This window comes from Jaculus jaculus, chromosome 6 (genome assembly GCF_020740685.1).
Source record: "Jaculus jaculus isolate mJacJac1 chromosome 6, mJacJac1.mat.Y.cur, whole genome shotgun sequence".
NCBI classification, from domain to species: domain Eukaryota; kingdom Metazoa; phylum Chordata; class Mammalia; order Rodentia; family Dipodidae; genus Jaculus; species Jaculus jaculus.
This window is the reverse complement of record NC_059107.1, coordinates 100,584,709-100,709,216: the sequence shown is the minus strand read 5'-3', so window position 1 is coordinate 100,709,216 and position 124,508 is coordinate 100,584,709. Positions and strand designations below refer to the sequence as shown.

Below are 124,508 nucleotides of genomic sequence, written 5' to 3'. Positions count from 1 at the left end.
CCTCTGCCTCCCGAGTGATGGGATTAAAGGCATGTGCCACCACGCCCGGCTTTTCTTTTCTTTTCTTTTTTTTGTTGACAACTTCCATAATTGTAAACAATATCCCATGCATGCCCAGCTCTTGTGCTACTTCTTGCATGTGATTTATGTAGCAACTGCTTTAACCACTGAGCAATCTTCCCAGTCCCTTTATTATTTATTTATTATTACTTATTTCTTTAGGCAGGGTCTCAGGCTGACCTTGAACTCCTTCTGTAGCCCAGACTGGCCTTAAACTCATGGCAATGCTCCTACCTCAGGTCAGAACGTGCTGGGATTAAAGGTATGTACCACCACACCCAATTTCCCTCATTTATTTGTTTATTTGTTTGTTTTCTGTTTTTTTTTTGTTTTTTTGTTTTGTTTTGTTTTGTTTTAGGTAGGATCTCACTGTAGCCCCGGTTAACTTGGCACTCACTCTGTAATTCCAGACTGGCCTCAAAATCATGACAACCCTCCTACCTCTGTCTCTCTGCCTCCTAAGTACTGGGATTAAAGGCATGTAGTACCATACCCAGCTCCTCAATTATTTTTTATTTAATTTCTTTTTTCTTTTCTTTTCTTTTTTGTTTGTTTTCGAGGTAGGGTCTCGCTGTAGCTCAGGCTGACCTGGAATTCACTAAGTAGTCTCAGGTTGGCCTCAAACTCTTGGCAATCCTCCTACCTCTGCCTCCCGAGTGCTGGGATCACCACGCCCTGCCAAGTCCAGTTATTTTTACCTTTTGTTTATTCAAGGTATGGTCTTGCTCTAGCCCAGGCTGACCTGGAATTCACTATGTAGTCTCAGGGTGGCCTCAAACTCATGGTGATCCTCCCACCTCTGCTTCCTGAGTGGTGGGATTAAAGATGTGTACTACCATACCTGGCTATTTTTAATTTTTTTTTTTTGAAGTAGGGTTTCACTCTAGCCCAGGTTGACCTGGAATCTACTAAGTAGTCTCAGGCTGGCCTCTTCTACCTATGCCTCCCAAGTGCTAGAATTAAAGGCGTGGGTCACCACTCCTGGCTATTTTTCATTTTTAACATTTAATTTTTTAAAATATTTATTAAATTAAGTTAATTTATTTATTTGACATAGAAAGAGGGAGAAAGTGAGAAAATGGGCACTCCAGGGTCACCAGCCACTGCAAACGAACTCTAGACACATGTGCCCCCTTGTGCATCTGGCTTATGTGGGTCCTGGGGAATCGAACCTGGGTCCTTTGGCTTTGCAGGCAAACACTTTAACCACTAAGCCATCCCTCCGGCCCAACATTTTATTTTTTGAACTTTCTTATTGGCAACTTCTATAATTGTAGACAATAGACCATGACAATTCCTCCCTTCTCCCATGTTCCCCTTCACAAATTCACTCTGCATCATATCCCCTCCCCCTCTCAATTAGTCTCCCTTATTTTGATGTCATCATCTTTTCTTCCTATTATAAAACGGTTCTGTGTAGGTAGCACCAGGTATTGCTGGGTCATGAATGTCCAGGCTGTTTTTATGTTTTGTTTTGTGAGGTAGAGTTTCACTCTGGCCCAGGCTAATCTGGAATTAAGTATGGAGTCTCAGGGTGGCCTCGAACTCATGGCAATCCTCCTACCTCTGCCTCCCAAGTGCTGGGATTAAAGGCATGCTATGCCATGCCCAGCATCCAGGTCATTCTGTATCTGGAAGAGCGCATTGTAAGCAGTCCTACCCTTCCTTTTGGTCTTACATTTTTTTCTGCCACCTCTTCTGCAATGGACCCTGAGCCTTGGAAGGTGTGATTGAGATATTTCAGTTTGTTGAATTCCACTAGATAAAGATTCTGAGAGAACTGGATTTGCTTGTGTGATATCAATTTGATTTTCTTTTTCTGAAAGTGGGAAGACTTTGAACATATTACATGCTGCAATAATTAGAAAGAAGTTGGAGGTGAGGTAGACTATGGGATCACAAAGTGAACAAGAGACTAAAAAGGCAGAAAGCTGGGTGTGGCAGTGGCACACATCTGTAGTTCGTGGACTCTGGATGTTGAGGCAGGAGGACTGTAAATTGAAGGCTAGCCTGGGCTACACAGCAAAACTTTGTTTCAAAATCAACACAACAAGAAAAAGAAAGAAAGGGCTGGAAAGATGGCCCAGCAGTTAAAGGCACTTGTTTGCAAAGCTTGAGACCTGGGTTTGATTCCTTAATACCCATGTAAAACCAGATGCACAAAGTAGTGCATGCATCTGGAGTTCATCTGCAGTGGCAGGAGGCCCTGGTATGCCCATACTCACTCTCTCTCCCTCTCCCTCTCACTCTTCTTGCAAATAAATACATATAATTTTTTAAAAAAGGGCCCTTGAGCACAGGTAGAGAAACTCCTTAGGCAGGAGAGGGTCTGTCCCTCTGAGCATGTAGGTGCTAGCTAATATATGTGTATGCCCACTGACAGGAAACAGATAGGAAATTGGAGCTGGAGAGATGGCTTAGCGGTTAAGCACTTGCCTGTGAAGCCTAAGGACCCCGGTTCGAGACTCAATTCCCCAGGACCCACATTAGTCAGATGCACAAGGGGGTGCACGCATCTGAAATTCGTCTGCTGTGGCTGGAAGCCCTGGCGCTCCCATTCTCTCTCTCTGTCTGCCTCTTTCTCTGTCTGTCGCTCTCAAATAAATAAATTAAAATAAACCAGATAGGAAATTGGGGGAGTTTCTAAATGATGGCTTCTGTTTCCTCTAACATAATTGGTGAATTGGTGTCAAAGTTTATGGCAATTTGGGGCAAAAGGTAAAGCCCTAGGAGTAAGCGCTAGCAAGAGACCTGAGCAACTTCTCATGCTTCTGTGACTTCTTCCTCTCATCCTTCAACTGGTAACAAATCTAGGTCACTATCCACTCGAGCTATCTTGTCTGTGAAATAACTCAGTTTCAGAAATCAATCCATTGAAAAGTTTAATGGAGGGTCAGGGGGATGAGTTTGAGTGCTTCCCCCCCACCCGACTGTACTCACAGCTTTCTGGTTTTTCAAGGGTCTCACGCTAGCTCAGGCTGACCTGGAATTCACTCTGTACTCTCAGGGTAGCCTTGAACTCACGGCAATTTTCCCACCTCTGCCTCCTGAATGCTGGGATTAAAGGTGTGAGCCACCATGCCTGGCTTATTTATTTTGTTATATATATTTATATTTATTTTATCTATTTTTTTATTTGAGAGAGAGAGAATTGGCATGCCAGGGCCTCAGCCACTTCACTCCAGACACTTACACCACCTACTGGGCATGTGCAACTTTGTGCTAGCCTCACCTTTGTGCGTCTAGCTTATGTGGGATCTGGAGAGTCAAAATGGGTTCTTGGGCTTTGTAGGCAAGAGCCTTCACTGCTAAGCCATTTCTCCAGCCTACAAATAATTTTTTTTTAAATTTTTAAAAATTTTTTATTTATTTATTTATTTGGGAGCGACAGACACAGAGAGAAAGACAGATAGAGGGAGAGAGAGAGAATGGGCGCGCCAGGGCTTCCAGCCACTGCAAACGAACTCCAGACGTGTGCGCCCCCTTGTGCATCTGGCTAACGTGGGACCTGGGGAACCGAGCCTCGAACCGGGGTCCTTAGGCTTCACAGGCAAGCGCTTAACCACTAAGCCATCTCTCCAGCCCAAATAATTTTTTTTTAAAAGCAAAGCAATGCAAGGCCAGGTGTGATGACATATGCCTTTTATCCCAACACTCAGAAGCAGAAGTTTGAGGCCACCCTGAGACTACATAGTGAATTCCAGGTCAGTCTGGGCTAGAGTGAGACCCTACCTCAAAAAAACAAACAACAACAACAACAACAAAAGGGCTGGAAAGATGGCTTAGCAGTTAAGGCATTTGCCTTCAAAGACAAAGGACCCAAGTTCAGTTCCCCCCAGGACTCACGTAAGCCAGATGCACAAGGGGGCACATGCATATAGAGTTTATTTGCAGTGGCTGGAGGCCCTGGAGTGCCAATTCTCTCTCTCTCTCTCTCTCTGCCTATTTCTCTCTTAAATAAGTAAATATTTTAAAAAATTTTTTTGGGGCTGGAGAGATGGCTTAGCGGTTAAGCGCTTGCCTGTGAAGCCTAAGGACCCCGGTTCGAGGCTCAGTTCCCCAGGTCCCACGTTAGCCAGATGCACAAGAGGGCGCACGCGTCTGGAGTTCATTTGCAGAGGCTGGAAGCCCTGGCGCGCCCATTCTCTCTCTCTCCCTCTATCTGTCTTTCTCTCTGTGTCTGTCGCTCTCAAATAAATAAATAAATAATTTAAAAAAAAATTTTTTTTAAAGCCTATGGAGCCAGGCATGGTGGCACATACCTTTAATCCCAGCACTTGGGAGGCAGAGGCAGGAGGTTTGCCATGAGTCTGAGGCCACCCTGAGACTCATAGTGAATTCTAGGTCAGCCTGAGCTTGAGTGAGACCCTACCTTGAAAAAACAAAAACAAAACAAATTAAAACAAAAAAGCCTGTGTGTGTCGGGGGGGATCATAAGCCCTAGGGGAATAACACCTGCTGTTATCTGGGTAAATGCATTTATTATATTATGCCCACCAAACTGTCCTATAAGCAAGACCTTACCGCGAATAAATAAAAGTAAAAAATTGATTTTGTGACTCATTATTGGGTTGCAGCCTTCAGGTCTCACACCATAAAGTTATTTTTCCCCAAGTGCCTTCTCTCCTGTAATCTTTTTGTTGTTTTTGAAGTAGGGTTTCACTCTAACTCAGGCTGACCTATAGTCTCTGGCTGGTCTTGAACTCATGGCACTCAACACCTGGCTGTTTTTATTTTTTTTTCTCCCCCTGTAATCTTTACACCCACTTGGTGGGATGGCAAGGCCTGGAGGAAGGCAAGGCAATGAAATGCCAAACAAGTGGAGTGTCATTAATAAAGTCCTGCTGACTCTGCAATTGAATCTGAAGATGAATGCTTAGTGAAATTTTGTGCCTTAGGCAACTCACTGTATTCTAGCTTCAATGAAGCAGGTGTGACTGCTGTCCTCATCCTCCTTTGAGGAGCTGACAGTCACAGAGCTCTAAAGTGGAGTCAGATTAAAGGCAGATATATCTATAAATCCCAGATTCTCTCTATGACATCACAGTCTCTCCACTACTGCAAACAGAAACAATGACAGATCAAAATATAGGCATAGGCATAGGCAAGAACTTTCTGAATAGAATCTCAGTCACTCAGGGACGAAGACAACCAACCATGTGTACCTCATGAAAGTAAAAGCTTTTGTACAGCAAAGGGCACTGTGGATAGAGCAAAGAGGCAACCTGTAGAATGGGAAAAAGATCTGTGCCAGTTATACATCTGACAAAGGATTAGTATTGAAAATATACAAAGAACTCAAACAACCTAATCAAATAATAAGCTATAGAGCCAGGTGTGGTGGCACATGCCTTTAATCCCAGCACTAAGGAAACAGAGGTAGGAGGGTCACCATGAGTTCAAAGCCACCCTAAGACTACATAGTGAATTCCAGGACAGCCTGAGCTAGAGTGAGACCCTACCTCGAAAAACAAAACAAAACAAAATAAAAGGCTATAGAAATGAATAGCAAGTTCTCTAAAGAAGATATACAAATGGCCAATAAACAACTACAAACCATGTTCTACATCCTTAGCCATCAGGGAAATGAAAATTAAAATTATTTTGAGATTCCATCTCACTCCTGTTGGAATGGCTAATCAACAGGAATTCAAGTAAGGTCAGGTGTGGTGGTAGTACATGCCATTAATTCTAGCACTCTGTGAGGCAGAGGTAGGAGGATCACTGTGAGTTGCGCTTTTGAGGGCAGCTTGACAGCCCTTAGTGAATTCCAGGTCAGCCTGGGCTACAGTGAGACCCTGCCTCGAAAAACTAAAAACAAAACAACAACAAAACTCAAGAATTCAAATGACAATAAATGCTATCAAGGGTGTGGGGAAAGAAGGTAACTCTCCATTGTTGGTAGGATTGTAAATTGGAATAGCCAAAGTGGAAATCAGTGTGGAAGTTCCTGGAACAGTTAAAAATAAACTTACTAGGGCTGGAGAGATTGCTTAGTGGTTAAGGCAGTTGCCTGTGAAGCCTAAGGAACCAGGTTCAATTCCCCAGTACACATAGAAGCCAGATGCACGAGATGGCACACATGTCTGGAGTTTGTTTACAGTGACTACAGGCTCTGGCATACCCATTCTCTCTATATATCTTCTTATTTTCTGTCTCAGATAAATAAATAAATAAATAAAAATATTAAAAAATTTTACCATATGACCCATCTATAACACTCCTTAGCATACATCCTATGGATTTTACTCAGAGAGATACTTGCTCATCCATGTTTACTTCTATTTGATTCACAATAGCTAGGAAATGGAACCAGCCTAGATGTCCCTCCACTGATGAATGGATAATGAAGATGTGGTATATTTACACAATGGAGTTCTATTCAGCTGTAAAGAAAAATGAGCCAGGTGTGATGGCGCACACCTTTAATCCCAGCATTTGGGAGGCAGAGGTAGGAGGATTACCTTGAGGTACCCTGAGATTACATAGTAAATTCTAAATCAGCCTGGACTAGAGTGAGACCCTTCCTCAAAAGACAAACAGAAAACAAAAGGAAATTGTGAAATTTTCAGGGAAATGGATGGATCTGGAAGATTATACTAAGTGCCTTTGGTAAATGGCATGTAAAGGGACACCACAGACCTGGTTAAACATCCTCCTGTGCAGCCCTGGCCTTTAGGCACACATAATGGAGGTCACCACCCAAGTTGATCTTCCTGGCAGATAAAGAAGTTCCAGGAATCATTATCACAGGCCTTATTGCAAAATGCAGGTGTTTTCTGTTATCTAACAAATGGGATGACCCTCTCTGTGCAATGTACCATGACCTTCCTGTACCTCTCTGTTTCTAACTTCCTTTGTGTTTACATAGCATAGAATGTTTCTTGCCTCAGTTCTGCCTACATGACCTATGTAATGAATACCTGGTGACTGTTTTGTAATGACCCCCAGCAGTTCTGGGCTGCACCCTGAGATCCCAACCTCTGGGGTGCAGTCCTAGTGCAACAGTTTCTTTCTTTTTTCTTTTTCTTTTTTACCCAATAAAACCTTGCCTCACATTCTGTGAGTCAATGGTCTTACTTGTGTGACACCAGACCCCAAAACAGTCGTAACACAGGCTCAGAAAGTCAAACCCCATATATTCTCATATGTGGATCCTAGCTACAAATGTTTAGACTTGTATGTGAGTTGGAATAAAAGTCAGTAGTAGGGCTCGAGAGATGGCTTAGTGGTTAAGGCACTTGCCTACGAAGCCTAAGGACACAGGTTTGATTCTCCAGGTCCCACATACACCAGACTCACAGGGTGGTGCATGCATCTGGAGTTTGTTTGCAGTGGCTAGAGGCCCTGGTGCACCCATTCTCTCTCTGTCCCTTATAAATAAATTTAAGAAGTGAATAAAAGTAGAGACCAAGAAGCTAGAAAGGAGCTAGGAGGGAGGGAGGAGAAATGAGGGCCTAACAGGAGGGCATATAGATAGATAAGTAGAGGGGCAGAATACTTGGGGTAAATAGTCTAAGGGGAGGGGATAGAGAAGAGAAGGGGTGAAAGGAAGGTTAATCAAATTAAAGATGTTATGAATAAACCATATGGAAACCTACTTCTTTGTTAGCTAATAATATGTATGTTAAAAAAGAGATTTTGGCTTAATAGGTTGATATTGTATATATGTAATTACAATGATTGTAATGGGGAGGTAATATGATGGAGAATGGAATTTCAAAGGGGAAAGTGTGGGGGTGGGGAGGGAGGGAATTACCATGGGATATATTTTATAATCATGGGAAATGTTAATAAAAATTTAAAAATAAAATAAAATAAAAAAAGAGATTTTGGGGGCTGGAGAGATGGCTTAGCAGTTAAGTGCTTGCCTGTGAAGCTTAAAGACCCCGGTTCGAGGGTCAGTTCCCCAGGACCCACATTAGCCAGATGCACAAGGGGGTGCAGGCGTCTGGAGTTCGTTTGCAGTGACTGGAGGCCCTGGCGCGCCCATTCTCTCTCTATATATATATATGCCTCTTTCTCTCTCTGTCTGTCGCTCTCAAATAAATAAATAAAAATAAACAAAAAAAAATTTTAAAAAGAGATTTTGGGTAGAAGTATCCTGTGGAGGTGGATAATTGTGTACCCAGAAGCCAAAGATTGTTAATAGAAAGTTTTCAGTGCCTCAGTGGAATACCTTCCAGTGAATTTTTGGTCAGGGAAGCCTCTGATGCCCCCAAAACATTAGAGGCTATGTCCAAGGCTGCTGGTTACCCATCAAAAGTAAATGATAAAAGTAAATAAAAAGTAAACAAGGACTGGAGAGATGGCTTAGTGGTTAAGGCACTTGCCTACAAAGCCTAAGGACCCAAGTTCTATTCTCCAGGTCCCACATAAATCAGATGCACATGGTGGTGCATGCATCTGGAGTTCGTTTGCAGTGGCTGGAGGCCCTGGTATGCCCGTTCTCTCTCTTTCTATCTGCCTTTCACTCTCTCTTTCAAAATCAATAAATAAAAAAGACTCTATTGCTAAAGATTTCACATGCGACTTCTGGATAAGATGGTGATGTCGTATCCATGCCAAAGCAGCCTGGGGGTGGGAAATAAGCAGAAAAATAGCAAAATACTCTGTCTCTCTCGCTTTCTCTCTTTCTTTCTCTCTTTTCAAGGTAGGGTCTCACTGAAGGTCTGGCTGACCTGGAATTCACTAGTCTCAGGGTGGCCCTGAACTTTCTGCAATCTTCTTGCCTCTGTCTCCTGAGTGCTGAGATTAAAGGCATGGGCCACCACACCTGGCTCAAAATACTCTCTTCTACTGAAAAGTGAAGGTATATAAGGAATTATCAACCTCAGCAGAGAAGCAGGAGCGACCCAGAGCTTCTAGCGAGCTCACAACCAGCCGGAATTTGCTCCCACAGCAGCACCTGGCTGCCCAGCTCCTCATAAGCCACAATAGAAGCAGGACGAAGGAATTTTCCACTCACACCAGTCTCCTTACAAAGTCAAGAAACCTGAAGGGAAAGACAGAGGGGCCAGCTGAGCAGCTACCGTAGGAGAACACGAAGAGGACCCGCTGAGCAGCTCCAGAGACCCTGCGAAGCCTCCCTTCCCCCACCGCCAGAGCCCAAAACCACTAAAATACCATCGCCCAGCCACACATCTAGCACAGCCAATAAGAATATCCCAAGCAACCTAACCAAGCACACAGTGCAGCAGAGAGGGACCAAGGTGGACACTCAGCTTAGTGAGATTGGAAGTCATCCCACAAGGTCACAGGGCCTACGTGTAGAAAGCCAGGTATGTAGGCCTGCCATGGAAGTGCTAATCTCACCTTCCATGTCAGGGCAGGTTATGTGTTAGATTGGATTGATGTATTCCTCATTGGCTTTACCATTCTCAAATAAGCTGTATTTTGGTGTTGACTGTTGTTGCTTTTGATGTTGCCTGATTTATAAGGCCTTTGTCTTTTCTTCTGTCATTATTGGAAGCAGGAGTTCACTCAGCCCCAGGCTGACCTGGAATCCATTTCGCATCAGAAATCTCAGCTTCCCCATGTGGGGCAACACTCAACCTTAGGGACTTTGGCTTTATTAGATTACCTGTTTATTTTAATCCCCACTCTTGCATAAATACTCCCTGCTGGTTATGATCGAATGTGTATATTGCTAAGTTGAGTTTTAGAATTTGCCAGTAGTTTGCTCTGCCCCATCTACTAGAATACTTGCATAGCAGGCAAACTCATCACCTAGGGTCACTTCTGCTGGTACTCTGGGAGTAATATAAGAGCCACACCTGGCACCTTAAACTCCTACCCTGAAGTCATATAAAGTCAGATTTACATGTCTAAGAATACTGCAGATAGTTAGAAAACCCAAGCATCAAATTTACTCAAGATGCAAAAATCTCTACATTACAATACAAAAAAACACATAAAAAATCAAGAAAATACAATTCCACTAAAAATTATAAATCCATCAGAAATGCCCTGCAGTGTGACTGACTTAGATGAAATGCCTGACAAATAGTATTTTAAAAATTGGGTTGGAGCTGGTCGTGGTGGCGTACGTCTTTAATCCCAGCACTCCAGAGGCAGAGGTAGGAGGATCGCCGAGAGTTCGAGGCCACCCTGAGGCTACATAGTTAATTCCAGGTCACCCTGGACCAGAAAGAGACCCTACCTTGAAAAACAAAAACAAAAACAAAAACAAACAAACAAACATACATACATACATATACATACATATATATATATATATATACATATATATATATATGTGATATTATACTAAAAAATTGGGCTGGAAAGATGGCTTGGTGGTTAAGATACTCACCTGTGAAACCTAAGGGCTCAGGATCAACTCACCAGTACTCACATAAGCCAGATGCACAAGGTGGCACATGCATCTGCAGTTCATTTGTAGTGGCTAGAGGTCCTGGCATGCCCATTCCCTCTTTCTATATATATCTCTGTCTATCTGCCTCTCTCTCTCAAGTAATAAAAAATAAGATAATTTTTTTTTGGTTTTTCAAGGTAGGGTCTCACTCTAGTCTAGGCTGACCTGGAATTAACTATGTAGTCTCAGGGTGGCCTTGAACTCATGGTGATCCTCCTACTTCTGCCTCCTAAGTGCTGGGATTAAAGGTGTGCACCACCACTCCCAGCTAAAAAATTTTAAAAAAATGATTATATCTATGTTTGAATAAATCAAAGGAATCAAAGAAGAAAAAAAACTGCTGAACAAATCCCAAGAGAACACAGGAAGCCAACTTAAGGAAATAGGGAGGCCAATATAAGACATGAGTAAGAAATAGAAATAATGAAAAAATGCTAGTAAGAAATATTAGAAATGATAAACAAAGTCAAATAGAAAACTCTGTAGAAAGACTCACCAGTAGAATGGATCAAGGAGAGGACAGAATATGTATTTATTTATTTAAGAGACAGAAAGAGGCAGAGAGAAAGAGAGAGAGAGAGAGAATAAGAGAATGGGCACGCCAGGGCCTCCAGCCACTGCAAATGAACTACAGATGCGTGCACCATCTTGTGCATCTGGCTTACATAGATCCTAGAGAGAGTCAAACTGGGATCCTTTGGCTTTGCAGGCAAACACCTCAACTGCGAAGCCATCTCTCCACCCCCAGGACAGAATATCTAAGCTAGAAGACCAGGTTACAGATCTAGTACAGTGTAACATTGAGGAAGACAAACTAATATGAAGGCATGAATGGAAATTTCAAGACATTCAGGACACTATGAAGAGATCAAACGTAAGAATTCAGGGTATAAGCCAGGTGTGGTGGTACATGCCTTGAATCCCGGCACTTGGGAGTTCCCTGAGACTACATAGTGAATTCCGGTCAGCCTGGGCTAGAGTAATACCCTACTTCAAAAAAACAAAAACAAACAAAAAAGAATTCAAGGTATAATATAAGGAGAAGAATTTCGCTCCAAAGGCATAGCAGGTATTTTCAACAAAATCAGAGAAGAAAATTTCCCACAAATAGGGAAAGACATGCCAATACAGATACAAGAAGCCTTTAGAACTCCAAACAGACAAAATCATGAAAGAAACTCTCACTGCCATATTATAATTAAACTACTAAACACATAGACCTATATATATATATATATATATATATATATATATATATATATATATATATATATATATATATATATGTGTGTGTGTGTGTGTGTGTGTGTGTGTGTGTGTGTGTGTGTGTGTGGAGAGAGAGAGAGAGAGAGAGAGAGAGAGAGAGAGAGAGAAAGCAGTTAGAGATAAAAATCAAGTCACTTATAAAGACAAGTCTATCAGGATCACAGCAGATTACTCAACAAAGACTTTAAAAGCCAGAGGGCTTGGAATAATGTATTTCAAGCTCTGAAAGATACAACTATCAACCAAGATTACTTTATCCTGTGAAGCTCTCCAGTCAAATGGACAGAGAAATAAGGACATTCCACAAGAAAAACAGGCTAAAGGAATATATGACTATTAAACCAGATCTACAGAAAATACTTGAAGGGATCCTTCATGCTGAAGAGAAAGAAAAGCACACACACAAGGAAATAGGAAAAAAAAAGAAACCATACTCAAATAATAGTTAATACAAGTAGTAAAGGAAAAAGCAGAACAACTACAAAACAAGAAAAATGGCAAGAATAAAAAAACACCTTTCAATAATAACTCTTCATATAAATGGCCTCAATGTTCCAACCAAAAGACACAGGCTTGCAGACTGGGTTAAAAGGCAGGGCCCTTCTGTTTGCTGCCTCCAAGAAACTTACCTGTCCCTAAGGATGGAAAGTGGTATTTCAAGAAAATGGGCCTAAGAAATAAGCAAGTGTTGCTATTCTAATATTTAATAGGGGAGATTTAAAACCAACATTAGTGAGGAAAGACAAAGAAGGTTACTTTATGGTGATTAAAGGAGCAATTCAACAGGAAACATTACAATTCTGAATATATATGCCCCTAACATGGGGAATTCCAGCTTCATCAACAAACACTAATAGACTTAAGGTCACCAATAACACCAAACACAATTGTAGTGGGTGACTTCAATTCCCCACTCTCATCAATTGATAGATCATCCCAGCAAAAAACAAACAAACAAACAAAAAAAAAAAAAACAGAGAAGCATCTGGAATAAATGAGGTCATAGAACAAATGGATCCAACAGATATCTACAGAACATTCCATCCAAATGCTACAGAATACACATTCTTGTGAACAGCACTTGGAACATTCTCTAAAATAGACCATATATTATAACACAAAGCAAATCTTAACAAATATAGAAAACCTAAAATAATTCCTTGTGCTCTATCTGATCACAATGGAATTAAACTACAAATCAACAGCAAGAAAAGCTATAGAGCATACACAAAATCATGGAAACAATATACTACTAAATAATGAATGGGTACATGAAGAAATCAAGAAAGAAATCAAAAAACTCATAGAATCAAATGACGAAAACACAACAAACCAAAATCTTTGGGACACAGTGAAGGCAGTCCTAAGAGGGAAGCACCTATATTAAGAGGTTAGGGGCTGGAGAGATGGCTTAGCAGTTAAGGCACATGCCTTTGAAGCCTGAGGACCCAAGTTCGATTCTCCAGGTCCCACATAAGCCAGACGCACATGGTCATGAATTCATCGGGAATTTGTTTGCAGTAGCAGGAAGCCCTGGCACACCCATTATTACTCTCACTCTCTTCCTCCACCCCTCTGTCTCTAATAAATAAATAAATAAATCTTAAAAAAACTAAATTAGAAAGGTCACAAGTAAACAACTTAATGCTTCACCTTAAGGCCTTGGAAAAAGAACAAGGCAAACCAAAAGTCAGTAGATGGGAAGAAATAATAAAGATTAGGGTACAAATAATGAAATACAAACAAAACAAAACAAAAACATGATCAGAAGCCGGGCGTGGTGGCGCACGCCTTTAATCCCAGCACTCGGGAGGCAGAGGTAGGAGGATCGCCATGAGTTCAAGGCCACCCTGAGACTACAGAGTTAATTCTAGGTCAGCCTGGACCAGAGTGAGACCCTACCTCGAAAAACCAAAAAAAAAAAAAAAAAAAAACATGATCAGGTGTGATGGCGCCTGAAATTCAGTATGTAGTCTCAGGGTGGCCTTGAACTCATAGTGATACTCCTACCTCTGCCTCCCTCCCCAAGTGCTGGGATTCAAGGCATGTGCCACTATGCCAGCTAAGAAGTTGGTTCTTTTATTTATTTATTTTTTATGGTAGTGTTTTACTTTAGCCCAGGCTGACCTGGAATTCACTCAGTAGTCTCAGGGTTGCCTTGAACTCACTGTGATCCTCCTACCTCTGCCTCCCAAGTGCTGGAATTAAAGGTGTGCACCACCATGCCTGGCTAAATAGTCAAAACAATTTTAAGTAACAAAGATAAGGCTGGTGGTACCACCATACCTGATTTTCAGCTATATTAGAGAGACATACTAACAAAAACAGCATGGTACCGGCACAAAAACAGTCATATAGATCAATGGAACAGAAGAGAGGATCCTGATGTAAATCCAGGCAGCTACAGCCATCTGATTTTTGGCAAAAAAGCCAAAATTATTAATTGGAGAAAAGACAGCCCCTTTAACAAATGGTGTTGGGAAAACTGGATGTCTATATGCAGAAGGATGAAAATAGATCCACATATCTCTCCATGTACAACGATCAAGTCCAAATGGATCAAAGACCTTAAAATCAGACCTGAAACTCTGAAACTGTTAGAGGAAAAAGCAGGGGAAATTATTCAATATATTGGCATAGGCAGTGACTTTCTGGTTATAACCCCAGTTGCTCAGCAGATAAAACCATTAATCAACCACTGGGACCTCATGAAATTAAAAAGCTTTTGTATAGCAAAAGAGGCAACCTGCAGAATGGAAGTAAATCTTTACCAGCTATACATCTGACAGAAGATTAATATCCAAGATCTACAAAGAACTCAAAAAAAAACACCCTAAATAATAAATCAAACAACCCAATTAAAAAATGGGTTATGAAGGAAATAAAGAATCTCAACAATGAGAACTTTAAAACACTCAAGCAAGAAATTGCAGAAGACACTAGGAAGTGGAAAAACATCCCTTGTTCCTGGATTGGAAGAATCAATATTGTGAAAATGGCAATCTTACCAAAAGCAATCTACACATTTAATGCAATCCCCATCAAAGTTCCAAAGGCATTCTTCATGGAAATAGAAAAAACAATCCAAAAATTAATTTTTAATCACAAAAAACCTCAAATATCTAAAATAATACTGAGCAACAAAAAAGAAGCTGGTGGTATCACCATACCTGATTTTAACCTACAGAGCCATAGTAACAAAAACACTGTGGTACTGGCACAAAAGCAGACATGTAGATCAATGGAACAGAACAGAGGACCCAGATGTAAGTCCAGGTAGCTATAGCCACCTGATATTCAATAAAAATGCCAAAAATACTCATTGGAGAAGAGACAGCCTCTTCAGCAAATGGTGTTGGGAAAACTGGATATATATCTGTAGAAGGATGAAAATAGATCCTTCTATCTCTCCATGCACAAGAATTAAGTCCAAATGGATTAAAGACCTTAACATCAGACCAGAAACTCTAAAAACGCTAGAGGAAAAAGTAGGGGAAACCCTTCAACATATTGGTCTTGGCAAAGACTTTCTGAATACAACCCCAATTCCTCAGACAATGAAACCACAGATTAATCACTGGGACCTCATGAAATTACAAAGATTTTGCACTGCAAAGGACACTGTGAATAAAGCAAAGAGGCAACCTACAGAATGGGAAAAAAATCTTCACCAGCTATATATCTGATAGAGGATTAATATCTAGGATATACAAAGAACTTAAAAAGTTAACTAATAAGGAATCAAACAAGCCAGTCAAAAAAAATGGGCTATGGAGCTAAATAGAGCATTCTCAAAGGAAGAAATATGAATGGCATATAAGCATCTAAAAAGATGTACTATGTCACTAGTCATCAGGGAAATGCAGATTAAAACTACATTGAGATTCCATCTCACTCCTGTCAGATTGGCCACCATCATGAAAACAAATGATCATAAATGTTGGCGGGGATGTGGAAAAAGAGGAACCCTTCTACACTGTTGGTGGGAATGCAATCTGGTCCAGCCATTGTGGAAATCAGTATGGAGGTTCCTAAAACAGCTAAAGATTGATCAACCATATGACCCAGCTATAGCACTCCTAGGCATATATCCTAAGGACTCATCTCATTTCCTTAGAAGTACATGCTCAACCATGTTTATTGCTGCTCAATTTATAGTAGCTGGGAAACGGAACCAGCCTAGATGTCCCTCAACTGATGAGTGGATAATGAAGATATGGCACATTTATACAATGGAGTTATACTCAGCGGTAAAGGAAAATGAAGATATGAAATTTGCAGAAAAATGGATGGATCTGGAAAGGATTATACTAAGTGAGGTAACCCAGGCCCAGAAAGCCAAGCGCCACATGTTCTCCCTCATATGTGGATCCTAGCTACAGATGATTGGGCTTCTGTGTGAGAAGGAAAAAACTCAGTAGCAGAGGCCAGTAAGTTAAAAAGGAGATAAAGGGAAGAGAAAGGAAGGGAGGAGGGTACTTAATAGGTTGGTATTGTATATATGTAAGTAGAATGATTGAGATGGGGAGATAATATGAAGGAGAATGGAATTTCAAAGGGGAAAGTGGGGGGGGGAGGGGAATTACCATGGGATATTTTTTAAAAATCATGGAAAATGTTAATAAAAATTGATAAAAAACAAAAACAAAAAAAATGTGAAAAAATGGGCTATGGAATTAAATAGAGAGTTCTCAAAAGAAGAAATATGGATGATCTATAAACATCTAAAACAATATTCTAGGGCTGGAGAGATGGCTCAGCAGTTAAGGTGCTTGCCTTCAGAGCCTAAGGACCCAAGTTTTATTCCCCAGAACCCATGTAAAGCCAGATGCACAAAGCAGCACATATATCTGGAATACATTTGCAGTGACTAGAGGTCCTGGTGCACCCATTCTCTTTGTCTCTCTTCTATCTCTTTCCACTTGCAAATAAATAAAAAACAAGTTTGTTTTTGTTTGTTTTTTTCAAGGTAGTGTTTCATTCTAGCCCAGGCTGATCTGGAATTCACTTAGTCTCAGTATGGCCTTGAACTCACCGTGATCCTACCTCTGTCTCCAAAGTGCTAGAATTAAAAAATAGAAAAAATATTCTACATCCTTAGCCATCACTCCTGTTAGAATGGCTATTATTAAGAAAACAAATGAAAATAAATGCTGGTGAGAATGTGCAAACAGAGGAGCCCTTCTACTTTGTTGGTAGGAATGTACAGCATTGTGAAAATCAGTGTGGAGGTTCCTGAGACAGCTAAAACTAGATTTACCATATGACCCAGCTATACCACTCTTAGGCATATATCCTAAGGACTCATCTCATTACCTTAGAGATACTTGCACATCCATGTTTATTGCTATTCTCAATAGCTAGGAGATGGAACCAGTCTAAATGGCCCTCAGCTTATGAATGTATAATGAAGATGTAATACATTTATACAATAAGTTCTATTTAGCAGTAAAGATAAATAAAATTTTCAGGGAAATGGATGGATCTGGAAAGACAACTCAGGCCCAGAAAGCCAAGTGCCTCATGTGCTCTCTCATATGTGGATCCTAGCTACAAATGTTTAAATTTATATGTGAGTTGGAGTAAAAATTGGTAGCAGAGGCCAGTAAGCTAGAAAGGGCTATAAGGGAGGGAGGAGAGGGGAGGACTTGAAGGGATAGTATTGGATATAAGTAAGTAGAGGAACCAATTACCAGGGGTTGAATGGCCTAAGTGAGGTCAGGGGAAGAGGTTGAGTAAAGCAAGGGTAGGGGGAGGGTTAATCAAAATCTAAAAGGGTTTGAATAAGCCACATGGAAATCTACCTTTTTGGACAATGGCACAACCAGAAGCCATATACTGTTACTAGAAAAATTTCAGTGCCAGGGATGGGATACCTTCCAGTGATTTTTTTTTTTTTTTTTTTTTTTTTTGGCCAGGGAGGTTCCTGATGCCCTCAAAATATTACAGGCCATTGTCAAGGCTCTTGGTTTCCCACCAGGAATAGATGGTAAGACCCTATTGCTAAAGACTCCACAAGCTTGGGCTGCAAGGTCACTGAAAAATCAAGCTGGGGCTGAGTTGCAATCCTCTTCCCTGTACACCAGCTGACAGAAAGCTGGAGAAAGCTACACTGCATGCAGCTCCATGGGAGAGAAGTCATCAGTGGAAATAAACAACAGTGGACACTGTAAGTCTTAATTTTGGCCAGCCAGGCCAAATGAGCCAACAGGTGTAATAGTGGCATGTCTGTTATGGGGGAAACCAACCACTCTCTAATTGGACTGGAGGCCCACTTCATAGGCAGAAATACATGTCTGGTACTTAAAGCCTATGATGGGGGAGGTCATGAGTCCTAGGTGTGTAACGCCTGCTGGTGTCTGGCTAAATGCATATTTTATGCTCACCAAACTGTCCAGTAAGCATTTCTCTTAATGTTCATACCCATATATTAATGTTACTCTCATTTTTGGTTAGAGCAGCTTTTCTTTTCAGATGGCGATGACTCAAAAGGCACCATGGTGCTGAGAAGAAGTGACAGAGGAGTGCTCTGCACTGAAACATTTCTATCATACCTTCCAAGGCTCAAGGTCCATTGTGGAAGAGGTGGCAGAAAAAATGTAAGCCAAAAAAAAAGGGTAGGACTGCTTTCAATGCAATTATTCAGACACAAAATGACCTGGGTATCCATGACCTTGCAGTACCTAGTACTACCTACACAAAACCCTCATAAAAGGAGGAAAAGATGATGACATCAAAATAAAAGAGAAACTATTTGAGTGGGGGAAGGGATATGATAGTGTATTTATAATGGGAAAAATGGGGGAGGGAATTATCATGGTTTATTATCTACAATTAAGGAATTTGCCAGTAAAAGAAGATTTCACATGCTTGGGCTTCAAGTCACTGAGAAATCAAGCTGTTGCTGAGCTGGAAGCCTCTTTCCTGTCAACTTGCTGTCATGATGTTGGAAGAGCTACATATCCTGTTGGGAGCAAAAAGTCATCAACAGTCTTAACCAGTAGTGGACCCTACAAGCTTTAGGGCTGGCCAAGCCAGGCCAAATGTACCAACTGGTGCAATGGTGGCATGTCTGTTATGGCTGAAACCAACTTCCCTGTGATTGGGCTTGAGACCCAATCCACAGGAGGGAATTCCTATTTGGTACTGAAAACTTAACAAAAAAAACCTATTGCTGAGGAGGTCATAAGCCCTAGAGGGGGAAACTACTACTGTTGTCTGGCTAAATGGATATATTATGCCCACCAAACTGCCCTCTAAATATTTATGTTCATACCCATATGTTAATGCTAGTCTTGTTTTTCAGATGGTGGTTACTACTGGAGTGACTCAAAACTTACTAATGTGCTGAGAAGTGACAATGGAGTGCTCAGCACTGAGACATCTCAATCACACCCTCTAAGGCTCAGGAACCATTGTGGAAGAGGTGGCAGAAAGAATATAAGAGCCAAAGGAAGGGAAGGAGTACTTATAATACTGTCCTCCAGACACAAAGTGGCCTTGATAGTCATGACTTCACAATGCCTGATGCTACCTACACAAAACCTGCATAGCAGGAGGAAATCAATGGTGATGTCAAAATAGAAGAGAGAATAGAGTGATAGCTTAGTGGTTATGGAGCTGCAAAATCTAAGGACCCAGATTCTATTTTCCAGTACCCACATAAGCCGGATGTACAAGGTAGTGCATGCATCTGGTGTTCGTTTGCAGTGGCTAGAGGTCCTGGCATGCCCATTTTCTTCCTCTTTCAAATAAATGAATAAAATATTTTTAAAATTTTTATTTATTTATTTGACAGGAAAGAGGGTGAGGGAGAGAATGGGTACACCAGGACCTCTGGCCACTGCAAACGAACTCCAGATGCATGCGCCACCTTGTGCATCTGACTTACATGGGTCCTGAGGAATCAAATCCTTTGGCTTTGCAGGCAAACACCTTAACCGCTAAGCCATCTCTCCAGCCCAAATAAAATATTTTTAAAAAATAGGAAGAGAGGAGAATGGAATTTCAAATGGGAAAGTGTGGGGGTGGGAAGGGAGGGAATTACCATGGGATATATTTTATAATCATGGAAAATGTTAATAAAAATTTTAAAAAAATAGGAAGAGAGACTAATTGGAAAGAAAGGATTCATCGGAGAGGAGATTTAGGAGGGGGAAAAGGCAGGGTGGTGAGAGGGGATTATGAACATGGTATATTGTTTATATTTGTGGAAGTTGTTAATAAAAAGTTAAAAAAGGAAAAGCGCCGAGTGTGATGGCACATGCCTTTAATCCCAGCACTTGGGAGGCTAGAGGTAGAAGAATCGCTGAGCTTGAGGCCAGCCTGAGACTACATAGGGAATTCCAGGTCAGCCCGGGCTAGAAACACCAAAATAACAACAACATTAAAAAAAAGAAAGAAAGAAAGAAAGCCCTTGATACTATGACTATGTGCCAGCACTGTTCTAATCCTTCACACGTATCAGCACATTTTACCCTCACAACCTTATCGACTAAGGGTCCTTGCGTGCTCCGTTTTAAAGATAAGGAAGCCGACTCTCAGGACTTGAACTCAAACAGCCCTTGTCCAGAGTTCAAGCTCTGTTTGCTGTGCCCTGCACCTTGCTCCTTCCGTCTACGGACTGGTCGATGCCACACAAGTACTCTGATGCACACAGACCGACTAACCTCCAGGGAGGAGTCAGCTCAGGCACCAGAGGGCAGCACAGGCCTAGCTATGACCCTCCAGCCCAGCCCTAAAAAAAAAAAAAAAAAAAAAAAAAAAAAAGGAAAGAGCTGGTGAGAGCAGAAAATTCCTCCAACCTGCCACTGCGAGCCTCTAGATATCATCTGTCCCTACACTCCCTGGCTACGAGGTTTGGGGGCGTACGTGCCTCTCTCTAGGTCCCTTGCTATCCTCCAACTCCTCCCCCAGCAAAAAAACAAAACCCTGCGCAGAACAATCCGCGGGTTACACGATGACTCACTCCGAAGCGGGTCCGGCAGTGTGCGCGCGCCGCCGCTGGGTGGCGCTGTGGTCGGAAGCGGTGGAGCGCCGACATGTGTGTCGTCTTGTGGCTGGGGAAGTTCTACATGTGTTTGTTTCTGGGCGTGTCTCAGTGTTTACCCCAGAAATAGATAGGACCTTTGCCAGGGCTGCGCAGCAGATTAGTATTCAAGCTTGTCCCTTGGGACTCTGCTGGCAGCCATGGGCTGGCGCTGGCTGCCTTTGAGTCTGAGCAGTGGTACCCTCCCAGGGACTCCTGGAGTCTTGCAGAATTCTGAACCGAGGGTTCCCCTCCTCCTATCAGTGACCTGCTTAAGGCGGTGCTGCCGAGGAGGGAGGTAAACCGAGGAGTTCCAGGGCCTCAAGCTCCCTGTATCTTTTCAGGGTCCTCCTCCACTGGAGGGAGCGCACAAGCCTGTGGGATTTGCTTCAGAGGCCCATAAAGTCAAGTCCCTTGGGACCCCATCCTTGGCCCTGAAAAAGTTTCTGTGGGAACCAGGCAGTTTGGGGGTGACTCACCTCTGTTTGATATTAGTTGACTTTGGAGAGAAGTGGATCACTTTTGAGGGGGCTTAAAGTATATGTGTGGGTCAGCCTCCCTCTAGCTTGGCTCCGGGGAGCCCAAGCCCAACCCTACCCACTACGTGCTTCCCCACGCAGCAAAGGAGGCACACACATTCACCCCAGTTCCTTCCTCTTCCTCCTCCAGCCCACTTTCTCTTCTCTGTGTCGTCAGAGCTCCAGGGAGGGACCTGGGTAGACCGAGAAGCCGGAAACAGCAAGCTAGGGCAGCCAGGGTTTAGAGAGGAGTAAGTGAGTGTGTGTGTGTGTGTGTGTGTGTGTGTGTATGTGTGTGTTTCTTTCTGCTGCTGGTGGTGGATCGAGTGCTAGCAAGGCCTGCCCCGCACTCGCTGGACAGAGCTACAGACCCATGGGGCCTGGCAGTGCCCGCTGAGAGAGGGAGAAGACGGCAGAGGGGGTGCCAAGGTGAGGGGATGCCTATAAGTAGGGGAGGGTGGGGGCCTCTCTTCTGACTTAAGTGTGAGGAATGGATTAGCGGGGCCTCTCGGGATCCTCCCCTGGGCGGGGCGGTGGGTTCCCCGCAAATTGTTTCTGCTGGTGCTGGTAGCTGGTGGCTCAGGGTTTTGGCAGTTTCCGACTGTCGGAGGACTCCCGGGTGGGTACCGACCTCTGCCCTCTCCTGTCTGGGCGGGTCACTCCCTCCTACCCACAGCCCACCTCCTGGGGTATGGAAAGACGAGGCGGGGGTGGGGGGGGCGAATGGGAAGGAGGGCCCAGTTCCCTCGGGGTGGGGGTAAAGGGACAGCCCCTCCCTGGAAGATTGATGCCCGAGGGCTGTGGGTCTGTCCAGCCCCAATTCTGCCGCCTGCTACAGGTTCCTGTTCAGGGTGTGGCTGGAGGGCACACGAGCCCAGCCCGGTAGACCTCATGGTGCCCCAGAAAAGGGGGACTTTCCCCCTCGGTCGGCAGCAGACGCCGAGATTTCCCGGCCCGCGGGCCGCGGGGGGTTAACCCTCCTCGTGCTGGCCCGGCCCCGCCTCCCCGCCGCTCCCCGCCCCCACCGCCACATCCACACATTAGGCAACTCCGAGCAGGGCTTTCGAGCGCGTGCCCGACGGCCAGCGGGTTCGCAGTATCAGCGCGGAGGTGATGGGCCACCCTTAGGCCCCCAAACGCGCCCAGAAGCATCTATCTGCGCCGTCGGGTGTACCCGGTGCGGGGGGGCGGGGGTCTGGGAGGGAACGCCGGCCCCGCCCCTCTCGCCGAGGCTCCTCCTCCCTCCTTCCCTCCTTCCCTCCTTCCCTCCTTCCCTCCTTCCCTCCTTCCCTCCTTCCCTTCTTCCCTTCTTCCCTCCTAAGGGAACTTACAGCAAAAGATGTGTCTGTCCAGGCCAGACCCTAGGACACAGCTTCAATATGTAGTGGGGAGGGGAGAAATGTGCCCTCCTGGTGTGTGTGGGCAGGGGGGAGGAACGAGAATGGGATCTTTTTTTTTGTTTTTAAGAGGAGAGAGAGACTGAGAATGGGCATACCAGGTCCTCTAGCCACTGCCAACGAACTCCAGACGCATGTGCCCACCATGTGCATCTGGCTTACGTGGGACCTAAGGAATTGAATCGGGGTCCTTGGGCTTTGCAGGCATGGGCCTTAACAGCTAAAGCCATCTCTCCAGCCCAAGAATGGGACTTTTAAGTCACACAACACAGGATGTGGAAGAAATAGAGTATGGCTTGGAGGTCTCCCCAGTCCTCCAGTAGGGTAGGGATTTGATCAAATGTCCCAAAATGAGCACTCTAGAGACTGGGACAAAAAGAGAAGAGAGTCCTCCCTTGGATTTGAAAACACAACGTGACTCCATAGTTCTTCACCCCAAGGAGTGGATGTTTAAGAGCAAGGGCTGATGGAGGACCCTGAGTGATAGACAGGCAAAGGCTCGGCCTGTGAGAGAAAAGAGCACGGGGCCTGAGAGAGGGGGGGCCTGAGAGAGGGGGACGAGAGAGTTTTGGGTAGGAATGTCCTGGAAAGAAGCTTCTTTTCTATCCCTGTGGAAGTCCTGAGAATGCTGAGATACTCAAAGATCAGGAGGGCTTGGGGTTCCTGGACTGAGAAAGACCCAGGGAGTTTCCAAGTCCCCTTCCCTCTTTTTTCTGGGAGAGGGACAGTATGAGAAACATGAACCAAGAGACCCCTGTAAAACCACTGGTGTGCACAGCCTTCCCTACAGCTCCTGTAGGTGGGGAGCCACCCCTCTCCCCTGCACCCCCACTGCCACCTTCCCTTGGCCTCTGACCCTCTTGCTGCCTTTCCAGGCTTCTGGTTCCTCAGTCCAAGCACTAATCCCATTGTTTCTTTGGTGTGCCTTTTTCTTCCATCTCTCTATGTTCCCTTTTTTTTCTATTCCCCTCCCCCCTCTCTCTCCCTCTCTCCCCTCTTCCTCCCCCTCCCTCTCTCTCCCTCCCTCCCTCCCTCCCCCCCCCCCTCTCTCTCTGTTGTGGGATTTGGAACTGGAAAGGATGCTAGCAGCATGCTTTAGTGGTTAATAATCCCCATGCAAAGTCAAAGACAAATTGTCACTTGTCCAGTGGCCTTAGCATGTTAGAGAACCTCTTTGAGCCTTAATTTCTTCATCTATGAAGAAAATAATTATATATGTAAAATTGCTGTGAAGAGCCATGCTTGGTGGCACATGCCTTTAATCCCAGCATTCAGGTGGCCGAAGTAGGGGGATCGCCACCCTGAGGCTACACAGTGTCAGTTCAAGGAGTAAGAGTTTGAGGCCACCCTGAGACTGCATAGTAAATTCCAGGTCAGCTTGGACTAGAGCGAGATCCTACCTCAATGCCCCCCCCGCAAAAAAATAAAACTGTTGTGAAGGGACCAGGATGTAGCTCAGTGATAAAGCCCTTGCCTAGGCTCCAGGTTCCATCCTCACCAACGCACTTGCACACGCACACACTTCCAATGAGATAATAAACTGAGTGAGGTACATCCTGTTGAGTAAGTATATAGGAAATCGTAGCTGTTATCACTCTGTCATCTCCATCATCTAGCCTAGTTGAAGTGCTGGGCATTGTACCCAGAGCCTTACAAAAGCTAGGCCAGAGCTCTACCACTGAGCTACATTCCCATCCTTGCCCTGGTCCTTTCAAATAACCTCTTGGAGCCTTAGAATTGCGAGAGCTTGTTCAAAGAACACCTTGGGGTCAAGAGGTGGGGAAAGTGAAAGGAGGTCCCGCTGCCCACTCTTGCCTTCCAAAGAGCGCCTCCAGCTTTGCCCCTATTTATACAGTAGCCTCTCCCCACCCCCTGTGCTTTTGCTTTCTATGGGTTCAGTTGCTTGCAGTAAACCAGACCCTGAAAATATTAAAGGAAGAATACCAGATAAAAGCAATTTATAGCTGGTCATGGTGGTGCATGCTTTTAATCCCAGCACTCAGGAAGCAGAGGTAGGAGGATCCCTGTGAGTCTGAATCCAGCCTGAGACTAAAGAGCAAGTTCCAGGTCAGCCTGGGTTACAGTGAGACCTTCCCTTGAAAAAAAGCAAACGTGAAAAAGAGTAATTCATGAAATTTAAACAATGTAAACTTTAAAAAAACATTTTATTTATTGGGGGGGAGAATGGATGCACCAGGAAAATTGCTGTGAGTTCAAGGCCAGCCTGGGTCTCCAAAATGGGGTCCAGGTTAGCCTAAGCTAGAGTGAGACCTTACTTTGAAAAAATTTAAAAAAAAAAAAGTTTAAAGGAACTAGAACGATAGCTTAGTCTGTAAAGAGTTTGCCTCGCAAGCATAAGGGCCTGAGTTTGGTTCCTGGTACCCACATAAAAATGCCACGTGAGCGCCGGGGAAGCAAAGCAGGGTTCCTGGGGCTTGTTTCCAGTCTAATTGGTGAGCTCCAAGACAATGAGTGACCCTGTCTCAAAAGAAGGTGGACAAGCTGGGAGTGGTGACACACACCATTGATCTCAGCACTTGAGGGAGACAGAGGTAGAAAGATTACTGTGAGTTCAAGGCCAACCTGGGACTATAGCTGAGTTCCAGGTCAGTCTGAGCTAGAGTGAGATCCTACTTTGAAAAGCAAACATGCCAGGAGTGGTGGCGCACACCTTTAATCCCAGCACTTGGGGGAGGCAGAGGCAGGAGGATCGCCATGAGTTTGAGGCCACCCTGAGACTACATAGTGCATTCCAGGTCAGCCTGGGCTAGAGTGAAACCCTACCTTTAAAAGGAAAAAAAAAAAAAACAAAAAAAAAAAACCTTAAAAAACCAAAACTAACAAACAAAAGAAAAAAACCAGGATGGAGAGATGGCTTAGCAGTTAAGCACTTGCCTGTGAAGCCTAAGGACCCCAGTTTGAGACTCGATTCCCCAGGACTCACGTTAGCCAGATAAACAAGAGGGAGCACGCATCTGGAGTTCGTTTGCAGTGGCTGGAGGCCATGGCGCGCCCATTCTGTCTCTCTCTCTCTGCCTCTTTCTCTCTCTGTCACTCTCAAATAAATAAAAATAAACAAAAATATATATTTTTTTTTTTAAAGAGAAAACCGTGGACAGTTTTCCTGAGGAATAACACCTGAGGTTGTCTTCTGGCCTTCATGTGCATATGCATTCACACATAAACATATGTGCACACACATGAATGCATTTAGTAAAAAAGTTTAGAAAGAGCAAGGATGTGACGTCCCATACCTTTAATGCCACTAGTTGGGAAAGATCACTTAAATTCAGGAGTTCAAAACCAGCCTGAGCAATATAGCAAGATCATCTAAGATAAAAAGGTTTAGAAAGTTCCCCATTTATCCATCCTTCACTTTATTTATTTATTTAGTTAGTTAAGTTTTAGATTTTCGAGGCAGGGTCTCACTCTAGCCCAGGCTGACCTGGAATTCACTATGGAGTCTCAGGGTGGCCTCGAACTCATAGCGATCCACCTATCTCTGCTGGGATTAAAGGTGTGCACCACCACGCTCGACCTTTGTGTGTTTTTTAAAAAAATATATTTAGTTGCATGTATGTGTATGCGTACTCTAAGGCCTCTTGCCACTGCAAACAGATGCCAGTTTTTACATCCGGCTTTGCATGAGTAGTGGGTGCTTGAACCCTGCCTGGAAGGCTTTGCAAGCAAGTACCTTTAACCTGGAGTCTACAACCTATGGCTTCTCTAAGGGTGTTCTTTTCCTAGTATGCTTGTCTTCTTGTAACCCCACTCCTCTGACTTCAGTTTAGCTCTTACAACCCTGATCACCCATGTATACACTGGCGATATTGCCTTGCTTCAAGCAATGCCTAAGGGAACCCATGGCTTGAGGCAGCCTAACAGTGGAATGCTAGGCTGAGACCTCTGGGAGGGCCATCTGAAAAAGAGGGCTGGATCTGCCCCCAACACTACTCCAAGTGTCTTGGGCACTTCTCAGAGTGGTCTTCCTCCTATTTTTCCAGGCACCCTCCAAACCCTAGATCATGTCTCTGTGGGGTCTGGTTTCTAAGATGTCCCCAGAAAAACTGCAACAGCTCTATGTTGACTTTCCCCAACACCTGCGGCACCTCCTGGGCGACTGGCTGGAGAACCAGCCTTGGTGAGTGCCGTGGCCCCTTGTCCTTCCTTATGTAGCTCCCCTTTCTCTCTCTCTTTAGTGTCTTCCTGCCTACAGATTTCAGAACTGGGGACCCATTAGTCCAAAGTCCCCGTTGAGCTAGGTTGTGAATGTTGACATAGATATCCTACCTCTTAGGAGGCAGAGTCAAGGAAGATGGAGGTCAGGGCTGGGGTGGAGGCACTTCCAACAGCTGTAAGGTTGGGGAGCAGGGGTCCATGGCTGGAGGCTGCAGAGCATGCAGCTGGAGAAGAAGGGAAGGAACCACTGAGCTCTTGGAAGCCCTGGCACGAGACAGTTTCATCCTGATGTTCCCACAGGGAATTCCTGGGTGGCTCTGATGCCTTCTGCTGCAACATGGCTAGCACCCTGCTTGCAGCCACTGTGCAGCATCTGCAGGCCTCGGCAGGAGAGCAGGGGAAGGGAAGCACCATCTTGCAGCACATCAGCACCCTGGAGGTGAGGCAGGAGGGGACAAGAAAAGGTTGGGCTGGGGTGGAAGTAGAGCTGGGGTGAGCACTGGACACTGGAAGTAAATGGTTGGATGGCAGAGGGTGTTGAAAGCAAAACAGTATTCCTATGGTGAGCTGCTAGCTAGTGTGGAAACTGGACTTTTAAAATATGCAAATGTGCCGGGCATGGTGGCGCATGCCTTTAATCCCAGCACTCGGGAGGCAGAGGTAGGAGGACCACTGTGAGTTCAAGGCCATCCTGAGACTCCATAGTGAATTCCAGGTCAGCCTGGACCAGAGCAAAACCCCACTTTGAAAAACAAAACAAAACACAAACCTTCAGAGTCTATAGTTGTACTCTCGTTCAGTGTATGTGTGAAGGGGAGCCTGGGAGCCGGAGGGGGACATGGGTGAGAACCAGGGTCACTGCTGATCACCTTCATGTCCATAGAGCATATACCAGAGGGACCCCTTGAAGCTGGTGGCAACTGTCAGACAAATACTTCAAGGGGAGAAGAAAGCTATTATGGAACAGGTATTGTGATACCCTGCTTGCTATCCTAACTCAACTTTCTGGGTGTTAGCCTGAGCCATGAAAAACTAGAAAGAATTTGAATCTTGGGGAAAACTTAGCCGTCTAGGTTATGGATGACTAAAGGAAGTTTGTGGGGTCAGAATGAATCCCAAGGCAAATTCAGGGAGGCTTTGGACAGAACGAACTGGCAAGGAACTGGTTCTGTTGGGGTGAAAGGTTTTATCCCCAAGGGGATCCAAGAAGGCCTGGAAGAATTATCAAAGGGGAGAAGGGGAGCCTTTTCCGCAGAGCATAGTGGAAGCAGGTATACAAGAATGTGCAGTGTGCCTCACATTCCGGTGCCTGTCCCTCCTGTGCAGTTCCGACACCTGCCAATGCCCTTCCATTGGAAGCAGGAAGAGCTGAAATTTAAAACAGCCCTTCAGAGACTACAACACCATGTAGGGGAGATCCGACTTCTCCGAGAAACCCTGCAACAGGGGACTAAGGCTGGTCAAGGTGGGCGCTGGCACCTGAACTCCAGAGGGTGTGGGAGTGATCCCTCTTGGGCGTTAGCCTTGGCTGAACCTCCATTCTCTTTGCACCCTTGATTTCTGTCGTCATCCTCAGTGTCTCTGCACAGCTTGATAGACACTCCTGCCAACGGAACCGGTCCGCATGAGGTGAGTAATGGACCGAGAGGTGGAGGCTTAACTCCAGGTGCAGCTAGAAGGATGGAGGGGACACAGGAAGACACAGACTAAGTTGGGGGAAAGAAGTGACAGGGAGGTGAGAGATCTGTCCCTAGGGGCTGAGGGAGGAAGCAATGTGTGGCCCTGGCTCAGGCCCCTTCCTGCCCTCAGGCGCTGGCCACAGTGCTGCAAGACACTGTTGGGGAGCTGGAGGCAGCCCGGGTTCTGGTGCTAAAGAGAATCCAGATTTGGAAACGGCAGCAGCAGCTGGCAGGGAATGGAGCGCCCTTTGAGGAGAGCCTGGCAGCACTGCAGGAAAGGTTAGAGCGGGGCTGATGGGAAAGGGGAGCGTGCTGGAGGGTGGCTGCTGTCGCTGCTGGAGAATACACAGTGCGGGAGCAAGGGCAGAGACGCAGAGCGGCCAGTCCCCGCAGGGCTGAGCACAGCTGTTAGGTTGCATCCTCTCCGAGCATCAGTGGAGCCTCATCCGACCCGAGTGTCTCTCTTTAAGCCTGTGCCCAGAGGATGACGATGGGCCTTTATCCTTCTCTCTTTCTCTTTTTCCTTCCTTCTTTTCTTTCTTCCTTCCTTCCTTTCTTTTTCTTTTCTTTTCTTTTCTTTTCTTTTCTTTTCTTTTCTTTTCTTTTCTTTTCTTTTCTTTTCTTTTCTTTTCTTTTCTTTTCTTTTCTTTCCTTCCTTCCTTCCTTCCTTCCTTCCTTCCTTCCTTCCCTTCCTTCCTTCCTTCCTTCCTTCCTTCCTTCCCTTCCCTTCCCTTCCCCTTCCTTCCTTCCTTCCTTCCTTCCTTCCTTCCTTCCTTCCTTCCTTCTTTCTTTCTTTCTTTCTTTCTTTCTTTCTTTCTTTCTTTCTTTTTTTTGGTATTTCAAGATAGGGTTTCACCTTCAGGCTGACCTGAAATTTACTATGTAGTGTCAGGGTGGCCTCGAACTCACTGTGATCATCCTAACTCAGTCTCCAGAATGCTGGAATTCAAGGTGTGTGCCACCACGCCTGGCTTCTTCCTTCCTTCCTTCCTTTCTTTATTTATTCTTCCTATTTTTCTTTTGAGACTCATTCTGTATCCTAGGATATCTTAGAACTAAGTGACCCAGCTAGCCATGGACTCACTGCCTTCCTCCTGCCTCGGTCCCCCAAGTTCTAGATTTATAGGCATGAGCCATCTACTCCTGGCCTAGGAATCCTTTCTTCCACTTGGTCTGTTGGGTGATGGCACCTACCTTCCACTATCTCAGCCCTGACAGCTGCCCTGGGCACCAGAACCCTGGGAAGAGGCAGCTGGATTGCGACAGGGACTCTAGTGGGTATGGGTGCCTCCCAGCCAAGAAGCAAAGCTGGTCTCAGAACCCCTCCAGCCCAGGTGCCTTGTACCCACATCTACTGCCCTCCCCATTTCTGCCCGCACACTGACCAGCCTTCTACCTGGGTTTGGTGAAAGGAATCTTGGCTACAGAAGATACCCTGTCCCCCCTGACTACTGTTTTGGTCCCAGGTGTGAAAGCCTGGTAGACATTTATTCCCAGCTCCAGCAGGAAGTAGGGGCAGCTGGTGGGGAGCTTGAGCCCAAGACCCGGGCATCACTGATCAGTCGGCTGGATGAAGTCCTCCGAAGTCTTGTGACCAGGTATGTCTCATGAGCCACAGCCTGGCTGGGAGCGGACTTCAGAGAAAGAATGGATTAGAGATATAAGAACCTGGAGGGATCCTGGCCCTAACTTCTCTGCGTCCTCCTCACTCCCCTCAGCTCCTTCCTGGTAGAGAAGCAGCCCCCCCAGGTTCTGAAGACTCAGACGAAGTTCCAGGCTGGAGTTCGATTCCTGCTAGGCTTGAGGTTCCTAGGAGCTTCAGCCAAGCCTCCTCTGGTCAGGGCTGATGTGGTGACTGAGAAGCAAGCCAGAGAGCTAAGCCTGCCCCAGGGGCCCGGTGCTGGAACGTAAGTGACTCTTGTCGCAGGTCTGGAGAAGGCTTAGTAGGGCGATGGAGACAGGAGGAGCTTGGGTGCTGGCAAAGACAGAAGCATGGGGAAGGAAGCCTTTGGAGTGGGGAGATGCTGAATGGTCAAGAGAGAGGACGGGGAGAGACCCATTTGTAGAGAGGAAACTATCAGGATTTGGACAAGACGGGGATTTCCTCTCAGAAGAACCCAAGCAGGGGCCGGGGTGTGGCTCACAGGTAGAGCATGTGCTCATTACACCTGAGGCCCTGGGTTTGATACTAGCACATGTACACACAAAGAGAGAGAAGAGGGGGTGAGGCTGGAGAGATAGCACAGGGGTTAAAAACACTTACTTTCTGGGCAAGCATGAGGGCTTGAAATGGCCTGAAAAACTGCTCAAGCTCCATCTCCAGGACCCACACACATTTGTAACCCCAGTCTTGTAGGGAGCAGAGACCTGAGGAAAAGGCAAGCTCAGGGATCAGTAAGAACAATGATAGAGTGGGACACTCGAGGTTCCTCTCCAGCCGCTCCAGGCTAACACACTCAGAGCAGGAAAGAGAGTGGGTCATGGTGGCCCACACCTTTAATCCCAGCATTTAGGAGAGGCAGAAGTAGAAGGACTGCTGTGAGTTCAAGGCCGCCCAGACACTGCATAGTGAATTCCGGGTCAGCCTGAGCTAGAGTGAAACCCTACCTCCAAAAGCAAAAACAAAACAGGAGAGAGAGAGAGAACAAAAGAAGAGAAAGTGAAAGAAAGAATTTAAGAAAGCAAGCTAGCTGGGGAGATGGCTCAACAGATATGACGAACAATTTGTGGCGACTGAGGAGATGGCTCCATGGTTAAATGTGCTTCCTTGCAAAGCCTCAAGGCCTGGGTTTGATTCCCCAGTGCCCACATAAAGTCAGATGCACAAAGTGGTACATGAATTTGGAAATCGTTTGTAGTTGCCGGAGGCCCTAATGCACCCATACTTTCCCTCTCTCTCTCTTAAATAAATAAAAAATAAAGGCTGGGTGCGGCCTTTAGTCCCAGCACTTGGGAGGTAGAGGCAGGAGGATCACCTTGAGTTCAAGGCTACCCTGAGACTACATAGTGAATTCTAGGTCAGCCTGGACTATAGTGAGACCCTACCTCGAAAAACCAAAATAAATAAATAAATGAATAAAAATAATAAATAAGTAAATAAAAAGAACAAGGGGGCTGGAAAGATGGCTTAGAGGTTAAGGTATTTGCCTGTGAAGCCTAAGGACCCAGGTTTGAGTCCCAGTACTCTCATAAGCCAGATGCACAAGGTGGTGCATCTGGAGTTCCCTTGCAAGCGGCTGGAGGCCTTGGCAAGCACATTCTGTCTATCTCTCTGTCCCTCTTCTATTTCCCACTGCTTGTAAATAAATAAGTAAATAAAAATATTTTTAAAGAAAGAACAAGAAACCTGGGCATAGTGGTGCACACCTTTAATCCCAGCACTTGGGAGGCAGAGGTAGGAGGATCACCATGAGTTCAGGGCTACCTTGAGACTACATGGTGACTTTCAGGTCAGCCTGGGCTAGAGTGAACAAAAAATAAAAAGAACAAGAACAAGAGCTGGAGAGGTAGCTTAGCAGTTAAGGTGCTTGCTTGCGAAGCCTAAGGATCCATGTTCTACTCCCCATAAGCCAGATTCCACGTAAGCCAGAGGCACAAGGTGGCACGTATGCAAAGTTATGCATGCGCACAAGGTAGCGCATGAGTCAGGAGTTCAATTGCAGTGGCTAGAGATCCTGGTGCACCAATTTTCTTGCTTTCTCTCATAAGAAAATTTAAAAAAAATGCAAAGAAGAAAGGAAGGAAGGAAAGAAGAAAGGAAGGAAGGAAAGACAAGCCAGGTATGGTGGCACATGCCTTTAATCCCAGCATTGGAGAGGCAGAGGTAGGAGAATCACCATGAGTTCCAGGCCAGCCTAGGCTAGATTGAGACCCTACCTTGAAAAAATTGCAAAGTAAAGCAAACAACAACAACAAAAAATACCCAGAGTGCTTGCTGTGCAAACATGAGGACCTGAGTTTGATCCCCAGCACCCACATAAGAAGCTGGGCATGGTCGTGCCTGCCTGTAACCCAAGGGCTGAGGGAGCTGGAGACAGAAGGATCTACAGGAGCTCCCTGGTCAGCCTAAATGAAAGACAGGAGCTCCAGACTCAGGGAGAGACTGTGTGCTAGGGAAGTAAGTAGAAGAGTGATAGAAGAAAATCCCACGTCTTCCTTTGTACTTATACACAGGGGGCATGCACATCTGTACACACATGTGCATAAACCACACACACACACACACACACACACACACACTTAAAAATGAAAGGAAGGGGAAGAAAAGAAGAAACGAAACTCAGGTAGGGCCTTGGAGATGCAAGGCCGGTGACTGCCCATTCCCCATGGATCCTCACCACAGCTGGCCCAGCCAGAGGAGCTCATTCCTTCCGACCCCTTGCAGGGAGAGCACTGGTGAGATCATGAACAACACGGTGTCTCTGGAGAACAGCATCCCTGGGAACTGCTGCTCGGCCCTGTTCAAGAACCTGGTGAGGGGCTGCAGGGTGCTGGGTGGGAGAGGAGGCTGCCTTTCTCATGCTGTGTGACTCCCCTCGGGGTGGGGCTTCCACCCTGACCCTTCATCTCCCTCACCCTCACCCTGGCAGCTCCTGAAGAAAATCAAACGCTGTGAGCGGAAGGGCACCGAGTCTGTCACCGAAGAGAAGTGTGCTGTGCTCTTCTCCACAAGCTTCCTGCTCGGCCCCAACAAGCTTCCCATCCAGCTCCAGGTGAACTCTGACCCCAGCCTCATCATGGTCCAGGACCCTTTGTCTTCCTCCATGCCACACACTGGGACTCTGGATCCCCCCTGCTGACTGACTTATAACCCAGGGATCTGGGGGCCAGGGGAAAGGGGAGGAGCAAGACCAGAAGGACACATCCAAGCATACACTATTATGTGTACGGCAACTCAGTTTTTTGGTTTTGCTTTTTGGTCATGTTTTCTATGGGGTTTCATTATGTAGTCCAAGTTTTTTTTTTTCCCCCAAAGTTGGGTCTCACGCTAGCTCAGGCTGACCTGGAATTCACTATGTAGTCTCAGGGTGGCCTTGAAACGTCAGGGATCCTCCTACCTCAGTCCCCCCGCCCCTCAGTGCGGGGATTAAAGGCGTGTGTCACCACGCCCAGCATTTTTTTTTTTTTCTTTGAGACAAGGTCTTACTCTATTACTCTGTAGCCCTGGCAGGCATCAAACTCTAGAGATTCTCTTGCCCTCAGCCTCCTGAATGCTGGGATTACAGTCCTGAGTCACCATGCCTGACTAACTCCTGTCAAATACTATCTGTACATAGAGACTGTTTTAAGTCACGTACGTGCGCATGCGCGCGCGCGCGCGCGCGCACACACACACACACACACACACACACAGACTTATACACAAACATCAAGAACTTTTTATAGCCAGACAAGGTGGCACACACCTTTAGATCCAGCATTTGGAAGACTAAGGTAAGAAGATCGCTGTGAATTAAAGGCCAGCATGGGGCTACAGGGTGAGTTCCAGGTCAGCTTGGGCTGGAGTGAAATCCTTGGGGTGGGGGTGGGAGGGAGAGAACAAGAGAACTTTTTATAGTTGATAGACCAGGGCATTGTTTTAAGTGATATACAAACACACATTTGGTTTCCAGGATAACATAATAAGGAAGGTACTAGCCTCATTTTACAGATAAAGACACTGGGATACAGTTTCAGTAATTTGCCCAGGTCACATAGCTACCAGGTGTTGGGACTGTTATTTGCGAGCTGGAAGTCCAGCTGCATAGCATTGACTCAAAGCCCCTTCTCTACAGTGAAGCATTCACTGAGCTCCAGAAAGGGCTTAGTGCCATGCTATCAGCCTTTAACTCTGTCATGTGAGTCTGTGACTTGCCTGCATGCTCAAAGCAGCGGCTCCCCAGGACATGTTAAGATCCACTAAGGAGAAACTCCCCTCCTCACCCCTCAGGCCCTGTCTTTGCCTTTGGTGGTCATCGTCCATGGAAACCAGGACAACAACGCCAAAGCCACCATCCTGTGGGACAATGCTTTCTCTGAGATGGTGAGGAAAGACCCGAAGTGTGGAGGAGGGACAGGGTGGCTTCTAGCAAGGGGCTGTGCCAGTTAGTGGGTGGCAGACACGTTCAAATGCTGTCATTTTTAACTCATTGTGGGCCTGCTTTTAGGCTTCTGACGTCTTTTCATGCCATTCCTAACAACTGTCATGCTGTGGTACCAGAAACCACTACTAAAAAACACTGTGTTTGTGAGCCAGCTTAGAGGACGATGGCAAGAGAGGCAGGTCAGGGAGGTAAGGAGGATGAAGGCCACCAGAGAGACTGGCTACATAACCCATGATACTCTCTCCCTTCCTCCTCCTCTGCCCCAGGACCGGGTTCCCTTTGTGGTCGCTGAGCGAGTGCCCTGGGAGAAGATGTGTGAAACTCTGAACCTCAAGTTCATGGCTGAGGTGGGGACCAACCGGGGACTCCTACCAGAGCACTTTCTATTCCTGGCCCAGAAGATCTTCAATGACAACAGTCTTAGCATGGAGGCCTTCCAGCACCGCTTTGTGTCTTGGTCACAGTTCAACAAGGTCATTCCCGTACTCTTTGGACTTCCTGCCTCAAGATCTTCTCTCCCTTTGGGCCACTCAAGGCCTCCCTAGCCTCTGCCCAGGGACAAACTGTCAGGATCTTTACACTGTCATGCCCCAGCAGGGAAAGCCCTCCACCCTGAGGACCATCTCAGCATTGCACTTTCTGGCATGCCTGGGGTTCTGATGTGGGGCTGTCTGTCCTTCCTCTTTACCAATGACTTGCACGATTCACACATATTGTGTGCAGACAGGGCTTTGATTAAAAAAATGATTTTCACCCATTAGAAAAATAGCTCCTATTGCAAACTGTGGCTGAAATCCCAAGAGCCATGTAAGATAATACTGCTTCAATGTGATCACTGTTTGTCAAATGCCAGGCAGTGTTTCACACTTCTTGCGTGTTATTTCACAAAATTCCCCTGACATCTCTTTCTGGTAGGTTCTTGCTTTTCTTTCCGTTAAGACAATGCAGAGTACTAACCACCACGCAATCACAGCATCTGTATTATACAAATATGGAGCCTTTGCTTAGAGAGGTTCCATAGACAGTCCAAGGTCCCAGAGCAGGTGAGTGGAACGGCTGGGATGGAATCCTAGGTTTGTTCCTTCCTTCCTTCCTTCCTTTCTTTTTTTTTCAAAGTAGGGTTTCACTCTAGCCCAGGCTGACCTGGAATTCACTATGTAGTCTCAGGGTGGCCTCAAACTCATGTTGACCCTCCTACCTCTGCCTCCGGAGCGCTGAGATTAGAGGCGCGCGCCACCACGCCCGGCCTAGATTTCTTTTTCTTTTAAGACAAGGTCTTTTCACGTAGCCCAGGCTGGCTTTGAACTTAATATCCCACTATATTAGCCAAGGCTGGCCATGAACTTAAGTCCTCCACCTCCGTTCCCTGAGTGCAATGTTACAGCCACCATGCCCGCCTGGTTGGAGCTCTGTGTTTCTGACTCTTTCTTTTAGCTACTGTATTTTACTGCCTCCAAAATGGGGTGGCTCGGGACTGGATCACTTACAAGAACAGGGAAAAAAAGGTGATCTCATACCTTGCTTGACACCCAACTGAGTGAACACAGCCATGTACTGCCTTCTGTTAAATACAACAAGAGAAGCCACGTGACCAGAGGATGTGTTAACAAAGGAAACAGGACAGTGACAGCCAGCAGCCACCTTCTTCTGTGATGTACTGCTGCCAGGCCTCATCTGGGACCAGGTTTAGCCCAGTGATTATGGGGGACTCCCATGCCAGACTTCCTGGGCTTAAATTCGGGCTCTGCCTTGCACCAGCCATGTGGACCTGAAGAAGTTATTTGACCTGTCTGAACTTCTTCTTCTTCTTCTTTTTGTTTGTTTGTGTGTTTTCAAGGTAGGGTCTCACTCTAGCCCAGGCTGACCTGGAACTCATTCTGTAGTCCCAGGCTGGCCTCGAACTCACAATGATCCTCCTACCTCTGCCTCCCAAGTGCTGGGATTAAAGGTGTGTGCTATTGCGTCTGCCTAGGCTTCTATTTCATCCTCTGTACGATAGGATTGTTATAGTACTTCCTAGGATTGTTCTAGTACTTCCTTGAATACCTGTAAAGATCAAGTAACATAAAAATGCCTAGAGTAGTGTTCAACATGTGGTCATTGTGAATGTGGGCTGTTGTCATTGATGAGTTCAGGTCCAGTTTGGTCCTTAGCCTTTGACATTCTGCGTGGAGACTCATAACCATGCACCTGCTTCCTAAGCAGACTGCAGTTTGGGTCCGCTCCTACTCACCTGTGTTCTCCTCCACCCCTTAGGAGATCCTGTTGGGCCGTGGCTTCACCTTTTGGCAATGGTTTGATGGCGTCCTAGACCTCACCAAACGCTGTCTCCGCAGCTACTGGTCAGACCAGTGAGTCCTTGCCTCAACAGGCTGTCCCTGTGGCTCCCTTTCCACACCCAGAGACCACACCCAGTCCTCTCCTTCTTCTTGACCAGGCTGATCATTGGCTTCATTAGCAAACAGTACGTCACCAGTCTTCTCCTCAATGAACCAGATGGGACCTTCCTCCTCCGCTTTAGTGACTCGGAAATCGGGGGCATCACTATTGCCCATGTCATCCGGGGTCAGGATGGTGAGATCACCAAGAAAACCCCTAGCTTCTGCATCTGTGCTGTCTGAGGTTTCTTATGAGTAGGAATTATCCTTGGCATTCATGATATATCCACCCGATTTCAGCAAGTTCTTCCTTAAGTCCAACTGCCCTTCCTTCTCTTATGGTCCAAACTTGCATTTCTCACTGGGGACTCATGGCAGTGGAAACCAGTGGGTCTCTCTCCTGCACAACACCCCCCCCCCCACTACTTCTGCTCTCCCCTGTGCTGGTGGATTGGCAGTGAGTCCTGTGGTGGGAGCTGGAGAAGGGAGAGTGGACAGAGGAGACCTAGGGTGTCATTCTTCTCACAGGCTCTTCACAGATAGAGAATATTCAGCCATTCTCTGCCAAAGATCTGTCCATTCGCTCACTGGGGGACCGAATTCGGGATCTTGCTCAGCTCAAAAACCTGTACCCCAAGAAACCCAAGGATGAGGCCTTCCGGAGCCATTACAAGCGTGAGCTGGCAGCTCTGATTGCTTCCTGTCACCTACTACCCCCCCTCCCCCCGCTCACTGCCTGTTGTGTGTCATCCCCAACTTCTCATTTTTGTAGCCCCACTTCTACCTGCCTATCAGCCTCCCCACTTCCCACCTTCCTAATACCGGAGCACTCCATGGCTCTCCTTTCCTTCCTACTGCAGCTGAACAGATGGGGAAAGATGGGAGGGGTTATGTCCCAGCTATCATCAAGATGACAGTGGAAAGGTGAGTATGGTGGTGTGGATTGTAGGTGGAACTTGAGGGCTCAACCTACATGCAAGAAAGAGTGGCTTTAGTCAGTCACATGTACCTCCCTCTCTCCCCTAGGGACCAGCCCCTTCCCACTCCAGAGCCTAAGATGCCTGCCATGGTGCCCTCTTATGATCTTGGAATGGCTCCTGATCCCTCCATGCAGCTCAGCTCAGATATGGTGTAAGGAGCTTGAGAGTCAGGAAGGGGAGTGATTTGTGCAGACAAGCTTCATCATGGGCAGCCGGCCAGGAGAACTGGCATTGCAGGCTGAAGCAGGGAATTTTCCTTCCCATGAAAGGGGGATTCCTTCTCTCAGGCAGGGTGTGGGTGTTCAGGGCAGGCATCAGAGGACCTACATTCTTTCCCCAGGTACCTGCCACAGTCCCACTCCATCCCCTCATATCAAGGCCTCCCTCTAGAAGAATCCATCAGTGTGCCGCCAGCCTTCCAGGAGTAAGTCACGGCCTTTGGAAGGTGGGGTGGAACAGCATCCCGCAGCAGCCTGCTGTTTGCTGGGGAAGGGGAGGCTGCTGTGGGAAGGGCAGCAGCTGACCTCCATCCTGTACACACTCAAGGGATGGGACAGGGCTGCATAAGATCCATATTGCCAGGGTTTGAGTTCCAGCTCTGTCATTTAACTCTGGGCAGGTTACTTAACCTCCAGTGCGTCATCTGTAAGGCAGGGGATAATGATAATAACTATTGCCACTCAGGATTAGTATGAAGGTTAAATGAATTCATAACATGTGTAGAGCTTAGCAAAGTGCCTGGCTCACAACAAGCCGTTAGTAGTTTTGTTCTTGCCTGTGAAATCTACTTATTTATTTACTATTTATTGATTATCACAATGCTGGGGATTGAACCAAGGGCTTCACACATGATAATCTTATGTTCCACCACAGAGCTGCACCCCAGATGCTGTTCCCCCCGCATCCCGCAGGTAGGGTCTTACTGTAGCCCAGGCTGACCTGGAATTCACTATGTAGTCTTAGGGTGGCCTCAAACTCATGGCGATCCTCTTACCTCTGCCTCCCGATTGCAGGGATCAAAGGCGTGCGCCACTGTGCCCAGTTTGCTGTATTTTTATTCATTCATATGGTTTAGCCTTGAAATGGCCTAGCTGTTTTTTCATCTCCCAAGGTGCTTGCTATTCTTCTTAGGCAAAACCTATCTATTCTCCCAGGAGTTGATGTGGGGATGGGGCCTGAGAATCACTGAGGTTCAGAGTCTAATCAAACACTAGAAGTTGGCTAACTCAAGGGCTGAAAAGATGGCTTAGCAGTTAAGATGCTTGCCTGTGAAGGCTAAGGACCCGTATTTGATTCCTCAGAACCCATGTAAGCCAGATACACAGGTGGCGTATTGCATATAGTTTGTTTGCAGTGGCTGGAAGCCCTGGGGTGCCCAATCTCTTTCTGCCTCTTTCTTTCAAATAAATAAATTTTAAAAAAGAGAGAGAGAGAGAGAGATTGGCTAATTCAAGCTGAGTGTGGTGGCACACACCTTGAGTCCCAGCACTCAAGAGGCTGAGGTAGGAGGGTCGCTATGAGTTCAAGGCCAGCCTGGGGCTAAAGAGTGAGTTCCAGGTTAACCTAGGCTAGCATGAGACCCTGTCTCAAAAAATCAAAAATGGAAAAAGAAAGTGGCTTGTTTCCTTCACTCCCATTTTACGGGGGGTGGGGGGGTGAACTTAGAGAACAGAAATGGCTTGTGCAGGGCTGTGCCATTGAGCGAGCAGCTGTCAGGATCCGGCCTCATGGCTCGTCTTCTAGCTTGATGTCAAGTCTTGACTTTCTCATACCCTCCCTGTGCACACCCCCCTTCCTGACTGCCGCCTTCCTCCTGCTTCCAGGCCTCACATGCAGATGCCCCCTACCCTGAGCCAGATGAGCCTGCCCTTTGACCAGCCTCACCCCCAGTGAGTGACGAAGCCTCTCCTTACCCATGCTCCCCGTTTTTTCCTTGTCTTCCTCTACCCCCCTCATTCCCTTCTCTGGTCCCTGGCAGGGGCCTACGGCCGTGTCAGCCTCCGGAGCATACCGTGTCCAGCCCTGAAGGCTTGCTCTGCTCAGATGTGCCCATGACAGAAGACAGCTGCCTGACTCAACAAGTGGGAGGGTTCCCCCAGGGCACCTGGTGAGTGGTAGCTGGGTGGGGGGGGGTGGAGGTTGGCACTGTGCCTACTCCTCTAATTCCATCTTCTCCTTGCAGGGTTGGTGAAGACATGTTCCCTCCCCTGATGCCTCCCACTGAACAAGACCTCACTAAGCTTCTCCTGGAGGGCCAAGGGGAAGCAGGCGGAGGGTCCTTAGGAGCTCAGCCTGTCCTGCAGCCCTCCCCCTATGGGCAGTCTGGGATCTCGATTTCTCACCTGGACCTAAGGACCAACCCCAGTTGGTGATCCCAGCTGGAGGAGCCCAGCGACAGCCCCTGCGCTGTCTCCCTGGACCTGCCCTGACACTTGCCTACGCAGGTGCCTCACAGTCCCACTGCTCCTTGAGCAGGAGGAATTTGCCAGAACGCACCTGCACCATGTGGAGAACCATCCCACCCTTTCCTTCCTACAATATGCCAGTCTACCCTCTTCCAGCACTGAGGGAAGTGCAGGCTGCAAAGTGAGTTTTGTCCCAGCATGCCTGCACCGCAGAACACACACACATCTCAGCTAGAACCGGGACCACCTGAGCAGAGGGGGCTGGGCAGGAGCACAGGTTAGGGCACTGGGGCTCTCTCTGCTCACCCAGGATCAGGGCGTGAGACAGATACAGAAACACACACACACACAAATTGGCACGAGGCCAGAGATAGAGGAACAGGCCCAAATCCCAGAATTGGGGACACAAAGAAGTGGTTTAGGAGATCCTGGGAGGGAGGACAGGAAGGATCTAGACACATGGTTGTTGGTATGGACTTTGCCTACATTAAAAAAAAACCAGAATCTCTCAAAGCTCCAAATTCTTGAGAAACGGGTGTTTTAGGTACAGGGAAGAGATTGCACATTATAACAACCTAGCTTCATGTGTAGCTGAGACATGTTAACCCGTGTCACACGTTCACTGTATGGCCACATCCATGTATTTCTGCTTTTGCCTGTGCACCAACACATATTTGAAAGGCTGAGACACTGCGGAAGACACTCGTGTGTGTTGGTCCGATAGGCTACCTGCTGCCACTTTTGAATGTGACTGTGGGTCTACGTTCCCGTGAAGTGTATATGCAGCTATAGCCAGGGTGCCGACTCCTGCCCAGAGCTAGGGTGCTGAGGCCTTGCAGCCTCCGGTCAGGGGCCCAACTGTCGCTTCTCTTCTACTGCAGCCACTGTCAGCTTCTCTCCACTCTCAGCCCACCCCCCCTTTTTTTTTTTCCTTGTGTGGGGGTCATGGATCCTAAACCATAAAATAAATTTTATTCCAAAATAACAAAATAAATAATCTACTGTACACAATCTGAAAAGAAAGACGGTCTGACTGCTTAGACAAGTGCTGCGGTCCAGCCCGCTGGGTCGATCCAGAGTCCAACACAGGCCTCCCAGGAGTTGGTGCAGAGAACTGGAGAGAGCAGGGAAGACGATGGGCTAGGTGGGCACAAGGCAGCACTTGTCAAGTTAAAGAAACTAAAAGCACAGAACTGAGGAGGGAGGAGAAGGGGAGGAGAGGTCCAGTGTTGGTAGGCTCCCCGTCTGAGGAGAAATGTCCTCTTTAGCTGCTGGACCTTCCCGGGATAAGTCCTCCTTCCCCCAAGTCCAAGCTGAGCCATCTTGCTCACACCACAGGTGTTCACACCGGGAGCATGGAAGTATGTGGTGTGGGGGGAGGGAGAGCCCCAGTGTCCAGGAGGCAGAGTCCTTGCCCCTGAACAGGGTGGGGGTGCACCACGCACCCTCTTTGTGTCCTCTCCAGGCCCTTGCTCGTTATTGCTTGAAGCTCCATAGTCCTGTGCCCATGGAGCAGATGGGGAGCCAGGAGATGGGCAGCCAAAGGATCCTTCTAGGATGGTGACTGGATTGCGGGGACAGAGTGTGGGGGTCTGTGCGCTGGGTCTGAGGACACCGGTTCATCCTCACTGCCGGCTGGCCTCGGCCTCCACTTTCACACTGCTCCGGCGACCCTCCACCAGAGCAGGGTGTGGTCCTGCGGCGGGGCATCGGTCCAGAAGCCCTTCCTCGAACTCTGCAGGTACAAAAGGTTTAGGTTAGGTTAGGAGAAGACCATATAGAAGCTGCCCAGAGGTGGCTGTGAAGAGAGGCAGGGCAGAGAAAGATGTGACAACCCCAATTTACTGCGTAAATGCCCTCTGCCACTGAGTGTGTATAGGGGGTTCCAAAGCCAAGTGCGTGCGGCCCCCCTCTCCTTCTGTCTAATGTGTAGCTCTCTGTCTCTGTTGTGTGTCTCTCTTTCTCTGTCTCCCCGCCTCTGCTCTGCTGGAATTTCTGGTTCTGTCAGGAGCTGCGGGGGAGGCTTGGCTCTGACCTCTCCCCCTCCCCCCTTCCCAGGCTCAGCCACCCCCACTCATCTTTGCCCCCCCTCCCAGGCCCCACCTGCCCTGTAAGTACCCTCCCCAAGTTTTTGGCTAGCCAAATCAGGGAGTTACACAGGAAGCTAGACTCCGGGCTCCTTCAAGAAGAGGCCCCCTTCCAGTCCCCACCCCCACTTCCCACCCACGCCCAGTTTAAAAATACCAAGCTAGGGTTGGTGGCTTTGTCTGCTGCGTCACACTCAGCCCAGCGGCTGCCCAGCCCTCCGCCGGCCCACTCCTTCCCATCCACACACAAAGCACCCCACTTTGGGCTCCTCTGCTTCCAAGCTGGAAACCCTATTCCCACAACTCCCAGCTGGCTCCACCCACTCCCCCGGCACTGGGAAGTTCGGGCCAGGCTTCCCTCACTGCGGACTCTCCCGCTAGCCTTCCAACCTCCCTCTCCCAGACCCTCCCCCAAGGGCCACGGTCCAGAAGTGGCCTCTTCGCCTCGCGGTCTGGCTAGTGGCTGGAGTCCCTCCCTGCCACCCTCCGTGGCAACTGTATACATCCTCATCCCCCGCCCCCCATCCCAGAAACCAGGAAAGATGTGTGGGCCTGCGTGGCTGGGGTGTTGGGGACAGCTCTGCTGGCTGCCTCACCTGCGAGAGGCGGCTTTGCAGGCACACAGGGGCTAAGGCGGCCCACGCGGTCGTGGGAGACGAGGCGGGCGAGCCGCAGCCCCTCGTCCATCAGTGTCTGCTGCAGGATGTGGCGGCTCCATAGCCCATGGGCTGGCAATGCCAGGGGCAGGTCAGCAGGGGGCGGCGTCAGCCTTGGGCATGACCCCACAGCTGTGGGCATGGGCACTGGTCAGGTCAGGGGCTGCAGCCAAGGGAACCCCACCCTCAGCAGCACAGCCAGACCCACAGGTCCTCAGTCCCCATCCAGCCAGGCCTCCCTACCCTGTTCCAGGCAGTGACTCCTGGCTCACTCCCGCGGCCCGCCCTCCCATTCCCACCTCCGCTCAAGGAAAAGCGCTTTAACACACACTGACCCTGCAAGTGTCCATCTAGGCTCTCCCCAGAAAGGCTGGCGCTGTCCTCCTCCAAGCTGGGGCGGTACGGGGGTGCATAGGACTCGGGGCCTGGAGGAGGCTGCTGGATTTCAGGATGACTCTGTTCTCCAACCTGCAGATGCCCCGAATTGGGAAATGAAGACCTGGCAAGGGTAGGGGTCGGGGCAGGCTGTCCCACATCCACAGCACCCTGGAAAACATACCTCTTGTTTCAGTTTCTTTAGTGGTGGGCCCCCTAGTTCTTCAGAGTGGAGCCTACAAGGATAGAGAGGAGTAAGGGGGTGAGATTGGAGAGCACCCCAGGATGGGCAGGGCTCACAATCTGACCAAAAGCATGCATTGCTTAAGAACTCTGCAAAAGAAGCCGGCTGAGTAGAAGGGTTCAGCCCAGTCACTAGGAGCGAAGTGTAGACCTCATCGAAGCCGGCCTATGGCCTCCCGGGCTGGGCGTGAGGCCAGGACCCAGCTCTTAGCGGAATTCCAATCTAGGATGGATCTGGAAACGGGGTCTCACCTGGAGCCTTTCAAGGACGATAGGTAGGTGCTCTCTCGGGCTACTTGGCGGGACAGAGAGAAGAGCTCTACCCTCCGAAGTAGGAGGGTGTTGTCCCTCATGCAGAACTGAGCAGCAGCCTCATTGATGGTCAGCTGTAGCAAGAGGACAGCCAGTCAGAATTCTGATCCCCCCTCCCCCGCCTCTCGCTTTCAAACCAAGCATGGCCCAACCATAGGAGGCTGACTTTAATTTAGACAACACATAGGATTTTTCTGTGGGAGGAAGACAGAGGTTGGCAGCCAGTTTTCTACGGATGCCCAGAGACTCCTTTACTCCTCTGGGGACCTGACCAACACGGCCAGGCTCTCCCCTGTATCTCGGCTCCCCTTCAGTTGATGGGAATCACGGTAGCACCGGGGGCTGCGTACTGCACGCATGTGGGTGGGGAGAGGGCTGGGTGGGGGACGCTGGCCAGGAACTAGGGTCCCCGTCAAGGGCCAAAGAGAGTTGGAGAAGGCAAGCATTCTCGAGGCACATGGACCTGAGGCAGTCCGGACAGGACTCAGGTCCTCACCTCATGCAAGCTGAGCTGCTTGCCCTCCCGCCGTTTGGAGTCGAAGCGGCCATAGATGATGCTGTACTTCCGGATCTCCTCTTCCTTCTGGCTGTCATTATCGTCCATTTCAAAGATGTGCCCTACACTCCGTGCCAGCTTCTTATTCAGCTTCAGCAGAGACGTGACCTCCCCAGCGTCACCCCGGGGGAAGCTCCGGAAGATCCTCTCCACGCTCTCCACCACCATGCGCACCATCTCCGGCTCCAGGCGGTCTGGACCACTCCCAGTCCCACCTGTGGCCACGCCCCCAGCCCCCGTTCCTTCAGGGACTCCGCCTCCTGCAGGGGGGGAGAAGGGGGGTGACCCAGCCTCCTCTTCTCCTCCGGCGCCAACGTCCGACTCTGGAGTGCTTTGTCCTGGCCAGATCCGGGGGTCCCCTGCCCCAGGTCCTCCAGGCAGTGGTGACAGCTTCTCTCCAAGTTCGAGGGGACTCTTAGGGCTAAAACTGCGTGTGCTGCCTGCCTTTTCCCCTGGGCTGCCGTGCCCATTGCTCATGCTTCCTTTTCGGGTCCCTGCAGTCTCAGAGATCTTGAAAAGAGGGATGCTGGAGACAGGCACAGCAGGCACTGGTTGGCTGAAGAGCCCTGGATTGGTGGCCCATTCTCTTAGAGCCTTCTGCAGGCGCCGGACATGGAGGGGCTTGGTGGCCATACCCACAAGTGCCATGATTTCCAGAAACTCCTCCTCACCCGCCTCACACAGCTGCTGCACGTCGTCCCCTCCCTGTTGGATGAAGGTCTCGTAGTAGGAAAGGAGGTTGGCACGCTGCAAGACCCGATACAGTTGAAGCTCACCCAGTGTCCGAGGCAGTGCCATGGCTGGGGCACTGACCCTGAGAAGGAAGGACACAAGAGAGGCAGTGAATACAAGTGTCCCTGCTGGGTACCAACCCACACTAACAAATGTCCGCTCTTTCCTGCCGCCTCCTTGCCCCCTCCTTCTTTTGAATGCTCTCTGTCCAGCGCCCAAGACTGAACACACCAAGAACTGAGCACTACTTAAAGTATGACTGTGCCAGTGCCATCCCAGTCTAGCCAGGAGCACCCAAAGCCAGTGGCCCGTCTGCAGCAAAGACGCTATCCCATCTCAGCTTCGGTCTTGCAGGCTTGGGCCACACGACCTGCAGCGCCAAGGTCCACCAGCACACCCGAGATGGAGAGGCCCCCCGCCCTCCTCTTCCACGGAAGTCTTTATCTCCTACCCCAAACTCAGCAACCTCAACAACACACAGTGTGACCTCCCACACCGAGGCGAAGGTAGCTAGCGTACTGGGGGCCACTGCTGGCCAGCTTCGCTCCTCGCCCAGATGGCCGAACGGGAGAGGTGTGGCCCTTTCCCTGGCTTTCCCACTCAGTGAGCCAGGTGGATCAAGGCTCCTCTCCCTCCAGTTTTCCCAGGTTTAGGTTTGAATGCAGCCTCGCTTTCTTTCATAAGCGAGAACTTTCCGGGCTGTCCAGTGCCCCTCAGTTGTCCCCTCCCTTGGTGTGGCCTTTCTCACTACGTCGGTAGGCCTGCCTCTTCAGTTCAAGAGATGGGGGAGGGAAAGGGCGCCACGATTGTTCTGCGCCGGGGCCGTTCCTCCCACACACCCCCACGGTGGCAGCGTCTGTGGGCGAAAACCGCCTGGGGGCTCCCGCCTACTCCCTCCCTTATTTTCCACCCGTATCTTTGAAAGGAGCCGAGTGGCGCCTGCACACCGAAACTGCCCTCCCCACGCTGCTGATGGTCAAACAAGAGAAGGGACGCCCGGCCTCCTTAAGTCCCGTTGATGCTCCTGTAACTCCAGGGAGCCTGTTTCTCCAGGACCTGGGAACCCTGCGCTGCGGGCCAGCGACGCTTGAAGCCAGCGGAGAGCCCCCCGCCCAGTGGTTAGCCCGAGTTCCTGGACTTCCCTGACGCTTGGGGGCCCCTGCATTCTTTGCAAGGGGCTCACATGCCAGGTCATGCCCACAGAGTAAATGTAACGAGACAGTACTCTAGCGTCTCCAGCTTCATCAGATCTTTGCTCCCAGGGTCCCCTAATTCCAAGACTCACCCTTTTTTCCCACCAGTCTCCACCCCATCCCCCTCCCCCGTCTCGTTTCCCTCCCTCCTCTTTTTGACCTGCACCCTCTGGACCCCATTCCCGAGTCCAACTCCACCCATCGCCACTCGCCGCCACCTCCCTTTGCCCACTAACTTGAGTCTGGGCTGCGGAGTCCGGCGGGTGGCGTCTGCTCCGCCCGGCGGCGGTTCGGCTGTTGGAGAGGGCGCTTTGTGCATGGACGGCCGGAGACCACCAGCGGCCACCCCTCTCCGTGCCCGGCGCTCGGCGCCCCCCGTGCGAGGCGCTCCGCCCGGCCCGCGAGGCCGGCTCCACGGCGGTCCGAGCTCCGTCCCTCCCTCCACGTCTTCTTTCTCCGAGCCTCCGCGCCTCTGTCTGTGCCTCCTCGGCCCGCCCCCCCCACCTCCCCGGCTGCGCTCGCCGCCTCTCCGCGCCTCCGCCCCCGCAGGACGCACGGGGAGCGAGGCCCGGAGCTGCGCTTGCTGCTGGGCCGGCGGGGAGGAGGGCGTGGGCAGAACCGGGGGCTGGCACGGGGGGGGGGGGCGGGGAGGAGGGCGAGGGGCGGGAGCCCGGGTCTGGGGCCGCGGCGAGAGGCGGCGGCAGAGTCGGAGAGGTGGAGACTTGGGGGGGAGGGAAAGGAGGTGTGGAGCCCGAGGCGGAGGCGGGGATTCAGGAGCCTGGGCGTCGAGTTGGGGACCGAGGTGACCGAGGACGGGTAGTGGCGGGGGATGGGGGAGAAGCTTGGGGACCCGGCGGGCGGGGCGAGGTCGCTCCGGGCCGCCCACGCCGGATGCACAGCCGGCCCTCTCTGCGCCCACGGAGCCACGTGAGCGCCCCGGCGGCTACATTCCTGCTCCCCCCTGCCGCGTCCCTGTGCGCGGGGGCGCAGTTCCTCCACCGCGCGCAGGTAGCCGCCCGAGCGAGCGTACGCGCGCACGTCTAATCCGCGACGCGGACGGGCGCCGCTGCCACGTCGGGACCCGGGCTGTTCGCATTGGGAGTGAGCGGGAAAAGTTGAGGAAGGCTGGGGTGTGCGGTGCCTCCTGCCCGTGCTTCTCCCCAGGGTGCATTGAAGACAAGGCGGCGAGCGCGGGGCGCTGCAGGAGTCCCTTGGGTATCCCAGCTTCCTCCTCTAGCTCTAAATGTCGTACTTGGCCGGGGCGGCTAAGAAACGCAGGCCGTCTCCATCCTTGCCTGTAGTTGCCAAAGTTTAGGAGAGGGTTGTGCCAGAAGTCACCACTTAGCCTACCGAAATTTTGTTAGGAAGTGGGGAAAGGGAGGGCATCCCGTCATCCTCTACTCATAACTGAATAAATCTAATCGATTGTAGAGTGCTAGGCATCATTGGGACTATTGACTATCCCAAATATTGCAATTTTATTTCTAATGTTTTTTCCCTGAGGTGGTGTCTTGCTCCTGCCCAGGCTGACCTGTATGTAGTGTTCAGGGTGGCCTCGAACTCACAGCGATCCTCCTACTTCTGCCTCCTGAGTGGTGGGTGCGCCACCACGTCCGGCTCCGAATGTTTTTTACATCAATTTTTGTATCTGTGTGTCTGTCTGTCTAGGTTTGTATCAGAGCTCTTATGTGGGGGACTTTAAAATACACTTAAGAAATCATTGAATTATCTACTTGCTGACAAGACCTTACTTCTTGGGGGTGGGAGGTGGCAAAGCTATGAGGAGGAGGATACCCTCTCTGGGGTCATCTACTAGGGAACCTTCTGGGAGAGATGAGCCTGACATCCGAAGCGACTCTACGGAAGAGCCAGAGAGGACTACCTTCAAGGATCCTAAGTCCCCTCCACAACCTGCCTAGCCCAACCCCCCCCCCCCAGTTCCTTCTCGCCCCATCTGGTTCCCATTACACACGCCCACAGTTAGGAGGGTGGGGGAGTGCAGGCGGGGGCTGGAGGCTCCGGGGAAATGTGGGGGTGGCAGTGGGAAGTAAGGGGAGCTGGCCCCAGGCGAGGGTCCCTCTAATTGGGGACCTCGGCCGTGCCTGCCGCTCTGCACATCTGAGTGGCGTGCTCAGGCGAGGCGTGGGTGGCGGGGGCCGGCGCTGCTTCTGCATTCCGGCCTGGCGAGGGGACCTTGCTTTCTGGTGGAGAGAAGGGCACTTGGTGAGGGAGGAGGGACTTCGGTGGGAGAGTCTTGTCTGCCTTCCTTTAAACACCAAACAGTATGGGGGTGGTGGTAAGACGGGACAGACAGAGCCCCTTCTCTCGAGCCCCCATCCTGCAAGTGGAGGGCGCCGGCAGCCCGCCTCTCCCGGGCACCATCCGCTCCCCTCCCCCCCCTTGGTTATTTTGGAGTCCGGCCTGCCAGCCACTGGCCCCGGGTTTCCACGTGCCCCCGCCCTCCCCCTGCCCACGCTCCCCGTGACGCACATCCTCCGCCCACGCTGCCTCTGCTCCCGGCGGCCCCCTCCCTCCCACTGCCCCCCTGGGGCGGCGCTGCACCCTAGGATCAGGAGGGAGAGGGAGAGGGCTCGGGGGCAGGGAGCCGGGCGGGAAGCGAGGGGTCGGCGACCCACTGGGTGCCTGGGTCCCCGGGACCCGGAAAGAGGACGAGGGAGGGACGGAGCGGATTCCGAGGCCTCCGCTCCTCGCTCGAGCAGAGAGGGAGGAAGGAGAGGAGAAAGTTCCCGGGAAGGGGCTCGTCCACTCCCGGGGAGTCAGGGGGTGTCCGGATGGAAACCCGTGTGTGAGAGAGAAACTACTGCGTGTCTGTCTATAGCTTTGTTTCCAACACTGGCCATGAGGTTCGGAAAGAGGCAGTATGTGAAAACTCTCAATTGTGCAATGCTCGGCAGATGGAACACTTGACAGTATCCAGAGCGGTTTTTCATTTTTTTTTTCCTTACATTTACTTGTATATCTGTGTGTCTGTCTCTGGTTTGTATCAGCCCCTGTGTGTGGAATTTTAGAATATATATATATTTCTAAAATCATTGACTTGTCAGGCCCCACCAGAGGCCCAGAGCGCCCCCGCAGCCGGAGCTGCTGAGACGTCTGTTCTTCGCTTTCCTCCCACGGCTACCACCCCCACAGCCCCGCCTACTCCCTTCCGTTGAGAAGAAGGAATTTCCAATTTCCAGCCTTAAGCAAAGGGAGAGCCATAGAGATTAAGACCACGAGAAACTACTAGGGTGTGGGGGGAAGGGAAAGGTAACAAAAAGGGAATGGGGACAAAAAAATGCATTTCTTTTTCTGCATAGACCCCCCCACATTCTCCCCAGTGTCTCCTATTCTCCTCAAGACCACATCATTGCTTGGCTCACCTGCTGTCACCTTCCGCATCCTGACAAGCACAGAGCAGAGTCACTGAGCTCAGTTAATCAACGTTTGATAGTTCTTTTATCGTTGACATTCTTCTTGTTACAGCAAGGGACACTATCTCTAGTCCTCGTTCTCCAGGGAAAGGTGGGGGGGAAGACTGGGAAGAAAGGAGAGAAAGTGGGTGGAAGAGGAGTGAGGATACTGCATGCCAGGATTGCCCCCTCCCGGCACGTGGAGATTTTCATCGGATTCTAGCAGATTGTTCCGCTCACCGCACCCCCACTCTATCTCAGCTTGCCAAGTGAGACTCAAACCAGCAAGGTTTGGCTCAAACTCACCTTCCTGGACCCCCTCCCTGCCTCTAGACAGTACTTCCTCTCAGGCTGGAGATAATGGCTCAAGGGTTAAAGATGCTTGTTTGCTTGCAAAGCCTGCTGGCCTAGGTGCGAGTCCTCAGTACTCACGTAAAGTCAGGCGCACAAAGTGGTGCACGCATCTACAGTGGCAAGAGGCTCTGTGCGCCCATCCCCCCTTGCAAATAGATAAAAACATTTTGTAAAATGAATGCACTCCTCTCCCCTGTATGTGGCCTCTTACGTCTGCACCCACACCCCGTTTCGGAGTAGCCAGCTGCTAGTCTGCGGCAGCTCAGGGCAGACCTGATGTTGGTGAGCTTTTTGTAATGAGGTAGTACTAGTTTACAGTCACAAACAACTTTGGAAAAGGCAATTAATATAGTTTACTTCACAAAAGGCTGAGCCTGGACAAAACTATGGACATGTTTTTTCCCATGTCTTTTTATTTTCCAATGAGTCCTCAAAATCTGGCTTGTTGGCATTCTGCAACATCCATTAGTCTGGTAAATTAATTTGTCAAGATGAAAGGTAATAGTGGGAAAATGTAACTATAAAGCATTGAGTCTTCTTTCCTCTCTCTCCTTCATTATCATGTGAGAATTTATCATCTAAGAAGTGTTGGCTTTCAATTAAGTGATTTTACAAGAAATACTTCACCTCTCAAAAATGATCCTAACCTGTTCCCATAAGGAACTCATAGACTGGTAGAGGATCATAGACATGTGCCACTCTACCCTATTGTCTATACTTTTATAAAATGCAATAAAAGTATATTCATGCCAGGTGTGGTGGTGCATGCCTTTAATTCCAGCACTTGGGAGGCAGAGGTAGGAGGATCACCATGAGTTCAAGGCCACCCTGAGACTACATAGTGAATTCCAGGTCATCCTGGGCTAGAGTGAGACCCTACCTCAAAAAACAAATAATAATAATAATAATAATAATAATAATAGTAATAATATGGCCTGGCATGGTGGCACACTCCTTTAATCCCAGCACTCAGGAAGCAAAGGTGGGAGGATCACTGTGAGATCAAGGCCAACCTGAAACTACATAGTGAACTCCAGGTCAGACTGGGCTAGAGTGAGACCTTACTTTGGAAAAGCAAATAAATAAATAATAACAATGAAATATGAGCTGAAAAGATAGGCTCTGTGGTTAAAGGCATTTTCTTGCAAAGCCTGCCAGTCTGGGTTTAGTTCTCCAGTACCCATGTCAAACAGATGCATAAAGTAGTGCATGTATCTGTAGTTTGTTAATAGGACTCCACACTCAGGAACTGAGGAAGGAGGATCACCATGAGTTCAAGGCTAAACGGGGCTAGAGAGCGAGTTCTAGGTCAGTCTGGGCTACAGTGAGCTACTGTCTCAAAAAACCAAAGACAAAAAAACAAACAATCAGAAACTTGTTTGCAAAGTTTGCCTTTGAGGGTTTGATTCCTTGGCACCCACATAAAGCCAGATGCAAAAAGTGGCACAAGCACTTGGCATCTGCAGGGGCCAGAGAAACCCTGTGTGATGTTTAAGTTCTGTTGTCAACTTGATCCCTTTAGGAATCCACAGACCTTGCTCGTGGTTAGGTCTCTGAGGCTGCTTCCCCAGAGTGGGCGGCCCTCCTGGAGGGGGCTTTGTGTAAGGAAGGAGGTTCTGTAAGAAAAAGAGTCCCTTCCTTCCACCTGGCTGCAGATGCCGCGGTTGGTGAGTTGCAAGCGCATCTTTCCTGTTTGGCCATCCTTCCTTCCTTTTCATGGAACCAAACCTCCTCAGCCTTCCAGCATGTAATGAAGACCAGAGACTCTCCAGGAAGCCTTCAGGGCTGGGTTGGGACTGCTGGGACTTCCAGCTATGTAGCTGAGCAGCTACCATGTTCTTTGACTTTCACACCTGCAGACTGTTATTGTTGGACTGCTATAAACTAATCCAATAAATTCCCTTTATATTTATTTAGTTAGTTATGAGAAAGAGGCAGTTAGAGAGAAAAAGAGAATCGGAAGGCCAGGGCCTCTAGCCACTCAAAGGAACTCCAGATGTATACACTACTTTGGGCATCTATGGGTACTGGGGAACTGAACCTGGGTTGGTAGGCTTTGCAGGCAAGCACCTTAACCACTGGACCATCTCTCCTGCCCCTAAATTTCTTTATTACAGTTACTTCTGTCGGTTCTGTTCCTCTAGAAAACACTGACTAATATACCCTGGCATGGCCCCCCACCATACATGCATACACACAAATAATACCTCCCTCATTTTATTAGGCTCAGTAAGTGTAAAGTTTGCTTGTCAAAATGAAATTAAACTATTTTTGTTTTTTTTTTTTGGTTTTCAAGGTAGGGTCTCACTCTAGTCCAGGTTGACCTGGAATTCACTATGTAGTCTGAGGGTGGCCTTGAACTCATGGTAGTCCTCCCACCTCTGCCTCCCAAGTGTTGGGATTAAAGGTGAACACCACCACACCCAGCTGAAATTAAACTTTCTAAATACATTTAATTTCTGGAGTTGTCATTGCACATTACTGATTGATTCAATTGTCTTCATCAAATATTCATGGTCTATAATCTGTCATAATTCCTAAATCCACAAAATTATGAAAAAATACTTTCTTTTAGCACTTGGAAGGTGGAGGTAGGAGGATTGCAATGAGTTTGAGACCAACCTGGGACCACAGAGTGAGTTCCAGATCAGCCTAGGCTAGAGTGAGTTCCTGCCTCAAAAACAAAACAAAACAAAAGTTTGGGTACAGGGTTTGTTGCTCTATACTATAGCACTTGTCTAGTATGAAGAAACTCCTGTGTTCAGTCCCCAGTCCTGAAACACACACACACACATGCACGCGCACACACACACACACACACACACACACACACACAGCCACAAGAAACAAAGCACAACCTATGCTGGACGTGGTAGCGCAGCTCACCTTTAATCCCAGCACTCAAGAGGCAGATGTAGGAGGTTCACTGTGAGTTCAAGGCCATCCTGAGGCTAGAATGAATTTCAGGTCAGGCTGAGCTAGAGAAAGACCTTCCCTCAAAAAAAAAAAAAAAAAAAATAATAATCAAGGGCACTGAAGACATGGCTTAGAGTTTAAGGCATTTGCCTGCAAAGCCAAAGGACCCAGGTTCAATTCCCCAGGACCCAAGTTAGCCAGATGGACAGGTGGCCCATGCATCTGGAGTTTGTTTCCAGCAGTCGAAGGTCCTGGCATGCCCATTGCCTAAGTACCTTCTTCTTTCTGTCTCTCTGTAAAATAAAAATAATAATAATAGAAAAATCCCTAACAGACCTGTACTCATTTTATGGCAAAGAAGCTTCCCTAAGCTTGCATGAGATATAGTTTAATTTATTCCTCTTTCATTTATCCTAGTAGCACTGTTCCTATCTATCACTGCAGAAATATTGATTTGTTTAGTCACTAGTGCTGTCTTAGATGCCATTGGGATTGTTGCTTTTTATAGTTTATATGCACCATGTTATCTTTCTAAGCTCAAAAAAACAATTCAGAAACATATTTACCATCCAGATTTCTCACCCTATTTACTCATCAGCTTTGGCCTAAGTTCTTTTAGCTATTTGCATACATCAGATCCACCTGCAGGTAATAAATATTCATTGCAGTGTGTGCTGTGTAAGACTCAGAAGTCGATTCTTAGTGTTCTGAGCAGTGTCCTCATTACTAAAGCACGAATACAAGCTTCTTGATTTACTTTTATTTATTTATTTATTTTTGTTTTCTGAGGTAGGGTTTCACTATAGTCCAGGCTGACCTGGAATTCACTATGTAGTGTCAGGGTGGCCCCGAACTCATGGTGTTCCTCCGACCTCTGCCTTCCGAGTCCTGGGATTAAAGGCATGCACCGCCACACACCACACCTGGCTGATTTTTTGTTTTGTTTTGTTTTGAGGTAGGGTCTCACTCTAACCCAGGCTGACCTGGACTTCACTATGTGGTCTCAGGCTGGCCTTCAACTCACAACTATCCTTCTAATTCAGTCTCCCAAGTGCTATGATTAAAGGCATGCTCCACCATGCCTGGCTGATTTATTATCTCAAAGCGACAGCATTCATTTGGGCGATGAAGTGTGATGTGTTTAGGGAAACTAGTCTCATTATACTTTATTTTTAAAATATTTTATTATTTATTTATTTATTAGAGAGAAAAAGAGATATAGAAATAGTCAGGTAGATGGCACACGCCTTTAATCGCAGCACTTGGGAGGCAGAGGTAGGAGGATCATGGTGAGTTCGAGGCCACCCTGAGACTACCTAGTGAATTCCAGGTCAGCCTGGGCTAGAATGAAACTCTACCTTGAAAAACCAAAAAGAAAAAGAAATAGTCAGGTAGAGAGAGAGAGAATGGGCTCACCAGGGCCTCCAGCCACTGCAAACTAACTCCAGATATGTGTGCCCCCCTTATGCATCTGGCTTACGTGGGTCCTGGGGAATTGAACCTGGGTCCTTTGGCTTTGCAGGCAAGCGCTTTACCCACTAAGCCATCTCTCCAGCCCTCATTATACTTTATTTTTTTAAATATCATATTTAAGCCAGGCATGGTGGCACATGCCTGTAATCCCAGATCTTGGGAGGTAGAGGTAGGAGGATCACCATGAGTTCAAGGCCACCCTGAGACTACATAGTGAATTCCAGGTCAGCCTGAGCTAGAGTGAGACCCTACCTTGAAAAACCACACACACACACACACACACACACACACACGCATGCACGCATGCATACACGCATGCATGCACACACACAAATGTCATATTTATGAGAGAAAAAGGGCATACCAGGGCCTCTAGCCACAGCAAATGAACTCTAGAAGCATGCACCACCATGTGTTTCTGGCTTACATGGGTTCTGGGGAGTTGAACCTGGGCTTTTAGGCTTTGCAGGCAAGCACCTTAATTGCTAAGTCATCTCTCCAGCCCTATTTACTCATTTTAAAATATTTTAAGTTTTATTTTATTTTTTAAATATTTTACTTTTATTTATTTATTTATTTGACAGAGAAAGAACAAGAGAGAGAGAAAGGATGGGCATGCCAGGGCCTCCAGCCACTGCAAACGAACCCCAGATGTGTGTGCCCCTTGTGTATCTGGCTAACGTGGGTCCTGGGGAATTGAACCTGGGTCCTTTGACTTTGCAGGCAAACACTCTAACTGCTAAGCCATCCCTCCAGCCCAAGTTTTATTTTTTAAGTTTTTTAGAGAGACAGAGATAATGAGAGAGAGAGAGAGAGAGAGAGAGAGAGAGAGAGGTAGAGAGCGAGAAAATGGGCATGCCAGGCCCTCTAGCCACTGCAAATGAACTCCAGATGTGTGTGCCCCCTTATGCATCTGGCTTATGTGGGTCCTGGGGAATTGAACCCAGGTTCTTTGGCTTTGCAGGCAAACACCTTAACCGCTAAGCCATCTCGCCAGGCCTATTTACTCATTTTTTTTTTAATATTTTTTATTTATTTGAGAGCAACAGACACAGAGAGAAAGACAGATAGAGGGAGAGAGAGAGAATGGGCGCGCCTGGGCTTCCAGCCTCTGCAAACGAACTCCAGATGCGTGCGCCCCCTTGTGCATCTGGCTAACGTGGGACCTGGGGAACTGAGCCTCGAACCGGGGTCCTTAGGCTTCACAGGCAAGTGCTTAACCGCTAAGCCATCTCTCCAGCCCCTATTTACTCATTTTAATAGCAAGTGGTCAATGATCTTCTGGAATTAGTTCCCAAACCTAAAAATAGTTCACCTGTTTTTACCCTTAGTCAGAAATCAAAGAGTAAGTTCCATGGTGAGCACCGGAAGGCCTGGACAGCTGTGGGGGCATAAGCCTGTATTCCCACCACTTGGGGGATGGAGGCAGGAAGAGGTCAAGGTCATCTTCAACTACATAATGAGTTTGAGGACACTCTGGGATACATGAGACCTTGTCTCTAAAAAACTTGTTAAAAATGAAGACTGGCTGGGCGTGGTGGCGCACACCTTTAATCCCAGCACTTGGGAGGCAGAGGTAGGAGGATCACCGTGAGTTTGAGGCCACCCTGAGACTTTATAGTGAATTCCAGGTCAGCCTGAGCTAGAGTGAGACCCTATCTCGAAAAACCAAAAAAAAAAAAAAAAAAAAGAAAAGAAACGAAAAGACTGAAATATAAAACATGAAGTGTGTCAAGCATGGTGGCATACATCTGTTATCCTAGCACTCTAGAGGCAGAGGTAGAGGGACTCCAGTAAATTAGAGGCCATTCTGCTCTACACAGCAAGTTCCAGGCTAGCTAGTGCTACATAGCAAGACTGTCTCAAGAAAACAAAAAAAGTGTGTGTAATATACATATAATATAACATCATATATACATATGTAGGTATTCCATTTTTATTTATTTATTTATTTATTTATTTATTCATTTTTTTGAGGTAGGGTCTCACCCTGGCCCAGGCTGACCTGGAATTCACTATGTAGTCTCAGAGTGGCCTCAAACTCTTGGTGATCCTCCTATCTCTGCCTCCCAAGTGCTGGGATTAAAGGCGTGTGCCACCAAGCCCGGCTTTTATTTATTTTTAAATTTTTATTTATTGGAGGGAGGAAGGGGGAGAGAGAGAGAGAGAGAGAGAGAGAGAATGAGAGAAAGAGGCAGATGGAGAGAATAGGCATACCAGGGCTTCTAGCTACTGCCAAAAAACTCCAGATGCATGCACCAACCTATGCATCTGGCTTATGTGGGTACTGGGGAATTGAACTTGAGTCCCTGGGCTTCACAGGCAAGTGCCTTAACCACTAAGCCATCTCTCCAGCCCTGTTTTTTTTTTTTTTTTTTTTTTTTGTTTTTTCTTTTTGAGGTAGGTTGTTGCTGTAGACCAGGCTGACCTGGAATTCACTATGCAGTCTCAGGATGGACTTGAAATCAAATGTACATTACCAGGCCCTCATGCATGGGAAACAGCCTGATGTATAGGAGAACTTGGGTTTTGGGATCAGTAAAATTTGGGTGGAATCACGCATAGATCAACAAAGAAATCTTGAGCAGGTTGCCTTGTTTATGTATGAATGAATGTTTGTATGTATGGTGGTTTAGCTGCAGAATGTTCCCCATAGTCTCATGCTTGTGATTAAGCCTCTTAGGCCCCAGCTGGTTTAGGTTTTGGGAGGTGAAGCCTTGCTGGAGGAGATGTGTCACTGGAGGCAGGCCTTGGGATTATATAGTCCAGCCCCCTTGCCAGTGCTAGGAGCTTACTCTTTTTTTAAAATATTGCCAAGCATGATGGTGCATGCTTTTAATCCCAGCATTTGGGAGGCAGAGGTAGGAGGATCAACCTGAATTTGAGGCCACCATGAAATTACTTAGTGAATTCCAGGTCACCAGGGCTAGAATGAGACCCTACCTCAAAGAACCCCCCCAAAATATTTATTATTTATTTATTTGCAAGAGATAGAGGACCAATACACACACATACAGAGAATGAATTATGAATGGGTACACCACAGTCTCTTATCACTGCAAATGAACTCCAGATGCATACCTCACTTTGTGCATCTGGCTATATGTGGTTACTGGAGAATCGTACCCGGGCCAGCAAGCTTTAAAAGCAGGCACCTTTAACCACTGAGCCATCTTTTTAGCCCTAGGAGCTCACTCTTGCTGCTTCCTCCTGTCTGATGTGACAAGATGTGACACCCTGCTGTCTGTTCTTGCCATGTTTTCTCTGTCACGATGAATCTTCCCTTGGAAACTCTAAATTGAAATAAATTCTTTTCTTCCACAAGCTGCTTCTGGTTGGATGTGTTGCCCCAACAACAGGAAGGTAACTGTTATAGTATGTATGTCTGCATGCATATATGTGGTGTGTGTGTATGTGTGCATGTGTATGTGTTTTCATGTTTGGAGTCCAGACGTTGATGTTGAGTGTCTTCCCCAATAGCTCTCTACCTTATTTGAGACAGAATTACTCATGGAACCTGGCGCTCACTGGTTCAGCTAGTCTAGCTAGCCAGCAAGTCTTGGGAATCCTTGTGTCCACCTCCCCAGCCATGGGATTAGAGGCACATGGCACCACTCCCGACTTTCATGTGGGTGCTGGGTATCCAAACTCAGGTTCTTGCTGCATCTAGCTTTACATGGGTACTGGGAATAGAACCAGGGCCAACAGGCTCTGCAAGCACCTTCTTCCCAGCCCAATAAACCTTTTCTTTTCTTTGTTTTTGTTTTCTCTAGGCAGGGTCCCACTTCAGCCCAGGCTGACCTGGAATTCACTATGTAGTCTCAGGGTGGCCTGAAACTCATGGCAATCCTTCTACCTGATCCTCCTACCTTTGACTCCACAGTGAGTGCTGGGATTAAAGTCGTGGGCCACCATGCCTGACTAGTAAATCTTTTCTTTCTTCTTAAAAATTATTTCATTTATTTATTTGCAAGCAGAGAAAGAGAGAGAGGGAGAGGGAGAGGGAGAGAATAGGTATACCAGGACCTCCAGCTGCTGCAATCGAACTCTAGATGCATGCACCATTTTGTGTATCTGGCTTTATGTAGGTACTGGGGAATTGAACCTAGGTTGTTAGGCTTTGCAGGCAAGTGCCTGAACCTGTGAGCAATCTCTCCAGCCCATAAATCATTTAATTCTGACATTGTTTTCTTCCCCCAAAACCTCTGCGACTGCACTGTTGGTGATTATTTTTGGGCGCTGGTTTTTGAAACCAGGCTTGCACATATTAGGCAAGTGATCTACCACTGAGCTACATCTCCAGAAAAATGGGCCGAAACGTTAAAAAGCTTCGTGACTAGGATTTGGTGTTAGCTCCCTCCCCCAGGCCCCTACGGCGTGTGTTTTGTTTTGTAGTACTGGGAATTGAGCCCAGGACACCTTGCACATGCTGAAGGCGCTCTACCGAAGAGCTACAACCCCAGCCCTATGCTTGACTACATTTTAGAAGGGTTTATTCCTATAAAACCTTGCCAACACACAATACTTCTGGAAATTCTGCTTTGAATCATTCAGGACATTGGAGGACTACACTTTGTAGCCGTTTTACCTTAAGATATTGTCATGTATTACAGGTTTCTCATGGCAAAACCACTATGATAACAGGAAAGAGAAAGAAAACAGAGGGAGCTTGAGGCAGAACAGGGGGCCTCGCCTGTTTTGACTCTATTGGTTAAAATTCCCATCACTCGCACTTGTAAATAAACTGGGGACAGAAGCATGCTGGGTAAAGGGTGGGATCTTCGCGCCGCCATTGCGCGGGTGGGGCGAGGACCCGCGCTCTAATAGGCTGGCCGTGCTCCCGCCCTCCCTCATCGGTTGCTGGGAGGCGGGACTTCTTGGGGCGCCGGGAAGGAGGCGAGCTCGAAGCCACGCCCACCGGGCTGGGCGGTAGAGGCGGATCTCGTAGCCGATTGGCCGCTGGGCCCGCCCGTTTGGAGCTAGTTACTGGGAGAGGCACGTGAGGAGGAGGCGGTGTGAGGAAACCATGGCGGGAGGCATGAAAGTGGCGCTGTCGGCGGCAGTTGCTCCGGGGTCCCGGTGCTGGGGGCCCAGGGGCTGGGGCCCAGTGTGGCTGCTCTTGATCGTCTCTGCGTGCTCGGGCTGCGGCTCAGGTACCACTCGGGCTGCGGCTGCCGAGGGAAGGGGCTCACGGCGCGGGCGGGGACTGCGGCAGGGCCCGGGCCCGCTTCCCCGGGGGAAGGTCGGTGCCGGGGCGGCCCGCAGAGGGCCGGAGCCCGGAGCTCCCCGAGGTCAGCGGGACGGAGGCCCGGGCTGGCTGGGAACCCGTCCTGGGGGCTCCGTCGCGCTGCTGGGGGCTCCTTGACATTAGGGTCAAAGGAAGGAGAAGGGGAACGTCCCCTTCGTCCAGCCAGTGGGCATCAGAGTCCAGCGATCCCAGATGCCGACGCCCGTCTGCTCAGACCTGGTCCCTGGCAGCTCAGGAGAACCGACCTGGAGTCACTGGGGTCCGGGTCTCCAGGAAAGATGCGAGTGCCATTTAACATCGGGTTTCTTTGGGAAATTTACTCATTGTTCCTTTACCTGTGGACAGTCAGTTGTGAACTTGGTGGGAAAGTTGTTTATTTATTTTTGTAAGACATCGAATTTTTTCACATCACCTTATTACATTCACGATAGGAAAATAAGCGAGATTTCCAAGCCTCCTCCACTGGAGGGAGTTGAAACTCCGGAGAATAAAGATAACCGTATCGTGTTATGCACTCTTGTGTTCTGTCCCAGCCTATCTTCTACTCTCAGCAACAGCTTTACGGTGACCTTAAGCATCCAGAGATTATTTCCAAAGGGAAACGTCCTTCTAAAAACTTTTTTGGGGGAAGGGCTGGATGGGAAAATAGCGGGTAGTAGGTTACGGGAAAGTACTTCTCCAGATGTTTCGCCTAGAAGCCTAGAACAACATTGAAAGATCTATTTGTTATTTGAGTGAACTTTTAAAATGGCTCGTGGAGAGTAAGGAGAAAAATTTAAACATTCAATTAGCAGTTCCTTTTTGGGGGCATTTCCTTTATGAGGTTCCTGGGGGATGCATCTGGAAGCTGATTTTTTTAAAAAAATTCTCTCTTATTTTTTTCTTTTTAAAATTTGTATTGTTTATTGGGGTATATATGTATATATACATACATATGTATGTGTATATGTATTTGTTTTTTCGAGGTAGAGTCTCACTCTAGCCAAGTGTGACCTGGAATTCACTATGCAGTCTCAGGGTGACCTCAAACTCAAGGAGATCCTCCTACTTTTGCTGCCTAAGTGCTGGGATTAGAGGCGTGCTTAGTCTCAGGGTGGCCTCAAATTCACAGCAGTTCTACCTCAGCCTCCCGAGCGCTAGGGTTAAAGGCAGGAGCCATCACACCTGGCTTGAATGTGTTTTATTTATTTGAGAAAGAAAGAGGCAGATAGAGAATGGGTATGCCAGGGCCTCTAGGGACTGCAAACAAACTCCAGACACATGCAGCACCTTGTGCATCTTTTCCATGGGTCCTGGGGAATCGAACCTGGGTCCTTTGGCTTTGTAGACAAGGGCCTTAAAACACTAAGCCATCTTTCCAGCCCTGGCTCTATTCTTGATATATTGACGTATCCTGGTTCTCCCCAGTATTCACCATCTGTCCCTCTTCTCCCTTCCCTCACCACAGGTCTCCCTCCAATCCTCTTTTAACATTTTTAAAATTTATTTCAGAGAGAATGTGAGAGAAAAATGGCGTGCCAGGGCCTTTAGCCACTACAGATGAACTCCAGATGCATGCACCACCTTGTGTATCTGGCTTACATGGGTCCTGGGGAATTGAACATGGGTCATTAGGCTTTGCAGGCCTTAAGCCGCCTCTCAACTTCATGTATTTTTTGTTGTTTTTTTCAAGGTAGAGTCTCCTTTAGCCAAGGCTCAGGTTGGCCTCAGACTCAGGGATCCTCCTTCCTCTGCCTCTCGAGTGCTGGGATTAAAGGTGTATGCCACCACACCCTGCTTGCTTGCTTGCTTGCTTCTTTCTTTCTTTCTTTCCTTCCTTCCTTCCTTCCTTCCTTCCTTCCTTCCTTCCTTCCTTCCTTCCTTCCTTCCTTCCTTCCTTCCTTCTTTCCTTCTTTCCTTCTTTCTTTCTTCCTTCCTTCCTTCCTTCCTTTCTTTCTTCCTTCCTTTCTTTCTCTCTCTCTCTAAAAATTATTTTATTTATTTACTTAAGAGATAGAGGCAGGCAAAGAAGAATTGAGTGTGGGTCCTCTAGGTCATCTTGCCACTGCAAACTCCAGAAGCATGTGCCACCTTGTGCATTTGGCTTTACCTGCCTACTGGGGAATTAAACCCAGGCTTTGCAAGCAAGCACTGTTAGCCACTGAGCAATCTCTGCATCCCTCTTTTCATTTTTTAATGTTCTTCCCTTCCCTTCTTTCCTCATCTTCTTTCTAGGGTACTCTAAAGGCCTTTGTCTCATCCTCCTGAGTGCCAGGATTGCAGTTTTGCACCACCATACGGGTTCTGAAGTGTCTTGGTTGAGGGGAGGACAGAGGCTTGGTTTGGAGAAGTGAAAATTAAAGGTAGATATGTGGGTGGTAGCTGCAAAGAGCAGTCATGTAACACGAAGAGCCAGGTGCCCAAACCCATTGGAGTATTACTTCAAAGGTTAGTTTTATGGCTGGAGAGATGGCGTAGTTAAGGCACTTGCTTGGGAAGCCAAAGGACCCAGGTTCAATTCTCCAGTACCCACATAAGCCAGATGTACAATGTGGCACATGCATCTGGAGTTTGTTTGCAGTGGCTAGAGGCCCTGGTGTGCCCATTCACGCTCTTTTTTTCAAATGAGTAAATAAAATATTTTAACAAACTTAAAAAAAGGTTTGTTTCTTCTCACTGGAAAACTTGGAAACATTAATTATAAAAATAATGTGGTCTGGGGATGTAGTTCAGATTGTAGAGTGCTTGCCTAGCATGCACGAGGCTCTTAGTTTCCAGCACCCTATAAATGGGGTGTAGGTGATGCATGCCCATAATCTCTGCACTTGGGAAGTGGAGGCAAAGGATTAGAAAGTCAAATAATTCTTTTTTTTTTTTTTGGTTTTTTGAGGTAGGGTCTCACTCTAGCCCAGGCTGACCTGGAATTCACTATGGAGTCTCAGTGCGGCCTCGAACTCACGACAATCCTCCTACCTCTGCCTCCCAAGTGCTGGGATTAAAGGCATGCGCCACCACGCCCGGCTTCAAATAATTCTTTGTGTAAGATCAAAATAGGATACTTGAGATTCTGTCTTTAAAATAAAAATAGTATGTATTTATTTTAGACTACTTGACAAGTACAGTTAAGTATAAAGAGGTAGTGGCTCATGCCTTTACTCTCAGCTACGAGGCTGAGGTAGGTGTATCACTATGAGTTCAAGTCCAGCCCGGGGACTGGTGAGATGGCTCAGAGGTTAATGGTGCTTGTTTGCAATGCCTGCCGACCCGGCTTGATTACCTAGTACCCACATAAAGCCAGATGCAATTCGAAGTGGTATGTCTATCTAGAGTTTGCTTGCAGAGGCAAGAGGCCCTGACACACCTATTCTCTGCTTGAAAATAAATAGATGTTAAAAAGGGAAAAATAAAAAAGACAGCCTGTGCTACAAAGTAAGTTCCTGCCTGGGTGAGAGTGAGATGCTCAAAAACAAACACAAGCTGGGCCTGGTCACACACACTTTTAATCCTGCCCAGCACCCAGGAGGCAAAGGTTTGATCACTGTGAGTTCAAGTCCACCCTGAGGTACATAGGGAATTTTAGGTCAGCCTGGGCTAGACTTTTACCCTACCTTGAAAAACAAAACAAACCCCTCCCCAACAAAATGAAACATAGGCAAAACACTTGCAGTTTATTTTATTCAGAGCCAATCCATTTTAGTGCAGTTCATTCTTGCCTTTTCCACATATTAAAAATTGGCAACTAGCTGGGCGTGGTGGCGCACGCCTTTAATCCCAGCACTTGGGAGGCAGAGGTAGGAGGATAACCATGAGTTCGAGGCCACCCTGAGACTACAGAGTTAATTCCAGGTCAGCCTGGACCAGAGTGAGACCCTACCTCGCAAAACCAAAAAAAAAAAAAAAAAAAAAAAAAAAAAATTGGCAACTATTTATTTATTTATGAGACAGAAAGAGGCAGATAGAGAATGGGTACATCAGGGTCTCCAGCTGCTGCAAACAAACTCCAGACACCTGTGCCATCTTGTTCAGTTTGTTTATGTGGGTCCTGGAGAATTGAGCCTGGGTCCTTTGGTTTTGCAGGCAAGTGCCTTAACCACTAAGCTATCTTTCCAGCCCTTATTATTATTTTTTTTAAATTTTATTTATTTATTTGAGAGCGAGAAAGAGGCAGAAAGAGAGAGAATGGGCACGCAGGGGCATCCAGCCACTGCAAACGAACTCCAGTTGCATGTGCCCCCTTGTGCATCTGGCTTAAATGGGTCCTGGAGAATTGAACTGGGATCCTTTGGTTTTGCAGGCAAACACCTTAACTGCTAAGCCATCTCTCCAGCCCCCTTATTTTTATTTATTTTTTGAGTTAGAGTCTCACTCTAGCTCAGGCTGACCTGGAATTCACTATGTAGTCTCAGGGTGGCCTCGAACTCATGGCGATCCTCCTACCTCTGCCTCCCAAGTGCTGGGATTAAAAGTGTGCGCCACCATGCCCGGCCCAGCATATTTTTATTTTTTAAAAACACTTTTATTGTGAGCAGAGAGAGAGTGTATGTGAGCATGCCAGAGTCTCTAGATGCCACTTTGCATCTGACTTTATCTGGGTACTAGAGCATTGAACCCTGGCCAACAGGCTTTGTAAGCAAGCACTTTTAACTGCTGAGCCATCTACCCAGTCCAAAAAAAAAAAAAAAAGTATTTTATTTTAAAAATATTTTTTGTTTATTTGTAAGGAGAGTGAGAATGGGCCACTTGCCACTACAAACTCCAGATGCATGTACCATTTTGTGCATCTGGCTTTACGTGGGCACTGGGGAATTGAACCCAGGCTGCCAAGCTTTGTAAGAAAGCACCTTTAGTCACTGAGATATCTCTCCAGCCCAATTTTATTTGTAGTATTTGGTGTTGGGGATTGAACCCAGGGCATTGTGTTCATGCACAGTGTTTCCTCTACCACTGAGCCACTGAGCTAGAGCCCTAGCTCTGCAAATGTTTTTCTTTTTCTCTTTCTTTTTTTTTGGTTTTTTGAGGTAGGGTCTCACTCTAGCCTAGGCTGACCTGGAATTCACTGTGTAGTCTCAGGGTGGCCTCGAACTCATGGTGATCCTCCTATCTCTGCCTCCCGAGTGCTGGGATTATTAAAGGCATGCACCACCATGCCCCAGCTTGCTTGCTTGCTTTCTCCTTCCTTCCTTCCTTCCTTCCTTCCTTCCTTCCTTCCTTCCTTCCTTCCTTCCTTCCTTCCTTCCTCCCTCCCTCCCTCCCTCCCTCCCTCCCTCCCTCCCTCCCTCCCTCCCTTCCTTCCTTCCTTCCTTCTACCATGCTGAGCCTACAAATGTTATGTATATATTCATTTTTTTTAGCCCAGGCTGGTCAAACTCAGTCCTTTTAGCTCAGCCTCTGAAGTGCTAGGACTATAGGTGTGTGCACCACACCTGGCTTAACTTTTGTTTTAATCAATAATGCATTCATAGCCTGTCAGTAAACTAAAGAGAGGGTTTTTTTTTTTTGTTTTGTTTTCTGGCTTTCTGAGGTAGGGTTTCACTTTAGCTCAGTGCTGGGATTAAAGGCATGCACCTCCACACCTGGCAAGAGAGCTTTTTTGTAGTAGATTTTTATTTTTTATCTTTATTTATTTGAGAGTCAGAGAGGGAGAACAGGTGCGCCAGGGCCTCCAGCCACTACAAATGAACTCCAGACGCATGTACTACCTTGTGTATCTGGCTTACGTGGGTTCTGGGCTATCGAACCAAGGTCCTTTTGGCTTTGCAGGCAAGCGCCGTAACTGCTAAGCCATCTCTCCAGCCTTTATAACTGATTTTTATTTTTATCTATTTGAGAAAGAAAGAGGCAGATAGAGAGAGAGAATGGGTACACCAGGGCCTCTAGCTATTGCAAATGAACTCCAGATGCATATGCTACCATGTACATGTGACTTATGTGGGTACTGGGAAATTGAACCTGGGTCCTTAGGCTTTGTAGGCAAGCACCTTAACTGTTAAGCTATGTCTTCAGTTCTTTATTTTTATTTATGTATTTGTGAGCCAAGAGACACAGAGACAATAATGAGTCAATATGGGTGCCCCAGAGCCTCTTGCTACTGCAAACAAACCCAGATGCTTGTTCTACTTTGTGCATGTGAGTACTGGGGAATCAAATCCAGCCCAGCAGGGTTTGCAAGCAAGAGTCTTTAACTACTGAACCATTTCCCAAGTCCAAAGATACATATTTTGATCTGCTGCAGAACTTTTTCTTAACTTACTTACCTTGTTTTTACATGGACAACTATATACATGTATGTATATTGTTTATTTATTTATTTAGAAGCAGAGAGATACAAAGAGTATGGGCATACCAGGGCCTCCAGCCAATGCAAATGAACTCCAAATGTATGTGCTACTTGGCATCTAGTTTTACGTGGGTATTGGGGAATCGAATCCAGGTTGTCAGGCTTTGCAGGAAAACATCTTAACTGCTGACCCATCTCTCCATCTGGGAAGATAGATATTTTTTATGAGGTCACTTGATTTTGTTCTTTCAAAAACTTTTTTTAAGATTTTATTTTTATTTGTTTATTTATTAGAGACAGAGAGAGGGAGAGAGAGAATGGGCATGCCAGGGCCTCTAGCCACTGCAAACGAACTTCAGATGCATGTGCCACCATTGTGCATCGAATTGAACCTGGGTCCTTAGGCTTCACAGGCAAGGACCTTAACTGCTAAGCCATCTCTCCAGCCTCAGAAAAAAAATTGTGTGTGTGTGTGTGTGTGTGTGTGTGTGTGTGTGTGTGTTTGTGTTTGTGTGTGTTCTAGGATCTCTTGGTGCTGCAAATGAATAGCTTTGTGTGGATGCTGGGGAATTGAACCTGAGCCAGCAAACTTTGTAAGCTAGTGCCTTTAACCACTGGGCAATTTTTCCAGTCCTTTGATTTCTTTTTTTTTTTTTTTTTTCAAAGTAGGGTCTCACTTTAGCCTAAGCTGACCTGGAATTCACTATGTAGTTTCAGACTGGCCTCAAACTCATTGCCTGCCTCTGCCTCCCCAGTGCTGACATTCATTTCATTCTCTCTCTCTCTCTTTCTCTCTCTCTCTCTATGTTTTTTTGAGGTAGGGTCTCACTGTAGCCCAGGCTGACCTGGAATTCTGTATATTCTCAGGGTGGTCTTGCACTCACAGTGATCTTCCTACCTCTGCTTCCCAAGTGCTGGGATTAAAGGTGTGCGCCACCATGCCCCCAGCATGCTTGCTTGCTTTCTCTTCCCTCCCTCCCTCCCTCCCTTCCTTCCTTCCTTCCTTCCATCTTTCCATCCTTCCTTCTGCCCTTCCTTCCTTCCTTGAGGGAATTGGTGCTCTAGGACCTCAGCCACTGCAATCAAACTCCAGACACTTGCACTACCTAGTGGGCATGTGTGACCTTGTACTCGCCTCACTTTTGTGTGTCTGGCTTTCATAGGATCTGGAGAATTAAACATGGGTCCCTAGGCTTCATAGGCAAGTGCCTTAACTGCTAAGCCATCTCTCCAGCCCTCATTTCATTCTTTAGATTTATACTTAAGAAATCTCCAAAATTGAATTGATTTTTTAAAAAATTTATTTTTATTTATTTATTAGAGACAGAGAGGGGGAGAGAGAGAAAATGGACGTGCCAGGGCCTCTAACCACTGCAAACTCCAGATGTGTGCGCCACTATGTGCATCTGGCTATATAGGACCTGGAGACTCAAACCTGGGTCCTTAGGCTTCACAGGTATGTGCCTTAATCACTGATCATCTTTCTGGCCCTGAACTGATTTTTTAATAGTAAAATTTAATATTAAAACATACTTTTATGTATTTGCAAGCAGAGAGAGAATGAAAATATGGTGTACCAGGGCCTCTAACTGCTGCAGACAAAATCCAGATGCATGTGCCACTTTGTGTATCTGGTTTTACATGGGTTCTGGGGAATTGAACACAGGTCATTAGGCTTTTTAGGCACGTTCCATAACCACTGAGCCATCTCTCCAGCCCAGATTTAATACTTACTCATTTATTTTTGCAGTGCTGGTGGACCTATCACCATTACTGAACTACATCTACAATTCTGTTTACTTTGTAATTTATAATTCATATTGGTGTTTAGTGAAAGGTGAGATAAGAATCTAAATAGATTTTATTTCCACATAACTGGGTAGTTGTCCCAGCATCTAATTTAAAAGTCCTTTACTAAGCTCCATAATTTTACATGCTAGTTTTTAAAATTTATTTTTTATTGACAACTTCCATAATTTATGTGTGTGTGTGTGTGTGTGTGTGTGCGCACACACACATACATACATTTTTTAAAAAAAATTTTCTGAGGTAGGGTTTTGCTCTAGCCCAGGTTGACCTGGACTTCATAATGTAGTTGCAGGGTATCCTCGAACTCACAGTGATCCTCCTACCTCTGTGTCCCAAGTGTTATAATTATAGGTGTGCACCACCACACCCAGCTAACATGGTAGTTTTTAAGGAGGGGGTCCAAGTTTGAACTGGATTATGTCTTGACAGAAATAAATTGTAGAGGGTCTTTATTTATTTTTAAATATTTTATTTTCATTTATTTCTTTATTAGAGACAGAGAGAGGGAGGGGGGAGAGAGAGAGAGAGTGGGCATGCCAGGGCCTCTAGCCACTGCAAATGAACTCCAGATGCATTTGCTACCATGTGCATCTGGCTGATGTGGGACCTGGAGAGTTGAACCTGTGTCCTTAGGCTTCACAGGCATGCACCTTAACTGCTAAGCCATCTCTCTAGCCCCCAAGGGTATTTATGAATCAGAAGAACAGGCTGTATAGTCCAGAATATAGAGTGCTTGCCTCCAAAGCCTAATGACCCTGCTTTGATGCCCATACCCATGTAAATCCAAAGTTTTAATGACTTTTTAGTGTCTCTTCAAATTCTCTTACACTATGAATCATTTTCGTTACCTTCTACCTAACCAGTATTGTTTGAGAAGTAGGTAAAAAGTTAGTTTATAATGATTGCAAATAAGCATGAAGTTACTAGCTTTTTACATGTGGGTGCATGCATGTGTGTGGTGGTTGGGATTAAGCACAAAGTCTTGAATATTGTAGGCATGCGCTTTTGTCACCCAACCCCAGATAATAGCTATTTCTACTTTGTAGGTAAATACAATAAGTCAGTTATGATTCAGCAAATTCTAAGAAGGTGTTTTCCTGAATGTTTTATTTTGCTTTTTAACATGATAATAACGTTTGAAGATAGGGAGGGTGCGGCAGGAGATTATGATTGTGGTATGGAAGTTGTCATTCACACCTTTAATCTCAGCACTCAGGAGGCTGAGGTAGGATTGCTATGAATTCGATGTCACTTTGGAACTGCGTAATGAATTCCTCATAAACCTGGGTTAGAGTAAGACCTACCTCAAAATGGAAAAGTTAAATAAACTTTGAAGAGAGGAAGGAAGAAAGGTGATGTCACATACTCATACTGATATAAGCAGTTTGACAACTATGTGTATGTTTAAAATCATGTGGCTTAATTCTGTACTTTCATACCTTTAAGCTACAGCTTAAGTCCTGGATGTTTCCACAGATAAAATCCCCTAGGGTGAATTGGTAAATCTTTTGCCTTAATGTATTGCCAAGCATGTGGCTGGCCAACATGCTGATTTTTGTTGAGGTTACTATTGAAGTTTGTTTCCTTAAAATTCTTGAGCTGGTGAGATGGCTCAGTGATTAAAAGTGCTTGATTGTTTGCAAAACCTGACTGCTGGGTTTCATTCCTTAGTATCCATGTAAAGCCAAAATGTACAAAGTGGCACATGCATCTGGAGTTTGTTTGCAGTGGCAGGAGGCCTTGGCATGCCCATTCTCTCTCAAATAAGTTTTTTTTTTTCAAATAAGTAAATAAATATTTTACAAAATATTTTATTTTTGCTTATTTGAGAGAGGGAAAGAAGCTGAGGGAGAGATTGGGCACACCAGGGCCACCAGCCACTGCAAATGAATACTAGATGCATGCGCCACCTTGTGCATCTGGCTTACATGGGTTCTGGGGAATCAAACCAAGTTCCTTTGGCTTTGCAGGCAAGTGCCTAAACTGCTAAGCCATCTCTCTAGTCCAATAAATATTTTGTTTTATTTTAAAGATTTATTTTGTTTTATTTATTTGAGAGTGACAGAGAAAGAGGCAGAGAGAGAGGGAGAGAGAATGGGCGCACTAGAGCCTTGAGCCACTGCAAATGAACTCCAGGTGCATGCACCCCATTGTGCATCTGGCTTATGTGGGTACTGGGAAATTGAGCCTCAAACCGGGGTCCTTAGGCTTCACAGGCAAGCGCTTAACCACTAAGCCATCTCTCCAGCCCACCAATAAATATTTTTAATTAAAAAACTATTTCCTGAGCTGGGTGTGGTGGTGCACGCCTTTAATCCCAGCACTCTGGAGGCAGAGGTAGAAGGATTGCTGTGAATTCGAGGCCACCCTGAGACTACATAGTGAATCCCAGGTCAGCCTGAGCTAGAGTGAGACCCTACCTAGAAACTCCTCTCCCCCCCAAAAAAAATTGAGATTTTTAAAAAAAAAATTTTTTTTGTTCATTTTTTATTTATTTATTTGAGAGTGACAGACATAGAGAGAAAGACAGATAGAGGGAGAGAGAGAGAATGGGCGTGCCAGGGCTTCCAGCCACTGCAAACAAACTCCAACGCGTGCGCCCCCTTGTGCGTCTGGCTAATGTGGGACCTGGGGAACCGAGCCTCGAACCGGGGTTCTTAGGCTTCACAGGCAAGCGCTTAACCGCTAAGCCATCTCTCCAGCCCAAAAAATTGAGATTTAATTTACATTCACCCTTCAGTGACTTTTAGTGTTTTCACTTGTTGTACTGGTATCATCATTGTCTACTTGTGGAAGTTGACTATCCAAGTGAAACCTTGTACCTATGAGTCACTTCCCCACTGTTCCCTTCCCTTTTTATTCTGCCTGTGACAAGTACTAATCTATCTCCTGTTAGTGACTTGCCTATTCTTGATATTTCATATAAATGGAATCACAACTGTATTGCCCCATTTTTTTTGTTTGTGGCCTTTGTGTATTTGTGCATATGTGCTTGCTTTGAGTGTGTAGTGGTGAGTGTGTGTGTGTGCAGGTGCTCATGCATATTGCAGGTGTGCATGTGGAGGCAGGAGGTGGACATCAGGTGTCTTCCTCAACTATTCTGCCTTATTTTTTTAAATTAATTAATTAATTTATTTGAGAGCGACAGACACAGAGGGAAAGACAGATAGAGGGAGAGAGAGAGAATGGGCGCGCCAGGGCTTCCAGCCTGTGCAAACGAACTCCAGACGCGTGCGCCCCCTTGTGCATCTGGCTAACGAGGGACCTGGGGAACCGAGCCTTGAACCGGGGTCCTTAGGCTTCACAGGCAAGCGCTTAACCGCTAAGCCATCTCTCCAGCCCATTTTTTTAATTTTTAATTTTTTTTTGTTTTTTGTTTTTTCGAGGTAGGGTTTCACTGTAGCGCAGGCTACCACACTTGGCTTAATTTATGTGTGTGTGTGCGTGTGTGTGTATTATGTTTTTTTTTAATTCATCTATATTTTTTTCTGATTTATTTATTTATTTATAGAGACAGAGAGGAGGACAGAGAGAATGAGAATGGGAGCGCCAGGGCCTCTAGCCACTGCAAACAAACTCCAGATGCATGCGCCACCATGCCTGGCAGTTGAATTCTTTGTATGAAGTGAGTTATAGCTTGTTCTGTTCTATTATACTTAATTCTTGTTTCCTTTCTTTTCATAAAGCTGGAAGTGGTGTAAATGTGGCCATGCTTCAGGAATCCCAAGTTTATGTTATGAATACCGATCAACAATTCTGTTATAAAAATCTGCTTATCCCAAAGTGGCATGATATATGGACACGGATACAGGTAATTGGAAGCCCCTTCCAGGGATAGCTCAGTTTCCTTTACTATGACCCTGAAGTAAACTACTTTTTCCTTTCCCCCAAAGGAACTGCTTTCCTTTCTGAGTGTGCAGATGCATGCCTTTTTCTCTTTAAATGCCATATGCCTTCTTTGGGCTGGAAACTGGCCTGCTGTCTGGATGGAAACTCTGTCTTGTGGTTCCTACTCTATTTTGATTCTGCATGAGATGTTTCATAAACACTGAGCTGGAGTCTCCCATTGGTAGAATGACTTTGATCTCATTTATTTTATAAGACTGCTAAGTCACCTGGCAAGCAAGAATGCCTAGCTGTAATAGTGATTGAACAAAATGAGTCCTTCTGGAGATGTTGCTGTGGATGCCTACTGGTCAGGATATTTGCTGTTCACATCAAAAACATAAGAGTGGGTTTGTGGGGGTTTTTAAAGTCCTTCTTTTTATTGTCTGATAAAAAAACTCACACTCTATCTGGGGCACATTATAACCAACATTTATCCATAATCAGTGATTTGTGACAATGGGTTGAACTTCTCAGCCTGTCATTATGGAAAACATTTTCAGTATTCTGGGCTGTTTATGAGTGGCAATTTTCTTAATATTACATTTCCTTGCTTTGTATGATCTCATAAATAGCTGTATTGATAATTTTTTCAGGTTGGAAGCACTCCTTCCCATTTTCTGGCTAAATAGTGGATTCTAAACACGTTAACAAGGAGACATTCTAACAGCTGCCTCTGTGTGCCACGTGCAATGTTATTTGCCCAATTATGTTTTAGCTACTGTATCTGTATAGTAAGCTGTATTTGTCCTAGTAAGCTTTGTTGGAAACTGGTACTAAACTTATTTAGCTGTTTTAAGGTTTTTTAAAAAAATTGTATTTACAAAAAAATTTTTAAATTCCTCCTTCTTTCTTGTCCTAATTTTTCTTGTGTTACAGATCCGGGTAAATAGTTCCAAATTGGTCCGAGTCACCCAAGTGGACAATGAGGAGAAACTGAAGGAGCTAGAGCAGTTTAGTATCTGGAACTTTTTTTCCTCCTTTTTAAAAGAGAAATTGAATGACACCTATGTTAACGTGGGTCTATACAGCACAAAAACCTGCCTCAAAGTTGAGATTATAGAGAAGGACACCAAATACAGTGTCATTGTGACCCGGAGTAAGTCTCACCTCTGTTTTTCTGATGGATTCTATAGTGAGACAGGACAGAACTTTGGAGGGTATAATTAGTGAGACAGTCGAAGACAGCTCCATTTTCGTTCTGATTATAACCCTGAGTATGCCATGGCTCCAGACAGCTTATGAAGATTCCACCCCATATCAACCTTGCTAGGCCTAGAATTAAGACTCTACCTCAGAACTTCTCTGTCTAGAATTTGGAAGGCTTACAATCCTACTACTGCCAGTGGCCTGAGCTGTTATACTCAGACAGTTGTGTTCATGCCTCTGGACACTTCTAGACAAAGATAGTTGTACTGTGTAAAAGGAGACATCTGAAGACATGAAAGGTTAAATAGTAAGTGGTAAAAACTGAGTATTCAGTTTGTGAAGACTCCACAAATAGAGTGCTTGTGGAAGCCTAACTAAAGATGAAGACCATTGCTGTTTAAGACTCAGTCACTAGACTGGGAGAAGGTTTTCCTTCTCTGAAGGTGTCAGAATTTTGGAGGAGGTGGCCTCTGATGAATCCTAACTTGGTTTCTACTTGGTTACCACCCAAGATCCTACAGTGTTCTGACTAATAATAAACCTGTTTCTACATTTTGCTACAAAAACAGGACATGCCTTTCCAGTTGCCCTAGGGGGTCTACAGTTGTGTGGTATTGGCCTCTCTCCTTGTTCCTTCTGTTTAGTTGTTCTATTTCTTGTGTATTACTGGGCCTTCCCTAGTCTCAGCCCTTGAATGTAAAAGCTGCAAGAGGCTCTGGTATGCCAGACATCTCCTGGCCCCTAGTCTTGAGTGAGATGTGTTTGGCAGGCTGGTTTTTCCATCACAGTGCTGTGTAGTGAAAAATGTATGTGTATGGTTGGGCAAGAAAAAACAGAGAGCATTAGGAGGTACTGACCTGAAGTTCTCAGACAAATAAATTAATTCCCAGCCCATGCGTGACCTACGGCTCTGAAGCCAGAGTGGCAGAGACCCCTTGTGGGCAATTGCTTGAAGTGCTGATGGCACTGTGTTGCTTGGTTCTGAGTGAAGCTGCTTTCAAGTCTTAACACAGGTAAATAAAATGAAAATAAGATCTGCAGGGATATACAGGTTAGACAGAGACCTCATTGTACGTTCTCTTTGGAAAGGTGCCCAGGCTTCATGTGGAATGTACAGTGCCATTTAAATGGGATGTTTGCATTTATTTTTATTATAGTTGACCAGTAATTTCATTGTTGCTTTTTACAATACCTTTAACTGTTTGATTCTCTTATTAAGCAAGACATTTTAATTATTTCAGGATTTGACCCCAGACTATTCCTTATTTTCCTTCTTGGACTCATGCTATTTTTTTGTGGAGATTTGCTGAGCAGGTATGTTTCAAGGCTGGTATGCACATGACAAGGCTCATACACACATTGCTTGACTTTATTGTTTTTAAATAAAAAACTTCCTTATGGCATTTCCCTACGTATTTAGTTTTGATTGATTTCCCCCTCCCTGCCTCCTGCCCCCACCATACTCCTTTGTCCCATTCACTTTCATATCACATCACACTGCTTGACTCTGTGAGTTCTGCATCTGGGAATGTAGCTCAATTGTGGAACACTTCCCTAGCATGCATGAAGCTTTCTTTCTCCAACACCACATGAATTGGACATATTTATAATCCCAGTACTTAGAAGGTAGAGGCAGTCATCCTTGGCTACCTAGCAAGTTTGAGGCAAGCCTGGGATGTGTACACCCTTGTCTTATAAAGAAGAAATCAAAAACTCCCCAAATTTGTAAGTACTGCTCTTCTGTCCAGGATTTATGTGGCTTTAACATTGCCTGCTTGATATTCTCTCTTTCTTTGTGTGTATGTATGTATGTATGTGTGTGTGTGTATGTGCACGTGAATGTTTGTAAGTGCTGGTGCATGTATGTCTAGGATATGCATGTACTTACGTATGGAGGCCAGGCACTGGGTGTCTTCCTTAGTCACTCACCACCTTATTTACTGAGGCAAGTTTCTTCTGAACTCAGTCATGGATTCAGGTAGTCTAGCTGTCTGGCTTACCCCGGGATCCTCCTGTCTCTGCTTCCTAGTGCCGGAATTACAATTATAAGCATGTGCTGCTATATCAGGCATTTACATGGGATCTAGGGTTCTGAACTTAGGTCTTTAGGTTTATGCAATAAGCACTTTACAACTGAGCCAGTGCCTCAGCCCTGATCTGCTTGGATATTTTAAAAATATTTTAATATGTGTTGTGATTTATCTTTTTTTTTCTGATTTGGATGGTATTGTTAATAATTAGATTCTCTCATTTTGTAGCTCCATCATTAGGTTAATGAGCGCTAGTACTGTATAGTACTGCAAGTTAGAAGCAGTGTTACTGTAGAGATTGATATGCTGTAGTTGCCATCAGATTATGTGTTGGTGAGTTTCATGCTGTTCTGATATAGTGAGATAGACATTAATTATTTATTTCCTTTCCTTTTAAATTATTTATTTGAGAGAGAAAGAGGTAGAGAGGATGGATACATCAGGTCCTCTAATCACTGTAAATAGACTCCAGATACACATGCTATATTGTACATCTGGCTTTATGTGGGCACTGAGGAATTGAACCTGGGTCCTTTGGCTTTGAAGGCAAGCACCTTAACTGCTGAGCCATCTGTCCAGTCCTCATTTCCTTTCTTTATGAAACTGCTGGCTAAGATAGGTGAAACTGCCATGTACAAGTGAAAAGAAAACAGGTGAAGAATTGAATAAAAGTAGGATCAATATTGTTTATACAAAGTAAACACTATTGTGGAGTTGTGAATGAAAGATTAACAATTGGAATTTGAAGTTGAGTTGCATTGAGCTTGGGAAAAGTAGTTCGTCAATTTGGAGATCCTCAGAGGAAGTCACTGAGGGAGGAATGGCTGAGCCTGGCTTGGGAGTAAGGCCTTCATTCTAGTCCATGGAAGGCTCTGTTTACCTTTCTGGATAATCTTCAGTTGTGTTTTTCAGTCTTTACTTGGGCTTGCTTCTTTTTTATAATTTGTTTTTATTTTTTGTTACTTGTTTTTCTGAGGTAGGGTCTCACTGTGATCCAGGCTGACCTGGAATTCACTGTGTAGTCTCAGGCTGGCCTCAAACTCATGGTGATCCTCCTACCTCTGCCTTCTGAGTGCTGGGATTAAAGGTGTGCACCACCATGTCTGACTTGGGCTTGCTTCTTGCTCCTTTCTTCCCCATCAGAGAGGCATGTAGTTCTTCAGAATAAGGATTCTTTTCTTTTAAACATTTTTAAATAATATTTTATTTTTATTTGAAAGAAAGGAAGAGAGAATGGGCATGCCAGGGCCTCCAGCCACTGAAAACAAACTCCAGATGCATGTGCCACCTGTGCATCTGGCTTACGTGGGTCCTAGGGAATCGAACCTGGGTCCTTTGGCTTTGCAGGCAAGTGCCTTAACTACTAAGTCATCTCTTCAGCCCCAAAAGAAGGATTCTTATGAGGACTAGAGAGATGGCTCAGTGGTTAAAGGCACTTGGCTTGCAAAACCTAATGGCCTCAAACTCTCAGTGATCCTTCTACCTCAGCCTCCCAAGTGCTAGGATTAATGGCATGTACCACCATGCCCAGGTAATTCTTTTTTTTTTTTTTCCCTAAGATCTTTTATTTATTTACTTATGTATTTATTTGAAAGAGGGAGAGAGAGGGAGAGGAAGAGGCAGAGAGTGAGAGAGAGAGAATGGATGTGCCAGGGCCTCCAGCCACTGCAAATAAACTAGAGGCATGCTCCACCTTGTGCATTTGGCTTATGTGGGTACTGGGGAATTGAACCTAGTTCTTTATAGGCAAGCACCTTAATGGCTACCATCTCTCCAGCCTTAATTTCTTTCTTCTTTAAAAAAATATATTTTTTTTTCCTGGTGAGGTGTCGCATGCCTTTAATCCCAGCGCTTGGGAGGCAGAGGTAGGAGGAATGCCTTGAGTTCAAGGCCACCCTGAGTCCACAGAGTGGATTCTGGGTCAGCCTGAGCTAGAGTGAGAGACCCTACCTCAAAAAAACAAAATAACAAACAAACATACATACAAACATACATACATACATACATATATATATATATATATAATTTTCATAATGGAGCTGGAGAATTGGCGTAGCGGTTAAGATGCTTGCCTTTGAAGCCACAGGACCCAGATTTGATTCCTCAGCCACAGGACCCAGATTTGATTCCTCAGTACTTATGAAAGCCAGATACACAAGGGGGCACATACATTTGGAGTTCGTTTACAGTGGCTGGAGGCCCTGGTGTGCCCATTCTCTATCTGCTTGCAAATAAATAAGTTAAAAAAATTGTTTCTTTGTAAACAGAGAGAGAGGGAGAATGGGCCACCAGGGCTTCTTGCTGCTCCAAGCAAACTCTAGATGCATGTGCCACTTTGCACATCTGGCTTTATGTGGGTACTGGGGAATTAGACAGGATTTGCAAGCAAGTGCCTTTAATTACTAAGCCATATCCCCAGCCCTGATTGTTCTGATTTCAACAATAATGTGTATGAACTATAATCTTATCATTATGAATTACATCTCTTTTCACAGGAGTCAAATTTTCTTCTATTCCACTGGAATGAGTGTGGGAATTGTGGCCTCTCTACTAATCATCATTTTAGTACTATCCAAATTCATGCCCAAGGTAAGTAGTAGAATTCCTCATGCAGTTAGAATAGCTGAAGGGTTTCTTTTATTGCTAATCTTAGCACACTCAAAATTTGCATTGATGCTTCATGTCTCTTCCTTTTTCTTTGGTTCTGAAAAGTACTTGTTGGGCTAGAGAGATGGCTCAGTGGTTTAAAAAGTGCTTGTTGTCGGGCATGGTGGCACTCGCCTTTAATCCCAGCACTCGGGAGGCAGAGGTAGGAGGATCACCGAGAGTTCAAGGCCACCCTGAGACTCCATAGTGAATTCCAGGTCAGCCTGGACAAGAGTGAGACCCCTACCTCAAAAACAAACAAACAAACAAACAAAAAAGCTTGTCATGTACAACTTGGAGTCTGATTATATGCAAGCTATCTTTCTTTCTTTTTTTTTTTTTTTTGGTTTTTCGAGGTAGGGTCTCACTCTGGCCCAGACTGACCTGGAATTCACTATGCAGTCTCAGGGTGGCCTTGAACTCATGCGATCCTCCTACCTCTGCCTCCCGAGTGCTGGGCTTAAAGGCGTGCGCCACCACGCCCGGCTCAAGCTATCTTTCTTTATTAATTTTATTTTGAGAGAGAGAAAGAGGGAGGGAAAGAGGGAGAGAGAATGGGCATGCCAGGGCCTTCAGCTATTGCAAAGAAACTCCACACACACGTGTCCCCTTGTGCACATGTGCAACATTGCGTGCTTGTGTCACTGTGCATCTGGTTACATGGGACCCAGAGATTAGAACATGAGTTCTTAGGCTTCACAGCAAGCACCTTAACCACTAAGCCATCTCTCCAGCCCCAAATTATTATTATTTAATTATTTTTGTTTTATTTTAGTTTGGTTTTTCAAGGTAGGGTCTCACTCTAGCCCAGGCTGACCTGTACTTCACTTTGTACTCTCAGGTTGGCCTTGAACTCGCAGCAGTCCTCCTACCTCTGCCTCCCAAGTGTTGGGATTAAAAGCATGAGCCACCAAGCGCATCCCAAACTATCTTTTAAAATTAAAAAAAAAAAAAGTTTTTGTTTATTTGAGAGGGAGAGTGTGTGTATGGGTGTACTAGGGCCTCCTGCTATTGCAAATGAACTCTAGATACATGTGCCGCTTTGTGCATTTGGCTTTACATGGGTACTGGGGAATCAAATCCAGGCTGACAGACTTTGCAAGCAAGGGCCTTTAACTGGTGAGCCATTTCCTAGGCCCATAAACTATTTAAATTCATCTGCTCATTGGGGATTTAAAATCACCTCTCTGCTTTCTATTGCATTGCCAGGTTTTAAAGTTATTTAGCATATCATCTTCCTAGTACTCCTTGCAGACTATACCTTTTCAAAAGAGTTTTTTTGTTTGTTTGTTTTTGTTTTTTTTTTTGAGGTAGGATCTTGCTGTAGCCCAGGCTGACCTGGAATTCTCTCCCAGGGTAGGCTCAAACTGATAGCGATCCTCCTACCTCTGCCTCCCAAGGGCACCAACATGCCCGGCTGAAAATTGTGTGTGTATGTGTGTGTGCACGTGCATTTTGAATAGGTTGAATTTTAAGAAAAAAATTGTCCCATTTTGCTTTTATGTATAGAAAGTCTTGTGACTTTTGCTTTCACTTCTACTCTGTCTTAGAAAAGTCCCATTTACGTCATCCTGGTGGGAGGCTGGTCCTTTTCTCTGTACTTCATTCAGCTAGTCTTTAAGAATTTACAAGAGATCTGGAGGTGTTACTGGCACTATCTTCTAAGTGAGTATTGTTGGGTTTGCTTTTCTTTGTGTGTTTATAGGGTTTTAGTTAATTGGGTCATGAAAAAATGTTGCCTGCTTACAAGGAGCTAATAGTAATATTTGATGAACTTGTAAATCATAGTTTTCCACTTCTTCCTAATGCCATTATCTTAATCACCTTCCTTTAAATTAAAATGCTGCTGTTCGGAGAAGACTTTATTTTATTTATTTATTTTGGAGAGGGTGATTTTTGAGGTCGATACTCATTCTAGCCCAGACTGACCTGGACTTCACTATGTAGTCTTAGGATCACGTCAAACTTGGTGATCCTCCTACCTCTGCCTCCCAAATGCTGATATAAAAGATGTGTGCCACCATGCCTGGCCACATATCTTTTTTTTTTTTTTTTTAATTTTTATTTATTTATTTGAGAGCAACAGAGAGAAAGACAGATAGAGGTAGAGAGAGAGAATGGGCGCGCCAGGGCTTCCAGCCTCTGCAAACGAACTCCAGACGCTTACGCCCCCTTGTGCATCTGGCTAACGTGGGACCTGGGGAACCGAGCCTCGAACCGGGATCCTTAGGCTTCACAGGCAAGCGCTTAACCGCTAAGCCATCTCTCCAGCCCAACACATATCTTTTAATAATGAAAAATAATGAATAAAATTTATCTTTCTGGCAGCTATGGTACCAGCACATACCTTTAATCCCAGCACTCAGGAGGCAGAGGTAGGAGTTGGAGGCCAGTCTGAGAATGCATAGTGAATTCCAGGTCAGCCTGGGCTACAGTGAGACCCTATCTCAAAAAAAAAAAAAAAAAAAATCTTTTCTGGGTGTGGTGGTACACATCTGTAATCCCAGCACTCGGGGAGGCTGAGGTAGGAGGATTGCTGTGAGTGCAAGGCCAGCCTGAGACTATATAGTGAATTCCGGATCAGTTTGGGCTTGAATGAGACCCTACCAAGTTTATATATCTTTTAACAATGGAAAACTGTGAATAATTAGGTAAACATCTTGTGTACTTTCTTTGATCAATAGATGCTTTTTAGTGAATTTACTGCTCCCCACACAAATTATTTTTGCCACGTGTTGATGAAAAGGATGTCTTCTGATAATTCTTCTAGGCTACATTGTCACGGTTGGATTCGTGAGTTTTGCCGTGTGCTACAAGTATGGGCCCTTGGAGAACGAACGGAGTATCAACCTGCTGACCTGGACCTTGCAGCTCGTGGGCCTGGGGTTCATGTATTCCAGCATCCAGATACCACATATTGCCTTTGCTCTTATCGTCATTGCACTGTGTACTAAGAATCTGGAGTATCCTATACATTGGCTGTACATCACCTACAGGTGACTAAAAGGCAGTGTAATTATGTACTGACATGATGTGTGATGTGGAATGTAGTTTTCAGCAAAAGAATGTAGAGATATTACTGTGGGAGCCTTTGTAAATGAGAAGTTATTCTACTGTGCATCTGCTGTTGTTCTTTGTGGGGTCTTTTTTGTTTTATTAATGTAAAATAAATGCATTCTGTAAAGTGTCATGTGTTCCTATTACCACTAGGTGGTGCAAATTATATCTTTTTTAATACCACAGGCCTCAGGTCACCTGGTTTCAGATAATTTCACACTGGCTCTCAGATTGCTTTAGAATTCCTAACCTTATTTCAGGATGTAATTCACAGCATGTTATCACTTGTGTGATAAATATTAAATAGTCCTGGGTTCTGAGGTCTATCATGTTCTGTTGCAGATAAAGTGATGTCTTTAGTTTGAAGAACCAAGTTTATGGACCATAATATTATATTTAAAAAATTTTGTATTTTATTGAGAGAGAGAGAGAGAGAGAGAGAGGCAGATAGAGAGAGAATGGGCATTCCAGGGTCTCCAGCTGGTGCAAGCGAACACCAGATACATTTGCCACCTTGTGCATCTGGCTTACATCCTGGGGACTTGAACCCGGGTCCTTTGGCTTTTCAGGTAACTGCCTTAACCATTAAGCCATCTCTCCAGCTCTAAATTTTTTTCCCCATTTATTGGAAATAAGTGAGTTGATTTGCCTTAGTGAATAAAAACTGATGATTGATTTTTCATGCATAGTCTGGTGGGTCCGGAGACATTATAGTGGAAGATGTGTGGAAGACAAGTGAGAGTGATGGCTCTTAGGTTTAGGCTGTCTGGTATATGGTTGGTCTCCTGAGGTGAGCTAGAAGTAAAGATGGATATTGATTTCTGATTAATGATTCATGATGTTATTTTGGTGAGCACAGAAAGATGTGTAAGGCAGCAGAAAAGCCTGTCCCCCCTCGTCTCCTGACCGAAGAAGAGTATCGGATACAAGGAGAGGTGGAGACCAACAAGGCTTTAGAGAAGCTCCGAGAATATTGTAACAGTCCAGACTGCCCAGCTTGGAAGACTGTTTCTCGAATCCAGTCTCCAAAAAGGTAAACTCTGGCCAGATAAGCCATGTATTTGTAGTTATGACCTTGAGTCCCAACAGAGCTCATGCTTTTGATAAGTTTGTTACAGAGCTCATGCTTTTGATAAGTTTGTTTCTGTTTGTGCCCTTTAATTACTATTAATTAACGTAGGAGTGGTTAAGAGGTATCTGTGTCATTATGTATTAAGCAGTAGTTTATTTCCACTTTCTCCAAGGAGCTTTCTCCTTGTTTTGTTAACAGCATTGAGATGGTTTCCAATTCCAGTACCCTGTTAAGTTTCCCTCTGTAAGCTTAATGTTGCCATCTGAGTTGATCCCCTTCCCTCTTATGCGGAAGCGATTAGATCAATGAGAATGCAAAGCTTCAACTTGGAATCCTGTTAGCATAAAATTTATAGGCCATAAACACAGTGAACTTAGACTTAATCTCTTATCAGGAATATGTTGACTCAAGGAACCTTAGCACTTTACAACTAGAAAGGGCAGGCTAGGACTTGTCTAGCAGTAAGAAATTGTAGGGGATGTTAGTCTATGATCCATGCCTTATTTCCTGCCTGTTTCCTGCTCCAGTTTACTTACTTGTCAGAGCCAGGACAGGGATTTCAGTTAGACGCAATGTAGTGTGAGCTGCAAGCATGCTGAGCATTTCAATTTGTTCTTATTTTGAAAGCCCATTGTAAAGGATGGAAGACACATTCCTAATGAGTATCCCTCTCTTTTCCAGATTTGCTGACTTTGTGGAAGGTTCTTTCCACCTCACGCCAAATGAAGTTTCTGTCCATGAACAGGAGTATGGATTAGGGAGCATTATTGCCCAAGAGGAGGAACTGTCCTCTGAGGAGGAGGGCTCAGTTTCTCAGTACCCCACTGTCACACAGAACAACTTCCTGACCTAGAGAGCAGTCATTTATTCTCGCGTAGCTTGTTGGTGCCTTGGTGGTCCATGTTGTAACTGCTGTGCAGTTTTTCTAGGCCTTTAAAATAGGCTGAAGATAGTGCAGACATTCTCCTACTGAAATGAAAGGACTGACTGGGTCTCCTTGGAGCAGTGCTCTGTGTGGTCCTCAAGGGGGCCTTGAGAAAGAGTAGAGAAAGTAGAGTTTGCATTTTGCTTCCTACAGGTTATGAGCCCACTTTTCTGTTCCTAAAGAAAGTGGATGGCCACAGCTAGCATGTTGTAGCTCTTCTTTGAGAGTTAGTTGATTAATCATGGCAATTCTGTCACTGGTTGACCTTCCAAAGTGAGTGGATTTTTCTTTTCCTTTCTTTCTTTTTTTTTTTTGAGGCAGGGTCTTATTCTACCCTACGCTGGCCTGGACCCATTCTATAGCTCAGGCTGGTCTCAAACTCACAGGAATCCCCTCTACCTTAGCCTTCTCAGTGCTGGGATTTATAGGCATGAGCCACAACCCCCAGCTAGTAAGTATGGTTTAAGTGAAGTACACACTGTAGCCTGCATTGGCCTATAGAGAAATCTACAAGACACCTTCACGTCTGTGTACTTTTCTGTCATTTGGCTTTAGATCCTTGATTTAACTGTTTAGATAGGAAATGGATTTTTTTTTTTTTGTCTATCTTGTTTTTTTTTTTTTTTAAATAAACATATTTTTTTAAATGCAACAAATTCCTGTTCCAGAGCCAGTAAGTACTGTAGTGACAGGCCCTGTTGGTTCCTAGACATGGATTGATGTGGGTTGTGGGTGAGAGCTGCAGGGGCGGTGTGCTGAGCTTTGAGTTGGTTCTCACTCACTTGAGACACTGAACTCCACTGCAGTTGGCAACATGCTTTTGTAGGCTCTGGTTCTCAGCTTCGTAGTCAACCTTCAATTTCATCCTAAGAATTCATTTGCATTTTTCTTTTCCCCATTCCTCTGTACCTTCTTTTTCTACCCAGGAGGGGTCTGCTTCCTTCTATGAACAGTGTTTTATCTCACTTCTTCCTCTTCCCCTTCTTCTTGTCTCTAGCATCCAGGTTCCCTTTATTTCTGACCATTTCTTCCTTAATTTTTTAAATTTTTTTTCCTCATCCCCCAATTTTTATTTTTTTGAGTCAAGGTCTTGCTATATAGCCTAGGGTGGTCCTGAGAATGTTCTCTCTCTCTGTTTTTTTTTTTTTTTTTTTTCGAGGTAGGGTCTTACTCTAGCCCAGGCTGACCTGGAATTCACTCAGAAGTCTCAGGGTGGCCTTGAACACATGGTGATCCTCCTACCTCTCTCTGCCTCCCAAGTGCTGGGATTAAAGGTATGCACCACCACGCCTAGATTTGGTCTTGAACTTTTGATCTTTTTACTTCAGCCTCCCAGTGCTAATATTTTAGGTGTGTCTCATTTTTTATTTTATTTCTTTTCTGGTAGTCCTTTCTCCTTAATTTCTATATTATTCCTGCTAGCTAAGAGGAAAGAATTCCTTTAACTCTTCCCCTCCCTCCCCCCTATCAGGTCACCTATCTTTGAGTTGTTCCAGGATCCAGAAACCATCTCTGCTAGGGATGTAACTCAGTTGTAAAGAGCACTTTGTAACTTAGCATGGAAGGTCTGGGTTCACTCCCAGCACCACAAAACCACAAAGACCTATCTCATCCTTTCTCTTCCTTTATGTATCCAGTCTACTCATCTAGCCTGCCCTCTCCCAGATCTGTCTGAATTTTTAAGCCCCAAAGTCATCTGTTAGGTTTCTTTCTTTCCCTCTTGCTTTCTTCTTTCCTTCTATTATTATTATTTTGATTTTTCAAGGTAGGGTCCAGGTTGACCTCAAACTCAAACTGATCAGAGTGATCCTCCTACCTCTTCCTCCCAAGTGCTACAATTAAAGGCATGTACCATCACTCTCAGCTTTTTTATTTCTTTATTTAGGTTTCTTCATATACAGTTTGTAGCTATGTAGGCAGCACAATTTGTATGACAGGAAGCAGACTTCTAGGTGATCTTCATGCTTCTGGATGTTCATTCAGCTATCAGGATCAAAACCATTTTTCCCTGAACTTACTGAATATCCTCAGTTCTAATTTGTTCTTTTTTTCTATCTATTTCATTTTTTAAATTTATTTATTTGAGAGAGAAAGAAGCAGATGAGAATGGGCGTACACCAGGGCATCTAGCCACCACAAATGAACTCCAGACGTATGTGCCACCTTGTGCATCTGACTTATGTGGGTACTGAGGAATCGAACCTGGGTCCTTAGGTTTCACAGGCAAATGCTTTAACTGCTAAGCCATCTCTCTAGCCCCCCCCCCCCCGCCCCTTTTGAGATAGGGTTTTGCTCTAGCCCAGGCTGACCTGGAATTCACTGTGGAGTCTCAGGGTGGCCTTAAAATCATGGCAGTCCTCCTAACTCCGCCTCCCGAGTGCTGGGGTTAAAGTTCTGTTTCTGACCAGATGCTGCCTTTCACTACAGTGATATTTGCTTCAGGATCTTTTACCATTGCAAAATAGCCTTACAAGCTGGCAGTGTCATTTATGAGGGAGAAAATTGTCAAATATCTGATTCTATCATTGTGATCTTCACCATCACACTTAGAAAAGGTGTCCAGTGCCTGTAATTCCTTCAGCCAGGAAGATATTCACTCATAACACGTGCACTGATACCAGCTTTGCTATCTTGGAGAAGGAATATGATGTCTTAAAAAACTGTTATGACTTCCTTGAACCTGTCATTTGTCATGTAACTTTGAAAGGCTCTGGGCTCCATGATTAATTTCTAGAATGTGAGCTCTGGGTCTCCCCTCCAGGTGATGAGTTGATTATTTCAACCAATATTCCCTACAACCCTAAACTGTCCTAAAGTGACAAGTACCTCAGTTGTCAGAAAGATAATAAAAGGGAAAATTAGTATTTGAGCAGATGTTCTGGGTTAAAGTTGCAGAATGCAAGGAACTTTATACTGGGAAGCCCTTTTATCTTTGTGAATCCTGTACATTGTAAAGTTAGTCCCTCTATAAAGAACTGTTAAAGACTGAAGGGCTGAGGGCATAGGTCAGTGTCAGTCCTTGTCCAGCATGCATAAGGCCCTGGGTTTGATCCCTGACATCACAAGAACAAAAACCACCATTAGTAATGTCAACAATAAAAAAGCCCTCTGAAACACTATTTTTTAACCTTATTTATATAAATCGATTTGAAAAAAACAATCTGTACATATGGTCTCAGAAGAACTTGGTGCCTTTCCTAAGTCACTTTTGGAAGTGGTAGCTTGCCCTCGGGGTGAGTTTTCCTGGCTCATGTCTTTATTTCAGTGAGATCATGATTCTCCTGTGTAGTAAACTTGGGTGAAATATAGTTGGCAGGTATGGGTTTTTTTTGTTTTGTTTTTTTTTTTCAGTTTGAATTTGGGGCAAGTAAAACCAAGCAATTTTATTACTCCCTAACTGGTAGTTGGAGAATGAGTTGCAAGCAATCGAGGTGAGATTTGGTCCTGCGGTGTGAGAGCTGCTCTCAGTGAAGGACCTCTTTGGTGTGCTGTGTGTCCTTACCCTGCCTGCCACATACCGCAGAGCCCTCAGGTGCCCAGAGATTGCTCCACTCCGATAACTTTCTTTAGGAACTGCTTGTCTGTTTCCTGGCCACTTAGTCTGCCGGCTCAGCCACTACTTGAAGCCCCTCTTTAATTTTCTCTGGCAGTTACAGCTCATGCAATTTCAGCATAGTCTCATCTCTCAGAGCAATCTCATCAAGGATTGAAGGGATAACTGAGCTGGACACTGGAGCCATGTCTGCTGCCACGTCAGCGTCTTGTTTAGCAAATATCAAGCCACAAGTTGGCTCCAGGGCTGGGGTCTCATCAGTATTGGAAATCGGTCTGACCTGAGTTGTGTAGAGCATAGTTCCCATAAATGAGAATATAAGAGGCACTTGTCCTAAACTTCCTTCTCCCTTTTCACATGAAAGCAACAGAACACAATGACCAAAGCCAAGAAAAATGGAGTAACTTTAAAAAAGATATGTTAATTTTATTTATTTGAAAGAGAGACAGAGAAAGAATGGGTGTGCCAGGGCCTCTAGCTACTGCAAACAAACTCCAGATGCATGCACCACATTGTGCATCTGGTTTAGATGGGTCCTGGGGAATTGAACCTGGGTCCACTGGCTTTGCAGGCAAGTGCCTTAACCACTAAGTCATCTCTCCAGCCCCAAAATGGAGTAGCTTTGACACCTTTGTAATGAGTGCTTTATTCCCTCTCCCTAATTCTTGAGTTGTATATTAGTTACAAAGGGAATTTTACTGATGAAAGCTCCTTGGGTCCCATTGTTCTATTTTTCCATAGTATTTTCCACTGTAGGGCCCAGCCCCCTCTTTCACTTGTGTTCCCTTTAGCCCAGTTCTCACTTGGCATGTGTGATTTGATGAACGAAAGGGCCCAAATAGGCCAGATAGCACCCCAGGCTGTGATAGCCATGAAGGGCTTGGGAATGGATTGTGTACTTGCCCTCAATTTTTGTTGTTGGGGGATTGGGGGGAGATAGGTTCAGATGGATGCCTACATAAAAATGGTTCCTAGCTGTGCTTCCCTAACTTCTGAATTGAGTGGTAAAAGTTGAAGTAGGAGGAAAGAAAAGTAGTTGTCCCTTTTTTTTTGGGGGGGGGGGGTTCGAGGTAGGATCTCACTCTAGCTCAGGCTGACCTGGAATTCACTATTCTCAGGGTGGCCTCAAACTCATGGCGATCCTCCTACCTCTGCCTCCCGAGTGCTGGGATTAAAGGTGTGTGCCACCACGCCCGGCTCAGTGGTTGTCCTTTTTGTCTTTTGGACTTGGGCCCAACATAGGCACTAATAACCTATGTTGAAATGCTAAGAACTTCACCTGAACCACAGAGAGGTCAGTTGGGGAGATTGTGTCCTCTTGTTATATAGGCACTGAACCTAGGGCATAAATACATGAAGTAGTCATTGCCATATACATATATATCATTTGTTTTTCGAGGTAGGAATTCACTGTGTAGTCTCAGGCTGACCTCGAACTCATGGTGATCCTCCTACCTCTGCTTCCCAAGTGCTAGGATTAAAGGCGTGTGCCACCATGCCCAGCTTCTGTGCCTAAACCTTTTGCTTTTTCTAAATGTGGTAGAAAAAAATGTTTTCAAGGGGGAACCTATGCAGTTGTAACTAAGAGGTGTCTTGGTGATTTAATTTATGGGTTTAGGTTGCTATTTCATTGGAATTTAGATATTTATCACCTTGAAAAAGATCACTTGAAGGTTGAGTATGGTGTCATGCTCACCTGTAGTTCCCCAGACTTGGGAGGCTGGATGAGAGTATCACTTGAATATGAAAACTTCATGGGTAACAAAGGGAGATCCTTATTTCAATGTATGAAGAAAGAAATAGAAGGGTATTTGGTGCCTTGCATGGCAGGACCAGAGCCTACTGGAAATATAGATAAATGCCAATATCAGTCTTCAGCCTGATCAGGAACCATGGGGTTCACATTCCCACTTTTATGTTCTTCCACACATTTTTTTGGGGGGGGGGGGCTGGGACAGAGTCTGCTGTTCAGCCGAAGCTGGCCTTGAATGTGTGGAGTCCTGCCTTGGCCTCTGAGTGCTGGGATTACAGGCATGTCCCTTCATGCCTGCTTCCTCTTTTATACTTGATAAAAAACGAAAATGGTGAAATCACTTTCTTCGAGCTTGCTTATAACATGAGCAGTATTATCTTCATGTGAATTTTTAAAACTTACAGCCTCCAATTACCACAGTTTTCCATGTTTATGGAGCTGATACTGAAATAGCAGGGCTAAGAAATTACTAGGTAAGTTTTAGCCTGTGGATAATGCCTTAGTATTAGTAAAAGACATAAAATTTTGTTGTTGTTTTGAGGTAGAGTCTTGCTTTAGCCAAGGCTGTCTTGGAATTCACTTTGTAGTCTCAGGGTGGCCTTGAACTCATGATGACCCTCCTACCTCTGGCGTGTGCCACCACACCCAGCTTGTTTTATATATTTAAAAGATGTTAATGTTAACGAATGTTTAAGAACAAAATTATCTGGGATGCTTTTTTGTCATGTGTCTTGTTTTCATTTACATTTCTGTAAGAAAAAATGTCATTTTATTATATACTTTGTAAATCTCAATTTTAATAAAGTTTTATAGACTATGATGGTCTCTTAATGTGGGGAAGGCACTTGGGTGTGCATGTGTGTGCTCATGAGGCCATCGACCTCAAGTGTTTTGCAGGAATGCTATCCACCCTTTTTTTGTTTTGTTTTGTTTTTCGAGACAGGGCCTCACTCTAGCTCAGGCTGACCTGGAATTTACTATGTAGTCTCAGGGTGGCCTGGAACTCGTGGCGATCCTCCTACCTCTGCCTCCTGAGTGCTGGGCTTAAAAGCATGCACCACCATGCCCAGCTTCTATCCACCCTTTTTGAGACAGGGTCTTCTCATTAGTCTGGAAAGAATTATTTAGTTATTTATTTATTTGACAGAGAGAGGGAGAAAGGGAGAATGGGCACTCCAGGACCTCCAGTTACTGCAAATAAATGTGTGCGCCCCCTTGTGCATCTGGCTAATGTGGGCCCTAGGGAATGGGTCCTTTGGCTTTGCAGGCAAACGTCAGAACTGCTAAGCCATCCCTCCAGTCCCACATCAGACATTTTTTGTGGGGGTTCTGGGGTTGAACTCAAGTCTTCATGCTTGCAAGTAAAGCGCTTTGCTGACTCCACTATTTCCCCAGCCTTAGTGGTCAGTCTCTAGCCCAGGCTGAACTGAAATTCACTGTAGAGGCTAGCTGGCCTCCATGGTGATTCCCCTACTTAAGCCTCTTGAATGCTGTAGTTGTAAGCATGAACTACAACACCAAGCAAGCTCCTAAGAGGATTTAGTGGGGCATGGTGGCACACACCTTCAATCCCAGCACTGGGGAGTCAGAGATAGGAAGATTGCTATGAGTTCAAGGCCACCCTGAGACAATAGTGAATTCCAGGTCAGCCTGGGTTAGAGTGAGACCCTACCTCAAACCCCCTCCCTGCCAAAGATGAAATGAAATAAATAAAAAGGTAACACCCTTTTAAAAGTTACTATCTCTGAGAGGACTGTTAAATAAATTGGTTTGATCAGATTGCTACCCTCCCAGCTTTATCAGAAATCAATGCCAAAGGATTTTGAATTGCTTCTTCATCCTTGTCTTTTAAATTTAATTTTTTACTTTATTTATTTATTTGAGAGAGAAGGAGAGAGAAAGAGGCAAATAGAGAATGGGTGCTCAGGGCCTCCAGCCACTGCAAACAAACTTCAGCTGCATGTGCCCCCTTGTGCATCTGGCTTACATGGGTCCTTGGGAGTTGAACCTGGGTTCTTTGGCTTTGCAGGCAAATGCCTTAACACCTAAGCCACCTCTCCAGCCCATCATTGTCTTTTTAGGCTGCTTTACTGTAATGTACCTTATATATACAACAAAATTTATAATTCTTTTGTGTGTATGTGTTTGTGCATGTACATGTGTGTAGAGGCCAGAGTTTAACATTCCTCAGTCGCTTTTTGCCTCTTCCATGTCTTTTTTATGTATTTGAGAGAATGGGTGCACCAGGGCCTTCAGCCACTGCAGACAAACTCCATTCGTGTGCGCCCCCTCGTGCGTATGTGCGACACTGCGCTTGCGTGCGTCGCTGTACGTCTGGAGATTTGAATCTGCATTCTTAGGCTTCACAGGCAAGCCTAACTAAGCCATCTCTCTAGCCCCCATATCACTTTTTGAGACTGAAGATGGGGCTTATTGATTTGGCTTGACTATCTGATCAGTAAGCCCCAGGGATCCTACTTTCTCCACCTCCCCAGTACTAGGACTGCAAGTGTGTATTGCTAAGCCCATTTTGAGTTTGTTTTTTTTCCGAGGCAGAATCTTACTCTGACTCTGACTGACCTGGAACTCTCGCCCCAGGCTGGCCTCAAACTGGTGTTCCTCCTACCTCTGCCTCCTGAGTGCTGGGATTAAAGGCGTGCACCACCACACCGGCAAATATTTTAAAAATTATTTATTTGAGAAATCATATGCATGTGGTGTGCCTCTTGCTGCTGTGAATGAACTTCAGATGCATGTGCCTCTTGGTGCGTCTGGCTTTATGTTGGTACTGGGTAATTATTGAATATGGGGTGGCAGGCTTTGCAAGCCAGCAACACCTTTAACTGCTGAGCTATATCTCCAGCCCCTATGCCCAGCTTTTTATTTATTTATTTTTATTTTTAATAATTTTTTGGTTTATTTTTATTTATTTATTTGAGAGTGACAGACAGAGAAAGAGGCAGAGAGAATGAGTGCACCAGGGCCTCCAGCCACTGCAAATGAACTCCAGACGCATGCACCACCTTGTGCATCTGGCTTATGTGGGTCCTGGGGAATCAAACTTCGAACTGGGGTCCTTAGGCTTCACAGGCAAGCACTTAACCACTAAGCCATCTCTCCAGCCACCCCCCCTGCCTTTTTATGAGGTTGAGTCATGCTCTAGCCCAGGCTGACCTGAAATTCACTATGTAGTTTCAGGGTGACCTCGAACTCATAGCGATCCTCCTGTCTGTGCCTCTCCCAAATGCTGGGATTAAAGTCGTGCACCACCACACTTGGCCCCATGCCCATCTTTTTTTTTTTTTTTTTTTTTCAGATAGAGTCTCACTCTGGTCCAGGCTGTATGCCCATCTTTTTATGTGGATGTTGTGGATCTGAACTCACATCCTCATATTATTTTTTATTTTATTTTTATTTATCTGACAGAGAAAGCCGCCTCCAGCCACTGCAAATGAACTCCAGATGTGTGCACCCTCTTGTGCATCTGGCTAAAGTGGGTCCTGGGGAATTGAACCTGGGTCATTTGGCTTTGCAGGCAAGTGCCTTAGCCGCTAAGCCATCCCTCCAGCCCATGTCCTCATATTCTGTGGGAGGCATTTTAAGGACTGAACTGAGCCATCTCCTCAGCCCCTCATGAGTTAGCTGTACAATTGTATATGCTAGGCAAGCATTCAATCACTGAGCTACATTCCCATCCTTGGACTAGACATTGAAATTGGGGGAAAATGGAGGTGATTTTGGGGGTCAGTCAAGGAATAAACTAGTAGGCGCCATCTGTTCAAATGTATCAGGAAAAGATCATGATGCCACATCACTCCACTCCCATTTCCTATCTCAAGAATAGTTCTGACATTATAAAATCCTAGCTGACTTGGATAAATATTTCATACACATTAAGAATGACCCACTTGTTGATATTGTATATATGTAAGTACAATGATTGTGATGGGGAGGTAATATGATGGAGAATGGGATTTCAAAGGAGAAAGTGTGTGGGGGGGAATTAACATGGGATTTTTTTTATAATCATGGAAAATGCTAATAAAAATTAAAAGAAAAAGAAATATTTGTTTGAGAGAGGCAGATAAAGAAAGAGAAAACTGGTGGACCAGGGTCTCCAGCAACGGCAAACTCCAGATGTGTGCAACACCTTGTGCATCTGGCTTATGTGGATCTTGGGGAATCGAACCGGGGTCATTAAGCTTTGCTGACAAGCACCATAATGGCTAAACCAGCACTTCAGTCCTGTGATTATCTTCTTGAATTATGGTTACACTATTAATACAGAATGTAAGTACACATGCAAAAAAAAAAGAAAAAAGAATGACCCACTTGGACTGAAGAGGTAGCTCAGTGGTTAAGGTGCTCTCCCACAAAGCCAAGGAACCCAGGTTCAATTCCCCAGGTCCCATATAAAGTTGGTGCATGCATCTGGAGTTTGTAGCAGCTTGAGGCCCTGGCTCATCTATTCTCTCTCTATCTATCTGCCTCCTCTTAAGTAAGTAAATAAATAAAAATTTAAAATATTAAAAAGAAAAGAATGGCCCATTCATTACCTCTTACTCAGGACCTTCCAAGTTTTACACGCACATTGATACCTCTAGGTAGTTGTGAACTCACTGTGGTGTCATTCTTTTTCAGGTAGGGTCTCACTCTAGCCCAGGCTGACCTGCAAGTCACTCTGTGTCCTCAGGGTGGCCTCGAACTCATGGCGAACCTCCTACCTCTGCCACCCAAGTGCTAGGATGAAAGGCGCGTGCCACCGCGCCCGGCTTCTGAAAATATGTTTTATGTTTATTTGAGAGGCACCAGGGCCTCTTGCTGCTGCAAACAAACTCCAGATGCATTTGTCACCTCGCATTACCGAGTACTGAGTACTTGAACCAGCCTGGCGGGCTTTGCAAGCAGCCGTGTCTTTTTTTTGTTTTTTATTTATTTATTTGAGAGCGACAGAGAGAGATAGAGGCAGATAGAGAGAGAATGGGCGTGCCAGGGCCTCCCCAGATGCGAGTGCCCCCTTGTGCATCTGGCTAACACGGGTCCTGGGGAATTGAGACTCGAACCGGGGTCCTCAGGCTTCATAGACAAATGCTTAACCACTAAGCCATCTCTCCAGTCCTGCAAACAACCACTTTTAATTGCTGAGCCATTTCCCCAGCCTCATGTCATTCTCTATTTTTAAATTTTTTTTTTTTTTGGAGGTAAGGTCTGACTCTAGCCCAGGCTGACCTGGATTGTACTAAGTAGACCCAGTCTAGCATTGAACTCATCATGATCCTCCTACCTCTGTCTCCTGAGTGCTGGTATTAAAGGAGTATGCAACCACACCTAGATCCACATCTCTCTCTCTTTCTCTCTCTCTCTCTATATATATATATGTGTGTGTGTGTGTGTGTGTGTATACATACATACTATATATATATATTATATATACTTTATATATATTATATATGTAATATATATAATATGTTATATATATAATATATATATCATTCATATGTATGTATGTATGTGCATATATATATGTATGTATTTTGAGAGAGATTGAGGGAGAGAATGGGCGCACCAGGACCTCGCCACTGCAAATGAACTCTAGACACATGCGCCACCTTGTGCATGTGGCTTACTTGGTTACTGGGAAATTGAACCTGGGTCCTTAGGCTTCATATGCAAGCGCCTTGACCACTAAGCCTTCTCTCCATATCATTATTTTAAAGCCTAAGGTTGCCATCTTGTTTCAAAGTCATTTCTCTGTGAGCACATAGTAGGTACTCACGTAAGTGAGTGACACAGATAAACCCCAAGTGTGTAGATTCCTGGCCAAGAGAACGTGAGACATGGTTTCTGGTCCCAGCTGTGCAGCTTTGCAGAGGAGTGGTCCTGGGAGAGTGTTTCTCTCTCTAGGTCTGTTTCCACCACTGGGAAGTGGGGTCTGCACTCACTGTGCCTCTTACACTATGACACTACTCACACCTATACCGGGGATTACGTTTTGACATCACTTCTGTTTAGCTCTCTCTTTTCCTTGCTTCTCTTCCTTCGAATAGATACAGTAAATCAATCAGTTATATAAGGATGGGTTAATGGAACTGCTGATGGATCAGGCTTACAGTACTTCTGTGAGAGCCGTAGAGCTTGGACCTTGAACCAAGAGGCTGTCCTTGAGTTGGAAAATCCAATCTCCATGTTAGTTAAAGGTTTGTAATGGCCTAGTTTGCTCTTTGGGCATGCCTGGGAAAGAGGATGACAGAGGGTCCTGCTATTTAGGAATTCTCCAGGATCGAGAAGGGGGTGTTTGGGAAATTAAACTTGATAAGCTTTTTTTTTTTTTTTTTAATCAGGGGAAACTATTTTCTGCTGGGCTAATGCCCAGGAAATGGCATCTCAGGGTCTTATTAAGTATCCTAGTTCTGAGAAATGATTAAAATTGGGGACTTCAGAACTTGGGCTGCAACCTACGGCAGACAGAAGCAGGAAGTGTAGTCTGCACCTGGTTCCCGATGTGCTGTGGAGCTAAGGGCTCAGATGTAACATGTGAGCCTGGGCTTTGCCTCTGATGTTCCCCCTGGATGGAGCACTTCACAGGGTGGGGCTACTTGGTGAGATGATACGGAGTTCAGCGAAACTGGGGTGTCCATGCAAATGGGAGGTGTTATTGCTATCAACTTCAATCTTTGAATTTCTATGATAAGATACAATTCATAGGGGGAAGGGAAGTGAACAGAGATTTAGGCATTTTGTCTGCTTAGTACCCCATTTAATCTCAATACTCAGACTCCCATTAAAATTGGAAAGGTAGGTTTGACGGAGATACTTTTTCTTTGCTAGGAACACATCCTAGTCTGCTTTCCTCATTGTCAAAAATCCTGATTTCTTGGAAACTCTTTCCCTTGCCTGCGAATTCCATTTCTCCTGCTTTCATCCCCAAATTCTGGGGACACTAGAGCAAGAACTCGCTTCTATTCAATCTGCACATGCAAAGCCAGCCTTTTCCTAACCACAGGGAGACTGGGTGCCCCAGGCCTATGAAGGGTTAAGGGAGCCGCACCCTCAGCAGGAACGGACTTTGTGCTGAGTAGCAGCTCTCTGGCCTGAGTGGCGCGGGGAGCCAGGGCTTGAGGAGAGAGCACAGAGGACGGTCGGAGGAGCGGACCCAGACAGCCTCCCTGACACCATGGACAGCTCCCATTAGCTAGACCGCCCCTCGCCCCAGGCAAGGGGCTCCTTCCTGTCAAATTGGGATTCAGCCTTCATTCTCCAAGGGATCCTGAAGTTACACCCTGGTTCCAGGGTTGGGTAAGTCCTGCCTTCACCTGTCACCTTGGAGTGCGTCTTCTGACGTCTGCTACATCCCCCCCCCCAACTTTCCTCACGTTCTTACTCCTTCAAATCCAGATTTCTGCCCACCTCTGCTTCTCCCCCTTCCCTGCCAAGTTGCTTCAAAGACTGGGCTTTTGTTGTTGTTGTTTATTTTGCTTTTTTAGAGACAGGGTCTCATTATGTAGGCCCAAGCTATTCTGGAACTAATAGCTATGTAGCCCAGGTTGGCCTGAAATTTACAGCCATCCTCCTGCTTCAGCCTCTTGAATGCTGGGCTTATAGGCGTGGGCCACCATGCCCGTGGTATGATAATACTAACTACTTGACAGGACTGTTGTAAGCATCAAAGGAATTGGTGTTTACATAGTGTTTAAAGCTCTGCCTGGCCCATGGTAAGTGCTGCATGATTTCTAGAGAGGGCTGTTATGAGGATTCTTATTGCTTCCCCAGTTGTGACTTTCTGGAAGCTACTGAAGCCTGGGGAAAGCAACATGATGGAGAAGGAAGCCTATGCCCATTTCTTGCCCCATCTGCTACTCGCGTCCCCTCCCCCACACCCAGGTTCAAAGAACCTGCCCAGTGGGGGAATGCGGCTCTTTTATTCCTGCTTGGGAGTGGTACTGGCCATTGTACCAGATCTGTGCTGGTCACCCCGCCTGCTCAGCTCCGCTGGGGAGGGCTGCTCTGTCTCCTATAGAAACACTTGCCAGGTGCTGGTGCGTGTGGCTCAGCCCACAACCTTCCCTTCAGCGCTCCTCCTTGCCTGTCCTCACCAGCTACCATAAAGCTGGGTGTGCCCCTCGGGACGAAGGTCATGCCGTAAGTTTTACGGGAATGGGTGTAAAATGTGGAAGTTTTACAAACAAGGACAGAGAGGAGGACAAACTAGAGATCCTGACAGCTTCTTATGAGTTAGGGAGAAGCAAACCCCAGCTTTTCTTTTTTCAAGATAGGGTCTCACTCTAGCACAGACTGACCTAGAATTCACTCTGTAGTTCCAGGGTGGCCTCCAACTCATGGCGCTTCTCCTACCTCTGCCTCCTAAGTGCTGGGATTAAAGATGTGCACCACACCAGGCTTCCATTTTCATTTTTTAATGGGGAATTATCTATCTGTCTATCTATCTATCCATGCACGCGTACACACACACACACACACACACACACACACACACATAATTTATCTGAGAGAGAGAGGGCATGCCAGGGCCTCCAATCACTGAAAACAAACTCCAGATGCATGTGCCTCCTTGTGCATCTGGCTTACGTGGGTCCTGGGGAAGCAAACCAGGGTCCTTGGGCTTTGCAGGCAAATGCCTTAACCATTAAGCCATTTTCTCTATCCCCCCCTTTAATATTTGGAATTACATATCTTTTGTGGAGGTCTCCTGCCTCTGTTCTTGAACTCATTGCCTTGTCCAGCCTCGTTTAAAAATGAAACTCACTATGGTAATGGCAGGGAGGCAAGCCCTCTGGAGATGGGCATTGGGGAGGGGTGGGGTTACTGCAGTAGGGGCTGGGAGAGGTGGGGGTTAAGCAGGAACACAGGGCAAGAAGCCAGAGGCTAGACACTGGCAAGGGTGGTACAATGAGAGAGATGTCAATAACTGGCATAAAGCTTGGCTCACACTTCTTTTTTTTTCATTTTTATTTTATTTTTTAAATTTTTATTAGCATTTTCCATGATTATAAAAAATATCCTATGGTAATGCCCTCCCCCCCCCACTTTCCTCTTTGAAATTCCATTCTCCATCATATTACCTCCCCATCTCAATCATTGTACTTACATATATACAATATCAACCTATTAAGTACCCTCCTCCCTTCCTTTCTCTTCCCTTTATGTCTCCTTTTTAACTTACTGGCCTCTTCTGCTAAGTATTTTCCTTCTTACGCAGAAGCCCAATCATCTGTAGCAGCTAGGATCCACATATGAGAGAGAACATGTGGCACTTGGCTTTCTGGGCCTGGGTTACCTTCCAGGTCCATCCATTTTTCTGCAAATTTCATAACTTCATTTTTCTTTACCGCTGAGTAGAAGAACTCCGTTGTATAAATGTGCCACATCTTCATTATCCACTCATCAGTTGAGGGACATCTAGGCTGGTTCCATTTCCCAGCTATTATAAATTGAGCAGCAATAAACATGGTTGAGCACGTACTTCTAAGGAAATGAGATGAGTCCTTAGGATATATGCCTAGGAGTGCTATAGCTGGGTCATATGGTAGATCAATCTCTAGCTGCTTTAGGAACCTCCACACTGATTTCCACAATGGCTGGACCAGATTGCATTCCCACCAGCAGTGTAGAAGGGTTCCTCTTTTTCCACATCCCCACCAACATTTATGATCATTTGTTTTCATGATGGGGCTCACACTTCTTAATGAAAGGTGTTTTTTTTAGTGTTTTATTTTTTACTTGTTTATTTGAGAGAAGGAAAGAGGCAGAGAGAGAGACAGAAAAAAAAAAATGGGTGTGCCAGGGCTTCCAGCCACTGCAAACTAACTCCAGATGCATGTGCCACCTTGTACATCTGGCTTACATGGGCCCTGGGGAATCAAACCAAGGTCCTTTGGTTTTGTAGGCAAGAGCCTTCACCACTAAGCCATGTCCCCAGCTCACACTTCTTTAGCCTTCTCTCCTTCAATCACATCCCTGTTCCCCTATTGCTGACTACTGATGTAGTCCTTCTCCAGGTGGACAGACGCAGGTGGTCCTATCTAGCACCCACTTCACCCCTAGCCCAGCCAGCAAAGTGTTCCCTCTACCTCCCTGGTAGAAGGCTCTCCTATGCAGGGGGAAAGGATTCCCATCCATCTTCTGCTCTGTTCCCCTTGCTTCATTTCTGGCTCCTGAAGCTGAGCAGACAGCAGCAAATTGCCACCTTGACTCCTAGGATCTGCACGGCCCTCGGACATGTCTTTCCAGGAGGGCTCCGTGGGGGTGGAGGACCTTGTCCTCCTGGAACCACTGGAGGAGGGCTCTCTGCTCAAGAACCTGAAGCTTCGCTATGAAAACAAGGAGATTTATGTGAGTGCAGTACAGGCACCTATCTACCTGCCTGTGGCAGTGTCCCGAGAGTCCCAGCATCTTCTCCCCCAACCGAGCTCATCCCCTGCACTCTGTTCTTGGCTCCAGACCTACATTGGGAATGTGGTGATCTCGGTGAATCCCTACCAGCAGTTGCCCATTTACGGCCCAGAGTTCATTGCCAAGTACAGGGACTATACCTTCTATGAGCTGAAGCCGCATATGTGAGTAAAAGGCCCGAGGAAAGGATGGCAAAAATTTGTGACCATGGAGCACTGTAATTTCCTCCACCCTTCCCCCAAGAGAGGGTTATCTAGATAACCCCCATCCTGCCTCTGGAGACCCCTTCCTATCACGATACTGCCTACCACGTCTTGCCCAGTGCGGTCCATATGGGAGGGCGGATGGACTGAGGCTTGGGGATTGAGAGATGGTGTCTTGGGCTGGCTCCATATTAGTCATTGTCCTGCTTCTTCCCTGCCAGCTATGCTTTAGCGAATGTGGCCTACCAGTCGCTGAGGGATCGGGACCGAGACCAGTGTATCCTCATCACAGGCGAGAGTGGAGCTGGGAAGACTGGTGAGGCACCTGGCTGGGGGGAGCCAGAGAGAGAGTCACCCCTGGAATCTGCTTGTCCCTTTCCAAGCCAGGCCTGTCCCTCTCTACTCCCAGTACTTCCTCTCCAGGTTTTCTTATGGCCAGGGGTGTGAGGTGCTGGGATGAGGCAATCTGAGAGAGGAGGGGGATGCGTGGGCCAGCCCTTGGCTGGGAGCCCATGACGGTTTCCCACGCACAGAGGCTAGCAAGCTGGTGATGTCCTACGTGGCTGCTGTCTGTGGGAGAGGGGAACAGGTGAACTCCGTGAAGGAGCAGTTGCTTCAGTCAAACCCAGTGCTGGAAGGTGAGCATTCTGATCTCTTCCCTCTCCGTCCCCCCACCCCGGACCCCCAGAGCCCTTCATCCCTAGATCCTCTTCCAAAACCACCGTTTCCCCTTCAGCCTGAGGGGGCAAAGAGTGGAATTGGCTGAAGGATTGGCAGGCGTCCTTCCTGCAGGACTTTCTTCCCTTCCCTGGGTCTCACCCTCACCCCCAGCCACCTCACTTCCCCTCTGTCTATCTGTGCAGCATTTGGCAATGCCAAGACCATCCGCAATGACAACTCCTCGCGATTTGTGAGTGGGCACATCAGCGTGGGGGAGGGCTGAGGGCTGAGAGGGAGAAGTGCAGCCCAGATGTCTCCTAACACGCGCGGAGAGAAGAGGCGGAGGCCGAAGCTCTCTCTGCTCTCTCTCTGAAGGGAAAGTACATGGACATTGAGTTTGACTTCAAGGGATCCCCCCTCGGTGGCGTCATCACAAACTGTACGTGTCTCCTCCATGTGCCTCACCAGCTCTTCTGCCTGCCCACTGGGAGCACTGGGCCTGGGAGGGCAGAATCAGAGGGACGCCGTACTACCTCGCAGACCCTCAGGAGGATGTTTTCTAACTCTCTGCCAGATCTGCTTGAGAAATCCCGAGTGGTGAAGCAGCTCAAAGGAGAAAGGAACTTCCACATTTTCTATCAGTTGCTGGCTGGAGCAGATGCACAACTGCTGAGTACGTGTCTGCCCTGAAAACATGCCGAAGCGTGCCTGCCTCCCTTCCATTCCACGCCCAGAACCTTGAGCCCCCCGTGCCCTCCCCCTGAGCCCCCTCACACTTCTTCTGGTTGCATTCCCTACCCAGAGCCTCATCACCCAGTTGGTAACACGTCCCCTGACCCCTGTTCTTGTGTTTTGCTAGGATTGCTTCTCAGGGATGCCCCTTCCTTGCCTCCTCACTGTCCTCATTCTTATGTCAACCTGGTTCCTCTTACCGCAAACTGGTGTCATGTACAGAACACTCATCCTTCCTTCCTCCAACTGAAGGGGCTTTATTTATTGACAGTTTAGCAAGGAAGCAGGCAGGATGCTTCATAATTGTTCATGAACATCCAAGGAGCTCCAGTTGTCCTGTGTTTATACATCTAATCTCTCCCAGGACCTTTCCTGATTTTTCTCTTCATGGAAGTTCTGTGGAGGTTTCATTCATTCATTCATTTGTTCACTCATTCCTCAAACATCTTTTTTAAAAAATTAATTTATTTGAAGCAGAGAGAGAGAGAGAAAAGAGATACACAGAGAGAATGGGTGTGCCAAGGCCTCTAGCCATTGCAAACAAACTCCAGGATGCGCCACTTTGTGCATCTGGCTTATGCAGGTACTGGGGAATTGAACTTGAGTCCTTAGGCTTTGCAGGCAAATGCTTTAACTGCTCAGCCGTCTCTCCAGCCCCTCCAGCATCTCTTGAACACCTTCCCTCAAGCATATGTTAGCCTCTAGTGACAAAGCTGAGTATAACAGAGACCTTGTCCTCAGAGAACTCAGTCTTCTGGGGATGGAAGTGTCTGAACAGATACACTGCAATGCAGTATGACTGGTGCCCGTAAACCTGAGCAGGTAACTACAGGAGCAAAAGGCATGAAGTCCTTTGCCTTGGCCTGGAGAAGAGTCCATGCCAAACTGAAAGCTGGCCAGGCCAGAGGTGGCTCTGAGAGTAGGGGAGGGTCTGGTGGGACTTTCGCTTTGCCAGGGTTTGCTTCCCAGTCTCCCCTAGCTGTGAGAATCACGGTGTTCTGGTCCCTCAGGACTCCGGTTTCTTACTGTTTCATGCTGGGTCGACGTATAACCGCCTTTCCCCTCACTCAGGTCTCTCTGGTTCAAGAATCACCACAGGTCTGATCTTCCTTCGTGGCTTAATGGCTGCAATGATGTTCAGTTTGTATGAGTCACAGGCACTAGTGTCTTGCTCTGGCTGATTCTACTTCTTGGCTTAAGCTGAGTCTGGGTAGGGTCTCCCTGGGGTCATTATTCTTAGGTTCTCTGACTCGGTCTTTCTAGGGCTGTCCTTCCTTAGCAAGCATGTGCCTCAGAATGCGTGTGCTAGGGGACGCTGCCGCTGTCACTTTGAGGCTCACTCCCTGCTTCTCAGGCCATCTGCATAAGAGATGGCAGTCCATAGCTAGCCCAGTCCCTCCCATCTTAAGTAAAAAGCTTTGCACATTTTCTTGATTTGCTTATTAAAATGAAAAAAAAAAAAAGTTCTGCTTGCCAGCTAGACCCACAACCTATAAAGATCAGAAATAGTCCCAACACACAGGCTGTTCATTTTGGGGAGAGACAGAAAAAAGTCAAACCCTACCCTCGCATGATCCTGCATGGTCTGGGCTGTCTTCTGTTAACTTACAACGCAAGACAGTCATTTAGCTCGGCGGCGTTCAGCATTGGAGAAAGCCTTTCGGAAGAGGAGTTAGAGCTGGGGACAAATAAGGAATGAGCCACACAGGCAGAGGGTGTTGGGGCTGGGGGTGGGTGGGAGATAGGCACCTTCTTTTCTTCCCTTGCACTTCACCCTTCCAGAAGAGGATGGAAAGTTTACTTGATTGTTTTCATTGCTTAGGACCCTCAGGACCCATGAAGCTTTTCTTTCATAAAAGTTAGAGGAAAACTCCAATAGGTGTGACTACCCAAATACTAAATACTGCTTTAAAAGATAGTTTATGGATGGGCATGGTGTTGCACACCTTTAGTTTTAGCAGTCGGGAGGCTGAGGTAGGAGGACTGCTGTGTGTTCAAGGCCAGCACCCCCCCCCAAAAAAAAAAGTAGATGGCCAGCATGGTGGCACACGCCTTTAGTTCCAGCACTTGGGAGGCTGAGGTATGAGGATTTTCATGAGTTCGAGGCCAGCCTGAGACCACAGAGTGAATTCCAGTTCAGCTTGGGCTAGAGCAAGACCCCACCTTGAAAAAAAAAAAAAAGGAAGATAATTGATCATAGAAATTAATTATCCCCAAACAAAGGAGATGGAAGGAAACTAAAACAAAAATAGCTCCTTTAGGGCTAGAGAGATGACTTAGTGGTTTAGGTGCTTGCCTTCAAAGCCTTACCACCCAGATTCAACTCCCCTGTGCCCACATAAGCCAGATGCACAAAGTGGCCATGAGTTTTGAGTTTGTTTGCAGCTGCTGGAGGCCCTGGCATGCCCATTCTCTCTGTTAGTCTTCTGTCTCCTTCTCTCTCTGCTTGCAAATAAATAAATAAAAATATTAGAATAAGAAAACATCTCTGGCCAGGCGTGGTGGTGCATGCCTTTAATCCCATATTCAAAAGGCAGAGGTAGGAGGATCACCATGAGTTCGAGGCCACCCTGAGACTGCATAGTGAATTCCTGGCACGCTCATTCTCAACCTCTCTCTCTCTCTCGCTCTCTGCCACCTTCTCTCTGTCTGTCACTCTCAAATAAATAAAAATAAACAAACAAAAAAATGAAAAAGAAAAATCAAAACCAACCAACCAAACAAAAAACCCCAGTTCCACCTTGTGGTGATGCACACCTTTAATCCCAGCACTCAGAAGGCAGAGGTAGGAGGATCACCGCGAGTTTGAGGCCACCCTGAGACTACTTTGTGAATTCCAGGTCAGCCCGAGCGAGAGTGAAACCCTACCTCAAAAAGCGAACTCCCCCCAAAAAAACCCCAGCTCCTTCACATAAAAAAAAAATGAGTTCACCGAGGACCAAGGCAGTGAGGTGTCAGAGTGGCGGTGTAGAGGGTTCAGAGACTAACGGTTTTTCCTATGCTTGTCCTCCCAGAGGCCCTGAAGCTCAAGCAAGGTACAAGCGGTTATACTTATCTGAATAGGGACGTGTCCAGAGTGGATGGTATGGATGACGCCTCCAATTTCAGGGCTGTACAGGTAGGTACCCAGGGTGGGCTAGACCTGAGCCCAGGGGACTGTGGACTGTCCCCACCAGCTCAGCTTGCTTTCTCCTTTCTTCCCAAGAGTGCAATGACAGTGATTGGGTTCTCAAAGGATGAAATTCAGCAAGTGCTGGAGGTGACATCTCTGGTGCTGAAGCTGGGAAACATAGAGCTGAAGGACGAATTCCAGGCCAATGGGATACCAGCAAGTGGCATCTGTGACAGGAAGGGTTTGTGTCCCCCTGCTGGAACCCCACTCTGAATCTCCCACCTCAAGTCCTGGTTTGGTGCCATCTCTGATGTATTTTGCCTCAGCCCATTCCTGAGGTCTCTTCCCAAGAGCTTCATTGAGCACTGTGGAATGAGGTTCTGACATTTGACAGATCTGTCAGAGACTTTCAGAACCTCAGCGGAGTCTTCTGCTGAGACAATCTGAGGACAATCTCATCTATTTTACGAGATCCTCACCTTAAAGTGAACAGTGTACACAAAGTGCCCAGATCTGCCTTTGCTCCTTGACCCCCATCCCCCTGGGGCCATGTTCTTCACGACTTCCCCAGCAAGACCCAAGGCACCAGTCTCCCAGACAGCTTTGCTTAGCAGCCCCTCCCTGGCCAAGAGAAGGCCCTCTTTCCAGCCACATTGTATTTCCTCATCACTCTAGATATTCAGGAGATTGGGGAGATGGTGGGCTTGAATTCAGAGGAACTAGAGAGAGCTTTGTGCTCGAGGACCAGGGAGACAGCCAAAGAAAAGGTGGTCACGGTCCTGAATGTCGTTCAGGTAAGGCTCGGCTGCTGGAGCTGACGCTGAGACTCTCCTGGGGCCACTGCTAACCAGGCTGCGCCCTTCCCCCTACAGGCTCAGTATGCTCGGGATGCTCTGGCTAAGAACATCTACAGCCGCCTCTTCGACTGGATAGTGAATCGTATCAACGAGAGCATCAAGGTGAGTGACTGCCTTCCTCCACACCCTCTGCCTGCCTCACCTTCTCATCCTGGCCACCAGCCCCGGTCCTTGGTTTCTAAGGTAGGGAGAAGTGGATGAGAGGGGGCATGTTGTGGGAACATCACTGGCATTTGAGTTCCAGAGTCTGATCCATTTGCTTACCTGCCATGTGACCTTTCATTTTCATGAGTTGCTGAGTCTCTGTTTTCTGATCTGGAAATAGTCATCCCCTCCCCTCCCCCCCAAAAAAATAACAGTGTCCATTTGCTTCACAAGGTTTAATGGAGATCAGATAAAATAATGTACATGACTGTCATACAACTCAGCAATCCCACTCCTTGGCCTGTATCCAAAAGAACTCAAAACAACCTCATGAACACATATACACAAACATTTGTAGGGCTGGAGAGATGGCTTAGTGGTTAAGCGCTTGCCTGTGAAGCCTAAGGACCCTGGTTCGAGGCTTGATTCCCCAGGACCCACATTTGCCAGATGCACAAGGGGACTCTCTTGCGTTCTCTCTCTCTCTCTCTCTGTCGCTCTCAAATAAATAAATAAATAAATAAAACAAAAATAAAAATTAAAAAAAGACTACCTTGAGACTACAGAATAAATTCCAGGTCAGCCTGGGCCAGAGTGAGATCCTACCTCGAAAAACCAAAAAATAAAATAAAATAAATAAATAAATAAATAAACAAGGGCCAGGTGTGGTGGCGCATGCTTTAAAAAAAAAAATTTGTAGAAAGTATTATTCATACTATCCAAAAAGGAGTCATAAAGTTCAAGGCCAGGCTCAGATACATAGTGAGTTCAAGGCCAGTATGGACAATATGAGACCTTATCTCAAAGGCCAATAATGGGGGTTGGGGAGATGGCTTAGCAATTAAGGCGCTTGCCTGCGAATCCTAAGAATGCATGCTTGAATCTCCAGGTCCCACGTAGCCAGATGCAGTCACGCAAGCATGCAATGTCGTACATGTACACAAGGGGGCGCACATGTCTGATTTGTTCACAGTGGCGGAAAGGCCCTGGCGTACCCATTGTCTCTCTGCCTCTCTCTGCCTCATTCTCTCTCTCAAAACTAAAAACAGTAATAGAACTAAAACAATAATGGGGCTGGGAAGATGGCTCAGTAATTAAAGGTACTTGCTTGCAAAGCCTACTGGCCTGGGTTCAGTTCCCCAGTCACCCCAGTAAGCTGGGCAGGCATTTGTTTGCAGCAGCAAGAAACACTGGCACACACATACACAATGCACGCTGCAGGAACACAAGTAAATAATAATAATAATAATAATAATAATAATAATAATAATAGCTAAAAGGTAGAAACAACCCAAGTGCCAGCAAATGATGAATGTGCAGCAGAGTATTATTTGGCTGTAAAAAAGAACAAACCCCCCCATCAAACATGGATGATAGCCCGGAATGGTGGCACATGCCCTTAATTCCAGCACTTGAGAGGCAGAGGTAGTCACCCTGAGTCCTTACCTTAAAAACAAACAAGCAAACAAACAAAGATAAAGGGAAAACATGCCTCAAAATAGAGGGGATGATTGGAAAGAAGAAGAGGTTCAGTGGAAGGGGTATGGGAAGAAGGTAATAGGAGGGGATTATGATGAAATACGTCATATGCATGCATAAAAATTATCCATAAAAAGTTTTTATGGCTGGAGGGGTGGCTCAGCAGTTAAAGGTGCTTGCTTATAAAGATTTCTTGTTTGGAGCCAGGCGTGGTGGCGCACACCTTTAATCCCAGCACTTGGGAGGCAGAGGTAGGAGGATTACCGTGAGCTCAAGGCCACCCTGAGACTCCATAGTGAATTCCAGGTCAGCCTCGAAAAACCAACCCCCCCCCCCCAGATAAAACACAAGATTTCTGGTTTGGGTTTGATTCTGCAGACACACAAAGTGGCAATGCACATGGAGTTTGTTTGCAGTGACAAGAGGACCTGGCACACCCGTAACCCACCTTCTCGCTTTTTCTCTCAAATAAATAAAACATATTTTTTAAAAGTTTAGCTAGGCATGGTGGTTCATGCCTTTAACCCTGGCACTCAGGGGTCAAATGTAGGGGGATTGCCTTGAGCTCACGGCCACCTTGAGACTCCATAGTGAATTCCAGGTCAGCCTGGGCTAGAGTGAGACCCTACCTCAAAAAAAAAAAAAAAAGACTATTTCTTGTGTTATTCTATTTATACGTAAAATGTGTGGACTAGACGAATCCATAGACATGGGATGCCGATTAAGGATTGCTTAGGACTAAGGGCAGGAAATGGACAGGGCAGTAAGTACCAACGGGACAGGACTTCTTTTCTAGACTGATCTGGAGGTAGGTAGGTAGTGGAAATGCACCTTTGAATACCCAAAACTCCACTGAATTATAAATGGCATGTAAATTGCAATAAATATTTGTTTACTTTTGTGGTGCTGGGGATCTAGCTAGGTTCTCAGTTATGCTAAGCACATGTTCCACCACCTACAAACCTTAATAAAGCTGTTATTACACGATCATCATCTACATGAAATGTGTTGCTAAAATGCTTGAGGCTAATTGGGACTGTAATCTAGGCTGGGGTAAGTGCTTTTCCCTCTGACATTTGATGTTTTCTTCTTTCTTTCTTTCTTTTTTTGGTTTTTCAAGGTAGGGTCTCACTCTAGCCCAGGCTGACCTGGAATTCACTATGTATTCTTAGGCTGGCCTTGAACTCATGCAATCCTCCTACCTCCTCCTCCCAAGTGCTGGGATTAAAGGCTTGCGCCACCACGCCCGGGAACTTGATATTTTTTTCTATCTACAAAGTGGGAAGAATCATCTTATAAGGTCATAAATGACATGGGATTTTCTTTCATAAACATAAGGGTCGGCTATCATTTGATGTGATTTTAGTGTTTCTACTTCATATGATGAGAACAGCATCCTGGAACCTTCCCGACTCCTTCCTCCTCCTTTACTTGTCCTGCAGAGAATGGAGGAGGGAGAAGAGTGACTCTGTAGTCCCTCTCCAGTTCTGTTTGACCTCCAGGGCCATCCGCTCCAGAAGGGCGTGGCCTAGGGTGGCCAGGCACTCGTCCTCACCTTTATCCTCCTCTCTTCTTCAGGTGGGCACCGGGGAGAAGAAAAAAGTTATGGGTGTTCTGGATATCTACGGATTTGAAATCTTGGAGGTGAGAGAGTGTCACCCAACCTGAGCGGCCTATTTCCCTAGCTAGGGGCACAGACTCCCTGCATGTGTGACGGGGTGGGGGGCGTGAGGGAGCAGGGATCTGAGGTGAGCTGCTGTCTCTTGAATCCTCAGGATAATAGCTTTGAGCAATTTGTGATCAACTACTGCAATGAGAAACTGCAGCAGGTGTTCATAGAACTCACCCTGAAGGAGGAGCAAGAGGAATATAAGAGAGAGGTAAGCCAAGCTCTCCTTTCCCCTCCGTGACTTCAAGACACTTCCAGACCTTCCAGCCTTTCTGTTCACACCCACGACGTCCTCTAAGTTGTCCCCGGATGGGACACAAAGGACCCAATGCTTCCCTTGCGCTGCTGAAAATTCCGCGTTAGTAAATAACTCTAATGTTCTGCTTCCCATCCTCTGGGTCCCCAGCCTCTGGCTCCGACCAGGCCAGGCAGAGGGCAGAATGATGGAAGGGTGTGTGTGTGTCGAGACTGACAAGAGTGAAGTGACAGCTACAATTGCCTGTGGCAGACTGTGAGCCAAATTTAGAAGGGACATTTCTCCCGGGCTTCGCATTCCTCCACATCCCCTTCCCTAACGTCTCAGAATCCTTTGTCTTCTCTGGGTGTTGGGTGATGTTGCTATTCCTTGTCATAGCACCCTGATTTCAGACTTCCTCATCAAAAGGGCCCCGTGGCAGCAGATTTGCACACTCCTCTGATTCAGTGTAAACCCCTACATCCTATGGCTGGGTGTTAGGAAAGCTCTCTGATTAATCTACCCCAAGGTGTGAGTGACTTGAGAAGCTTACTCATTAAAACCCTTCCAGGGATGCTCCCTGTGAGCTCTCAAGAATTGTGTGACAGAGTTTTGGGCAATGGAGTTACAATGTATGGAAGACTTTTTTCAGTTATTTCACACATTTTTGTTTTCATTATTTAAATTGTCAGCTGGACAGTGCATTTTCGTATTTCAGGATTCAAAAAACTTAAAGAGATGTATAAATAAAGGTCTCTTTTCCCCTTGGATTCTCACTCCCAGTTCCCCTCCCCATCTGAGGCAGACAAGACAGGAGGCATCCTTCCAGAGATCTTTTGCATGTATACAAGCCAAATATATATATATGGAGCTGAAGAGAGAGCTCTGTAGATAAAGACACTTGCATATATATTCTGGGTTGGGTTTTTTTTTTGTTGTTGTTTGTTTACTTTGTTTTGCTTTGTTTCAAAATAGGGTCTCCCTCTAGCCCAGGCTGACCTGGAATTCATTATGTGACCTTGAACTCATGGAGATCCTCCTACCTCTCAGCCTACTGAGTGCTGGGATTAAAGATGTGCCTCACCATACTCAGCTTCTATTTTTTTTTTCTTTGATTTTTTGAAAATATACCCAGGCTGGGGAGATGGCTTAGCAGTTAAAGGTGTTTGCTCGCAAAGCCTGCTAGCCCAGGGTTTGATTCCCTACTACCTATTTAAAGCAAGATACACGAAGTGGTGCATGTGCCTGGAGTTTGTTTGTAGTGGCAGGAGGCCCAACATGTTCATAATGTGACGAAGATCAGTGATTCTGGAAGTGGACCAGTAGCACCAGCACCACCTGGGACATGTTGGAAGTTTACATTCCTGAGCACCATGCCACACCTGCAGAATTGGGAATGGAGTTCAGAGGACCCAGCCACCTTGTTTTAGCATGATGATATGTTGTCAAGCCTGAAAATCACTTATGGAGATCTTTAAAGATGCCTCAAAACTGAGTAGACTCAACTGTGCATTTCAAATAAATAAATAAAAATTCCAGCACTCAGGAGGCAGAGGTAGGATTTCGCTGTTGAGTTCAAGGCCACCGAGACTACATACTGAATTTTAGGTCAACCTGGGCTGGAGCGAGACCCTACCTCAGAAAACCAAACAAAAACTGGGTAGACTCTGGCTCATGCACTCTAATTGTATAGTTTATTTACTTTTCTTTTTTTGTTGTTTCTTTTTCGAGGTAGGATCTTACTGTCGTCCAGGCTGGCCTCGAACTCACAGTGATCCTCCTACCTCAGCCTCCTAAAAGCTGTGAATAAAGGCATGTGTCACCGAGGCCGGCTAAGTTGTAGTTTACTGCCAGCGTATTGTGGCCACTTGCTATTCCTATATACACGGGTCCTCCACAGCCATGCTAGAGTACCCTCTGTCAACCACCATCCAGAACACATGGCACGTCTCTCCCACCCTGTCCCACCTACAGAGCTCCTTGCATTGTCTCACCTCCTCCCAGGTGCTCTACTTCTTCCCACATGTCCCTCCACCCACTCCACAAAGTATCCACTAACCTTGGAGGGGTGAGATAGAAATCGAATCAAACCAAGGAAGGGCCCTCCCACCTCTGCTCTATGGGCCTTTCCGCTGCTCCTTTGTAGGGTGGGTAAAAGGAAGGCTGGGTCTGGTGATGTCTTTGGAGACTTGTCCCTGTAATTAGTGTCTCTCTTTGCCAGGGCATACCATGGACAAAGGTGGATTACTTTGACAATGGCATCATCTGTAACCTCATTGAGCATGTGAGTCATCTTTCTCTTCCCTTGGGGACTTCCCTTTTGAGACTGCCGGCACATCCTGTCTCCCTCCCCACTGCCTCACTTAATGAGGACGGGGAAGGGAGGCAAGGGATGAGGAGGGGGGCAAGGGGCAGCAGGGCCAATGCCAGCGTCGCCAAGGCTCAGGTCTTGTACTGATCTGTTCCCACGCCCCAGAATCAGCGAGGCATCCTGGCTATGCTGGACGAAGAGTGTCTGAGGCCCGGGGTGGTCAGCGACTCCACTTTCCTAGCAAAGCTGAACCAGCTCTTCTCCAAACACAGCCACTATGAGAGCAAAGTCACCCAGAACGCCCAACACCACTACGACCACAGCATGGGCCTCAGCTGCTTCCGCATCTGTCACTATGCGGGCAAGGTGATGTGTCAAAGGGCTGCAGGGAAGCGACTAGTGTCCGGCACAAGCTGAAGGCAGTGGGGAAGGACCTGGCAAGAGGTGACAGCTGCCAATGCCAGAGTGGGTGGACCAGATGCTGGAGTAAGGCCGTGGGGTCTCTAAACCAGTAGCTGCTCCTCTACAGGTGACGTACAACGTGAATAGCTTCATTGACAAGAATAATGACCTACTTTTCCGAGACCTGTCCCAGGTCATGTGGAAGGCCCAGCAACCCCTCCTTCGGTCCTTGTTCCCTGAGGGCAATCCCAAGGAGTCATCTCTCAAACGACCCCCCACGGCTGGGGCCCAGTTTAAGAGTTCTGTGGCCGTACTCATGAAGAATCTGTATTCCAAGAACCCCAACTACATCAGGTGACAGGCTGAATACGCCCCACATGTGATGATATGTGCAGGGTCCGTGTACTGTAGAGCAGGTTTGTGGGGTGCCAAGGCAATAGGGTTCCAGAGGTCCCGACCTCGTGGAGAACAGAGCCAGATGAGGAGCTGTGTATGCTGTAGCTGAAGGAGGGACATCAGACGACAGGGTAAACCTGGGAAGGCCAGGGGGGTTCTCCTTCCACTCCCACTGAGATTCTCATCTGAGGGGACTGGGGAGATAAAGGTGTGGGGACCAGGATGCGTCCTATTGGCAAAGTGTCCACTCCTGACGCCCAGGCCTTCCCCACTTCCTGCCCAGGTGCATAAAGCCTAACGAGCAGAAGCAGAGAAACCAGTTCTCTTCGGAGCTGGTGGCGGTCCAGGCGCGGTACCTGGGGCTGCTGGAGAACGTGCGGGTTCGCAGGGCTGGCTACGCCTACCGCCAGGGCTATAAGGCCTTCCTGGGAAGGTACCGACTGCTGTCCCGGAGCACCTGGCCTAGCTGGAATGGAGGAGACCGGTAAGAACTGTTAGGGAGACTGGGGAGCAGCGAGGTAAGAACTGTTAGGGAGACTGGGGAGCAGCGAGCGGCAGGGAACTCTGCTAGGGCAGGGGAGTTGGAAGGGCCACTGAAGCTGGTGGGTGGATGCCTGGGAAAAAGAAGGATGCCTTCTCCATGGCTAGAAGCTCTTAGGGGAAACACGGAAGAAGACTTTCCTGAGACACCCGTCTGTCTGTGTAGGGAGGGCGTTGAAAAGGTCCTGGAGTCACTGATTGTGTCCTCAGAAGAGCTGGCCTTTGGGAAGACCAAGATTTTCATCAGAAGCCCCAAAACTGTGAGTTGGGGCGTACACTGCATTTGATGGGGGTGGAAGGTGCAGTCAAGAACCCATGCGAGACCTGGAGAGATGGCTTAGCGGTTAAGCGCTTGCCTGTGAAGCCTAAGGACCCCGGTTCGAGGCTCGATTCCCCAGGACCCACATTAGTCAGATGCATAAGAGGGCGCACGTGTCTGGAGTTCGTTTGCAGTGGCTGGAGGCCCTGGCGCGCCCATTCTCTCTCTCTCTCTCTATCTGCCTCTTTCTCTCTATGCCTGTCACTCTCAAGTAAATAAATACAAAAAAAAAAAAAAAAAAAAGAACCCATGTGAGTGATGGAAAGAAATGACTGCAGTGCTCAGCACTGCAATATCTCTATCACACCTTCCAAGGCTCAGGGTCTAATGCGGAAGAGGTGGCGGAAAGAATGTAAGAGCCAAGGGAAGGGTAGGACTCCTTACAACGTGCTCCCTCCAGACATAAAATGGCCTGGCTATCCATGGCCTCACAGTGCCTGACACTACCTACACAAGACCATCATAACAGGAGGAAAAGATCATGACATCAAAATAAAAGAGAGACTGATTGGGGGGAGGGGTATGATGGAGAGTGGAGTTCCAGAGGGGAAAGTGGGGGTAAGGAGGGTATTACCATGGGGTGTTTTTTATAATCATAGAAGTTGTTAATAAAAATTTGGAAGAAGGAATAAAAGAACCCATGTGAAGCCAGGTGTGGTGGCCCACGCCTTTAATCTCAGCCCTTGGGAGGCAGAGGTAGGAGAATCGCCATGAGTTTGAGGCCACCCTGAGACTGCAGAGTGAATTCCAGGTCAGCCTGAGCTAGAGTGAGACCCTATACCTCGAAAAACTAAACCAAACTAAAAAAAAAAAAAAAAAAATGTGGAAGGGAGGAGGGTACTTAGTAGGATGGTACTGTATATATGTAAGTAGAATGATTGAGATGGGGAGGGGATATGATGGAGAATGGAATTTCAAAGGGGAAAGTGGGGGGGGGTATTACCATGGGATTTTTTTTTTTATAATCATGGAAAATGTTAATAAAAATTGAGAAAAAAATGTGAGAAAAAGGCAACATAGCTGGACTACCTGGTGGATGAGGGAGGCTTTACCCTGAGAAAGGAATGTTCCATCTACCACACATGAAACTTGGAGCTCACTGAGCAGAGCTCTTTGAAGACGTTGGGGGGGGGGGGTCATGGAAGACCCCTATCCTGTGGGTGCAGGAGGAGAAAGCAACTCCCTTTTGTCCCTTGTTCTTTCATTAGTTTGTTTGTTTTGTTGAGGTAGGGTCTCACTCTAGCCCAGGCTGACTTGGAACTCACTCTGGTCCCAGGCTGGCCTCGAACTCACAGCTGTCCTCCTACCTCTGCCTCCCAAAGAGTGCTAGGATTAAAAGCGTGTGCGACCACGCCAGTTTGCCCCGTTCTTTTGCCCCCAGCTTTTCTACCTGGAGGAGCAGAGGCGTCTGAGGCTTCAACAGCTCGCCACCCTCATACAGAAGACGTACCGAGGCTGGCGCTGCCGCACACACTACCAGCTCATGCGCAAGAGTCAGATCCTCATCTCTGCTTGGTTTCGGGGCAACAAGGTGCCATCGCGCCCTAAGTCCCATCCCTGTCACCCTTAGTAGAGTGGGTTTTTCTAACATTGCCTATGTTTTCGACAGCAAAAGAAGCACTATGGGAAAATAAAGGCATCCACACTGCGGATCCAGGCTTTTGTGAGAGGATGGAAGGTAATGGTAATGGGAAGCTGTGGGGCATCCGTGCACACACATGGTTCCTATTTGATCATGCCCCTGCTGGGGAAGAAGAGCCTCTAGAGCTCTGCCAGCATTTGGACCTTCCCCTGCTGAGGCACACATCCAGGAGACCTGGTTATAGAAGACTTCATACCTTCCATGCCTGAATCAGTTCCATATATATATATATATATATATATATATATATATATATATACACACACATACATAATTTGATTTATTTTTTTTTTTTAAATTCTTACTTGAGACAGAGAGAGGTGGGGAGACAGAGAACGGGCACACCAGGGCTTCTAGCCACTGCAAACAAAACTCTGGACGCATGTGCCACCTTGCGCATCTGGCTTACATGGGACCTGGAGAATTGAACCTGGGTGCTTAGGCTTAGAAGGCAAGAGCCTTAGCTGCTACATCTCTTCATCCCTCTTTTTAGTTTTTAATTTTTATTTATTTGACAGAGAAAGAGGGGGAGAGAGAGAGAAAGAGAGAGAGAGAGAGAGAGAGAGAGAGAATGGGCACACCAGGGCCTCCAGCCACTGCAAATGAACTCCAGATGTGTGTGCCCCCTTGTGCATCTGGCTAACGTGGGTCCTGGGGAATCAAACCTGGGTCCTTTCACTTTGCAGGCAGACACCTTAACCACTAAGCCATCCCTAGATATTTTTAAAATTTTAATTTTTAAAAAATTTTTTGTTTATTTTTTTAATTTTACTTATTTGAAAGCAACAGACAGAGAAAGAGGCAGAGAGAGAGAGAGAATGGGTGTGCCAGGGCTTTTGGCCACTGTAAACGAACTCCAGATGCATGCGCCCCCTTGTGCATCTGGCTAACATGGGTCCAGGAGAATCGCGCCTTGAACCGGGGTCCTTAGGCTTCACAGGCAAGCGCCCAACCGCTAAGCCATCTCTCCAGCCCTAATTTTTATTTTTTTTAAGACAAAATCTCATGTAGCTTAGGCTGGCCTGGAGCTCCCTGTGTAATTTAGGATGACCTTAAACTCCTGCTTCTCATGCCTCCACCTCCACAGTGCTGGGATTACAGGCCTGTCCTGCCCCCTTAAGCATCTCAGCTGTCTACCTTGCTCTGTTCTTTGTGTGGCTGGAAAAAAACAAACTAACAGAACCTCTAGAATCTGTTTTCACTTTGGCTTCTTTCTCTTTTGTCCCTGCCAGGCTCGCAAAAATTATCGAAAATACTTCCGATCAGGTGCTGCCCTCACGTTGGCAAATTTCATCTACAGAAGCATGGTGAGTGCCAGGAGCTGTGGTAGAAGCGGGGCAGAGGAGCCTGGGAAGGCTCGGGACAGGAAGAAAGCGCTTCCAGTTTTCCTGTAGGGCTTCCATTCGCACTCTTCCTGGGATGGAGCCGCCCCGCCATCTGCCCAGGGCAGCGGGCTCTGGAGGCTGGTTTCCGTGGCAGGAAGGAGTTCTAGCACACCCGCTGTCTGGCCAGTGGACATGCAGGTTGGAGGACAGACTGATGGGACTCAGGGCTAACTGATGTGTGAACAGGCACAGTGAGGACGCACAGGGTCCAGCCTTCCCCGAGCTGCTTTGGGGTGAGGGTGGGGAAATTACATCGCCCTGCTCACCCCTCTGAACTGGCAGCAGACGAGTGAGGAGGAACACCTCTAGAAGGATCTCCCAGTGCTGGAGGATTTGGAGCAGGGGGCAGGAGGACGTCAGCCTGCCCCCAACGTTCAAACTGTGGGTGGCTCTAGGGAGAAAAATAGGGTCAGACAAGAGCGATTTCTGGAGACACCTGTAGTAGTGGTGCCTCTGAGAGGTGCCAGAAGGAAGCCTTGGGAGAGGCCAGAGAAGAGGGTGCAGTGGGGCCTCAGCCGGAGGGCTATAGTGAGGAATGCCTCACCTCCACCCTCTGGAGTTTGCACAGTTGTGAGGACCTTTACCAAGTGTGCTCAATCAGACATGAGACTCCTTCACCTGGAGCCGCTTTTTGTTTGTTTGTTTTGTTTCTTCAAGGTAGGGTCTCACTCTAGCTCAGACTCACCTGAAATTCACTATGGAGTCTCAGGGTGGCCTCGAACTCACGGCGATCCTCCTACCCCTGCCTCCTGAGTGCTGGGATTAAAGGCGTGTACCATCACACCCAGCTTTGGAGCCTCTCGTTGTCATGGGGCGGGGGTTGACAGCTTTGTTGGGGAGGAGGGATTCTAAAGCTGGGGTCTCCTCGTGGCTTGGCTGCCCCCTCCTCTTTTTCCCAGGACTGCTCCCTGTCCAGCTGGCTCCACCGTGTCTGGCCTGCATCCTAGAGTGCATGCCTTCTTCCACATACCTGAGACCTGTAATCAGATTTTACTCTTATCTCTTGACAGGACCTTCTTTCACTTTTCTTTCACCTGTACTTTGTCAGGCAGTGGCTGGATGTCAACCCAGGGAGCTGCTGACTTTAGTAAATGACTAAGATGCAGGGCCCTGGCTGTTGATTCACCCTGAGCTCCTCACACTTGCCATGACCTTGGCTCTAAGTCTAGTGCCATTACCTATGAATGCTTAAACTGTGTGCTAAGCTTTTTATATTTTTCTTCCTTTTAAAATTTAATTTTATTTATTTAAGAGAGAGAGAAGGAGGGAGAGATCAAGAGGCAGAGAGAGAAAGGAGAATGGGCACATCAGGGCCTTCAGCCACTGTAAATGTTCTTTTTATTTATTATTATTATTTTTTTCTTTGAGGCAGGATCTCTCACTAGCCCATACTGACCTGGAACTCACTCTGTAGCCCAGGCTGGCTGTGAACTCACAAGGATCTTTCTACCTCAGCCTCCCAAGGTCTGGAATTATAGTGACAGGCGCCATGCCTGGCTGTTCTTTACATTCTTAACATTCTTAAGGTTACACTGCAATGTAGAACCTCGGCTCTCCCCATTTTACGGGTTAAACAAACAAACAAACAAACAAAAGGCCCCTAAGGCTTAGAGGATAATTAACTTGCTACTGGTCCTGTGGCTGGGATAGAGCTGGGATGTAACTATTTAACTTATAAGCTTTATTTATTTATTTATTTATTTTTATGAAAGAGAGAGAATAGGCACTCCAGGGCCTCCAGTCACTGCTAACAAACTCCAGATGCATGTGCCACCTTGTGCATCTGGCTTAAGTGGGTCCTGGAGAATCGAACCTGGGTCCTTTGGCTTTGTAGGCAAGCGCCTCAACCGCTAAGCCATCTCTCCAGCCCTTGCTGTCCACTCTTCATCCCTGTTCTTTCCGCCCAGCCCCAAACCACCCCGCACGCCGACGGAGAGAGAGCCAGGAGGCGGCTCCTGCCCTCTTCTTCAGCTCTGCCCTTGCTTCGCACTTGCCTTCCTCTTGGCAGGATGGGGGGTGTGAGCCTGCCTGCTAGGAAGTGGCTCTTCTCACCATTCTAGTCCCAGTGCCCTGTTTTTAACCCAGGCACAGAAATTCCTGCTTTATCTGAAGAATAATCTGCCATCCACCAAGGTCTTGGACACCTCATGGCCAGCTGCCCCCTACAGGTGCTTCAAGACAGCTAATCAGGAGCTGCAGCAGCTCTTCCACCAGTGGAAGGTGAGGCCAGCCTCCTCTCTTCTGCCTTCTGCTACTTTTCTCTCCCTCTAATTTGCCTTCTTCTTCTTTTTTCATGTGCATAGTGGTGTGTGTGTGTGTGTGTGTGTGTGTGTGTGTGGTGCACACAGGTAAGTCCTGATACAGCCTTGTTCTTGCCTGCAGTGGCCAGAGGAAAACGTCAGGTCCTCCCCATCACTTACCCTCCGTGTTTTTCTTTGTGATGAGTCTCTCACTGACCCCCACACTCACCCTTTGGGAATGCCAGCGAGTCTCCAGGCTCCACTCCCGCAGGATTAGCATCACAGTTGTGTGTGCGCACAGCCAGCTGCTTACTTGGGTTCCAGAGATTCAAACTCAGGCAGCCTCAGGCCCTTAGGAAGCACTTAACTGCTGAGCATTTTTTTTTCATGGCTCCTTCTTTTCTTTTCTTTTCTTTTCTTTTCTTTTCTTTTCTTTTCTTTTCTTTTCTTTTCTTTTCTTTTCTTCTTTCTTTCTTTCTTTCTTTCTTTCTTTCTTTCTTTCTTTCTTTCCTTCTTTCTTTCTTTTTTTTGTTGATTTTGTTTTTGTTTTTCAAGGTAGGGTCTCTAGTTCAGGCTGACCTGGAATTCACTATGTAGTCTCAGGGTGGCCTCAAACTCGCGGTCATCCATCTGCCTCTGCCTCCCCAGTGCTGGGATTAAAGGCGTGCACCACTCCCCACCAGCCAGTATTGGTATTTTTATTTCTGACTTATGTCACTTCACATACTAATGTCATCTGTTCTTTCGTTCAGGAAATACTGTGGACCACTGTTTGGCTAAACAGTGTCCAGTGTGCTGGGCATGTGTTCTCATGGGGCCAATACTTGCTATTTCCATTTCCTCTCCAGCACCCCTCAGTTCCCTCTGCCCTCCCACCCCCATTAGTCCTCCAGTCCTCTCTCCAGGAGCGGGGAGCGGGAGCGTTTAGTTTCTGTCCTTTCCCTTGGTGTCCTTTAGTCCCTTTCAGTCACCTCTCTCCCCAGCTCTGCCTTCCAGCTCCGTGATCCTAACGCCCGCCCCTCCTTCCTCGCAGTGCAAGAGGTTCCGCGATCAGCTGTCCCCAAGGCAGGTGCAGGTGCTGAGGGAAAAGCTCTGTGCCAGTGAGCTGTTCAAGGGCAGGAAGGCTTCCTACCCCCAGAGGTGAGGGCCCCCAAACCTTTTGGAGCCAGTTCCGTCACACGGTGCTTCTCAAGCTTGAGCTCACCTCGGCCTGGCAGGACAGGGGACACCCAGCTGCTGTGCCCCTCTTAAGACTCAGCAGGGTTTTTTGGGGGGGATCCCAAATGGTACTGATACTATGCGTTGGTCTTGGACCCCCATCTGTGAACCACTGAGACCCGTAGAGGGAGGGGCAGGCCCACGGGAAGGCGGGGTGCAGGCCTTGTTCTCAGTGCACACTTCCCATGCGTCCCCAGTGTCCCCATTCCATTCCGTGGTGACTACATTGGACTGCAAGGGAACCCCAAGCTGCAGAAACTGAAGGGCCGGGAGGAAGGGCCTGTCCTGGTGGCAGAGACCGTGAAGAAAGTCAACCGTGGCAATGGCAAGGTCAGGGCTACCCCTACCCGCGGCAGGAGCCAGCCTTGGGCCGGCTCGTACGCTTTTCCCTGTGGGTGGACTGATCCTAGCTGCCGTCACTCTTTCCTGTCCCCTCCTTAGACCTCGGCTCGGATTCTTCTCCTGACCACGGGGCACGTGATTCTCACAGACACAAAGAAGTCCCAGGCCCAAACTGTCATTGGGCTGGAGAGTGTGGCTGGGGTGTCGGTCACTAGCTTCCAGGATGGGCTCTTCAGCTTACATCTGAGTGAGGTGTCACAGCCACATGGGACAGGCCTCTGGGGTGGCCACCCTGGGCCTGGGGTGGGCTGGAGATGCTGCGACCGGACCTTCATGTCCCTCCAGCTGCTCCTGAGGATAAAAATTCATCCCGACTGTTTTCTTCTCTCCTAAGATGTCATCAGTGGGCTCTAAGGGGGACATCCTGTTGGTCAGTGACCACGTGGTAGAACTGCTGGCAAAAATGTATCAGGCTGTGCTGGATGCCACACAGAGGCAGCTTTCTGTCACTGTGACTGAGAAGTAAGGCCATGAGCTGAGGGTGAGGGACAGCTTGGGACAGATGACCGGACTGGTGGTCATTGTGACCGGGAAATTTGTGCAATCAGAAGTGAGGCATGCTGTGTCAAGGCAGGGCTTGTAGGAGTTGGTTAGTCTCCCCAAGTTCTCTGGGGCTTTGAGTCATCCGATGGGTGGGGGTGTAGTGAGCTTGCCTCAGGGAGGGGCCGGCATGGACATGAGGGAGCAGGGCTGAGAGGATGGAGCTTTGGATGTTGTGTTTTCCCTCCAGGTTCTCAGTGAGGTTCAAGGACAGCAGCGTGGCTGTCAAGGTCATTCAGGGCCCCCAGGGTGGTGAGAACAACAAGCTGATTTGCAAGAAGAAGGGAAGTCATTCCCTGGAGGTAACTGTGCCTTGAAGAGGAGGAAACCTTCCAGAGACACTGCTGCTTCTCCCCGACCAGAACTAACTCTCTCTACCTTGCCTCGTGGTTTTGGGGGAGCGTGGACTTCAGGTCTAGCCCCTGTGGTCATGAGGTGGGGCTTGGAGATGAAGAACCCTCAAAGAGGGCCTTTGTATTCCCTGACTTTTCCAGAACTTGCCTCCAGATGTAGCATGCTTCTGGCTTTAGCCTTGTTGCCCACTAATAAATCATGTGGTTCTGAAAGCTCTGGGCAGTGTTGTGGGTTCCTGTTCTCCTGTCTCCTCACCCAGTTGCATTTACTTTTATTTTGAATCTGACTCTTTGATTTTTTTTTTCTTTTTATTGTTGTTGTTTTTACCCAGTTGCATCTGGACTGTCCTCCCCCATACCCTTTCCTATCCCTCAGGCTCCTGTGAGCCAGCTACTACTACAGATAATAAGAAGGAAAAGGAAGGGAAATTGTCTCTGGGCTCCTTGACCGGCTGAGCTCTGGCAGGGTTTAGAGAGACTGGGGTGGGGGTGCAGGAGTCAGGGATAGGGCCTCAGGTCGCAGGTGGCCAATGGGCTGATTCATTAAGTGTGTCCCTGGAGGGAAGAGGGGAGGATCCCTGTCTTGGAGACTAGGGTCTTTTGAAGATTTAGCCTGAAAGAGACCCAAGGATGGAATGTTCATATAAGCTGAGGTGATCTGGGGTACGAACACAGGGTACCCTGCACCCAAGAGATATATCACCCCTCTGCCCCCCAGCTCAGCACTGCGTCACACTTGCCTCTCAGACAAACCCTTCCTCTTTATGCCCTGGGATGCCAAACCTCTGCCAATCACTGACCTGCAGCTGGATTCCGAACCTGGTGGCACTTGACAGGGGAAGACTCTCCCACCTAGACTGTCTCATGCCCACAACTGTCCCCTTTCCTACTGTCTTCCTTTTGTTCTCTGTGTCCTTGTCATTATCTTTCTTGGCCTCCAACTGTATTATGCCATCTCATTTCTTCATTTGTGTGTGCTCTGACTAATATGAATACGTAATATTTTATAGAATGCCTTGTATCGTCTCTGAATGGCCTGCATATTTATTTTTCCACAGACTCTATCTTGTCTCACCATCCTGTCTGCCTTTGGGGAACATGCTGCTCATAGCAGTAAAATGTAGCTCCGTGCTCTGCAATAGCTTGCAAAGGGCTGCAGCCTTTCTGGTCCTTAGAAGTCCTGCCTCCTCCACTGAGCTCAGAGCTCTCTGAGCCTTGAGGCCGTGGGGTCCCCGGCTGTCTCCATCGGCAGGCAGCTCACGACACAGGTAATCATGCTGGCGGGAAGATCTGATTAACTTCCTTTCCTGCCTGCAGATTAGTCTTGCACTCTGAGGCCAGCCAAGCCCCTCGCTACGGCATACCCGGCTCTGGGCTGCGATGGGTCTCAAATGGAGAGAGGCTGGAGGTCTGTTCTGGGGGGATGTGTCCAGGGAAGGGGTAGCTCAGGCTTTGGCTAGTTTCCCACTGCCTTGACAACTCCCCGCAACCTTGACTTCTTAGAATCAGGCCAAGAAGATCCTCTCTGGCCAGGGCTGGGGAGTGTGACCTGAGCCTGATCGCCCCCGCTCTCTGCCTCATCTCCTGTTCCCCAGGGCCCAAATTGTCGTCACTTTCCCATTGAAGTGCCTGGTCATTTTCAGAAGCAATTTCAGGAGAAAATGCAGCTGCTGCTCCTTATCCTGCTTTTCTTTCCCCAGGGCTGAGGGCATCACCAGCTCCCTTGGCCGAGGGTGGGAGGAAGAAGTTGGGGGACATGGGGAAGACTACCCCTCTGGCCTCCTGGCCTTAGCCATGTGGGTAGTTATCAGTTCAAGGCCAGCCATGTGCGTGGAGGCTAGTTCAGGGATGGATGGGGCTTCTCCCCACCTCTACCTCCTTTTTTCTCCTCTTTCCTTTCTTGGGAGCCCGGGGGGATCTGAAGCCACTATGGTTCTATTTTCCACCTGTGGTAAATGGCTGGCATTGGCTTCCTCACCGTGGGCTATGTATGAGGGAATCCTGCCATCAGTTCTCCTTTCTCAGCCTTCTCCTTAACCCAGCCAGTACTCTCAATATCTCTGAGGGCCACAAGCCATCCCAGACTGCCCTCACCCCCTGAAGAAACCCTTCAACTCCCCCCACTCCCCCACAGTTTGACTCGGCTCTGGCATAGTCCTGGCTCCATCCGTTTCTTCCCCAGGCTCTGGGGGTCTCTCCCCACTTCTTCCCCACTTTGTGAGCTATCTTCCAGCTGGCAGACACAGCAGATCACAGGAAACACCATTCTTCATTCTTCCCTGGTCTCTCCACCCCTGTCTCCCCCAGAGCAGCCCCCCTCCCCCTCCCCCCCATCATCTCTCCAAGACGTTGAGGGAGCTTAAGGTTGAGCATGTGGTGTGCACATGCGCAGGTCATCTTGTGGGCACAAACACATGCTGGGTTCGCCTCCCTTTATACCCCTCAAAGAACCCCTGCCTAACCTCTCCCCCTCCACACAACTAAGCATACCTTTCCCAGCCTTATCACCAACAAAGCTGCCAGGGAGCGTGGGGCTATAGTCCTTGTGCTCTTAGTACTTTTTCCTCTAGGCTGGTGATGGCATCTCAAATCAAGAATAGATATTCAAAGGAGGACAAGCCCCTCTAGGTGCTCCAGCTCTGCAGCAGACACCTTGCATGTCATTTGCACATGATTTGTGGGCAAAATGAAGCTACCTGCTCAGCTCTCCAATCCCTCCCTCATCACCCTTCTAACGGGTCAGCAGCAGCTCTTTCAAGTCTTTGCTAATCCCAGAGATCAAGAGGTGATGGCTCTCCCTGCTCCCATCAGCCTCGGATCCCACCATCCTCTGAGAGACTCCCGCATCATCAAAGGACATTATTCATGGCGGACCTTTGCTGAAGCCCTGCTTCCCTGGTGCAGAGGCTTGGGGACGGGCTGGCTGGGGAGAGGCTGACAGAGATGAGGCCCACAAGGCTTTAGGTCCTCAGTTTTTATACTCACACCTCCTCCTGCACAGCCAACCCCCCCCCCCCCTTGGCCTGTCTAGCTCTTCTGTCTCCAAATTAGTAGGGGTGGAAGGGAGAGGGAGCCACCTAGGGAAGGTCCAATGAGGAATAACACCCGGGCTCCCCGGAGGAATGAACGAGCAATACCATTTTCATATAGCGGCCCTTCCTCTTCTATTCCTCATTCCAACACATGCTCCCAGCCCTGGGTCCTGGCCCATGCTCTTTGGCTACACAGCCCTGCAATTAGCTGGGTAATGAGAAGCTTTTAATGAGGCCCCATTAGCCTCTCACATCATAAAGAGGCCTCCGATACCCAGCTGCTGCCCTCACTCTGGGGTAACCATGGGACCCTGTGCAACCAGGGTGACTTCTGTCAGTATGGCCCAAGTCCCATGGAGAGTGGAGTGGGGAGAAAGGATTTCAGGTTTCATCAGTATTTGAGAGGCTCCATGTTTGGGAGTAGAGATTAAAAAAGAAAAAATTAAAAAACAAAAAAAACCTGCCAGGCGGGATGGCACTCAAGTGGCAGAGGTAGGAGAACTGCCATGAGTTTAAGGCCACCCTGAGACTACATAGTGAAATCCAGGTCAGCCTGAGCTAGAGTGAGATCCCCACCCCACCTCAAAAAAAACAAACAAAAAAAGGAAAAAAAAAAAAAAAGAAAAAAAACTTGGATGGTGGTACATGCTTTTAACCCCAGCACTCTGGGGAGACTGAGGTAGGAGGATCACCATGAGTTCGAGGCCAGCCTCCTGGGGCTACATAGCGAGTCACGTACAGGTCAGTCTGGGCTAGAATGAGACCCTACCTGGGGGGGGAGGGGGGGAGAGAGCTTGGCTGTAGCTTGCCTTTGCATTTATAAAACTTTACTGAGTACATGTTACATGCCAAATACTATATGGTGAGGGAAACAATGACAACAAACATTCTTGCCTTTGAGATGTTTTGTGGGGGTTGATGTGTGTGACCGAGAGAATAGATGAAATATTAGCATAATGTATGTAATAAATGCACAAAGAGAAAACAAGAGGGGGATAGGTGAATTCCAGAGTGATATTTTTTTTCTTTTTCAAGGTTTGTTCTTACTCTAGTCCACACTGACCTGGAATTCACTATGTAGTCTCAGGATGGCCTCGAACTCACAGAGATCCTCCTACTTCTGCCTCCCTAGTGCAGGGATTAAAGGTGTGTGCACCATCACCCCTGACTATGGGTGATAATTTTGAATAGGGTAGCTGGGGGAGACCTTGTTAAGCAGGAGTCTGTAGTAATTACTCCACTACTCATCCCAAGATGAAGAAGAGTAAGAGATTCTATACCTCTAAAACTCAGAGCGATAGCCTTCTGAGTCCAAGGGAAAAGTGAACTGTTCCTCACATGTCAATGTGCCAATGCAATAAAAGGAATGGGCCTGGGCCAGGCGTGGTAGCACACACCTTTAATCCCAGCATTTGGGAGACAGAGCTAGGAGGATTGCCAGGAGTTCGAGGCCACCCTGAGACTGACTACATAGTGAATTGCAGGTCAGCCTGGGCTAGAGCAAACCCCTACCTCGAAAAACAAAACAAAGAAAAGGAATGAGGCATTTGGAGTGAGAAAAGCCTGGGTTTATAGCTCTTCTTCACGAATTGGCAGCTGTGTATGATCGAGTAAGTCACTGAATCTGCTAGGGTTATTTCCTAATAGGAAAAACAGGCATATTGCCTTCCTGAATGGTCAAAGTGAGGGAAATCATATGGATCACTCCATGCCCAAGCCCCTGGTGAGAATTCCCACCCTGCGTTTCACAAGCTGCATCTCCTTTACTTCTTCAGCCTCGTGGTCCTTCTCTGAGTCTCTGATCTGAACAATGTCCCTAGTGCTCTCTCCTTGGGCGACAACTATACTGGAAAGAGCCTCTCAAGTGTGAGATGTAAACAGAGCCAGAAGGGCTAGAGGAGAAAATGCCTGGGCTTTAGAGAGGCAGAGTGGGGAAAATGCGTTAGTGAGGGAAAAGGGCAGCTGAGCTATCAATGCTGCCGCGCAGAGCAGAGGAGGGGATGGGAAAGGGCTTATCCACGGTGTTGGTTCCTCCTCTCAGATACATCAGAAGGGGCAGGAGCAGCAGGGCATGGTGGCGCATGCTCTTTTTTTTTTTTTTAAACTTTATTTATTTATTTATTTGAGAGCGACAGACACAGAGAAAGACAGATAGAGGGAGAGAGAGAGAATGGGCGCGCCAG

At 47.0% G+C, this 124,508-nt stretch overlaps 4 protein-coding genes across 7 annotated transcripts; 3 read left to right on the top strand and 1 right to left on the bottom strand.

Annotated features, from left to right (window-relative positions):
• Positions 1-21,453: 21,453 nt before the first annotated feature.
• Stat6 (signal transducer and activator of transcription 6) lies at positions 21,454-40,879 on the top strand. Of its 2 annotated transcripts, none has more exons than XM_045151933.1 (22): positions 21,454-21,679; positions 26,652-26,788; positions 27,127-27,265; positions 27,710-27,793; positions 28,153-28,291; positions 28,403-28,455; positions 28,636-28,784; positions 29,972-30,103; positions 30,224-30,412; positions 32,890-32,977; positions 33,095-33,217; positions 34,435-34,527; positions 34,855-35,061; positions 36,845-36,939; positions 37,026-37,162; positions 37,495-37,641; positions 37,827-37,890; positions 37,993-38,097; positions 38,287-38,370; positions 39,770-39,835; positions 39,925-40,053; positions 40,129-40,879. In XM_045151933.1, exons 2-22 carry the CDS (start codon positions 26,673-26,675, stop codon positions 40,316-40,318), a joined length of 2,529 nt encoding a protein of 842 aa, XP_045007868.1. In that variant the 5' UTR covers positions 21,454-21,679; positions 26,652-26,672; the 3' UTR covers positions 40,319-40,879. The 2 variants fall into 2 exon arrangements, with proteins under 2 accessions (XP_045007868.1, XP_045007869.1); XM_045151934.1 differs by lacking the exon at positions 21,454-21,679 and adding an exon at positions 21,810-21,869.
• Positions 40,880-41,301: 422 nt separating this feature from the next.
• Nab2 (NGFI-A binding protein 2) lies at positions 41,302-49,990 on the bottom strand. 3 transcript variants are annotated; one of them, XM_045151935.1, is made up of 7 exons: positions 49,889-49,990; positions 44,521-45,394; positions 43,965-44,098; positions 43,654-43,705; positions 43,430-43,562; positions 43,035-43,226; positions 41,302-42,086 (listed from the first exon to the last, which is right to left on the bottom strand). In XM_045151935.1, exons 2-7 carry the CDS (start codon positions 45,376-45,378, stop codon positions 41,977-41,979), a joined length of 1,479 nt encoding a protein of 492 aa, XP_045007870.1. In that variant the 5' UTR covers positions 45,379-45,394; positions 49,889-49,990; the 3' UTR covers positions 41,302-41,976. The 3 variants fall into 3 exon arrangements, with proteins under 3 accessions (XP_045007870.1, XP_004650054.1, XP_004650055.1); XM_004649997.3 differs by lacking the exon at positions 49,889-49,990 and adding an exon at positions 46,742-46,848; XM_004649998.2 differs by lacking the exons at positions 43,035-43,226; positions 49,889-49,990 and adding an exon at positions 46,742-46,848.
• A 9,693-nt stretch (positions 49,991-59,683) lies between these two features.
• Nemp1 (nuclear envelope integral membrane protein 1) lies at positions 59,684-83,046 on the top strand. Its single transcript, XM_045152742.1, has 9 exons — positions 59,684-59,814; positions 71,661-71,785; positions 72,739-72,958; positions 74,250-74,322; positions 77,534-77,627; positions 79,235-79,349; positions 80,455-80,680; positions 81,601-81,774; positions 82,495-83,046. The coding sequence occupies exons 1-9, from the start codon at positions 59,688-59,690 to the stop codon at positions 82,664-82,666; spliced, it is 1,326 nt and encodes a 441-aa protein (XP_045008677.1). The 5' UTR covers positions 59,684-59,687; the 3' UTR covers positions 82,667-83,046.
• A 15,234-nt stretch (positions 83,047-98,280) lies between these two features.
• Myo1a (myosin IA) lies at positions 98,281-119,257 on the top strand. The gene is made up of 27 exons (XM_004649995.2): positions 98,281-98,394; positions 98,503-98,618; positions 98,879-98,973; positions 99,191-99,295; positions 99,521-99,567; positions 99,693-99,756; positions 99,892-99,990; positions 103,064-103,167; positions 103,255-103,402; positions 103,837-103,955; positions 104,034-104,120; positions 107,220-107,285; positions 107,417-107,521; positions 109,767-109,829; positions 110,022-110,222; positions 110,386-110,612; positions 110,938-111,138; positions 111,361-111,454; positions 112,895-113,044; positions 113,123-113,191; positions 114,388-114,462; positions 116,626-116,760; positions 117,814-117,920; positions 118,196-118,328; positions 118,440-118,592; positions 118,735-118,862; positions 119,131-119,257. The coding sequence occupies exons 1-27, from the start codon at positions 98,281-98,283 to the stop codon at positions 119,255-119,257; spliced, it is 3,132 nt and encodes a 1,043-aa protein (XP_004650052.2).
• The last annotated feature ends 5,251 nt before the right edge of the window (positions 119,258-124,508 follow it).

Bases quoted from the DNA above. Each gene is read 5' to 3' on its own strand.
- Stat6 (XM_045151933.1), top strand. From the start codon at position 26,673: ATGTCTCTGTGGGGTCTGGTTTCTAAGATGTCCCCAGAAAAACTGCAA. The intron at 37,642-37,826 runs GTGAGCTGGCAG...TTCCTACTGCAG, and splicing joins CTTCCGGAGCCATTACAAGC to CTGAACAGATGGGGAAAGAT. The intron at 37,891-37,992 runs GTGAGTATGGTG...TCTCTCCCCTAG, and splicing joins ATCAAGATGACAGTGGAAAG to GGACCAGCCCCTTCCCACTC.
- Nab2 (XM_004649997.3), bottom strand. From the start codon at position 46,824: ATGCACAAAGCGCCCTCTCCAACAGCCGAACCGCCGCCGGGCGGAGCA. The intron at 43,706-43,964 runs GTGAGACCCCGT...CTATCCTTGTAG, and splicing joins TCGTCCTTGAAAGGCTCCAG to GCTCCACTCTGAAGAACTAG. The intron at 42,087-43,034 runs GTGAGGCAGCCA...TTGTACCTGCAG, and splicing joins TGCAAAGCCGCCTCTCGCAG to AGTTCGAGGAAGGGCTTCTG.
- Nemp1 (XM_045152742.1), top strand. From the start codon at position 59,688: ATGGCGGGAGGCATGAAAGTGGCGCTGTCGGCGGCAGTTGCTCCGGGG. The intron at 71,786-72,738 runs GTAATTGGAAGC...CTTGTGTTACAG, and splicing joins ATATATGGACACGGATACAG to ATCCGGGTAAATAGTTCCAA. The intron at 79,350-80,454 runs GTGAGTATTGTT...TAATTCTTCTAG, and splicing joins TTACTGGCACTATCTTCTAA to GCTACATTGTCACGGTTGGA.
- Myo1a (XM_004649995.2), top strand. From the start codon at position 98,281: ATGTCTTTCCAGGAGGGCTCCGTGGGGGTGGAGGACCTTGTCCTCCTG. The intron at 103,168-103,254 runs GTAGGTACCCAG...TTTCTTCCCAAG, and splicing joins CCAATTTCAGGGCTGTACAG to AGTGCAATGACAGTGATTGG. The intron at 118,593-118,734 runs GTGTCACAGCCA...TTCTCTCCTAAG, and splicing joins TCAGCTTACATCTGAGTGAG to ATGTCATCAGTGGGCTCTAA.